Below are 144179 nucleotides of genomic sequence, written 5' to 3'. Positions count from 1 at the left end.
AGCTGTTCAGATTTGCTGCTAAGTCAGAGGCAGAGCTGTCGCTCATTATGATATTCATTAACAAAACTCAAACAGCATATATCTTACAATTAAGACACTTTGGTTTTGAAAATCTCTGTGAATAATATACGTGACAGCGGTTCTCAAAATGGGGTTCATGTTTGTTCCCACAAAATAATGGCATGCGATAACCATAGAATCATGCATAGTTAGGACAATCGAATAAATAGAGGAGAAAATGTTTCCCATGTCTTTTTGTTGTGTTTGTTAATGAATTTATGGTATGCTGGTGAAAATTCATAAGAGTGAAGACTTTATTTTGATGGTCCACCTAAGACATTCTACTAAGTAACTTTGCAACTAAGTAACAGTCAATGATGTTTAGTCATTATCCTAAACGCTTGGTGTCCCCCTATTGGCTGGTGCACCAGGGCACTGGCCCAGTCCCGTCTATAGACAATCTGGCCCTGCTTATAGTATTAATAGGCTGTCTGCTAAGACTTCATTTTGACATTCTACAGGCTATAAGTTTATTTGCAACTACAGGTATACTTATTCTACTAACTGTAACCCTTTATTCTAGTAAACCTAACCTTACAGTCTACATAATAATAATACTAAAAATATTCATAATAATAAAAAATAATGAAAGTTATTTGGCAAAGTTACTTGGTAGAATGTAGCCCAGAAATCTAGATGCACCCTAGCAGTAGCAAATCTAATTTGCTAGCAACTCTCAATACCTTCTGAGCTGTAAAATCCAAACTCTGGTCAGGCCAATCACATCGTGTATAGAGTCGGTGGGCGGGGCTTAACATGATGATGGCAGATGCTTCTAGTAAACACAGAAGCTGGCAAACGGCGGTCTTTCAAAGACTTGGAGTTAAGCTTTTCTCTGAGAAAAGAACAAAGAACGGCACTGAAGTCATTCTTAAAAAGGGAAGATGTATTCAGAGTTTTGCCGACCAGATACGGCAAACGTTTAATCTGCCAACGAGCTCTGCTTCACCGTCGTTGCTCTGGTTGGTGTAGCGCTATCCTATCGCGTGCAGAGGGAGTTTGAAAGACAGCCATTTATCCCGCCCCTCGGATTGAGCCCTGTCTATGGTGAGTTTCCAGACCAAACATCTTGATGTGGGTCTGGCTTGTCAGGCTAGGTAGAATGTCTAAATTGAACCATCAAAATAAACTGCAATCCAGTTTTGCAAGTGTCTTCCACTTCCCATGTCATTTCTGATTGGTTGATTAAAGGGTTGAAAATGATTGGTTGAAAATGTTGATCCATGATCACACAGCTGTTGATTATCCTCCATATAATACACATGCTTGAAGAACTATGGACATACACCGCTGACCAAAATTATTAGAATACCTGACAGATCATTTCATGATTGTTATGAAACATTCAGATAGTTGCTCTAGCCATTAAATATCAGATGAAGTGAGTCGTACTGTTTTTATCCACTTTTAACTTTAACATTTGGTATGTCCACCTTTTGCAGCGATTACAGCAGCAATTATCTCTGTGGCATAGTGTCAATATATTTCCTCGGAGAACTTCAACACAAATGTTATCCCATGCATTCTGCAACTGAAGCTAAAGGCTTTCCTTTGAATGTATGATAGATCTGTCCAGTTTATTTTCCAACTCGCCCCAAATGTGCTTGTAGGGTTTGGGGTTGGGGTCCAGACTTTGAGGGGGCCAGATTAGTCCATCATTTTCAATGTTCCAGCAGATTCCTTTCATCGCAGGTAGTTTTGGCAATAGTTAGAAGAATGTCTCGGACAAATGTCATTGTCATCTTATAAATAATTCCAAGCCCAATAAACGACTCCCCAGATGCCAAGTGAAACAGTGTATCTTTAAATGCAAATGAGCTGCTTCTTCCTGCCCCTTTCCAGTAGAGGGCAGAGCTTCCTTTTTCTAAAAGCAATAGAACAATAGCTTTATGGAATGGAAAAACGCCTTCTGTGCTCACTGATACAGCCAAACAACAGAACTTGATATTATTTTTATTTTACATAGCTGAGAAATTGTTGTTTCCACTAGTTGCTCTAGTGAGGAGAATAAACATGCACATGTATATCTCACTTAGGGGAGGATCTAAGCTAACATGACAGACTCTGTCAACATTCGTGGGTGTGGCCTGTTACATTGTGATGTCACAATGTATAGATTATAAAATACAAGCTACTCATTTTGAGGAAAGGTATGGGTAGGTTTAAAGGTGGATTAAGATGTAAGGGAAGGGTCAGCAGTGTAATTAAAGGTGCACTATGTAACATTTTGAAAATATCCAAAAACCAATAGGTAAGTGTTATATATTTTGTTCAGTTGAGTACTGACAATATCCCAAATGTTTCCAACTATTTGTAAATAATTTGTAAATCATTATTTGTAATCTGCGTTACCCTCAGTTTCCGGTTTTATTTGGCAGAAACGCTTTACTCTTAGCAGTGTGAACAAGTGTCATAGCAGCCATCGAGTAAAACGCACTGAGTAACGTCATAACATCATTTTCAGCACAATCAAATGTATCTAATATGATAAACAGAGCTGCGTTACCTCATACTCGGAAAAGACCGGAAAAGCTGAAATGGTGCCGTCAACTGTGGCTTAATAAAAGTCCCACTGCTTGCGTTGGGTTAATCTTATTACCAATTGCTCCAATGACCTTGATTCCACACCACTCAGTCCTGCTCTGCTTCATCCTACAGTAACGTTAATAATCGCATCCATGAACATGATTTCTGCCTGGCCAACAACCTGAGCTGTAAGAAGTCTCAGTTAATTAAGCACAGTACACAATTTTTTTTTTTTTTTTGGACAAACAAACTAAATTTAATGGATAGTTAAGTGCTATTCTTTATTGGTCAGGTGCAATTGGAAAAGATTTGTCTTAAGATGTTTCTTAAAAATGGCTACAGACTCAGCAGCACGAATTGAGATCGGCAGGTCATTCCACCAGGTGGGAACGGTCCAGGAAAATGTCTGTGAGAGCGATTTCATGCCTCTTTGGGATGGAACCACGAGGCGTCGTTCACTCGCAGACTTGAGAATTTGTTTCATATTAAAAGTAACCTGCTCTGTCCTGTCTGTCAGTGTGTTGTTAGTATCCTCTTTCCTCTGTGATGTGTTTTCATTGTGTGAGAGTGTGGCTTGTTGGACAGCAACAGTAACTAAAGGGAATGGGTCTTTGCGTACAGTCAATCACAGGTATTTATTCAAATAATTAGATAAAGTCACTTAAAGGTGCACTATGAAACTTTCCGTCCATTACAGGTCGCCTATTCAAAACAAATGTGTAGTTTGATGACACCAAGTTTGAGCGCAGTATCTTAGGACATGTGGTCTACACCCCACAGCCGGTGGAAAATAGGACTCGGGCAGAAATCACGTTCATGGAGGCGATTATTAACGTTACTCTAGTATGAATCAGAGCAGGGCAGAGTGTTGTGGAGCTGAGCACGGCTTCTGGAGTGATTGTTACACAAAAACCTGCCTTGCGAGTACCGGGACTTTTATTATGACGGGACCGGACACAGTCGCCAGGCGCCCGCACTTCCGTGTTTCCGGTTATGATTATAAGGTAAAGCAGCTCTGTTTATCATATTAGATACATTTAAGTGTGTTTAAAATGATGTTATGACCTTACTCTGTGCGTTCGCTTGGCGATGCTGTGACATGTTCACACTAAGAGAAAAGAGGGTAACGCAGATATGACGCGATTGACAGGCGACTCCCTCAAACACTATGCTGACACGTCCCGGGTCCTTGGTTAAAATAGCAATTTTCTCACAATTTACAAATAGTTGGAAACATTTGGGATATTGTAAGTAGGGATGGGTACCGAAAACCGGTATTAAACGGGCCCCGGGGGTGAATTTTGAAAGACCGTTGTATCGATAAGCTCGGACGTTATCGGTTCTTCTGTCGGTACTTTTGAAAATACACGTGTGGAGAAAGAGAGAGAGAAAGAGAGAGAGAGAAAGAGAGACCACGAGCAAAACGACAGAGGACAGAACTAAACAGTCAAACATAGCCTGGTTACACTTTAGATCTGTGATAGTCTGATTTGATTTTAGATTTTGGCTTCCAAAGATTAAAATAATATTTATGTCCAGCGCAACTTATGTAGGCTAATTCTCTTTGCAGCAGTAGCCCACGCTGTCATTTCTCCATAAAACTCAAACGCAATGACAGAATCAGCACGATCAGACATTGTTGTAAAATACAGTCTAGCTACTGTTGGTAAATTGTGGGGTGCGTTTTAATAATAAAAAGAGCGATTAAGCACAAAAATGTGCGCAAGAGGATGTTCCCAAGTCGGCGCGCGCCCTCCGAAACAGCCGCAACGAGACGAGCAAATTACACTTTCGGTTTCACACTCGCGTCTAAACGATCAAATGTACACAAACATCTATGTCAAAATCCCGGCTTGAAGAGTCTCTTAAACACAACAGTTTAACAGTTTTAGTTTGTGTCTAAAATGGACGTAGTTATTATGGATATAGTCGGGAGAAAGTGTAGTGTATCTGCCTATTATCAGTCGCCTAGAGCTGCACATCTGTCTTAAAGAGGCAGTGGTGTTAATAAACATGCTGATGAATTACTATGAATTAAACAACCAAATGCAAAGAGAAAATCACTCACAGCTCTTGAATAAATAACTTCAGCTTTATTACGCATTATTTTGGCTATTTATGATAAACTATGCAGTGTTATTTTACTAGAATTCTTCCTGAAATTAAAGCACTGTATAGGCCTATATAATGTTTATTTTTGTTAATTGTGTGTGTGTGTGTGTGTGTATATATATATATATATCTCAAAAAGTACCGATAAGAATACCGTTAAAGTACCGGACCGATAAGCAGTATCGGTAAGAGTAGTAATACCGTTAAAATCTTAACGATACCCATCCCTAATTGTAAGTACTCAACTGAACAAAATATATATCACTGGCCTAGTGGTTTTTGGATATTTTACTGCAAAAATACTACAGTGCACCTTTAATATAAAGTGGGACCATATTTAATTTTAGCTGGATTCCTAATTCTGACTGCTTGTTAAGCTGCTTGTGTTTGGTTAATGGCAAAGCAGCTCACTAGGTTTTGCTGCTGTTGCTGATCCTTTAGCAAAGGGATTTAATTATCACCCAACAATGTGGCAGTTTTGTGCAAAAACACATCATGTAGTTTATATAGGTGGTCAGGTGTTTTGAATTGATTCAGTGGTAAAACAGAATTGTAAGCTAGTTTAAGGGGTAAGAACATGCAGTGTATAATTTCTTTAGGGATTGTGCTCACTATACCATATAAGTTTGTGCTGTGTACGTGAGAAATGAGCAGAAGCGATAAGTGTTCTGGAAAAGATTGATTGTGTTTATGCTGTTCTATTTGTATCTATGGCTGCTACTGATATGTAATGAAGTGTCAGAGAGATGCCATTAGAGGGTGGGATGTGGTTTGCACGTCCTCCCCACCCTGAGGGCTGTGAAAGGGCAACATGGCCTGGCCTGAAACAAGCGTAACGCTGAGGAACACAGGAAGGAAGTGCCGAGAGCACAAATGAATGTCTGGGAATCCTCTCTGCATTCTAGCTTTGTTCATGAATCCATTTGTCATTTCATCTTTCTTTTTTTAATGTATTGTGAGAGGTTCATTGCACAGCCTGTTTCACACTGCAATCGTAAGAGGTTCCCATATTAAAGGAACACCCAAAACTGCAACCCCTCTTGGTTACACTTTGCTTTGATTGTCCACTTTAGACATTCAACTAGCTATAAGTAACTTTGCAAATATATGTTAGCTAAGGGTTAGGATTAGTAGAATAAGTTGACATATTGCAAAGTTATTTATAGTTTATAGTACACTTTCTGATGGGGAACATCAAAATAAATTGTCAGCAGATTTGAAAGGGTTAATTCACCCAAAAATGAAAATGTTGGTGATTTACTCACCCTCAAGCCATCCTAGGTGCATATGACATTCTTTTTTCAGACAAATAAATTCAGTTATATAAAAAATGCTGTTGGGTCATTTTTGAAGTCCATAAAAATGCATCTATCCATCATATAATTGCTCCACACAGCTCCGGGGATTAATACAGGCCTTCTTAAGTGATGTGACGCATTTGTGTAAGAAAAAAAATCCATATTTTAAACTTTATAGACTGAAATAATGAGCTCTTGGCGGTCCGTGGTCGGCTTACGGTGAAAGAGTAACCCCTGACGCATCGCAAGCTTTGAACTGAAGCCTCTCGCGGATAGTGCTGGGCAACAAACTGAAGCCCCGCTTCTCTTATATCGAAATCCTCCTAAATTTTGCTATAAAATTAACGTTTTAGTCTTCTAATTCATGAACGGTGTTTTGTTTTGCTCTGTCCTCTGCACTTGTGCATTCGTCAATATGCATGCATCAAGGGTTACTCTTTCACCGTAAGTCGGATTCTATTTTTAATAAAGCCTTTGCTTTGTGGTCCTTTGTTCTAAGTTGTGACACCACTCTAGTTTTTGGTATGTTTCATGAGCATTAATAAGAGAAGTATTTGTCTGATTTGTTAATGAATTGATTGGGTTCGCTAGCCTGGATGCCAGCCGAACTCAGCCCCGCTCACAACATTTGAGCTTGGGCAGTTCGTTCTAGTGCACTGATAATCAGATAGGAAAATGTTAACTGTTCAAGAAAATGACCTGACAGAAATGTCTGAACTTTTATTCACCCTGAGCCCTGCCCTTCAAGCCCCCTGGTGATATAATACAGCAGAGATGGGCAGTAGTCAGCAGTCTGCACCAGTATAGCTTCAGCCAAAGGGCACATGGACACCCTTCTAAATCATAAAATGATTGATGGGATACAAGGAATTCACAGGCTTGTGAGTGAAGCCTCAATGAATTTGACCATTTTTTTAATATTTAGGTTTGTATTTACTTTTTTAAAACTTCACAACAACAATCTTTGTAGGCTAAACTATGTATAATTTTCCATTGCGTCCAATTGGAACAAAATACACTCACCTAAAGGATTATTAGGAACACCTGTTCAATTTCTCATTAATACAATTATCTAATCAACCAATCACATGGCAGTTGCTTCAATGCATTTAGGGGTGTGGTCCTGGTCAAGACAATCTCCTGAACTCCAAACTGAATGTCAGAATGGGGAAGAAAGGTGATTTAAGCAATTTTGAGCGTGGCATGGTTGTTGTTGCCAGACGGGCCGGTCTGAGTATTTCGCAATCTGCTCAGTTACTGGGATTTTCACACACAACCATTTCTAGAGTTTATAAAGAATGGTGTGAAAAGGGAAAAAACATCCAGTATGCGGCAGTCCTGTGGGTGAAAATGCCTTGTTGATGCTAGAGGTCAGAGGACAACGAGCCGACTGATTCAAGCTGATAGAAGAGCAACTTTGACTGAAATAACCACTCATTACAGCCGAGGTATACAGCAAAGCATTTGTGAAGCCACAACACACACAACCTTAAGGCGGATCAGCTACAACAGCAGAAGACTCCACCGGGTACCACTCATCTCCACTACAAATAGGAAAAAGAGGCTACAATTTGCACAAGCTCACCAAAATTGGACAGTTGAAGACTGGAAAAATGTTGCCTGGTCTGATGAGTCTCGATGTCTGTTGAGACATTCAGATGGTAGAGTCAGAATTTGGTGTAAACAGAATGATAACATGGATCCATCATGCCTTGTTACCACTGTGCAGGCTGCTGGTGGTGGTGTAATGGTGTGGGGGATGTTTTCTTGGTACACTTTAGGCCCCATAGTGCCAATTGGGCACAGTTATATCATATTCAAATATATTCCAAATCTCCGTCCATCCGTCTGTCCATCCATCCATCCATCCATCCATCCATCCATCCATCCATCCATCCATCCATCCATCCATCCATCCATCCATCCATCTTCTTCCGGGCTGGATCGCGGGGGCAACAATCTAAGCAGAGACAGCCAGACTTCCCTCTCCCTTGAAACTTCCTCCAGCTTTTCCAGTGGAATTCCGAGGCCTTCTCAGGACAGCCGGGAGACATAATATAATCCTTCCAACTAGGTCTTCCCTGGGGTCTTCTCCTTGTGGGACGTGCCCGGAACACCTCCCTGGGAAGGCGTCCAGGAGACATCCGAAACCTCCGAAAAATCCTCAGCTGGCTCCTCTCAATGTAAAAACTTCTGCTATAGTATTTTAGATGAATTACTTGACGTATGACATGTATGACGTGTTTTTGTAGTTTTAGTTTTGTAGGATGTTTAACACAAAGACAATGTACTAAAAATGTAAATGTTTCTCCTTTGCATTTTTCAGGCACAGATGACAACATTGTCAAAACGATCCCTGTTCACACGCATCTGCAAAAATGATTAAAAACACTGAATTTTTCATGCCAGGCCAGTAGATGGCGATGTCCCTTTGTAAAGAAACACTACATGATGTCACCGTTTTTTTTTTTTTTTTGTAGTTTAAGAATATAATGGTATTATTTTCAAAAACTTTCCAAACCAGGCCCACAAAACGCACTGTGTAAATGAATGGCCAAAAAGCATAATAAAGGCTTAAATTTTGACATCTGAGGTTAACATTCATTGTCATTGTAAGGAGGAGCAAATACGACATTCTTTTATAAATAAATATTTCACAGAAGAAATTAACTCATACAGGTTTGGATAACAAGGTGAACAACCTTATACATAACATTTTGCAATATTCATTTTTGTCTGAACTATCCCTTTGTTAATGCTTGGTAGATGCAAGGCACACTTCTGTGTTGTGTTGTGTTGTGTTCTGTCGTGTCTCTGTTTGTCTGTCACGCTCTCTTTCTCCAGCTGTTGAGTAACTCTTGAGCCTCTGTTTTTCTCCCCTCAGGCTCAACTCACCCAGCTGAAGGAGCTGCGCTGTCCAGATGACAAAATGCATCACAATGAAACTATGTAGACATTTCTTCAGTGACAGATGGAACATAAAAAAAGATAATGAATTAAATTAATTCAAAAGCTGATGCGTGGTCCCTTTTGTGCTCGTTGTGTCTGTTGTGCATTTAACTTATCCTTCTTTGTAGCTATAGCTCACAGATGCTGTTTGCCAGCAGTGACCTGTGTTATATTGCAGATGTTGCTCATTGGTTGGACTTTTGTGATCTGAAATACTTCACTAATACTGTACAATTTTAGTTAACACTAAAATTACAAAAATAAATAATAATCTTGGATCATGTTTGTTCCACATTGCATTTGTACCAGGCCTTAGGAAAACATTAAGATTCATGGAGGCATGTTTTATCATTTAATAAATATTCTTTTTTTTTTTCTTACAGTTTTTTCAATGTGGGCAAAACACCCATCATTTTGAACATCAGTTGACAAATAAAATATATTGTTTAAATTGTTACTACCTTTATTTATTATTTTGGAATAAATAAAAAAAATGGGACCCATGTTATATTAGGTGGCCTTAACTACTATGTACTAACATTTTAATGAATCATTTGATACAATGCACTTTGATACATAAAAATGATATGTATAATTTTTTACATATTATATACATTTAGGTTTGTTTAATAAAAATGACCTTCTTCTTTTAAATAATAATAAAATCAATAAAAACAACATTCTTCTTCTAAATAACAAGTGTCATTAAGAATAATAATCATAATAATAATAATAAGAATCTTACAAATTGTCATGTAATTATTAATGTGAATGAATCTTACTCCACATCACATCATCATCATCACTATTGTACACCCCAATACATGTGCCGTGATACGAAATTAAATGCTATTTTTTTCAAAACGTGCCGTAAAATAATGCAGTAATGGTAATTTATCATCCAAACAGCTATTTAAACTGCTGGAGTGCGCTTCTCAACCTCCACACTATTAACAGTACTCGTTATTTGTGTCCATATTTTGTTTTTGTAGGTGCCTTTAATTCCACTCTTTAAACTCCCAAATCAAACAATTTCGGGTTTTTTTCCATTTCCCTGGTGATCTCGATGGGCTCGTCTCAATCATCTCACTAGTTCAGTAGTCAGGGCACTGATCAGGGAGTCAGCCCATTGACTTATGTCCTATTCAGTGCCCTGACTAGTGGACTAGTAAGATGATTGAGCGCGCCCGATCTCCACGTCGGAGAAGTTTCGCTTCTTTGCCGTCTTCCGTGTGTCCATGGCGTAAAATGAGGGTGCGGGGGAGGCGGAGACTTGAATATATAGGGGCGTGTTATTCTAATGACGATCGTTTTCAGCCGTGGCATTTATCAAGGGCAGGTATTGCGTACACCTGGATTGCAGAGGTACGCACAGCTTCATAAATCAGGCGGTGAGAGGAGTGTAAGCATAATCTTACGCCAACATATACGCCCGTTTCTACGCAAGATTGATAAATGAGGGCCATTGAGATTAAAACACAGTGGTGTGCCTTCTATATTGGATACGACAGGAATGGTGCAACACACTTATGTGAGTGAAACATGTTTTTTTTAATATATATATGTGATAGTATTGCATTGTTACAGATCGTTTTGATTATATGTAGTTGTGTAACTGAACATACATAAGCATGCTGTCACAGGCTGGAGAATCCCTTATTTGTGGTGTTGCTGCACTCAAAAAAATAAACTGTTGCAATAAGCAGAAGAGGCAGGATTTATCACACAAACCAATCACATCCAATCGATCTTTCTGATAGTACAATGGAGCCATTGCCTCCTCTCACGTGACTTTCCCTCATCTGTTCTCAATTACACCCCATCAAACCCACCGCACACATTAGTGGTCTGGTAAAACTCAATGGGCTGTAACTTCTCCTGTACGTGTCACTGTTGGACAGTGTCACTTTAGAAAAATAAGTGTTTTATACGCTTTTTAATGTCAATTTTTTTTAAATATTTGTGTTGATTTAGTTTTGTAATGTGGTTTATTTCCTCATCCCATTTTCTGAGGAGGCACTCTTGGTCTCCCTTGCCCCTGCTACAAACTAGAGTATTAGAAGACCGTCTGCTTAAAATCTGCTAACGATTTATTGTGATGGTGCTCCAACAGACATTTTACATTCTATTCTAACATCTAACCCCAACTCAAACTCTAACTCCAATCTAATCCTATTGAGAGTTCGTTGACATGTACAGTAGTCGCAAAGCTACTTATAGTTATAGGATGTCTAATGTGGACAATTAAAATAAAGTGTAACCCAATTTGAAATAAAATCTATTTAAGGCCTGCTTTCTGCATTCAATAATAGCACAGTGTTAAATTCAGAGCCTGATCTCACGAAAATGCGTATAGTACGAGTGTGCAATCACGCGGAATGTAGCCTATACACCAAAATGGGTTTTGGCGTGCCTATGGTACACAGTTTTCCGCGTGCATATGATATGCACTTAATGGCTTATTATACATTCAAACCACCCAACCCACCACCCCCAACCTACCCAAAAATGTGTCATATGCACGCCATAAAGTGGGTATCAATGCATGCCAAAAAATGCGTAACATGCATTCCACGAGATTGCACTCTTGTACTATTGATACGCACTACCATGCTGCACTTTATTTAGCAAAAAGCCTAATTTACATAGAAAAGAGGCATGTTTTAGCAGACAGTAATGACAATGACTTTTATAAATTCACAATGCACTGCTGTTTTGGCATATTCAGGGTTTTTTTCTCTCATGCCAACGTGGCACAGCTGTTTAGTGAGTGTGGAAAGAAACAAACATATTTATACCCATAGGAATAGCATGAGCCCATTCATTCATTTTGTTGAAGGAAACAACTTTGTCTTTGTTCTCACAGCCGGTCTGAATAATGAAATAAAATAGAATGCAAAAAGCTCACAACAAAAACTGTGCACAGTATGTTTTATAACAGATGGTATTGAATAGGAAGTTTTAATTAACATACTTTATGTGATTTGTTTAAGGCCAAACTTGTAAGCATATGGGTATTTGACCCCTATATATATATGTGTGTGTGTGTGTGTGTGTGTGTGTGTGTGTGTGTGTGTGTGTGTGTGTGTGTGTGTGTGTGTGTGTGTGTGTGTGCAGTTTACACATTGTGTTCAGGTTGGATACTGGTAACATGTTTGGTGGTTAGGTTTAAGACTGAATTTAGGAGTAGGATAAACAGTATAATTATAGATGCAATTACAGAAAATAAATACAGATGTAATGTAGTCCTTTTAACCCTTAAATGCATGACTGTTTCGCCAAACATTCTTACATATTCGGGTTGTTAGCGACCCGGATTTATATTTAACATGGATAGACCTCTACCTGTCATGATAATATATAAAACTCCTGATGTTTGAGTAACACTTACAGAAGAATAAAATAAAACCTATTTCATTACCTTTTGGAGCTTGGAAGGATTCAGTTTGATCAGATGTTTAATACCATCATCATCTGTCCTCGTCAGAGCTCGTTTACCAGTATATTCAGCCTCTGCCTCATATTCGCGATCTCCAGCATATTCTCCAAACTCATTTTCAAACGTCTTCAAAATCAATATTTTGATCACTGACAGCTTCTTGACCACATCTATCATCAAGAGACAGTGACACTAATATTTGATTGTGTTTAGTACTTGCTCTCTGCTGTAAATCACTGAGACATTTCAAGTTTTGCAGATTATAATTATTATTGTTTCGTTTTCTGTCAGAGGTAACTATGAGTGAAACGTCACTTCATCATTGCGTATCAGACATTGCCACCTTGTGGAATAAAGGTGAATTGCGCCGTATTTCGTCATTATAGTTCCCTATATCGAGGGAACTTAACACTGGGTCGTCGAGTGACGACACTAGGGGAACGCCCCCAGCGTAACGGCTCTGAAGTATGAATGAAATCAGCCACCAATCCGATTGGTGCAACGTCATGACGTAGTAGGTGACGGCGTACGCGGAAGCTATAAGAAGGCGCCGTCACATACAAGCGACAGTCTTTGCTCTTCAGCGAGGCACTCTGTGTTGATATTGTTTGTCTATTTACTGTTGTCTGTCACCAATATCACTCTAAGCATGGCAAGCGAGCAGTTTAGGCGGTGTGTGCACCCGTGCTTCATTACCACCTGTGTGTGCAGTGTCTCGGAGCGCAGCACGCTCAGGCGGCTGGCAGTTTTCACCGAAAGCGGCCAGGCTCGCGAGCCCCGTGGATCTGGTCCCGCGTCTGTTGAGGCAGCGCGGCGGCGTAGATCCTGGGGCTCACAACTGGATCTCGCGACAGGAGGCGGGCATGCTGAGGCATCTTCCCACTCCTCGTCCAAAGATTCAGATGCTCTTCCGCCTCGTGAGGAAGCCTGTGCTGCGGCTTCTTCCCTCGAGGCGGAGAACCCGATGCTCGAGCCGTCTGATTCTGAGGAATCGGACGCGCAGAGCATTGAGGCTGTTGAAGCGTTAAGCCAGGAAATACGCTACTTCATTCATAAAATAAAGGCAGCTCTCGAGGGGGTTCTATAGCTGGCCAATGTTCTCATTCCTCGTGTGGAAACCCACGCTGTGGCTCTTTTCCCCCGGGGTGGAGAATTAGATGCTTGAGCAGTCCGATTCCGAGGAATTAGACATGCTCAGTATCAAGGTAGTGAAGTAAATGAGAGCTCGCACTTCATAATGCAAGGCTTAATCGCGCGTTGCCAAGACAGCGCGTAGATTACGGTTTGTAATATTAGTGAACACACGCCATCGGTGCACATGTGATACTGTTTGGCGCGAGTGCAGTCAGCTCCTAAGGGTGCTGGCTGTGTTTGTTGAGTATCTCGCAGCATACAGCCGTGCGTTTCGAGTGTTTCAGCCTCGCGCCTGTGGTCTTTCATCTCGAGGGATGAAAGCCAAATCTGTTGTAACGAGTCGAATCTCGCGTTGCTGAGGCAGCGTTTAGATGACGATTCGTTAAATACATATTTAAACAGTATCGTCTGGAAATTAGGGCTGTATTAATTCTGAGGAATTAAAATTAAACATTATCTGACTTTGAGGAGTTGGGTATGTTTATTCAGCCTATCATTAAGACCATGTTCACTTGAGGGACGATTAGGGGCATTTAATTCTGAGGAATTAAATGGGATTTATCTAACTTTGAGGAGTTAGATTATCAGCCTATCATCCAATTGTGTTCACTGGGCTTTTTCATAGCCCCTCTCCCGGGGAGCGATCGAGGTCGCCTCCCCTGTGGAGCTTTCTGGAAGTCGATGCTGCAGTCCGCCGTCTACGACGCTCGGACCACATTGACTTCCAGCGAACGCTCCCCCGAATATATCTACTTGGGCCCTGTGTACCGTGGGCAAAGGGTACAGACTGCAGTTCAGTGTTCCAATACCGAAGTCATCAGTGTGGTCTGGACTGGGGTGTACCCAGCCCAGTGGCCTGCGGGCCAGCCCCCTTTCCCGGGGAGCGATCGAGGTCGCCTCCTCTGTGGAGTTTTCTGGAAGTCGATACTGCGATCCGCCGTCTACGACGCTCGGGCCACATTGATTTCCAGCGGACTCATGCTGCTCCAGCTGCCTCTAGAAAGACGTGCAGCGAGGCAGTGACCGCGTTCTCACACCGGAAATCCTTCCCGACTAACCTCTGCCGGGTGGCCGCTTCAGGGGGTCGGGCAGGGGGTTCGGTGGGTACCAGAGACCAACCCCGAGAGAATGGTTCCCCTAGTGGAATATCTTGGCGCATGGTTATGCCTCTCGAATATTTCTGCTGGGGCCCTGTGTACAGTTGGAAGGGGGTACAGACTGCAGTTCAGTATTCGACCACCGAATTCTACGGTGTGGTCTGAACCGTGGTTCCCCCTGCCCAGAGGCAGGTTAGGGAACATGCTTCATTGTTCCCATCAAAAGGATGGGGAGGCTGCGTCCTATAAAAGATCCGAGGTACTTGTATCGGTCTCTGAGGAGATTCAGGTTCAAGATGCTCACTACTCCATCATGAGTCAGAGCCAGTTCGAGGACTGGTTCATCATGATAGATCTAAAGGACACATATTTCCACATCCCTATCCTCCCTGCCCACAGGAAGTTCCTGAGGTTCGCTTTTGGGGGCACAGCGTGCCAGTATCGGGTTCTTCTTTTGGCAGCCGCACTGTGAAGCAGTTCCAAGGACTGCTGGGTCTCATGGCAGCAGCGTCCAACGTGTTCCGTTCGGCCTGCTATACATGAGGCCCCTCCAGTGGTGGCTGGGGACCAGGGGGTTCTCCTCGAGGGGAAAACTTTTCCATATGATCAGGTTAACGTGCAAGCCTTCGTTCCCTCGTCATATGGAAAAATCCCAGGTTCCCTCACGGGCTGGGGCGCGGTCATGGAAGGCCGGTTTCTGAGAGGTCTGTGGGGGCCCCAGCATTCCTCCTGCCACATAAATTGCTTGGAAATGTTGACGGTTTACAAAGCTCTGAGGAGCTTTCTCCCAGACCTCCACAGCCACCATGTCCTGGTACGATCCGACATGTCAGTAGTATCATATCTAAATCACCAGGGGGGGCTGAGGTCGCGCCCCAGGGGAAATTGTCGTCTCTCAGAGCGATGTACGTCCCAGGGGACCAGAACCAGAGAGCGGACGTCCTGTTGAGGCAGGGGCTGAGGCCCGAGGCCCCGCTGGGGCTGGATGCCATGACACAGACGTGGCCGAGGCGGCGTCTGTATGCATTTCCCCCGATCGTTCTGCTCCCGGGAGTTCTAGAGCGAGTCCGCCGGGAGGGCATCAGCCTCCTATTAGTAGCACCCCGGTGGCCATCCCGAGCTTGGATCTCCGACATTGTGGCACTACTAGACGGCGTCCCATGGCATGTCCCTCTGAGGAGGGATCTGCTGTCTCAAGCAGGGGGAATGATATTCCACCCCAGGCCAGAGCTGTGGGACCTCTGGGTCTGGCCCTTGAGGGGGCTCAGTACCTAGAGGATGGCCTGCCACAAGAGGTCGTAGACACCATTCTCAGCTCTAGGGCTCCCTCTACGAGGAAACTGTATAGCCTTAAGGGGTATGTCTGCACTAGCTGGTGTAGAGAACGGAGGGTGGACCCAGTTAACTCTGCAGTGGCTTCAGTGCTGGAGTTCCTCCAAGACCGTTTCTCCGCCGGTCTGACCCAATCCACTCTGAAGGTGTATGTGGCTGCCATAGGGGCTTTTCCACTCGCCTTTAGATGGGGGCCCGCTGGGTAGACACCACTTGGTAGTACGGTTCCTCCGTGGGGCTAGGAGGTTGAGGCCTGCGGCTCATCCCAGTGTCCCAGCCTGGGACCTGGCAGTGGTTCTCGAAGGGCTGGTTGATGCCCCCTTCGAACCATTGGAGTCGGCTGAGGCGAGAAATCTGACCCTCAAGGTAGCTTTTTTTCTCGCTATCACTTCTCTGAGAAGAGTGGGGGACCTCCAGGCCTTGGCGGTCACACCAACTTGCCTGGAGTTTGCCCCTGGCGGGGTGAAAGCTATCTTGCACCCCAGACCGGGCTATGTGCCCAAGGTTCCATCTACGGGGATGGGGTCAGTTTTTCTTCAGGCATTTCATCCTCCGCCTCACCCGACGGCAGAGGAAGCTAGGCTGCACCTGCTCTGCCCTGTTAGGGCATTGAGAATTTATTTGGACAGGTCAGCTCATTGGAGGAAGTCGGACCAGCTCTTGGTGTGCTTTGGCCCCCCTAAGAAAGGGTTGCCTGCGGCAAGACAGACTATTAGTAACTGGATCGTTCAGGCTATAGCCACGGCTTATCGGGTGCGCAATTTGCCTTCACCCATAGCCGTGAGGGCTCATTCTACGAGGGGTTTGGCCTCCTCGGTGGCCCCCCTTTCGGGAGCCTCACTTATTGAGATTTGTGAGGCAGCGGGCTGGGCTAATCCACACACCTTTATTAGATTTTATAAGCTGGACCTCCTGGCTAAGCCGGGTGCTAGAGTGCTCGCATCCTGAGTGTGCCTGGTATATCAGCTTCACACCAGGATGTGCATGGTTCGGTACGGCATAGTGGCTATTCGTTCCCCTAGTGTTGTCACTTGACGACGCAGTGTTAAGCTCCCTCGATATAGGGAACGTCTCGGGTTACTATTATAACCCTTGTTCCCTGAGAGGGAACGAGACACTGCGTCTCGTCGCCGCACCTCACGCAGAGTGCTCGCTTCATCGCAAAAGGCTGTCGCTTGTATGTGACGGCGCCTTCTTATAGCTTCCGCGTACGCCGTCACCTAGTACGTCATGACGTTGCACCAATCGGATTGGTGGCTGATTTCATTCATACTTCAGAGCCATTACGCTGGGGGCGTTCCCCTAGTGTCGTCACTCGACGACGCAGTGTCTCATTCCCTCTCAGGGAACAAGGGTTACAATAGTAACCCGAGACAATTCATTTATTATTGTGCAAAAAAAATATACGTACAATCCTACACACCTCGGGTTATTAGCGACCCTATACAATTTTGACAAAAACTAGTGAAAAAACAGGCATTAAATTATAATTCTATTATTTTTTTCTTGTTATATTGTTTAAAATTGATTGACTGAGGAATACTAAGAAGGTTGATGTCTAACTTTAAAAAAATAATGAGGAGCAGGGTAGTGAATGACGTCTCGGAATTAATTTAAATGTTACATTAAAACATAGTTGACACAATATAAAGTGGGTTCACAAAATTTCAGTCATGAAAAGTATTTTATGTTATATATCCTCATTAATTAAAAATATTGTTCTCTTCATCTCAGTGGCATGAGATTTTGTGACTTTGGTTACATTATCTACATAAACACTCACAGAGAAACTGGGCTTGATTCAGATGTTTTAAATGTTTGTTAAACACACACACACACACACACACACTTAAAGTCTTTGGGGATCTAAATTGAAAATGAATGGGAAAGAGTTTTTTATTTTTATTTTTTCAGTAAAATCAATAACTTGGTGCTGGAGACCAAATGCAATGTGAAATAAGCATAATCACTCACACAGACACACACAAGCGACTGTAACAGACAGCTTTTGTATTGCTACAAAAATCAGCTATAAATGTGGAACAAATGCAGATATTAAGGGGTGATATCTAACACATGCATGCATGCACACACATACACACACACACACACACACACACACACACACACACACACACACACACACACGTGTGTGTGTGTGTGTGTGTGTGTGTGTGTGTGTGGTTTATTAAAACAAATAATTTGTAAATACAATATTTTAGTGTGAGTGCAAAAACGTGCACTAACTCTAACTCTCAATCTTAAAACCTTTCTTTTCTGTCTCTTCCGTGTCTGGCTCTCCACTCATACTTACGCAATCTATGACTGTTGATTTACCGTGACAGATTTTCATGAGAAGCTTTGTCTGTGCTTCGTGTTAATGTTAAGCTGTTAGATCTTTATGCTTGTCATTCATTGAAACAAAAGGCGTTGTTGAATAATCCCCTGAAATGTTTCTGCACATGTGAGACTTCACTGAAATCAGTGAACCATTTTTACAATTCACCATCTCTTCCTGAATTTGGCCTGTCAATCAATTAAAAATAACTTATTAAATACACCTAAAAGTGATATGTGGCATTTTCATTGACTGTGTCCATCTAATGTCCTGCTAATTTAGTTTAACATGTTTATAGCTAGCTGAATAATAGCACATTTGATGTAGATATTTGACATGCACTCATTTGACCCTTTGAACTCTTTGAGTTTTTAAATATGTGCAAAGGGACCGAGCCCTTGCAATGTACTGGCCAACATATTAGCTGATGAATCTAGCCGTACTGGATAAAAATATGCACTGTATATCAGCGTGTAAAATTTAAAGTGACTGAGTTCCTTGCTTCGGGGCAATTGTGCGCTGTGGAGATCGAGCAGATGGAGAGAGTGTGAGACCGAGAGAGACAGAAAAACAGAAAGAGAGAGAACAAGAGGGTCCTGCCTTTGGGTCACACATAGGTTAACACCCTACAGCACAATTACATAACTACACATAAAATAATGCTCCCAGGTTGAGAGAACCAGGACTAATGTAAAGAAGGTCTGTGTGTGTAAAGGCAGGCCCAGAGGATTATTGATGGAAAACACTGTTAGCACTGCAGCGTGACAGTTTCTGCAGTGCAGTTGAGCAGTGAATCTTATAGTTTCATAGCATCTAGTTTGCATCCTGTTTCATGTTCTGTCACTGAAATGCACTGACTGTTCGGTGAGCCTGAAATTATATTTATAGGAATGTTGTCACCATTTGCTCATCATTTTACCACCTATATCGTTCCATGTATAATATTTGTTGAAACACAAATTGGTGGTCTTAAGCCATATTGCACAGGATTAGTATGACCTGGTGACCTCTAGTCATAATTGTAAAGGTTGTCTGTGATCTTAAACCCATGCGAATCGGACATCCCATACGAAGGGAAAATATATTTACCAATATATTACTTGAAATATATTATAATATATTGTAAATACATGGAATAATATGTTAAAGGTGCACTATGTAGTATTTTTGCAGTAAAATATCCAAAAACCACTAGGCCAGTGTTATATATTTTGTTCATTTGAGTACCTACAATATCCCAGAAGTTTCCAACTATTTGTAAATTGTGAGAAAATTGCTATTTTAACTAAGGACAGGGACGTTTCAGCATTGCATTTGAGGGAGTCGCCTGTCAATTGCGTCATATCTGCGTTACCCTTCGGTTTCGGCTTTTATTTGGCAGGAGCGCTTTATTCTTAGCAATGTGAACAACTGAACGCACGGAGTAACGTCATAACATCGTTTTGAACACACTTAAATGTATCTAATATGATAAACAGAGCTCCATTACCTCAAAATCATAACCGGAAGAGCGGATCTGTGCAGGCGCCCGGCAAATGAGTCCCGTCCCGTCATAATAAAAGTCCCAGTATTCGCAAGGCGGGTATTTGTGTAACAATCGCTCCAGCAGCTGTGCTCAGGTCCATAACACTCGGTCCTGCTCTGCTTTAGACTACAGTAACGTTAATAACCGCATGCATGAACGTGATTTCTGCCCGAGTCCTATTTTTCACCGGCTGTGATGAGAAGACCACATCTCCCAAGATGCTGCGCTCACACTTTGCGTCATCAAACTACGCATTTGTTTTGCATAGGCGCCCTCCAGTGGACAAAAGCTGCATAGTGCACCTTTATTGGTATTATACAATATATTATATATTCCTAATATATTGCAAAATATACAAATGATTGCCGCTTTCATATATTGCAATATATTGGAGAATATATAATATTAAATCCCATATATGTGAATATATTGCCTAATGTATTACATGATATTTTCCAATACACTGCTATATATTTTTGTTTCGTAAGGGATGCCTGTACTTTTAGGTAAATATTCCCCATATCATATCATATCATATCATATCATATCATATCATATCATATCATATCATATCATATCATATCATATCATATCATATCATATATATTATATATTTTTTCTCTTTCCCCTCCCTTTTCTGGTTTTTGCTACTAAAATATTTGTATTTAGGGCACTTTTTGCTTTTCTTCGCCTCTTCATGACAGATCACTTCCTGTACTCCTCAGTTGTAAGTCGCTTTGGATAAAAGCGTATAAATGCATGAATGCATGAATGTAAAATGTAAATATCATATCATCTATAGCCTATCATTTTTTAAGTTTTTTGTGTACGCCTATTTATCCATCTTTTATGAAGAATGGAGGCTGAGTTGGAGTGTTTTGATAGTATTTTGCTATATACCATACAACTACACTGTAAAAAAAAAAAGTCTGTAAAAATAGGACACAATGTACTGTATAAATATGAAGGAATTTTCCATATTGTTTTTTCAACATGTGTTTTACCTGTATTTTGAATTACACATTGCATTAGTGTGTGTTTTAAGGGTCAACGGAAATTTTCGTAAAATTACTGGATAATGTACTGGAAGAAAATTACTACTACATTTTCCGTTTTTATTGTTTACAGTGTATACAAGTTGCATGAAAAGAAAGCTGAAAACCATCAGAAGATGGAGATGGATTACATGTATGGCTACATTCGGTAAGCAACGGTAACGCACTGTGACTGACTTGTAAAAGAAAATGTAACTTTTGGTGCTAGCGGTTAATAAAAAGAACATTTTAGCCAGAGATAGTTTTCTGTGTTCATATCTATGACTAGTCACGCAGGTACTGGGCTCCTCCGCAATGGTGCCGAAGCAAACCAATTTAAAATAGTTTGAATATAAACAATTATTGCATGTGTACCATAGTGATTCAGAATAAGGACAAAAGCACGGTTTGGAAAATGGATTCATGATGTACTTGCTCAATATATATATTTTTTTTACCTTTTGAACACAAAAAGTTGTGGTCTGCCGCTTTAATTCACCAATTACCTCATGCTGGCTGGATAGCCGCGGATGTCAAGGATAGCCTTATCATCACAGATTAATACATTTGTCACAAAATAACTTCTATCACAAAACACTGATCACATTATGGACAAGATTGCTTGCTTTCGAAAGTTCACAAAACGCGTATATATATATATATATATATATATATATATATATATATATATATATATATATATATATATATATATATATATATTAATATAAACTAATATTTACAGATGTGAACTATCCTACAATGTGTGAATTAATGCTAAAACAACACGCAAATTTATGTAATTAATGCAAATTACAAGTAACTGAGCCTAACAGCTAAACCTGGAGAACATTTACATTTTTTGTGAATTGTCTAAACCAGGACATCTGGTCACTCTTGATTTGGATCACATTTAAGATTTCATTAGCTCAGGCCTATCGTATTACAATGAGAAATTTGTTAATCAGTAATTCTACAATCACTGGAGTGGTAATGAACAATAATGCAGTCAATGCATTGCTTACGGTATTACCCCACAATGACAGCAGTCACTGACATTTCTCTAGGGACCGAATATCAGGCAAATTTATAATTAATGATCAACCAACACAACACAACAGAACAAACTCAGCCCACTTACTTTATCAACATGAGTCAAATTTGGCCAGTTTAACTCAGAGAAAGATGTTTAAGAGCTTTATGTGTAAGAAGCGCCCCATAATCACATCATGAATGAGTCCATTAGGCTCTAATGGAACTGATAACAACCTGAGAGGAAGCAATGGTCCCATTATGAGCAATATTTATAGCAGATAAAATTGCCCCTCTATCATTGTCATTATGACTTATGACAATTATGTCTTTACGTCATGAGCATAAAGAAATAAAGGGACGGAAATTGCACTTCACTGCCATTTCCAATATCGTTTCATGATGGGCATGGCGGCTCATATTTATGCTATTTTTACCAGATGCTACAGATGTAAACAACAGCTCTAAGTAAGCGTTAAGAGCCTGGCTCATGAAGGCATAGATAACTGAGATTAATCAGAACAATTACTTAAGTGGGTAATGTGTGAACACCACAGTTTCAGTGGAAGTTAATTAATCCACGTTTGTTGTGTCCCTCTGGGGTAAAATCTTGTATTTATATAAGAATAGCTTATTACATTTATTTGAAGTAATGCTTCAAAGCAGGACCAAAAGTCATCTTAACTTTTTGGATACTTGCTTATATCCTTAAAGGTGCACTATGCAACTTTCGTCCACTGGAGGGTGCCTATTCTAAACGGCTCGCGAGTAGCGGGACTGTTATTATGACGGGACGGGACACAGTCGCCGGGCGCCCGCACTTCCGCTTTTTCCGATCAGGTAAAAACAGCTAATTTTATCATATCAGATACATTCAAGGGGCCAAGGGCTTGGGCCATCCGTCCACTATCTTCCCTGAACTGAAATGAAGTAGTGGGCTGTACTTTCCACACGATTGACATCAGGTTCAAGTACGCCAGGTTGGCTGGTGGTTATGTTGCCCGCATACCGCCTCCCATGGCCGAGACTGGTATTACGATACCTGTCGGGCCGGGGCTAGTAATGCTACTGCTAATTAAGGTTGATATCTCTGCAGAACTATAACTTGATATTTTTTAATGACATCATCGCCCTTATTTCTTCTCATTCTTTTGATGCGTGTAGGTCATTTTTGGGATATTTTTACCTCAATTTTTACACATGGCACCTTTAAAGTCAAAGTGAAATAAAAAATGTCGATCTTAATATTCAAGATCTTAGCATTTGCCTAAAATTGACTACACTCATTGGTATCGCCACTAAATGGCAACACTTACATTTGCGAAATTCCCGTCCAAGTATTTAACCTTCATTCTTCCCTCAGGTTTTTATTTAAAAATTGAGAGTTCATGACTGGTCCAAGACCCTAGGACTTTTGTCACACTTAAACTATGAATGCACACAAAGAAAGTGACTGGATTCGAGTACTTTTGTGGTTGAAATTTTAAAAAGTAACAAATCCTTCCTCCGCAGGTCAATTTATGATATGAATGAATGGAATACAATGAATAGTACACATTAAAAAAAAACAAAATGCTCAAAATTCAAGCTAAAAATGTTAGAACTTTTCCAAAAATAAAAATGCAGACTGAAGAGAAATGACTGTGGGACCCGGCGGAACAGCTCATTTGCTCCATATAGAGCTACAAGGCAGTTTAGTGCCAATAATCATTAAATATTATGTTATATTATGTCGGCAAAGGCACACAATGTAAAATATTTTCAGCTGAATTAAAAGGGTTATACATGCTATTTAGCTATTTAAGTTGTATGAAAGTATTGTTATGAAAGTATGTGCTTAAATTAGTATTTATGTACAAAGTACGAAGGATGGTATAAGTACGAAGAGATAATCTGCACCTGTATTCATAAATTGTGTATAAAGGAGTAAAAGTTGTTTGACATGGTTGTTTCCTGACTTTTATGGTGGTGTGATTAGACTGTTGTGTATTGACATTCAGATGTGATGACATTTGAACACATTTGTGGCGTAAGCTACCAAATCCTTCATCTAAACATATAGTTCAAGCGACCGCAATTGTGTTCTAAGTGTCATCTGCCCACAAACACTAGTAGAGCATGATGAATAGTGTGGAAATGATGTAGGGCCCATTGGACAAGAGCAGTAGATAATGGACCACCTCATTTGGATTACAGCACTCTTGAGTTGCAGCGCGGTTGCCAGGATAGAAGGAAACAAACAGCGTGGTTTTAAAGAAGAAAAAAAAAACTCTAAAAAGAGAAAAGACTAACTAGACAGTTATGAAACAAGATCTTCCCCAGCCACACCACATCAGACAACTGTGTGTTTCAAGCATTTCATTGGCCTTGTTAGGCTGTAATAGTGAATCATAAATCACGCTGTGAGGCAAACCGGTGTGGTGATATGATAAATGGTGATTCATGATAGTATTTAAAGCAGCATGTGATAACAATGCCCTTATCAGGTCATATTCCACCATTAGTCTCACATAAGCACAACAGCAGTTTTCCAGAGCATCAACACCTTGACACATCTGTTTTTCCATGATGTGCCTCTTTCCCCTGTACAACCAGTCCTTATTATAAAACCATAGAGGTGAGAAGCATATGGTGAAACGGACAGGTTGTTTTGTTAAAGGCAGACCAGAAGCTTGGCCTACGGCCTTAAAATAAGATTGAGATAAATAAATGGATTAAAACATCAAGCACTAATGTACCGAAGGGATTCATGTCCGCTCAACACTCCAAACACAGGATTTGTTTGGGCAGGTTTACAGCACTCGTTGTGCTGAGCATATTACAACCTGGTGGGCTACATTTTATAGGTGTTGATAAATATTTGACTGGGTTGTTGGGTTGGTTGTCTCACTAGTCCTAACCAAGACTCTTCCAGACCACACTACCAACATCCTAGCATCCCCTCAGCAACCACTCAGAACACCATAGTAACTGACTGGCAATTCTGTAACAAGCATCCAGGACACCCTAGCAACTGCCTTCCAACCAAACAGTACACCCTACACTTAGCAACTACCAAGATCCCCTTAACAATTGCCAAGCAGCCACTATGAAAATCAACACCCTAGCAAACTCCTTTCCAACAACTGCTTAGAACACCTTAAATCTTGTCCAGTCAACATTGGAAAAGACTATTCTTAGCAAAAAAAATTAAGCGGAGGACAAATGAACAACCAGGAAGAACAAAAAATTAACACTGTACACAACAGTTTGCAAGCAAGAGTTCATTTAAAACTGTCCTGTTTCTAGAGCTAACATTACAACAACATCGTAACTTGGTTCTGTGAAACAGCAAAACCAAAGATACAACGCAACCTCTCCATCTGATTTCAGGACTTCCTGCTTCAGTCTTTGCAGTGCTGGAAAGCTGGATCTTTTCTAATAATAATGTGGGTCCTAAAGCTCTTGGCTGATCAGAACCCTTCTATTTCCAGTGATATTCCTCTGAGCTTTTCTCTTTTGTATTGCCTCTCAGGCATCTCTCTTTCTACAGTCTTTCTTCAAATCTTCAAAGCTCACTCTCTCTCTCCTCCCCCATCATATGTGTGGACACGCCCCTTAATACTGACTGGCTCACTCTCTTCTCCCCAACCTTAAGTGGACATGCCCCCTACTGCTGATTGGCTCACTCTTTCCTCCCCCATCATGAGTGTGCACTGTTGTGAATCTGACCCTCTTCAGTTTTCTTGCCTTTTTTTTGTTGTTTCACCTTTTACTTTTTTGTACTACATCTCCCACAATTCAGAGCAAACCATGCTATAAAATCTAGTGCATTGCATTACCCATATTCCCCTGGTTAAGGTCTATAAGGTCACTTCCTTTGTTTCTTTTGCATCGGTGCATTGGTGAGTGTGACTGCTATTGGCTACAAGTGTGTTATGCTTCTCAGTCCGATCCACTTACAGCAGAGTTTCTCAGAAATCGCTTACTGCACCTTTAAAGCTACACTGTGTGATATTTTCCCCCATCTAGCAGTGAAAAGGTATATGACCATCCAGTGAATAATAGTTTCTGTTCCTCTCAAATCTTTCGTTTTAACTCCTACGATGGCCGACTTAGTCCAAGATTAACATGGCAATCCCCCTCTTCACATTCGACACGGTGCCATCGAGTGTTAAAACGCGAACAGCGAAGCTTGAATTTACGAGTATGTCCCTCTTTGGCTAATGTACTTTCAAGATGGAGGGGCAACATGGCGACCGGCATTCGAACCCCTCACCCGTATGTATTTTCAATGGCATTTTATAAACTCACGAGAATACTTTATAACTTGAAAGAAGTAAATATACATTAATGAGCACATATATTTTTGAAAGAACTTTTAGAACGTTTTTAGCTAAGAATAAACGAAAAAAGTTACACAGTGTAGCTTTAAGTAAACTTTAATCTTCGAATCTCTTTTATAATTGTACAAGTATTATAAGTACATGAAGCCAATGTAACATTTAAGCTATCCTTCAAGATATGTTATCTAGACATGGCTTTCTCAAATCAAAATACACAGTTACAGAACAACCCGATCCCATGAGAAAACAAGAGATTATTCAATTTTGTATGAATTTGTAACAATGTGATTTATGTTGAAATGTGCCTTTTTTAGAAATAAAGTAAGCATGAAGATCCACCCCCTCACCTCACCATAGCCGTCAGGTGAGAGTAAACAGATTGTACAAAAACCTGTTCATGAGATCATACACATTTATACGAATTAGCCACAAATCTGCCAAAACTTAATAGCTACAAATTGCAATGAGCGTGTGTTGGTACAAACAATCATCATCTGTAGTGCTATAGTAATAACTAATTTCTCTTTCGGTGGTGCAATGAAAGGTTGTGTATGACAGCATACCACGTAGGATTGACATTTTCTACTGGAGCTAATTGGTAACAGTAAAAAAGACAAACCACACAACTTTTTTTGTTTGTTTTTTACTTGAATTTATTTATTCACCATCTTCATATCATAATTAATAATGAAGAAAAAATATTACACAAGCACATATTTTAATCTATAGCATGGCAGGCCTTCTCTGTTACTCTTCCTGTCTGACCAGCAATACCATCATCCCACCTACATAGCAAGCTAGCTACACAACAAAAAAACAGAGCACACCCAGTTACTATGAGCAGAGCTTCCATACTGTTTGTTTGCAGTGTGAATGGTGTTTTTGATTATAATGGGAGTGCTCTAAATTTTATGTTTTGCATCTGTCATATGCAATGTAGCTGAGGTGTATTCTATGAAACACCACTGACACTGTGGAAAAAAAAAAAAAAGAACGGGAATTCACAATACATTCAACCAAAGACACTGCAGTCAGAGAAAATGAGCGTATTTCAGGGGCAAACAGGATCTCTTAATATATTTTGCAAGATAATTTTTTTTTTATATATATACTGGCATCTGTTTTTGAATTTTGGCAAAAAGCAAACATAAAAGGGAAATTTGGTAACACTTTATTTTACAGTGTCCTTGTTACACGTTACAGTTATATCAGTAAATGATGCTTAATTACATGCAAATAACTCCAAACAACCAAACCCTATAGTAATTACATGTTGTTATTAATATTACTCAACACTTAATTGTATAATTACACTGTAACATGGACACCTGAAAATAAAGTGACTGAAAATTCAGTCAGATCCTCTTATGACATTTTAACCCTGCATTTGTTTCTTCCAACACAAAGTGAAACATCATACAAAACGGCAAAGTTGCTCTTTTCCATACATGACAATTTATGCTCCAAAAAAGTAAAAAGCACCATACAAATTAGTCCATATGTTGTGTGCTCTATTCATGAGGTTTATATAAGTCATACAGAATGGCAGTTTTGTTTTAGGAACACATATTAATATCCTCTTCTACATCATTGATCATCATGTGTCATGAGACCGATTGCGACCCAAACGGTTTATACCTAAGCTGTTCAATATAGCTACTGACTTTTCAACAAATTCAAATTTTTGATGTGACTTCATTAACGTTTAGAAGCTTAATAATTGGCTCAATTGATAAAAGCTTTCCATTTCTTCTGCATCCAAAGCATGGCTCGGGTTCTCCTGGGATACTGTTGGCAAGTTCATTCCTACATATTCCAAGAGGGTCTGAAGTTTGAATGCAGATAGATGAGCATTACAGGCACTTTGCTTCTTTCACTGAAGACTTTGGCATCACTTCAGTTTGGCCTTACACTCACATGGAAATAGAAGGCAGACCCATGCATGCATGATTTATTGACTTCCGTGATTACTCTCGTGCTTGGGTAACATTAAATGATGCCAATTTTGAAAAATCTGTTTGAAATATCCAACAGGATTGTTTTGCTTTGGCAGACAACCTCTTTGATCCATTATGCGATAAAATATTCCCCTTTTTTGATAAAAGTCCAACTAAATTATGTCATGTTTAACACTATGTAAGTACTAGAGTCTTTCAACAGCAATTATTACGAATCAGCCACCTCTACCTCACCTTTAACACAGAAGGACTGATTTATCTCAGCCAGTTTCATTTAAAAGGTAAATTGGTCTTGTATTGCAAAATAATAAAAAAAAAGCCTGCAATTCCTCATCTTAGCGAAGTGAACTCTAAAACAGGACCTAAGTTTCTCTCACTCTCCACAAAGCACACACAAGAACAAAACACACACCATGTGCACAAATAGCAGACACCACAAAACAAAGTCATTACAAATCTCAACAGGCATTTACCAATATCTACAACAATTATAAATTAAAATTGTGCAAATTGCCCCACATAGTATCTGCGATAATTGTTGTCATGATCATCATGTGTTTGATGATCTAAATAAAATATAAATGTGCATCATTATGCACACAAATGCCACAATATGGGGCATCAGCTGCTCATCGTCATTAAAGGTGAAGCATGTAATTTATACGCCATTATCGGCACTAAACAGAATTGCAAAAATTACTGTTTTCGTCAAACTCTTCTCAATATCTAGGGGAAACTCGTTTATTAGCATTCTTAGTCATCTTAAATGCAGTTTGTATTATCATATAATAAAATATTTGCAATAAAAATGTATTTAGTCAGAATAAACAGCTATGTTTGAATGGCTGTCAATGAGGAAAGATGCTTTTTCCTTCATTATGACGCAGTTACAGGATCTACCAGCAGGAGCAAACTGCTGATATTATCCAGACAAAACTAATGGTTCTCAACCATAACTCAAATGGTTCAGCCAGATAGCCCCACTTCAAACTCAAGCCATTGTTTGAGTCAATATTGTTATGTCCCAGTTGGGCCACTCAAACAGAGAGTTTTGGTGGTGCTAATGTAACAGAAATTACACACTTAACACTCTGCAACCAAATTTCAGTGTCTTGCAGTTGCATATTTTTATGGCATGTCCTATCTTGATCTGAGCATTAAAACATCCTCTGAGTAAGGAATCATTTTGATCAGGTTGGAATTTGTTCTAAATTTTGTCTTTGCTTTCTGGCTCTCGTCCTCTCAGTTCCTCCTACACTTCCCGAAGCTCTATGACAGGATTTGAATGCCTATTGGGAGATGAGAAGTATGCAAGTGAAGAAGCAGTTTTCTTAACTGACTCTTGAACATATCAACATGTCTTGTGGACAGTCACCTCTTCTGACCACTGACACAAGGGAACCAGATCAGGCATACTACTCCATTAAGGCATTGACCCAGACCCTTTGAAGTCTTCTATATGGGTATACTTGAGTATACCAAGAATGTTTCTTTGAAGTGAGCACATCATTAATAGTGATCAACAGTGGCACATTCATCTAATGCGTGCTTGATGTCCTGTTCACTATACAGAATCCGTTTCAGGCAACTTTCGCCTCTTAAGATGTATGTGACAGATTTATACTTTGTGTTTGTATGGTCGATCTTTAGCCGCTTTTTCACTGTTGGGCTAAACTGTTCTCTTTACTTAACCGCTTCATTCTGTGCCGATCCGGCAAACCAAACTCAAGTGGCAATATAACTAGAACTGATCCTATCCATTCCTAAAACTGTTTGGCCCAACAGCAGCTTTAGTGTTTTTGCTTTAATATTGGGGTCTATGACCTACAGTAAAAGGCACGTGGGCAATACGGGCTTGATCAGTCTACATCTATACCTTGTCTTGGCAATTAAATTTTAACAAATTCAAAGATGGTTTTCATTAAACTAAACACAAACAGCTTTACTTGTTACATGTACTCAAAAGTACCAATTAATTCCAAAATATATGTGAACAAAAATGCTGGTGTGCTGGTTTCACCACAAGGATTTTTCACAAACTTAAGCAGCAGAATGTCCTTGACCAATCATCTTCACCCGAAAGACCAATTTTCACAGGTGGACAGCATGGATTTGCTGGTCCACCTTCACCAAATTAGCATAAATTTGCATGGAAATGTGTGTAGTCCTTCAGTTCAGTCCAATCTTGTGTGATGCATGTGTAATGCATTAACCAGTTGGCAGTTTTTGACAGGTTCAGTTAAGTGTATTTCTTAAATATATTTTCCATTCATCCGGAGAGATTGGTGTTTGCCTACACTGGTTTCTTTTGGACCCTGCTGTCCAGATGGGATTTCTCTACTAAATCATTGACATCACAGACAGCTATACTGGATAACACTAGAGGTAAGACTCTGTTCTTTATCAAAGGGTTTGTTAGCATATACATTTGTGCAAATCTTTGTTAACAAAGATGTGTCCAACTTCTGCTTGCCCATGTAATGTGTCGGACAGGTGTCCTTCATGAGTTGTCTGCTGAGCTTTGGAGAGGGCAATGCTCTCACAAGCTCACACGGGTGCCAGGGACACACACACACACAAACACACACACACAGATACACATACACACACCTCTCGCTCCATCTAGTGCTGAGGATTTAGAGCCCTCAGCCAGAGGAAGCGAGAGTAGTCAGGCTAAGGGTCTTCGTTGAGACACCCGGAGTCTCCTTAAGCTTACAGGTTTCTCTCAGCATTGCCCTGTGGAATGCTACAACACTTTCCTCTGTCCACCACCACTATGTCCTCTGTTATTGAACTGCATGTGGAGCCATCCTGTGGTGTGGAGGTGAACTGCAGGCATCCCTGGCCAGTACCCATACCATTCTGGCTGTTGGACACCAACATCTGCTTCTCTTCTGGACTGCCGAGCCGGGAGGTAGTGGTAGCAATATCAGGCAGTCGTGGGAGGTTAGATGAATGGACCAGGATGCTGCCACTCTTCATCTGAAGAGTCTGGCTATAAGTGTGGCGGTACTCCTCCTCAATGTCCCTCCCAAGCTTCCAGCGTCTCCATTTCTTCAGAATCTCAGACTGAACCTGACCAATCAAGATGATACACAGAATTGAAAGGAATCAGATTTGTGGAAACAGAACTACCTTTTTAGATTGTATACATGAAAGAAAAGAGACTGAACTCACCTCCTTGTTTACGAAGCAATACAAGATTGCTACCAGCAGCCCCTGTGAACATGTCAGAGCATGAATAAGCAAGTCATTTTAAGTCTTTTAAAGCAATTCATGTGCCATCATACTCTTTAAACAATTCAACTTCCACATCCTCTGGCAGCAACGTCTCTTCTCTGATGACGTGTTTACTGAAATGAGGGCGGGAAAACATGCCACATGAAATCACTGTGATAGCAAACCTCAACCATCCAATCAATTCCCATTTAACAAAATCATTTTTTCTTGTTTGAGAAGTGTTTCACTTCAAAAGACTGACCCAATCTGAACATTTGTTTCATGTCGACTTTAAGACACACCTAGTACAAGGTGGTACAGTATAAATGCATAACCTGCTGAAAAGACCAGGGATGCGTTTCCAGTACAATGATGTAACTTGTCGCCTAACTGCCATAGTACATAGATTCAGCATTGGAGAAATTAAGAAGCTGGTCATGATTGTTTCTTAAAAATGTTGTAACTTTTTCACAGATCAGTCTTTTGAACCATACTGGTGACATCATAGAGGTGGTAGAGGAATAACTTCTAATTAATTGATTCAAATTGTAATATCTTATTTTGTACAAAAGCATTATATATTTAAATCCATTTCATAGTAACAAGAAACTAAGCTTCAAACCACAGGCTGAGAGCTGTAGTTCCAACCTCACATCCTTGCAATGCGGTTGGCAAATGTTTGTTAGAGCTATGGTTCCCGTTCATAGGGAACTCCCGCTGCGTCACCCGGCCAGAGCAGTGACGCAGCGTCTCGTTTCCAATTCCGGGAGCTAAGGTTACAGACGTAACCGAGACGATTTGTTTTTAATTGTATTACTGTTTACTCGTTGTGGCGAGGTGAATGAGCGAGGGACATGGGAGGAGCGAGTGAGACCGGGGACGTGATTGCGAAGGAGTGTCACCTGCGAGCCACACCGGTCTCGAGTCCTCTCGTGAGGGAGCTTGGAGGCATTGAAGGACGAGCGACACCAGTCAAGGACGAGAGAGGACCAGGCCTGGACTTTACGTTGAGTCGTCTGTGAGGGGCTGCCCGCGGTTTACTGTCGTTTTGTTTATTTAATAAAAGATGTTGAATGTTCGCCGGTTCCTGCCTCCTTTCTTCCCATCTAAGAGTCGTTTATTACACTCGTCTTTTTAAATTCAATTTACCATTCAAAATCAAGCTTCCTTGTGCTGTGTGTAAGCTGTTGCAACACAATTACCCCGCTGTAAAAAAATACACTGAGTTAGCAAATATTTGTGAGAATTTTAATAGTAATTGATCAATGTTTATATATGAGAAAAAGCATAAAATCTTTATCATATAAAGTGATCTCTTCAGACGACATTTTTGATTGCCTAGACTTTCAATAGACGGGCGAAAATAGCATTGAATATCGATGTGGTGTTTTGACTCCACCCCTCAAAGAATCGGAATCGAGATTCGAAAAGAACCGAAATCGAAAGTAAGAATCGGAAACAGAATCGTTCAAATCAAAACGATACCCAACCCTAACGCAGACATGGTTAGAGAGAAACATCACCTTGCCAAAATCTCCCTGAAAGCCCCATATGCTGCAAAATTAGCAAGGCATTCAAATGTCCCTTGATTGGGCAGCAACTTTGAAAAAAATAAAGTGACATTTTGTAGCTTATTTTACAGTGTCAGGAGAAATTGCTTTCAGAGAGCATGTGCTACAAATTGGCTGACTCACCCTTTGACAAACTGATAATGACACTTAAGTGGAGCGCAGCTGCAATGTGTCGAATTTGTATCATCTGCCTGGAGGAATTGCCCTGATGAGACTTTCACATGTGTAAAGATTCAGAGAAAGAGAGAGAGGGGCCATAAAGCTTGACTGTTATTTATCCATCTGTAGACACTTCATTGGAATATCTTACTGCACTCGACTGAACTCAAAGTGTCTATCATATTGTCATGTTTAGCTCTCTCGCAAAACAGACTGATTATTATATTTATAGATTTCTGAAAGCAATTTGTTTTTATTTACAGTATGTTTAACTATGAACAACCTCAGAACAGGATGTTTAATTGGGGTTTTTGCAGTAAAAAATGCAGGACTTTTATTGTACTAATGTGTTCCCTGGGAATCAAAGCATTTAGCAGTGTGTGTTTGAATCAAACCTATAAATGTGGCATTTGTTACTGTACTAGTCAGGCGACAGAAATTGTATGGCATTCCCTGCTGAAAAGAACAGCTTCAATTGCTGATCCAGGCTGGTTTATGATGATTAGTGCTGGTTTAATTTAGGGTTAAGTGTAGGGTTTGGTGATAGTCAGGATTTGGATATTCGATAGGAATGTTGTTCCATGACCAACGAACATGTCCTACTTTAGCTGGTTGGAAAAGGTAGTCTTGTTGATAAAGACAGTTAAAGGACGTGGTTGGAACACCAACCTACTATTGGTACCAGCATTTAAAACACAACATACAACAGCAAATTTCCCAAAAGCATTGTTAGCCAACTATTATCACAAGTTCCATAATTTGCAAAACGTCTCGGTTACGTTTGTAACCTTAGTTCCCGGAATTGGGAATGAGACGCTGCGTCACCTGCCGGCCAGAGCGGTAACGCAGCGAAAGTTCCCTATGAACGGGAAAAACAGATGACAAACTATAGCACAAATAAATACAACGGAATAAAAGATACAAATGAAATAGACTTTATTTTTTCAGGTAGGTCTAACATTCAGGAAAGAAATTGAATTTGAAAAAAAAAAAAAACGCAAAGTAATTAAATTTAAAACAATCCAATTTTCTTTGTACAAAAATATAGCCTACAGATGAAGCCATTAAGGTTACACAAGTTGTTCAGTCAAGAGTGTGATCGTTTTTCTTTTTGTAGTTTGAATAACAAATAACTTCTGTCGCTTTAAGACCTAACGCACTCATGGATCCTAAACACTGTCCCTGTTACTCATTCTTCCTGAACTGTTTACAACTGTGTTTACGTTAATATTCAAGAATTATGTGCAATCCCGCGCGAAATTCAGACTGATCATACACTAACACTAACGCTCATGAGGAAAAAATCCAGCAGAATGCGCGTTCGCCACGTTCAGAGGGTTATCGGGCTGCGTGAGAATAAGTGGGTGCGTGCCAACTCGCTTTCGGTCGGAGAGGAGAGCGCAGCTGGTATCGATACTGTAGAAACTGTATCGTTTCAGATATTTCAGTATTGATATTTTTGACAACACTTGCACTGTGCTGACCTAGGCTTTTTAAAAGCAAAATAAAGCCACACTTTAGTACGCCGCTTACCGTGCTCCATGGCTGCAAGAACAAGCGGGCGCGGCAAGCACTTCCGGAAATCAGGTGGCCACTATGGAAACTAGAACTTGCGTGTTTAGAAACCGATGATCGGAATCAAACATAATTTTTTTTAATGGTTTCTGCGTGCCATATCGAAACATGGGTCCTATCATACACCCGGCGCAATGCGACGCAAGTGTTTTTTTTGCTAGTTTCAGCCCTACACAGTTCTCATTTTCACGTTCAGCACCACATTATTTAAATAGTAAATGCACTCTTGCCCATCTGTTCTCCCATGGGCAAGCTGGTCTGAAAACAAAGTGTGTTCAGGTGCATTGTTGGGGCGGTGTTATTTTGAGGAACTGAAATTGACTGCACCATTGACCAACTAAAACCTGGTCTAAAGTTTTAAATATTTCCATTTTTTTGAAATATTAAAAATAAAATGATTCCTCTCTGGGGAAGGATTCAGTCTTTCCGCTTGCAAATTCCGCCATGTAAATAGCAAATCCACTATGGTACATGCAGAACCGTTTTTAAAGGGAATGGGACACGAGACTCCAAAACACACCCATTACTCATTAAGAGGTACAACCCTTTTAGACCATGTGGCTGGCGCACCAATCATTTTTTTTCGTTGTTAAACTAGAAAAGCTGGATTTATACGCATGTACCTGCGCCTTGCGCTTTATAACATGAACTCAGATCGTTAAAATAGTGCAGATAATGTTTAATTTGTTATTATTGTGATGAGGGATTATCTTCGTACACAGCTCCACCACACCACCAATCTTGCTCTCCATGCCACCAAGCAGGCAGCTCCCTCCATCGACCACTCACATGGATGCCATGGAGAGGCATTTTTGGCTTAACCTTTCAGGGTTCAAGGAAAAAAAACAGAGCCTACTGAGAGAGGTTCAGAGGTCCAGAGGTTCAAAGAGGCAAAGTTTAATTTGGCAGCGTTTGAGCAGTATATCCCCCACAGCAGTTTAGGTCCGATATCCCTCGCTTCTGACACTGTTCCGGGCACCAGCTGGAGACAGGGTCAGAAGTTGGGGCACAACAGGATGTTTAGAGTTACTACAATGGGGTAAAGATCATCAGTTATTTTCCCAAAGGAAAGAGTGAAATAACTTCTAGGGATGATAAGCGCTCTCCCTGTAGGAGATTAATATTGGGCTTTTCATGGGGGGAACCATATTAGTTTGGCATATAAATAGAGGATCTAGAGGTAGAGATTGGGCATGACACTGCATGTTCCTCACTTTTAACTCTAGTGGACTAGGTACAGAAGTAGTTTCAGTTTCCTTCATATTTCATATGGGCAGAGTGAGGAAAAGATGGGCAATTTCACTGCTCACATCCCATGCCTCTTAAAGTCTGTTTTTCTGATTGTCGGTAGTTATGCTCCTTCTATAACAGCAAATAATACAAATAATGTAAGCTATGTGATCACATCAATAGGCTAGACAGTACAGGAAGATTGAGCAATACCGCTTTAGCATCCCACTTCCTCTACTATCACATTTGGTGGTATGGAGCTGAGAAGCATTAATTTGCTTCATGTTGAATCACATTCACATTGGAGTCACAGGCTGGCACTTCGCTTGGGGTAGGGGCAGCTATTTGAGCTAGATTTTGAGGCTGCATCTGACTGTTCCCATATATGGATGGGCATTACAGTAAGGAGAATGTTTTGCTTCTGCGTCTCACTCCTTCATTTGTTGCCCCTCCAGTCTATACCTGGAAGTGACAAGTGCAGCATGGGGCGATGTTAGCATGTTTTCCAAACGCATGTTTGCGAGGAGTATTTGGAAAGAGTATAAAAATGGACTTTGTCACAGCTAGCAGCTCTCTGTTATTTGCTGGAACTGTAGGAATGGGCAGCCATTAACCATCAAGCATTACATGGTATAGAAGGGTACAGGGTGCTATGCTGCTCTACTCTCTCAGTAGCCCCTCTGGTTCATACTGGAGGTAATAGTCAGACGATTTTACATCAACTAGCTCTGTAGGAGACCTGGTATTGTATAAAGCTCCATAGAGGTTCAGTGGTAAAGTTTTTCGGTCCTCAGAAGAGGTTGGCAGTCATGCTCCTGTGATGATCTGTGATAGAGAACAAGAGGCTGCTCTTTTGACAGATTTCATTGAAGAGCATGACTATGTTTCTTAGATAGAGCAGGCAGTTGATAGAACCTTGTTCTCTCCTGAGGCCTCTCCTTAGGATGGGACGCTTAATAACTTGCTCCCTAGGAGGATGTTGTGCCTCTGGAACTATGGCTGAGGGTCCAGGTGGCAGTCCTCTAGGCTGCACCGCTTTGTCTGCCAGATGCAGTGAGGCTGCGATCTACATAGCCCTGGGTCATTTAGATCACATAATAGAGGTGGTATTGAGCAGAGGACATTGCCATTCAAGGCACCTAGTGACCCAGAACTGACAGCCAGAGGCAATCTTTGGCTACAGCTTAGCTCAAAGATAATTTCTTAGTACAGTGATCAGGCATTTGTTTAGTATGGTGTAGTGGATGTTTTTCCATTAGTATCTACCATTACACAGTTTAGAGTCACACTTTGAAAGGGATACTCTCAGGTTACAACTAGAGATGTTCTGATACCCTTTTTCCCTTCCCGATTCTGATTCCGATACCTGGGCTAAGGATATCGGCCAATACCGAGTACTGATCCGATACCTGGGCTAAGGGTATCGTCCGATACCAAGTACTGATCTGATACCTGGGTGTGTATCTGTATATACATCTGTATATACTACTAGCCCTGTATGAATAGCTACAATTATTTTGTGGTGTTCTTCAGACTTATCCCTTAATAAAACGTTAACAAATACCGACAGTGATACTACTACTAATAAATACTACTGTATTTATTACATACTGTATTTATTATGCATTTGACAGTAATAATATTTATTTTTCTTAAGCAATAAAAAACAACAACTTCAAATGCAGCCACAAATCTAACACCGCAAACTGAAATAGGTATTTTAGTTTTACAATATTGTATAAAAAAAGTGCAACAAATAAATCTAGGAATATAAAAAAAATGATATATTATCAGAAAATAATCTCTAAACAAAACAAGTGGAAAATAAGCATCTAGGCATCATTATTTTATTAGAGACATATTATTACATAGAGATGCTAAATCTACTGTAGGCTACAACAGTAACCTATTATATTCTGTCAATTTCTTCACTTTAAATCAAACTTTTAATTTGACAGGTTGCCTGTGTTCATGATATGACAGTTTTCTCAAATGAAATGGTAAACTCTCATGAAGTGACAGATTATCCACACAGAGACGCAGGACATGCAGGAGTACTATTTAAATAGTATTTTGCAGTTTAATATTCACATACACTAGTATATATTCGGCTACAGACACAATTGCGGGTACCAAATATACATGGAGTCGGTAACTTACTATAAAAACAATTGTATCATCGCATTTTTTTAAATTTCAGTACCGAATTTCCAGTCTGAAATACTGCTAAACAGCGGATATACTGCTAATGCGTTTTCATTTCTTCTTTGCTGCTTTAACAGTGGTTACTTGTGGCAACACAGCACAACTTCCTGTGTTTACAATGCATTCTGAGCAGCGAAGAAGAACCGTGTAGTGGTTAGACAAAGCTAGCGGTTATTATAATAACTAACGTTTGGTCTTGCTTAAGAATTATGTTATCAGATCGAGTATTTTTCAAGTACTCGCCGATGCCAGAATTTGTTGTGGTATCGGTAATATTTCTGAAACTAGTATCGGAATTGAAACAACTCTAGTTACAACTGTAACCATGGTTCCCTGAAAGGGGAACACGACATTGTGTCAAGTTGCCATACTTTCAACATGCATGTACATCTTCAATCAGACAAATGAAGCTGATGATCTTCTTTCTAGGCACCCTTATAGAGTGGTGCAGGTATGACCACTTTGTAGGCCAAAGCGAGTTAATGTTTAGTAGAAGCGAGTTAACGTTTTAGCAGTTCCAGTTCCCTTGTATCAAAGTCAATGTTTTTTTTTTATGGGATTTTGTTTAAATGGCTGAAATAAAGTCTGTGGTGAACACAAACTCAAGACACTTTCACTTATGTTCTACAACATAAAATACATCAGTATTACCCCACTCGTGATTTTTTAAGCTGTTATGCATCTTGAAAAAGTGACTAAATGGGACTACAGAGGCTGTTGAGGAGATTAAACATCATCAGCCTAGGAGGAAACCCCAGTCCGCTTTTACAGCCTCATTATGCTCATAATTGTGCTCTTATAAACTAGTATAACGTTTTGAGACATAAACTGAAAGAGTTAGGAAGCTTAGTGATGGTGACATTGAAATCGAGCAACCGCAGTGTAGTCCTTTTATAGCCTACCTTAAGCCTTTTACTTTTGGTGAGTGCATTTTTGCTTTAAAATTCATAAAAGCTATCTTTGAAGATATCTTTATGGACAAAGGTTTTCTCCAAGGGAACCAGTGTGATGTTAACGGGCCAATTGGCCAGCAAAGTGATTTAATACCTGTACCACCCTATATACCCTTCCAAAGAGCCTGTGATGTCACCCAGCTGTGGTAGCCAATCAAGATTGGCATGTAACACATACATATAGAGTTCTAATTGAGTTCTAGTCAAATGTTTCAGCAGTAAAATTGAATTATTAATGATTTGTATTATATTTATATATTGGAATTGTATTATATTTAATAGATTAACAAATTGTTCCATGAAGACATAGAACGCTCTACACGGCACCCTGTAAAATTCAGGCCCCAATTGAAAATTTTCTAGTGACTGACCACATTTAAATTTTTTAGCTGGCCAAATTGAATTTCTGTGAATTAAATTGCATCAATTCACAAAAATTAAATTTGACCAACTGAAAAATTTAAATGTGGTCAGTCACTAGAACATTTTCAATTGGAGACATGATTTTGTTTTTACAGTGCATATTATATAAGCAATAGATTCAATTTAGTGTCAATATTTATTTCTATAAATTTACCTGAAAACAATATTGGTTAGGCTAATGAAATTGCCGTTGTGTGACTGTGATTTGAATTGACTCAAACTTATCATCCTGTCATTCCCCTGAAAATTCACAATTTAAAAGGAAAACAGTTCTGAAATTCAGCAATTTGCCTAACCCCTTGTGAGAGTGATGTTGTATAAGGGCTTACTGACCTGGAAGGAGTTAAAGAAGAGGTCAATGAAGAGCTTTGTGAGGCGCAGGGGTAGAGCACCATGTGAGGTAGACTCGTCAGTAACAAAGGAAAACAGGACTGAATGGATCCCCAGTAATGGAATCAGGGTGAGGGTGGACTTAGCAAGCCTGAAAATGAGAGAAAACAAATAAACATACACAGGTCACCTGGAAACAAACACACATTATTATGCAAATGCTTAATGTTCACTCAAAAATGTAATTCTGTCATTTACTCACCCTCATAATGTTCCAAACCTGCATGATTTTCTGTTGTTTTGAAGATTGTGCTCAATATTCTATACTGTTTTTTTCCCCCTATATATATATATATATATATATATATATATATATATAAATATATATATATATATATATATATATATATATATATATATATATATAGTTTTGATGTAATAATGTTTGCATGAGAAAAAGACTAAAAAGACTGAAAATCTCTCAACTATGTTGCCAGTCTCACATCTCTATTACATTTGCATGTAAATTATTAAAATATGGTGAACGTGGTGCAACACATCATAGTTGCAAATGTCACTGGTTTCAAGTCACTCATAACCATTTGTAATGCAAAATGTTTGAAGGAGATTGTAGATTTTCAGCAAATAACTATAAATTTAATTTCAACCAGTTCCTCTGAAGCAAAGGTTTGGAATACGGGTGAATAAATAATACCAGACATTCCACTTTTGGGTGAACTAACTCTTTAACTGCAGGACACCCACACCCACCGGAACTTGTAGTCAGAATATCTCATTTGGTGTGCCCTCAGTTTGGACACGAGGATCTTGATGATGTGTATGAATATGAAGAAGTTAATCTGGACAGAGAAGAAGACATCATAATGCCCTGGTTAAGACCATTATGTCATATTAGCAGGACAAAACTGACACAACAGTTCCCTCACAACACAATAGATGACTCAAGTCTAGAGATGAGGGACTGGGGCGGCAAGGAGAGTGGGGGAAGGAAGTCAGTAATTCTTGGCTTAGTCTAGGAAGAAAAGCAGTCGAACAGTCCAGCCCTCTGAGAATTTAAACATAGGAATTCCTGCCCACTACAGGAACACTTGAACAGTTATGCAGAAAGATCACTGCACATTGCTAAATGCTCATCTCTGTACTTCACAGCGAATGCGAGCATAATGGATGCCTGGCAATTTTGCACAGTATTGTGATTTTCAATGCAATCATGTGGAAATAAGACACTGGAGGAGGGGAGAGCGATTCTTTGAAATCATAGCTGTAGAGCCTAAAACATATTGTGTGTAGTCGCTTCCTGATTTACTGAGAGTCGGCGTTATATGGCACTGTGCTTCATGCATAATGGAAATGACTTTTGAATGTTGTGTTTAATGCTAAAACAAATGCAATGTAATTGGGTGTGACGGTGTGTGCACAAATGGAAACTGCAGGGCATAAAAAAAGCATAAAACATTTAACCTTCCTGTGTTCTCGGCTGGGTCACAGTAATATCATTATTAGCATTATTCTTACTACGAATATAGTATGGGTGTCGCGTTGGATAAAATTACAAATTTAAGAATTGCCCCATTTCAATTCATGGATGTGAAATTTAATTAGTATGTGGCCACAGGAATTTGAATCGGAATGCTAAACTAAATTTAATTTGTTTTTTAATTACATTGCTTTTAATAAAGTCTAATCATGCCTGTTTACGAAGACCCTGAAGGGACATGGTGGTGGAAAAAATATGGAATGAAAAAAAAAATGTTTGCGTTCCCCAAGAAACTTTCAGATCGTAAAACAAGTTTTTTGGGGGATGCAAACATTTGCCAAATAATCTTTCCTTACCGCTCATATATTTTTTCCTTCATGATGTCTCTTTAGGGGCTCCATATGTTAAACGTTCAATACGTATAATATTTAGTAACACAAACACTTTACAATAAGGTTTCATTTGTTAACATTAAGGTTTGATCTCAAGCAAGTATGGATGAACTCTATGCACGAATGTGACTAAAAACCTAAATTAAATCTGTTCTACACATGAGTGATTATGTATTTTTAGAAGACTTAAGCCACTGAATTCATATTAATTTATTTTAAGATTTAATTAATTTAATTTACCTTTTTGAACAGTTTGAAGAGTCAGAGTTTTAGGTGAACAGACTTTTAATGGAGGGATAGAAATCTCTCAGATTTCATTAAAAAATATTTTCATCTGTCTTCCAAAGTTTGGACTGACAAGGTGAATAATTGATGACAAAACATTAATTTTTAGATGAATAAACCCTTTAATTTAACTTTGCAGTGCCACAAAATGTCCACGTTCGCTCAAATAGAGGTGCAAAACATTTGGCCAGCTACAAAAAATAAAATAAATAAAAATAAAACCGACGGCTGGCCAACAAACAAGTGTAACTTCATTATAAAATGCAACAATTATATTAACAGTAATAATAACAAAATTCTTGCTGTAAGAACAGCTAATGGGGTGATGGACAGCATGCTGCATTGTATTATGACATACGAGTGACCTGAGTACCATAAAGCCCCTTTCACACTGCGATTCCGGCAAATACACGGATAATGCGACCCGGCATTTTTTCCCGGGCCGCTAGATTTGGTCCATTCACACTGCCAGCGAAATGGCATAATATGTGCGCTTTCACACACAACCCGTAACGGTCCCGGATCGAGTTGACACGTGACATCCTGATGTGACGGATAATGGCGAGCGATCTCAGCTTCAGCGCGGATAGTAAGGAGCTCCGTGGTCTCGACTTGTGTCCAGTTTGCGTGTCCACGTTTCTGCTTGTTTAATTTTAGTTTCTTTTGTGTACGAACACTCTCTGCGTTTAAAACACAGACTAGCTCTTCTGGCACTGCAGGGTTGTATTATTGAAAAAACAAGCTCTAGGAGTCACACGATAACTACGTAAACGTTGCGGCATTAGTTTCGGCTTTTGTTCACACAGCGCTCGTCCCAGGTCGAATACCGCAATGTTACTAGGTCCCCGACCCGTGTCGAATTCGGTCATCAATCCCGGGACGTGGTTGCTTTCACACAGAAGGCGACCCGGCAATGTTCCGGGAATATTGCGGGTCTGACGTGCAGTGTGAAAGGGGCTTAAGTCCCCACTCTGCCCTTCATAGTAAGTAGGGCACAGGGATGAACACGTTGGATTGGAATCCGCCCATAACCGGAACCATTCCTCACCATTCTTAGAACCATGCTACACACATTTTTTATTGCATTATTTCTGAATCCCCGATCTCTCTGCCCTTTTCTTTTTAAACACTGGGTCACTGAAACTGGAAAGACATGCATTTCTAATGAAAAATAATAATGTTAATAATAAAAATAACAGTTACATATTGATTGGTTTATTTGGATTTGTGACATCAGCAGATGTGGAGCAATTAAATGCTTAAATTATGTTAATTTTTTTATTAGACAATGAGACACTAGAACAATGTTATATTTTGTTGACTTGTGTACTTAAATTTTCCCAAGTGTTTCCAAGAATGTTTAAATCCAGAGAAATAAGCAATTTTAACCAGGACATGGACCGTTTCTGTGCGTCACGTATAAATGACATCATACCCATGTTACGCTCGATTTACGGTTTTAATTTATTTAGCAGAAACCATGGAAACAAAGACGCTTTAATATATTCTGTGTTTTATTAGACAGGTGAGCAACTGTTTGGATACATTAATCAACAGAAAACTAATTATTGTTATACAGATCAACACAGTTAGTCTTGGTTTAATCTAGTTTTATTGATATACCGCGAGTACCATGTTTTGCCATGCCTAATGTCGATCTTGCTCACTGCAGTGGGAACAAGTGTCTCATATTAGCCGCCGAGGGAACGCACTAAGTAGCATTATAACATAACTTTCAACACACTCAAATGTATTTAATATGATAAACCAGCGCTACGTTACCCTATATACGCATGAGAGAAAGAAGTGGCCGTCTGCGGCATAATAAAAGCTGCACTGCTCTCTAGCAGTGTGTCGTGCTTGTCTCTCATTAGCAATAGATCTAGTGACATTATTCCGCTCCCTCCCTGTGTCATACTACAGTAACTTTAATACATCTTTAACACATTAGCTCATCTATGTGATTTCTGCCCAAGTCCCGTTGGATTATTTTCCACTGGCTGTAGAGGTGAAGACAACAACTCCCACGATTCTGCGAAATCAAGGCGTCATCAAGCAAGCTACGCCCGTGTTTTAAATAAATGAAACTTACATGCTGTGCCTTTAAATTATAACAAAAACAGCATAAAAGAGCATGTCACGTATGGTGTGTTTGCAGGTCCTGAACCCATCCCCCCTCTTTCCTTCTACTTTCCGATCTCCAGATAATCAAGACAAAAGAAGCAATTTTGTATTCATGTTGCCTTCAAGGGTGGAGGTAAAGTGGCATTACAGGAGGTGAAGTGTTATTAACAGTGCTATGGATGTGGGAGAATCAGCCAGACAAGTACAGCTGAGAGAGGCTGATGCGGGACATGAACAAGTCTCTCACTCACCAATACGGCCAGCAGGATGGGAGAGCGAATAATCCACCAGTACTCCATGTGAACATTCTGCATCCAGCATCTGATCAACAACAAGAGATCAAATACATCACTGTAAATGAGCAAATGTGGCCTACTTGTGTTCATTAAATATACTCAACACACACAAAATAGATCACTTATCATGAACAGTTACATTTACTGAAGCAACTTAGTTTTACTTGATCATCCATACATCATTGTTTTGATCATGGTAAAATGTGTTAAATGTGATACATCAAGCTTTTGAGGAATGGTAAGCCTATTATAAGTGTTTATATTTAAGACCTAGCGGGACAGTTTTTGCAGGAAATTGCATTCACACTCCCATGCTTGTCTCATCATATCCGTAAAAAGAGAAAAGTCGCTCAATCTGCTTTGACGAGTGTATGGTGTGGGAGTGATGTCGATTAGTTGTCACGAGCGGAGTGGGAAAGTTTGAAATTGCTAAACCTCCATACTCCAGGAAATTAGCAGTAAAAAATAAAAACAGGGCAGGACCGGAGAGGAGAGTCTGCTGGCAAAAAGAGAATGTTTGAAAGCTCACAATAAAACAAGAATCAACATTGGCTTGGCTTTTCTGAGAACTGAGGGATTTTAAATGTTGTAAAAGTGACACGGTATTATACGAAGGTATTTTACTAAACATTCTGTCATTTGTAGCACTCTAAAGGCATCTTTACAGAGCCGAGTCAAGGCGGCTCTAAAGCGACTCTGTGTAAAATTCTGTGTAAAGACGCAATGCCGCATAAAAGTAGTCTTAAAATATGCCTGGTCTGACCCACCTCAGCCCATCAAAGGCTGAACGTGAAACAGTTTTGATTCAGTGTAAATTAACGCGAACTTGTGCCACCATAAACTACCTCATTGCCATGGCAACCGCCTCGCCTCAACTCAGGCGATGCGAGAATCAATAAGCGCCTGAAGCGGGAGACAAAACATATAGGAATAGCTCCATATGTTTAGGCAAAAAATGTCTATCATTAAAGTAAAAGAGTCAAGCAAACCACCAAAACAACAGAGTCATCGTGTGTAATCAATTGCGTGTAATCAATATTACGTCAGAACGCCCACTACACACCAGCTTATTGGTGGAGAGGAGACCAATGAAGCCAATCAGTATATGAGGATGAATAGGAACGGAAAGTCAAATCAAGTGCATTGCAGTGTCTTTTTTTTTTTTGACAATATAGTACTATTTAAATGCATGCAGAAAATGTGCATACTAAAAATGCAGCGTTATCTAAGTATCTGGAGGGATAGTGTGGGGGGGGGGGGGGGGAGCAGCGACGCTGTCACGTATAACATCACAGAGACATTACATGCTGTCTGATGAGAGTGGAGACGATCTGCAGCTTATCAACAGGAAGGAGAGATTCTTTTATCAGCGCAATACAGAAGGATGGACCGGGTGATGAGTGTGAGAGAGCATGAACCTTTCCTCAACCCCAGCAGAGCATGACAGGTTAAAGATATACAAGCTACATGGCTTATATCTGTCACGGTGTCTGCTGTTGAGGTATGAAATAAGTAATGGAAAGCAACCGGACACTTTCTTGTGGAAAAGTACACTTTAGCATACTTTTAAAAAGAGTACTTATAAAAATAATATACTTTAAAAGAAAGTGTGAACTGAATGCAATGGTTTGAGACACCTAACTGAATGTCAATTGCAATTAAGTGAAAACATATTTTAAATCTATAAGATGCCACTTTAAAGGGTTTTTGGACCCACTTACTCTTTATATGTGATTTCATAATTAATTCTATTGTCTTTGAAATATGGTTAAAGTGTACTGCTGAATTTACTGAAAGGTATCTTATATTGGACTTAAATATAATTTAATTCCTTTTGAAACTTCTGTCATGTATTTAAAAATATCTGTAATTACACATTTATAATGATGACGTTGCAATGTACATTTAAAATATATTGGCCTGGTTTCACAAACAGGGCTTAGATTAAACCAGTAGGCCATTTAAGTAGCTTTTATAAACGTGCCCTAGAAAAAAAAAAAAATCTTATGACAAGAAATATTTTAAGATTTGTCAGTGCAAGTTGCTTTCAGTTAAAACAGCTCAAACATGCACTTTAGTCTAAGACTAGCCTAAACCTTGTCTGTAAAACTGGGGGATTCATTTTAAATGTAAGTAAGGGATCATTCACGTCTAGCTGTGCATTAAATGATTTAAATGCATGATGTGGAGCCAAAGAATGGTGGTTGTTGCCACGAAGTGTATTAAAATCCCTAGCTGAGGATTATGCTGCTTATACCATGGTCATTTGCCAGCACTGACCACTCAAACAAAGTTTCTAACGCAGCTGCAGTGATGCAAAGACTTTATCAATTGGCGATTGGCTCTTTAATTTATAAGGCTTTCTCCCATGAATAGTGATATGAGTGCATTGCCTTTGTATTTATAAAGTCGTTGGTTCTACTTACACTACATTTGATGTATGGCAGTGAAACTTGTGGGAATTATGCAGTCAGGATTTAAAATATGGATGAAATGGATACTATGTAACACCAACAGACCCAAAGTTTCATTAATATAAATGAGACTGTACATCTTGAAAGCCCTTCCAACAATAACAGTGGCTGAATGAATGATTTACTGTAAAAGATGGCTGCTACAGGCAAATCTCAAAGGCTGGAGTGGATGTTGCAGGTACATAAAAGTGCTCAATATTCGTTTATCATACGGGAAGCTGGATATCTGCGTAGCTTCAGAGCATTTGACAGTATCGGGGCTAAAGGTAGCTTGTGTTCACAATTTATGTATTTGATTTGTTATAAAACAAACGCTACAGTGACAGAGTACTGTTGTCTGCCAACTCCCCAAATGCAAAACACACTGACTGCTTCGCGAGAGCTGGCTTCCATCAGTCTGCCTGACGCAAACACGCTCATCCCATGCGGCTCCAGAACTTACTCTTCATTCTCGTACAAGTACTTCACAATCACCCACGGCAGCACGAATATCAGAGGGGTGCCTGAGGGAGAAAGAGAGAGGGCGAGCTTGTGAGATGAGGCATAAACCATCTGCCGTGCCCTGTATGAGGAAACTCTTCAACCCTGTTAATGAGTTCACAGCGTAAAAGCTTTGAGCCACTCACCCCAGCCAATGCACAGGTAAATGCTGAAGTAATTTCTCTCTGTCAAGACTGTGACAACCAGAAGGCTGTGCAGGTAGATGCCCTCCACCAGCAGCCAGTAGCTGTTAGCTAGTATGCTGTATTGCATCATCACCACAGCAACTCTGCAGCCGACCACCGTCTGAAATGCACACGTTTAGATGTTTTTGGGTCACAGAACGCTTTAAGCTAAATTTTAACCTGCCGCCTCTATTCAGGTTAAACAGGTATTTAACCCATATCTATACAAACATGCATTTCAAAGAATATTCCTGGTCCTTCCGGCATAGAAAAATATTTTCATTGAAGAGTTTGATAGCAGGAGGTAGAAGCTTTTTATTAAAGCACTTCCATTAAATCTTCATTACATTAACTTTACAGTATACTGCATTAGTTAAAACAATATAAAAAACTTTTTCTCTCGCAATTACGAGTTTACATCTCGCAATTCTGACTGAATTGTGTAATATAAAGATGCAATTGTGAGATAAAAATTCGCAATTATCTTTTAAATAGTTTTATTTTATCAAATCCTTTAAAAGTAGAATGATGCTTTTAGTAGTTAAAAAAAAAACATCCGAAAGGAACAGAAAGGTTTTGTCCATATAGACACTAAATTGTAAATAACCTACAATAGTCCTTTTAAAATAATTAGATAGGCATAGGATTATTAAAAATAGATATACACGGCCGTTCAAAGATTTGGGTTAGTATATACTTTTATTTAACAAGGATGCATTAAATTGACATTTCCATCCTTCACAACACTGAATTAAATGATAACTTTTACATTTAGTTTAAATTTATATTAGAGGCAATTAGCTAAACTATTTATATTCTTTCTTAATTATTCTAATATTAATCTTTTTTTGAATATTAATAATAATCAGAAATGTTTCTTGATCATCAAATCACCTTGATTATTGAAGGATCATGTGACTGAAGACTGGAGTAATGATGCTGGAAAGTTTCATTTGAATTCATTTTTTTAATGAAAATGTAATTGTATTGAAATAGAAAGGGTTTATTTTAAGCATTTGTAATGCTTGGTTAGCAGATATTGTAAAATCTTAACAACCCAAAACTTTTGAACTGCAGTGTGTTATTATTATTTAATAACATATAAAGAAAGACAGCAGGTTATTGGACCTCGTTTTTAACCAGCCACTCCACCTCCAGTTCAGTGGTGATGTCCTGACCAACATGGAAGTTATCAGGCCTTTCCAACATGGCATCTTTGATGAGGATAGAAGAGGCTCGCAAGATAAAGGAGGCGAACAAGTTCATGTGGATGTTGTTTCTCATGCAGTGCAGCTTCCTGAAGGGATCAAAGAGCAATAAATAAAATGTCAGAAAGCATTACACTCTTTACACAAAGAAGCACAACTCCTTAACCATAGACACATCCAAATATCCAAAAACTGATTCAATAACACGTTTTCGATTTAAAATGTGAGCAGAAGGAATAAATTACTTGTATGTTACCTAAAGGCCACAAGGATGCCCAACGCCAGCACCAGCGCCCCGAGAGACAGAGAATATCCAACGGTGTACATGGTCTGGAACTGACTGAGGATCCGTCCGTAGTGTTGCTGCACGCAGACATACAAATACATCTGATCAGACAATGACGCACAGGTCAATGTGAAATGTAATAGAGTTGGTCCAACTCAATTTGATCAAATAAACTTGAACTTAAATTGATACATTTATAAAAAATACTTTTTTATGCTTGTCAACCTTAAATTAAAACATTTCATTGGAAAATCAATGATAAGCAGTTTCATTCATCATTATACACAATGTACACTAATCAGGCATAAAATTATGACTAATGTTGTGTTTTTCCCCCTTTGCTGACAAAACAACCCTGACCCTTCGAGGCATGGACTCCACTAGACCCCTGGAAGTGTGCTGTTGTATCTAGCACAGAAATGTTAGCAGCAGATCTTTTAAATCCTGTAAGTTGCAAGGTGAGGCCTCAATGGATCAGACATGTTTGTTCAGCACATCCCACAGATGCTCAATTAAATTGATATCTGGGGAATTTGGAGGCCAAATCAACACCTCAGACTCGTTGTTGTCCTCCTGAACCATTTTTGCTTTGTGGCAGGGCGCATTCTCCTGCTGAACATTGCCCAAAGCATCACCTTGCCTCCACCAGCTTGCCTTCTTTCCAATAGTGCATCCTGGTGCCATGTGTTCCCCAGGTAAGTGACGCACACGCACCCGGCCATCCACGTGATGTTAAAGAAAACGTGCATCCATCAGATCAGGCCACCTTCTTCCATTGCTCCGTGGTCCAGTTCTAAAGCTCACATGCCCATGGTTGGCACTTCTCAGCGGTGAACAGGGGTCAGCATGGACACCCTGACTGGTCTGCGGCTATGCAGCCCCATACGCAACAAACTGCAATGCACTGTGTATTCTGACTTTATTATTTTTTTAATCCTTTCTATCAGAACCAGCAATAACTTCTTGATCAATTTGAGCTACAGTAGCTCGTCTGTTTGATTGGCCAGCCTTTGCTCCCCACGTGCATCAGTGAGCCTTCCTTAGACTACTTTTGATAGATACAGAGCAAGAACACCCCACAAGAGATGCTCTGACTCTATAACCATCACAATTTGGCCATTGTCAAACTCTCTCAAATCCTTAAGCTTGCCCATTTTTCCTGCTTCTAACACATCAACTTTGAGGACAAAATTGTCACTTGCTGCCTAATATATTCCACCCACTAACAGGTGCCGAAGAGATAATCAGTGTTATTCACTTCACCTGTCAGTGGTCATAATGTTATGCCTGATCAGTGTATATAATTAACAAATAAGAAAAACTGGTAACTCCTGACATTAGCATAGATCACTGAGTGTCCACAGCCTAAACACAGGCGCTAATCTAAAGCAAAATGGTAAGCACAAAACTTCAAAAACACTACACAAACTCATCTAAACGCTCAACATAACTGAACATTAAACACTAACATTAACTAACAACATCAAAATCACATAAAATAACACTTTAAATCCTGAAATGTACTCTCCCAATGCAGTCGTCCCTCGCAAAGCATGCTACGAACTACAGATCCACTGCCCAGTTAGTTATGTCAACACAATTATTCACATAGTTTTAACACAAATTCCAATCCAATCCACCTTTATTTATAAAGCACCTTAAAAACAACACTGTTGACCAAAGTGCTGAACACAATTTACAAAGCATGATCAAAACATCAAATAGCAATAAAACACAATAAAGTCAACCCTCAAACTGATCCAAAAGCCAAAGAAAATAAATTAGTTTTGAGAGAGGATTTAAAAACAGGGAGAGACTCAGCCAGTCTAATTAATTAATTCAACTTCAACTAAAAAAAAATAGTTTTTCGTGTAATTAATTAAACTGAAATAATTGTTTGAAGTGTTACCACAATAAAACATTTATCAATCTTAGTTAATGTTAATTTGAACATTTACTAATTCATTATTAAAATCAGAAGTTGTTAAAGCAGCACTGGGAAACTTTTGCTCTCGGGGTCCCCCTACAGTTGGGAAAAAATAATGTCCTCTACTACTGCCGAAAGATCTGTCATCCTACAACAGGGGATGTCATCGCGCGTGCATATGTTGACATGACAACCCTGATAGCCCTGAACTAGTAATGCGCGGGTCGTCTCATAACCCGCGGACCCCGTATGTCTATTTAATGGTCGCGGGTGCGCGGCGGGTTGTAAAAATATATACAGTGGTGCGGGGCGGGCCAAATAACTTCATAAAAGCGGCCCGTGGGTCGGTGCAGCACTAACAGTTCCCCTGAACACTGCAGGAGGAGTTCAGAGATCTTCTGGCGGCGCGTGTGAAATGTCTTCATCCCAGGTACAGTCAGTGGCATATGTTTCAGCATGTCATATGAATATAATTTCATGGGTTTTATTTTTTTCAAACGCCAAATAATCACGATGCTCACGTTTACAAGCCAGCGTCATTATAGTAGTCTATTGGTTAGCGTTTTACAGAATCTATATGATACTTCAGTTCAATGTTTGAGTGGTAGGTAATCACCATAACAAGCATGACAGCATCAGTCGGGCACGCCTCCTTCAGCTCACGCCGACGAGAAAACGCTGGTCACATGTTGATCCTCGTCCTGCCTTTAATCCGATTACTGTTTCGTTTCTTCTTATTGCTTTCCTCCAACAAAACCTTTTCTTTCTTATTTGTCTGTGCTGCTTCGGACATGACTATATTATCTGACGAACAAAGTTGGGCTTGCACGTCTGAATTTAAGGAAGTGTGTGTGTTGGTGGAAGTGACGTATATGCCGTAAAGCAGTCGAATTTTGTAGTTCTTTTTGTTCTCTGGGTTACTACCCGAAACTCAAAGCTTAAAAGTACGATTAAAAACGATACAGACCCCATCAAGCTATGGCAGACGTGTCATTCAACCTATTTTAAGTCGATTTATCATCACAAGAGTCTTGAAAATATATTATGAAGGTTGAAAAGTTACATAGTGCTGCTTTAAAATCATTAAAATCATTATTAAAATTAGGACCTGAGACATGAACAATGAACAGTATTTTTAATTTATTAACATTTACAAAGATAAATAAACACTGTAACAAAGTCTTAAATGCACAGTAAATGCAACTAATTAACCTCCGCATACTCTGCATGAAATAAATTACATGACATTTTAGCTGAAACTTTTGCCCCAATTTGCATTTAGGGTGAATTGACACTAGTTAGCACAACAAGTCAGAGCCAGTCTTCAGATTTTGACAGATTTCACAGAACACATGTCTGATATTTTGAGCCATATCTCTTATAAGATTTTAAAAGTTGTTTAGTCCATTCCGACCTTTGGTGGTGCAGAACACAATTCAGCTTAAAAATGTTTGAGATGTTATATATATTTATTATAACGATCACCTATTTATCACATACCATTTGTGTGGGGTCACGTGACAGACATTCGCTGGTGTTCGTCTGCTTGCTATACTGTCCATCTGCATCACACTCCAGATACACGAGCCCATGTCGAACTGCACACAAACACATAAACAGATGGAGCGGTACATAAAGAGCATCATATGAGCACAAAAGAATAATCTATATATAGAGAAATATAATAATATGAAATTAGATCCATGTAAATTAGTGGAAGGAGATGGGAAGATGGAAATCTAAAAGAAGTACATTATTTAAACTGCAGCAACATATATTTTTTCACACTATAATTGACATGATTTTACTCGTACATAAATATTGTGAAAGTTGTCAGTACATATATTGCTAATATTTCACCCCCAAATAAATAAAACCTATAGCAAATCATTATAACCTGTGAAAATCTTAACTTTTGTCACATTAATCTGTCTAACTTTGAGCTGTATGTACAGATTATAATCCTCATCATCAAAGTGAAAATAATATGTAAAAACCTTCTGGAAGATCATTTAAAATGTTAAAAACTTAAATAGCAGGTTTGGAAAAATGATCAGTCCCCTGATTTAATTAATCTTAGAGCCACCTTTTGCTTTAATTACAGCCATTAAACTTTTTGGATGTGTCTTTAATATCTTAGCACACCTAGATTGGGGAATATTTGCCCATTCTCCCTTGCAGTCCACCCACATATTTTCTATCAGATTTAAGTAAGGGCTCTGACAAGGCCACTCAAGCATTCACCTTTCTATCCTTAAGCCATTGCATTGTTCTTTTGGTGGTATGTTTAGGATCACAGTCGTGTTGGGAGGTGAATAGCAGAAGGTACAGGTACTCGCAGTGGGATGCAGGTTTTCCTCAAGAATTTGAATGTGCTTGGCAGCATCCATTTTCCCTTAAATCCTGACCAATCGCCCAGTCCCCACTGAACAGAAACTCCCCCACAACATCCTGCTGCCACCAGCATGCTTCACAGTATGGTGTGTTTTGGGTGGTGTGCTGTGTTTGCTCTTTGCCAAAGATATACTGCTGAAAGAAAGAAGCCTTTCCTGAAAAGGTGCCACAATCTGTCTGTGCTATACAAAAGCACGCCATAGGAAGACTCTAATGCCATGTGCAATTATCTGATGATACATTTTGGGACTGGACTCCAAGCGCTATGGTCTCTTGGTCATTCGCTATCCTGGTTCCTCGGCGGGCTCTGGCTGCGCTTCAGCCCTCCATTTATTCAGATCCACTTGGTTCCTATTTCCTTCTTTGGTGTTTTTGTACACTGTGTTGTAAAGGGCAGGACATTGGTGGCAACTTTTTTGGTCTCAATCGTTGCGGCCAAGCATTTCAACTCTGAGACAGGCTTACTTTACAACCTGCAAGGATGTGTCTGAGAGAAGCAGGAGATGAACATAGAGTACATGATGAATCTTCCCCCAACCACTGCCTGAGGGTGAAGGTAGGACTTCATAGGTTGCCCTGAATAAGAAGCTGATTGTACTTGCCTCCATCCCCCATAATTCCCCCCAGCTAATCTCCCTTATGGTTTTCAGTTTGCCCACTGTCCTTGCTGGGCCTGGGTGACTGCTTTAACATTCTCCTCCTGATGCCAGACCTCCAGGACTACCAGTTTTCGTTGCTCCGAAGGTGTAGCCTTATTCCAACATGGTCTATTCTGACACAGACCGTCCCCTTTCCTTTGTGCTGCAAACAGTGAACGTGACACTTGAAATAGCAATAATCTACAACTAAATTATATTTAATTTAATTATAATTTAAACACGTCTGATTTGTCATTGCGTGCAAGAAATCAGCTGACATGTTTGTGATTGGCTACATTGCTCAACACGACAAAACACACTGCAAATAGAAATCTTTGATGCTCTCAAGAGCACAAACACCAAATCTGCTTAGTCCTGGGGTTGCATGAGTGCATGTGGCATGAACTATGTTAATTATTCACATAGTTTTAACATAAATGAATGAATTAAACTTCAGTAAAATATATTGTAACAACGCGTTAAAGCAAATTCATTTTATGGATGTGTTTTTATTGAACTAAATACATTACAATCGGCTAAAATGAATGCGCAGGTTACTGAACAAGAGTGCTCCCAAGTCCTGTTTCTCACACTGTTCTTGTGAATCTCGGCAGAGTTTCACACACACAAGATACCGGCAGTTCAATAGTGAACGTGCATCTCTTAAAGGGGCCACACTATATTCCCACTCGTGGAATATGGACCTCCTCCAGGTATGGTGTGGTTCTGGTGCGCTCTCAAGTCCGCATGACAGCTTTCACATTACCAGTTTTTCATATGAACTGTGCCTTGATTTAAACTGCCAGTATAAAAACTCCTTTTATTTAACATCTATGACCTTTGATACATGTCTATAGCCTGGATGCCAGCCGAACTTAGCCCCGCCCACACATTTTTTAGGTCAGGCATTTCGGTCAAGCCTCGCTCCATAGAGGAGTAATTATCCACGAACAGAAACTGTTCAGACCAATGAGATCATCAGGGCGGGCTTTAGACGATGACGGACAGATGATCAACAGAAACGTAATCATCACGTCATCAAAGGGGCTTGGATTATATTTGTTCGAATCCTAAACGGAGAGCTTGTTTGTATATGCATTCACCTTCACTATTTCACTCTGAAATGATGATCATGTTGGGTAAATACTCTGTGTATCAATAAATTATTTTATTTTTTTAGAACACCGGTAAAGAGTTGGGGCGGCAGTGGCTCAGTGGTTCATGTAGGTTGTCTACAAACCAGAAGGTTGGTGGTTCAATCCCCGGTTCCACCTGACCAAGTGTCGAAGTGTCCATGAGCAAGACACCTAACCCCAGCTGCTCCCAACGAGCTGGATGGCGCCTTACATGGCTGACATCGCCGTCGGTGTATGAATGGGTGAATGTGAGGCAAAAATGTAAAGCGCTTTGGATAAAAGCACTATATAAATGCAGTCCATTTACCAAGATCGTTTATTCCAGCACGTGTGCAGACAGGGTTGCCAAGTTTTTACAACAAAATCCGCCAACTACTAGCCCTAAACAATAGCTTCTCGGGGGTTCTCCGGGGGAAAAATGGTGTTTGGGGGGTACAATGTGTGTTATTTTGGCAAGGTTGGCTGCTAAAATTCGCACTCATGGGTCTATATATCACATAATAGTCGCTTCAACACGCGGACATAGAAAACAACCAGCGGAAAAAAACGCAGACTTGGCAACACAGTGCAGTTGAGCTCTGTCTGTTGACATTTGACAATGCGTCGCTTCGTTGCTGGTTTTATCCATTGTGCTGCGATTATGAGGCGTGTTTCAACCGAACCAGGAAAGACATCAATTGGATAGACCTACAAAGTATGACCACGTCAGGCTAACATGTTTAGTCTTCATGCTCTGAATATGGTTTCACTAGTAATAAACGTACATAATTTGTCCATACCCATGTTGATTAGAGTAACAAAAACCTAAAAACATATTAATTTAAAGTACATTTAGAACTGATAAAAATGTGATTTTTTTTTTAATCTAAAAACCATATGGACATCTCTTGTAGCTTCAAAGTCGTTGTTTTCTTAAGGACCCCTTTATGTTTTTGTTTTTGTTTTTAACCAAGGGAGTGACACTTCCTTGGTTAAGAATAAAGGTATGGCTTTATATTTTAAAAATACCTTACTGTTCAAAAATAAGGGTTTACACAACAACGATGTACTAAAAAAGAAATGTTTTTTTTTTTTTTTTGCATTACGCTGTAATAAAATGCTGTGTTATTCATGTCAGTTCGTAATATCAATTTGTAAAGAAACAATGCACGCCTTTAGACTGAACAGGTATATGTTAAATTATTACTTTATATGTTTCCTTTAATAAATTATAAATTAACAGATAATTTTATGGCTGGAAAGGTGTTTACAAAAGTATGTTACAGAATTTGTTAGGAAAGCCGATTTATTGGATGTTTATTTGTTAAAATTGTTGATTTAACCCCATTTTGATTATGCCGTTATACCTTTTGGTATAGTAGTTGTTTCCAGGGTATGAAAAATTAATTGCAAAAGGCTCAAAACAAATGAGTTCGAATTTTTTAAAAGTTCATCCTCGAACGCATTTGTGTAGTAAATGTTTTAAGGAGTTGGGCTTGTTGACAGTAGAAATAAAAAAGAGTGTATTTTATGGGATATAACACATAACATTGTTTCTAGCGTGGTTCCAAGCTATTTAGAAAACTACATTCATATGGTGAGACAACAGCAATCCCATGACACTACACTGTAAAAAATTATTTAGAAAAAAAGTTACCTGGTTGCCTTAAAATTTTGAGTTCATTGAAATTAAAATTTTGAGTTAATACAATGAACATTTTTTGAGATTTGACAGCCTTTATTAAAAGATTATTAAAAGACTTTGTAAGCATATTGGGTAATTATGTGTGTGTTATTTCTGATGACGCAGTGAAACATGCCAAATTGTGCTATTTTCATAATTTATCGAATGTTTTATGTGGTTCAGATACAAAAATATTTTGAGTTTCTATTTATTAAACTAATTTCCTTCATTGTATCAACTCAAATTTTTAATTTCAATAAACTCAAAATTTTAAGGCAACCAGGGCTGCATTTCCCGATAACGTTGTCTCTTAGCGCGCTACGAAGACTCTAAAGGTATAACTTAACTGAAGGTATACCATTTCTAGGTGTGTTCCCCGAACTATACCTTAGGAGGTCGCTTAAGGTAAACCCTCTTAAGTGCGACGTTAGCGGGTGCTGTTCGTGGTGGCGGTGCTGAATTGGCTTATATCGATGGCTCAATAATTGATTATTTACTCTATGCAGGGGCTGTTTCACTGCGTTATGCGAAAAAAAAATATGTTCTTTATAAAAGAAGCACTTCAGAAATAGTTGAACTTTCATTTTTCATACAAAATTGCACCTACATTTTACATAATTCCGAAATGAGTGCACGAACCAGCAATCTCATGAGCATCATGCGCCATTTAAATTATTACAATATATTTTCCACAGTGTCTTGATTTACTCCACAACCAGGGATGATTGCCCATGTAGCAGCTGCATCACATTATTGTGTTTATCAGTGGTTCTCAAGCCTGTCCTGGGGACCCCTCACCACTGCACATTTTGCATGTCTCCCTCATCAGACACCCAATTCAAATCTTAGAGTCTCTACTAATGAGCTGATGATTTGAATCAGGTGTGTTTGATGAGGGAGACATGCAAAATGTGCAGTGGTGAGGGGTCCCCAGGACAGGTTTGAGAACCACTGGTGTATATGACTAATTTATATTATTAGATGGCCTAGTCAATAAAAACGCAACACACAAAACATATAATCAGATGCTACTATATGACCGATAAAAAAGAAAGAAAGACAAGAGCCGCCAGCAGCTGATTTCAGGGCTGAGGGGGTAGCTGTGTCTCGACAAAGTTGGTCCAACAAGATCTAAAAACTGCTGAATTTGCTTTCGTGGTAGGCGAAATTTCTTTTAATAGCAGCTTCTGACATGGCCAGGGGACTAAAGTTTTCATGTATGACATAGTGCACATACACTAAATGGCTCCGCAGACGGCGCCGTCTTTGATTTAGCACAATTCTATTCGCAGCCAAAGTTTGACTAAACACTCTTCCACAATCATTCCCTTTAAATAGACTCCTAAGCCTTTCCTGTCTAATGGTTTGCCAGCTGATGTACCTTTGGATAATATCATTAAAAAGCTAACAACCATCAGGGTTTGTAATGAAATTTTTTATGACAATTTTAATCCTTGCATAAATTTTTTTAAATAAATAAAAAAACTAACAAAAAAACAAAACAAAAACAAAAGCAATTCAACTAGCCTTACTGAACACTAGGTGTATACTGCAACTTCGGAATTATATTCGTATATAGACTGACATATAAAGAAGCTTTTTACACAGTGGTGGCCACTAGTGGAATGAACTGTTAATAAGGATAAGGTATTGCTAAGAGTGGTCCAGACCAACCTTACGAAAGTATGACTTACAGAAGGTATTCTTAACTAAGTTCGTTTCGGGAAACACATATTAACGTTAAGGGATACCTTAAGGTATAACTTAAGAATGACGTAGAGTTAAGAACGTTTCGGGAAATGCAGCCCTGGTTATTTACTTTTTTAAGTTAAACCAACAAAAACCACCACAAATTTTTTACAGTGTAGGGATATGAATTTTAATATTTGTACATGCAAATTCAAGAGTTGGAGTTTGGAAAAATAAAATGTTTTTATACAAAAGTGCTATTGCATGAATAAATTACCAGTCTCAATAAGGGAGTTAAGAATTTGGGGAGTTTTAAAAGATTGGTTAAAAAATTTGGTGATGCTAGATAGGTATTGTTTAAATGTGAATTGTGTTTAAAAGTAGTATTTGGTTAGGAGATACTATTTTTTTCTGTCACTACTACTCTCATACTTTATTAACATTGAGGTATGCAATGGAAATAAGCCAGTGGCTTTGTGTTTTTATCCTTGACATTTTTTGAAGTGTATTGGATACCTGTTGTTTTGTACAGTTTTGTGAACTCATCAAATTAATTTTAATTTAATTCAATTCTTAATAGTCCCAAAATATCTTTCTTTCATTTGGTGTGAATGACATGACCTAGAATTGTTATAAATGTAAATGTTATATTTACAGTACCTTCCTTGTGCCAGGGCAGGTACCAGGGACAGGCCACACTCACTGTAGTATTGGGCAGAGCATCTGGCCAACAGGCATACTTATCAAACGTTCGGTTGCACACAATACCTGGAAAACAAACATTGACGTTAAAAACTCCTAGTCTTTGCTTGCTCTGCTGGACAGGATCTGTATGTGACATGACTCGTAATCTGAGGGCTCAGCGCTGTTTTGTAACACACATCCCTTAACAGCACTGTGCACTTTAATCATTGCTGAATTTACACACCAACTATGACTCAAGCCAAGCCTTGTGGAAGGACACGGAACAACTCACCCGTCATCGGCGGATCTCTGCTGATATTTCGAAAACATTCATCTCTGTACATCATCCATCTTGCCATCAAAGTTTTGAGGGGTACAGCAGAAGACACCTGTAAGATCCAATTAGTGAGACCGCATGGAAAGGTTAAAATGTTGTCACTATTTGTACTCACTCATGTCACTTGAAATAATATAATAATTACAATTTACTTTAGGAAACACAAAAGAAGTTAGCTAATGCCTAATCTTATCTTCAGTGAGTTGCATAATGCTCAGACTCTTAGCCAACTCGAAAAAGAGCTGGGAGGTACATGTTGCCTTTCTGTTTGTTCTCGGCTTTTTTAAATATATCTGACTAAATGTTAGCACAAATGTATTAATCAAAAAATGTAGTTGTACTGAACAGATAAAAAAGGTAGAGAGAAAAAAATCAGGACTTTTTAAAAAAGCAGGACTTTTACTTTAAAAGTATTTAAAATCTTTTTAAATCTTTTAAAATCCTTTTAAATCTTTAAAATATGTTTTAATAATAGGTTGTTCAGGGATAACATTATGACCACCTTCCTAAAATTGCGTTGACCAAAACAGCCGTGACCCGTCAGGGCATGGACTCCACTAGACCCCTGAAGGTGTGCTGTGGTATCTGGCACTAAGATGTTAGCAACAAATCATTTAAGTCCTGTAAGTTGCGAGGTGGTCTTTTTTTCAGCACATCCCACAGATGCTCGATTGGATTGAGATCTGGGGAATCTGGAGGCCAAGTCAACGCCTCAAATGCGTTGTTGTGCTCCTCAAACCATTCCTGAACAATTTTTGCTTTGTGGCAGGGCGCATTATCCTGCTGAAAGAGCCACAGCCACCAGGGAATACCGTTTCCATGAAAGGGTGAACATGGTCTGCAACAATGCTTAGGTAGGCGGTACGTGTCAAAGTAACATCCTCATGGCAGGACCCAAGGTTTCCCAGCAGAACATTGCCCAAAGCATCACACTGCCTGGTGCTTTGATCCATTCGTCTAGTCATCACAATTTGGCTCTTGTCAAACTCAAATCCATTTTTCCTGCTTCTAACACATCAACACATCCACATCTGAGGACAAAATGTTCACTTGTTGCCTAATATATCCAACCTACTAACAGGTGCAGTGATGAAGAGATATTCAGTGTTATTCACTTAATCGTCATAATGTTATGCCTGATTTGTGAATTTGTCAAGCGTTAAAAAGTACATTTTGATGTGTTGACTAACATACCAAAGCACATTTAAAGTACCTGCTTATAATTTGAACAGTACTGTGGTAATTTGTTACTTTTAAAAAGACTAAATTGTAACGTCATCATTTCAAAATACATACAAGTTTCAATAGAAATTACATTAAAGTATATTTCAGTTTACCAATAATACCATAAGTCCTACTTAAGTGTGTCAAAAAGCAGCTAATTGCATTTAATTTACGTTTAAACTATAACACTTTTTATTTAATTGCAATTACCATTCAATTAGGAGTCTGAAAGCAAAATCTTCCCTTAAAGTATATTATTTCCATATTAAGTGTTTTTTGTTGTTGTTGTTTTTAAGTATAATAAAGTATACTTCTTTTTCACAAGGACAGGGTCTAGTCAAGCCCCTGTTTGGGAGACAATTTGGTGACCAGATGTCCAGATAAAATCAGGACAGTCCTGATTATATGAGCCATGCCCCAAGTCCTGATGGAGTTACTGGACGACATTTATCCCAATAATTTCATTTTAGCCTTAGTCTGATTATATAAATAAATGCTTTAAACTGATATCGGTAACAGAAAGTATTATATAAAGAGTACAACCACTACTTCCTCTTCAGAATAACAGTAACAAACATGCAGTGAGCACGTGTGTAAATGCACAATTGGCTGAACAATTATTTCACGGTCATCTGATCATCTTAAGAGACGGTAAGAGAAAACAGAGAAAGGGGAATAATCTCTGACCTGAATGCAGGAGGAGAAAGTGAGTAGGGTCAGAAGGAGGAATACTTGTGACATCCCTTAGTCCTGCTGCTGCTGGCACTGGGAGGGGAGCCGAGGGTCCAAAGGGATATGCTCACCTCATAGGAAGGCTTCAGCTGTCACCACACAACCTAAACCACAGAGGAGACAAACAGAGAGGTCAACACGTTATCAAACAGCATTATCTGTCATATATACAATATACATGTAGTATATTCAAATTTGTGATTTTAAAAATACAAATAGTGTATACATTTACTGTTCAAAAATAAGGGTTTACACAACAACGATGTACTAAAAAAGTAAAAGGTTTTTCTTTGCATTACGCTGTAATAAAATGCTGCGTTATTTATGTCAGTTGTAATATCACATATAATATTGAAACAATACATGTCTATAGACTAAACAGGTAATACTCATGACGTCGCCATTTTCACACCATTTTTACACAGAGACAAAGAACGGACAAAATGCATTAAATATTTTCAGTTTTGTGTGAACAGCCCCTGAGGCTCTTCTGCTCACCAAGGCTCCATTTACTTGATCAACAGAAATATTGTAAAATATAATTGCAATTAAAAATTCTGTTTCTTAATATATCTGATATATATTTTTACAGGATTTTGTAATGAATTGAAGACATTAATTTTAAGTGATGAATATATGTGACCTGTGCTGGCAAATTGAGTCACAATGAGCAAATAATAAAAATAAAATAAAAACTTCTCTCTATTAAAAAACTTTGATTTGTATGATTTGTTGGAATATGACAAACAATGAAAAGAAAGAAAAATTAATGAATGAATGAATGAATGAATGAATGAAAGAATGAATGAATGAATGAGCTACATAGGTTAGAAGTTGACAGAGTCAGCTTTTCAATTGTGAGAAAACAAAGTTAAAGTTTTCTGAAGGTTCCAAAAGAAAATCACCTAGCAACCACCTTAAAGGAATTGTATGTAAGAAATCTATTTCAGCTAATCATAAAATGGCCCTAATATGTCACTAGACATTAAGAAATCATGTTAATTTCAAATACATATATCACTGACAACAGTAGTCCAGCCAGGATATTGTCATTTAAAAGTTGTTGTTGCAGCCCTCAACTGATGTTGATGTTGACATGTTGTGTTTTGGCCTGAAGCTCCGCCCTCCACCTATCGACCAATCACGAACTCAGTAGTGGTTCAAGGGTTGCCAGATCTGCTCTAGTTACCACAGCTGCAGATCTACAAACGTTCTGGCTGGATCTTGCAGTCTATTTGGCAACCTCGAGTCAGGGGGGAGGGGGAAGTGGATACACCGCTCTACAGTCATTTGAAAGTGATTGCAGTACTAGTTTTGGCCACAATCTTACAAACACTTCCCTTTAAAATCCCTGGTAATAACAGCAAATTTGGCTGTCATTTGGCACATCAAGTCAAAACCAAATAAAATATATATAAAACTTTTCTTTTTCATGATACCACAAATGTTTAATTAACATTAAAAAAAAAATGCCTACCTATATAGATCTACCCAGGGACGTGCACAGGGGGGTTGCTCAGGTTGCCCGGGCAACTGCCCATTTGCCCTTCTCGACTCACGTTGCCCTTCCGAGGTGGAAAAAAATAAAATAAAAAAATCGTACAATGGATGCAGAATTTCACGTAGGCCTAGATACAAAAAAATAAAAAATAATAAAATAAAAAAAATAAAAAAAATCGCAAAGCCTCATTCACTTCCATATTCGGGTACCCGTCTGAAAGTGAAAGTCAAGCAATTGCTTGGGGCCCCGAGCTGGCCTGGGGCCTCAAGACAACGACAGGTTAAGAATAAAATGCAACGACAAACTGCTTGAGAGCCCCTTTCATAGTCAATGCAGTAAAGTGCAATGACACTGTTATCGGAATCCCCCTCAAGGGGGCCCTCTCAGTCGTCGCTGACAGCAGCCACCCAACCACGCGATCTCTGCTGCCGGCAAATACAAAACCTCCTCATGAAGTGGAATTATGCTTTAGGAATCCAGAAAAGAAAAAAAAGAAAAAACAAGATAGTGGTAAGTGATAAATTACACTATATAAAATAACTCTATTTGTACAAAAATGGTGTAATTTTGCAGCAGGTAGGCTAGCAAAAATATGTTTATGTTAGCTTACGTTACCTGTCTGATGGCAAATGCTGCTTGTTGTAACCAACAGTAAGTGCAACTTTTTTTCCAAACGGACGGAATATGGTTACATTGTAATATGTTTTTTAACGGGATAAGGAAGACGCAGATCTGTTCCAGAATAACTGTTTATCGTTTTTAATGACATAAAATTGCTATAGCTTTGTAATAGGTTTTGATGAAAGTGGCATAGCATGCTATAGGCTACTAACTATTTTTATACTATGCATAAATAACCTGGAATAGTTAATATAGCATTAATTATTATTATAAACATTATTTAACCAGAAAGAGGCAGAGGAACATGATTTTTTTTCCATAACTTATCTTAATGTGCTAGTGTCGGGATATACTAAACAGTTTATGTAAATATGATATTATTTTTATAAGTTACCAATGGATCTTGAACAGTTACTTTATTCTGTGTGGAAATGTTTACACTGTTGCATTTTGAAGTACAGTATCAGGACAACACACATGTTTTACTGTTACTGTTTCTTAAATATTTAACAAGGTATTAGTCATCTGTTGCAACTTTATAATAGCCTAACCATCCAGATAATGTTTATAGACAGTTTGCAAACCAACTAGTAACCCTTAACAAAGTGTTAGGAATATTTGGTCTGTCTATCTATGTAATGTTTATAGATGTTTTAAAAATGGTTTCTTAAAATTTTACTTTTTTTTTTTTTAATCATTAACCGTTTATCTATAGAAGGTTAGCCATGTCCATTTTGCTTGGGGTCCCCAAAATCCTTCTAACCGCCCTGGCTGAGCCTGCATGAGCGGCACTAGAAGGAGATTGTCGCGGTTGTCGAGTGAGACTTAACGTTGTCGGAAAGGTATAACAAACGGACGATCATAAACTGTTGATGGCAGTTAAATTAATATTGTCTTTTTTTATTAGACTATTGATATTGACTGGTTTGAGTTCTTTATTGGTATAGGCAAGGGAAATGGCCTCAAACGCACCATAATGCAGGAAATCACATCTACGAAATAAAAAAAAATTCTTGGGGGAGAAACCCCCAAACCCCACTGCAAAAAATAGCCCCACCTATTATATTTTTCCTGAGCAGAACATAAATACCACTAGGGGGCATTGAAATAATAATGATAATGGCAATAACAATAATATGTAAGTGGACAGATGGTGGGGGGGGGTGCCCTTTTTTAGGTCAGAGCAACTGCCCCTCAAAAATCCTGTGCACGTCCCTGGATCTACCTGATGGTATGGATCTGATGGTACACATCAGATGTTTTTCCCCAACAGTTAACAAAACGTTCACTTAAGACATAACAGATAATGGGAACTCTCCTAGACAAATATTGAAATACTTTAATTATGTGTATATCAGATCTGTCAGTCAGCACATGTAAGATCATTTTGTTGCATTTCATTTATTCAGACTCAACGATACCACTCTTGTGCTGAGAGCATTTTTCAAGGTACGCATCTCAAAAAAACAAAAATAAAGACACTTTTAGATGTGTAATTGCTATTTGGAGCATTGGGATCTCATCTCTAGATGAGGGCTTAATGAACTTATTTTTGTGAAAACCACAAATTCAACCAAAATGTTTCACCTTTTTTTCCTGTAGCTCGTAATTAGCCCGTGCCTCATTTTGCCAGCGCGGCCCACATATACAGGTAACAAAATAAAATGATTGTAATGTGTCATAACATTTTGCTCATTTTCCCCATCCCCACTCCCAAGACAAGTCTGAGAACCAGAACTAATGTTGGCTATTTCTGCTGATTAAAGCGACAAACATTATGTTGAGTAGTAATGGGAGCAGTGTGGGCCTCATTGGCTCCCTAAACTTATTCCACTGTTTGCTAAATGTGAGCAATCAGGATAGCATACAAGAACGAAAAATGTTTGCAGTTCAATTAAGACATGGACTACTGATCTACAGTACAAAAACAACAGGCTCATTATCTCACTCCAGACAGAGTGCAGAAGCTTCTGGGCAAAGGAAGGTCACGACTGTTGACCATGTCACTGTCTTTGCTCTGAGCTCTTCCTTGCATGATGAAGCAGATAGTTGCGGACAGAATGCACTAACCCTTACACAGCATTCAGCTCAATTACTTGCGTGGGTTTAGGGAGAGGTGATGTTAGAACAGAACATGATGGTAAAAGATATGATCACAGTACAGATATAGACTCTAGTGAGCTGCTTACATGGGACACAAATTAAAGGGATAGTACACCAAACAATGTTCTGTGGAACATAAAAGAATATATTTCTAACCAAACAGTTCTGGCACCCGATCACACATACACCCCCCAATAAACGAAATCCGAACATGCTTGGGTGTGACATGAGGGTAAGTATGGTGACATCTTTTTATTTGTTTTATTTTTATCTTAATGAATCACAGGCAAGATAACTTTAGTAGGATGTAATCACAAAATGCACTGCTAATTTAATAAATAGGATAAATCTATTTATCCTATGAGCTCAATTTAATAAATAGGATCAATTCAAAATAACATGCTACTCTTTTTTGTGATATCTTTATATGACAATAGTAAGAGTCATGTGCTAGTATGCTAATACGAATACATATTGTACATACAAAAACAACACAAAAAAACGCTTTAATAAAAATGTCAATCTAATTATAATATGACAGTTTAATTGAATATTTGTGTATAATGTGTATTTTCATATTAATTAAGACAATCAGACTATTAGTTTAGCAACACGCTAAGATCCAACTACTGAAATCAGTTCCGTTTTCACAAACTACTTGTGACACAAAGTGTTGGTGCATACATGCAGGTTCTTGTTTTAAGTAGGAGGCTGCCTACTGAACAGCACAACACATTCTCACACCCAACTCGTCACATATGGACGCTTGACCAGGACCCCTTGTCGTCACTTTTCAACGAACTGGGCATACCTTTATCGTCAATTTTCGACGCGCTGGGTGCTCCATTCATTTCAATGAGAAACCTTTGGCGTCATACACAGACGCATTTAATTCTTTGCGTTTGTAAAAGCAGACATGATTTTATTAATATTTAAAGGCTACTTTTATATTTTGGAGCAACTAACCCAACTCCTACCCTAAACCTACCCACATCTTAACAATATAAAACACATACCAGGCAAATAAAGTCACATGTATCTATTGCAAAATTTGACCAAAACAGTATAAAAGTATTAGCTCATGTTGCATTCCAAGTCTTCTGAAGTCATACGATATCTTCATGTGAAGAACTGAGTTGATCTTGATGTTTTAATCGCTGAAATGATGATCCCGCTGCCCCGTGAACGAACTCATTAATATCTCATTCAAATTATTCAAAAGACTCCTGAGCATTACGTGATCGGTCACACACGAGAGCCAATGACATTTTACAATCGATGCTGACGTAATGACGCAATTGGTCACAAGACATATGAGAGCCAATGCAATTTCACTATGAAATCTGAAGTACGGGCGGCAATATTTGAAATTTGATGTGTTCGTGATCTTCGGCGTATGGAGATGCTGATCGCTTTTGGGGATTTTCTTCGTGCAAATCAATCGTTTGGCCTCGGAAAACTTGGATTATTTAACTTTTTTAACTCGTGGATGCAGTCGTATGTTATATCCTGTGTTTTATATCATGTTCAGACAAATGGGTAGGTTTAGGGATGGAGTGGGGTTGGGTTACATGTTAAAATGTGTATAAATAAAATAAATGTAAATGAAATCATATTAAAAGTGTCTAAGTTGAGTAAATAAAATAAATGTAAATTAAATTATGCTTGCTGATTTAATTGAGAAGCACTCCAACATGTCATAATGGCAAAATTATAAAACCAATAAATAATTTCAATAAATAAATCCAAAAATAAATTTAACCATGACAATAATATTCCCATTTACAGTGCGTCTGTGTATGACGCCAAAGGTTTCTCATTGAAATGAATGGAGCACCCAGCGCGTCGAAAATTGACGATAAAGGTACGCCCAGTTCGTTGAAAAATGACGACAAGGGGTCCTGGTCGAGCATCCATATGTGACGAGTTGGGTGTGAGAATGTGTTGCAACAGCAAGGTAACTCACTATGTTGGCATTGTGAAGTGTAGTAACAGTTACTCACCTGGTTATTGATCCACATCCCACCCCCACTTCAGCCGTTGTCGGAGAACAGAACGAAATCTGAAACGTTTCTGCAAAAAACACCTTTAACATGGAAACATTTTTGGCTAAAACGTTTCAAATTCCATTCTGTTCCAGTCTCTGGGCAGGTTGGGGCAGGCATGTCACTTAAATTACCTTTTGACTTTAAAATAAATTATGTTCATGGAGAAATCATTTATAATAAACGCTGCAATATTCCATAAAAATATGAATTATTAATATTGTTCATTTGACTTCATTTGCACTTGTTATTTTTAATTAAAATAACTTCTCCTCCCTCCAGCTCATCCCTTCTCTTCTCTGATGATGTGATGGTGGGAAAACCTGTCACTCACATGAGATCCACCCATTGCAGACCACAGCCATCATCCCATCCAATTAATTCCCCATGGACAAAATCAAGACCTGCCCTACATTTTTTCTTGTTTTAGATGCTGTTTCTCTTGGATATACGTCACAGCAGGGAAGCTATTCATTAGTAGAATTTTACATTGTTGACTACTATTGTGATGAGTTGTGTAATGGCGTAATGTGGGTGAGAACAGTAGACATTAAATAACACTGTGTGCATTCATGGTAATCATGCTACTACAGATTCACTATCACTGTTTAACTTCACGGTAAGAAGAAAATGTTATGGTTATTAATAACAGCACTTAAGATAGTTCATGCAGGGGTACAGAAAAATTAGAGTGACACATGCCCGAAGCATCTCACCCATGCATTCCCATGCACCACTGGACACTCAGGAAGGACGCACAATGAAACAAGCTTCCACAATATGGCACAGGGCAGAGACAATTAGAGAGGATTATGCTATTAAAGTCCTTATCTGAATCCTATGGTTTTGATGATGAGCCTAAAGAGCATTAAGAAAAAGACCGCATTAGTGTGAAATTAGATTCTGGACTTGTAGGTGAGCTGCAGTGCAAAATGAATACAATCAGTATTTTAGTTTTCCATTAAAAATATACAAACATCCTTACACCAAGCTGAATTTTCTTGAATTGTGTAAAATGTATTTTCTTTCTGAGAGTTAATACTGCGCAGACCGAGCAACGTATGATAGAAGAAAAAGAAAAAAAACACATGAGTGAATCAAAAGCATAAGGAGTCATTTGCTCTCACTGCACTCGTTGTCATATGGACAAGCCTTCCATTAACAACTACTACTATTACTTACTATTGATTCACATGGCTTTACGACATCGTAAATCATCGACATCAAAACACAGCGAATCCAGCGCATTCATGCAGTTCGCCATAAGTATAGACGTGATTACAAACGAGCAAAAATATTTAAAAAATATAATTAAAAAATAGGATCTCAAGTCTGTGTTCATCTTGCTGACCCTGCCCCCAACTGCTGACGCAAGCAGTTCTTACTTCTAGCCCAGCAACGTTTTAGTGCTACTTAAGAACCACTTTTCCGGGCTCGGAGCTGGTGCTTTGGGTGTGGAAACACAAAGAACCGATTTGAAACTAGGTTCTGGCACCGAACTAGCACCAGCACTGCCTTGGTGGAAACGGGGTAGAAGTGAACCAAGTGAAAAAGGACCCAGTTTTCTTTACGTTCATACTGTCCCTGTAACTGAAAGAGGGCTCAGATCCTTTTTGGTCCACTTTAGTAAGAATGTGGTCTCGGACCCCTTTGTGTTCAGACTGTTGCTTTCTGGATCTAGTCCAGTTCAGTATGTGATGGCTTTTACACATTTAATATGTGATACTGCATATTCTTACACTAGCTCACACATCCACTTTTGTAACTAACATTTATTTTGAATAATTTTCCTTGATTCATTCAATTTTATTGATAACATGATAATTATAACATTTTTGGTAGCATAGGCTACAAAAAATAAACAATACAATAAAATAATAAAAGAAAGATTCAAATGAAATAAACTGCTTTAAATTTTCCAGGTAAAGTATAGATATGCCTAAGCAGCATTCAAGTAAGAAAGGAGAGGAGAGACACTCGTCAATGTTTTCCAGGCACTCGTCAATGACGTGCTGGGAGACATGGTAGATCAGTTCATATAAGTTTACCTGGATGACATATTGATTTTTTCTTCGCCTCTCCAGGAACATGTCCAGCAGATGAGTGCTCCAGAGGCTGCTAGAGAATGGGCTTTTTGTCAAGGCGGAGAAATGCGCGTTTCATGCACAGTCTGTTCCGTTTCTTGGGTATATCGTCTCACCCGAAGGGAATGCGCATGGACCCCGACAAGGTTAAGGCTGTAATAGATTGGACAAGCCCAGATTCCCACAAGGCCCTGCAGAGGTTTCTGGGATTCTGCAATTTTTATTGACGATTCATTCGAAACTTCAGCCAACTAGCCGCGCCTCTGACAGCCTTGACATCCCCCGTCCACATCCAGGTGGTCTAGTGTAGCCGAAGCTGCATTTACCAAACTGAAGAGCCGTTTCGTTTCAGCTCCAATTCTCGTTGCCCCTGATCTATCACGTCAGTTCGAGGTGGAGGTCGATGCGTCAGAGGTGGGGGTAGGAGCGGTTCTGTCCCAGCGCTCTTCCTCGGATGACAAGATGCACCCGTGCGTGTTTTACTCCCATCGTTTGTCGTCAGCTGAACGTACTTACGACATTGGCAACAGAGAACTATTGGCAGTCAAACTAGCATTGGAAGAATGGCGCCATTTGTTAGAGGGAGCGGGGGTTCCTTTTCTTGTCTGGACGGATCACAATAATTTGGAGTATATCAGATCCCCTAAAAGACTTAACTCTAGGCAGGCTCGGTGGGCTCTTTTTTTCGAAATTCGAAACTCGTACTGTCCGGGTTCTAAGAACATACAAGAAAACCCGATGCTTTATCTCGTATTTTTGACCGATCCGAACGCCTGACTACTCCCGAGTGCATTTTTACGGAGAAACTCATAATCTCCACACTCACATGGGAGGTCGAATTGAAGTTCAGAACGGCCTTAGAAGGGGTAACGCCTCCGTCCGGCAGACCACCAGGTCGATTATTTGTGCCAGAGGGATTACGGTCCGACGTCATCAGATGGGGCCATTGTTCCAATGTAGCATGTCATCCAGGGGTCAGTCGAACCAATTTTATGGTCAACCAACGATAACTTGTTGAAAACATGAAATAACTTGTTGAAAACATGAAAACAATGAAAACATTTCAGAGATTCCTGGGGCATATGGCATCCTTGGAGTTATAACACTTGGGTTGATGCATATGAGACTGCTTCAGCATTGGCTTCCGACTTGAGTCCCAAAACAGGCATGATGCAGCGGCACACATGGGGTGGCCATGGTAACAATTTGGCATTGTTTATTCAAACCTTGAACAGATCTTTCATTTCTATGGATAAGTGCAACAGACACACAGCATTGGACTCCTAGACAGCACCTGGACTGCAGTACAACATCAACTGCCTCAAGCGTATATACTCAAGCGTATATACTGTAAATCACCATGGTGGTTTATGCTCACAACGCATGTCGCAACTCTTCCGTCATATCCTCTTCTGGAGTCAGGTGCAACTGGAGTCACTGCAGGCCCCTCACATCCCAGACAGACTCTATAGTGCAGCAGACAAGCTTTAACAATGAGTTACACTACCATCCTTAGTTAGTCTAGCTGATCTGGAATCCAATTCGATTAAATTCAATTAACTTTATTGTCCCTAATGGGGAAATTTGTCTTGGACTTGTGCCCCTCTCGGCACAGATGCGCTGGCACATAGCTGGCCCAGAGGTATTTGCAAGTATGGGTTTCCTCCAGTGCACCTGATTCTAAAAATATTGTGCAAAGTCAGGGAGGATAAAGATCAAGTCTTGAAGTTTGCATAATGCTGGCCCACCTGGTCATGGTAAATACCCCTGAGGAAGGACCTTTTTGCTCACGAATGGGGCTAAATCTTGCATGGAAGACTTTAGCGTGTTATCACCAGTGGTGTTATACACCATCACTCAGGCTAGAGCGCCCCCTACGAGGCAGGCCTGTGCACTGAAGTGGAGTCTGTTCGCTAACTTGTGTCTCCTCCATGGGGAAGACCCACCGAGATGCAGTCGGGTCATTGCTTTCCTTCCTGCAGGAGAAGTTGGATACATGCCTTGAGGTTTGTCCAGCATACTCTCACGTGATCCTGAGATCCTGGCCAGACTACATGCAAGATCCCACTACTTCTTTAGGGACCAAATAGTGAGCTTGCAAGTGCTGCCATGGGATGAGGCAGACCCAGCTTTGTCATTTCTGTTTCCAATGTCCAGTACCCTGCGTGTTTACTTGAACCACATGCACGGCTTCATAAGTTCTGAGCAGCACTTTATCTGTTTTTGGAGACAGCAGAAAGGGAAGGATGTCTCCAAACAGAGCACAACCCTTTGGATTGTGGATGCCATTGCCTAAGCATACCTGGCCCAATGCATACCATGCTTCTTAGGAGTGTGTTGCATTATCCTGGGTTCTAACAAATGATGCCTCTCTAACAAACATTATGGCCAATCGTGTTTTCTGGATTAAAGTAGTCATAAAATAAGAAATAAATTTTTTCTTGGATTTTCCTTTTAAGAGGTCTTTGTACTTCTACATCATTGCCTCTTTATCCCTGCCCACCGATTTGTGTATGTCATGTAGTAGTAGTAGTAGTGAGAAGCAAACACAGGATTACTCCAGCAACAAAACAAAAGAGATGCCTCTGAGGATTGCAAGATGTTTGAAGTGCTAAATTGTGGAAAAACAGTCTTTGGATTGCCTTCCTTGTGATGCTAATACTAATAAAGCTTGGATCAGTAAGACAATTCATTTGATCGCTTTGATTCATTTTTAAACAAAGCAAAATACAAATAAAAGATGATGCAGTGCTGACTATGTTGGATCTGCCAGTAATGTTGCAACATACAAGTGTGAGTAACTGTGTTTTACAATGTGTCACTATTGCTTTGTCTGTTACTGATTGTTTGATATGTACTGAGTAATTATACTTTAGCGAATAATTGTGATTTGCTAGTCCTTCCCTTGCATCGGCAGGTTTTTTTTTGTTTTTTTTTGTTATTATTTTGATCTAAACCAATACTGACTCAAAGCTTCAGTGAGCGAGATCTTCTGTTTTGTCATCAACAAACGATGTTACATTCATTTACAAGTACTTAAAATGTATTTGCCACAACCAAGACTTATAAAGCATATGTAATATGCAAAATTGTTTCACATTGTTGACAAATGTTTCAACTATGTAACAAGATGTTTTTTTTAATTAAATGTTTTCAACAATTGCACATGAGCAATGGCATACTTCCAAGTCTTTAATGTTGGTTGTTTGAAAGAAAGGGTCAACATCAAGATAGAAAATATCTTGTCTATCTTAAAGATAGAAAATAACTAAAAAGCTAAATTAGTAGCTTCTAAATTAGCATGTTTTTTTGTTTTTGTTTTAAATCTAAAAAGCTTATAAATTGACATCAGAGAACATTATAAAATGTAGACCCCTTTAAACCTGCTTTGTATAATTTGGCTGAAAAAACAGAGGGCAAAACATGTCACTCACTTGAGAACGACAAATAGTAAATCACAACCATCTTATCAATTCCCAATGACCAAAATCAAGTCCCCCTGTACATTTTGTTCTTGTTCGAGAAGTTGTTTCACTTGGAAATACGTCACAATAAGGGATAAAGAGACTTTCACGATCCATTAAGCTGACTTTAATGTTTGATCCCCAATTCTGAAGAACTACTCTCTGGCTGACCAACATGTTAAACAGCAAGCCTCCATTTTGTTACGTGCAGCTTAAGCAAATTTAAAATCAGGCAGTGGGTCAGAAAAGTCTATGTACACCAGAGGCACTTTTTAAAATTCCTTCCCCACACTGTTGCTTCAGACTGCACTAACACTGAGCGACAGTTTCAACACCTGAGACCTTGCCTCATGCACAGGCTGCAATGCTGTTAGTAGGAGTTTGCAGATGGGGAATATTGCCTAGGAATAGCATTTGAGTCCTATTAGGTTAATCTCGCTTAACAAGAAATTGACAAAGGGATTTCTCCTAGCCTACCTAAAGCTGCAACTTTAGCCAACTCTCATATCACATCTTCAAGCCAATTTCTGCCAACAATAGCTAAAAAAACAGGGGCACAGATGCATTTGTAGCTAATTAGATGAGACCATGCTTAAAATTGCTTGTGAAAATTGCAAAATAATGACTAGTGGCTCAGAGGCCGTAGGTAATGAGATACTTTATAAAGACGAAACACGTAATTAGCAGCATACTGCCTCCAGGCTTTTTTTCCACCTCAGCTACTCTTACAATCTGTCATATAAATCACATATATATGTGTGTATATATATATATGTATATACATATATATGTGTGTGTGTATATATATATATGTGTGTATATATATATATATATATATATATATATACACACACACACACACACACACACACACACACACACACAGATACACTTATACACATACACACACACACACACACACACACACACACACACACACACACACACACACACACACACACACACACACACACACACACACACACACACACACACACACACACACACACACACACACACACACACACAATCACCTAGTCATATAATTAGAATATCATCAAAAATTTGTGAAACTTGTATATTTTATTCATTCATTACACACAGACAGATATATTTAAAATGTTTATTGATTTTAAGTTTGATGATTATAACTGACATCTAAGGAAAATCCCAAATTCAGTCTCTCAGAAAATTTTAATCTTACTTAAGACCAGTACAAAGAAAGGATTTTTAGAACTCTTGTCCAACTGAAAAGTATGAACATGAAAAGTATGAACATGAAAAGTATGTGCATGTACAGCACTCAATACTTAGTTGGGGCTCCTTTTGCCTGAATTACTCCAGCAATGCGGCGTGGCATGGAGTCGATCAGTCTGTGGCACATAGCTCAGGTGTTATGAGAGCCCAGGTTGCTCTGATAGTGACCTTCAGCTCTTCTGCATTGTTGGATCTTCCTCTTCACAATATCCCATAGATTTTCTATGGGGTTAAGGTCAGACAAGTTTGCAGGCCAATTAAGAACAGGGATAAGCCAGGTACTGGTTGCTTTGGCACTGTGTGCAGGTGCCAAGTCTTGTTGGAAAATTAAATCTGCATCTCCATAAAGTTGGTTAGCAGCTTTGCCCTTGGACTAGAGACTTGCGGGGGACGGATTTTTTCTGTCAAGATTTTGTCCCGCTCCCGCAGAAATATATATTATTTTCGCCCGCTCCCACCCGCAAAAAAAAAAAATCAAGTTTCGTACCATGAATTTGAAATGTTACTTTTTATTAAATTTGAAATTTTCAATAAATATGAATACTTTTTTCTACATTAAAATTGTACTATGTCACTTTGAGAGTAATTAAATTAATAGTGTATAAATGTTGCAAGTTTAAATGTTGTTTTATGTTTATATGTTTATATGTAACTTTGATGAACTGTATATGCAAACTCAGCTGCCTATCTTCGCCAGGACACTCCTGCAAAAGAGATTTTAATCTCAGGAAGTCTTTTTCCTGGTTATATATAAATAAACACTGGTTGGTCACTGAATGACAGAATATAATTATTTTAACAGTAGTAGCTATTCAAGCAAATGTAAAACTAGTAATGAAACAATGGTAGATGCATTTGAGCAGGTTAAAATAAATAAAATGTTGGTTACATGTGTGTTATTTATAATTGCAAATACTCAGATATATTCTTATTGTATATTAATGGTACATTTACTTTTGCCAAAAATGTCTTTAGTCATCAGTGTCATTTATGTTTTTGTTGAAATCATGATGCCTATTTTTTCCAGAATTCCTTAATGAATAGAAAGTTCAAAAGAACAGCATTTATTTGAAATAGAAAAACTGTACAATATAAATGTATTTACTGTCCCTTGTATTTAATGTATCAATGATCAATGTAATGCAACCTTGCTGAATAAAATAATTTCTTAAAACAAAATAATTCTATAATACTAGTAATAGCTCCTTTTTAAGTATTACAATTATATAACAATAATTAGCTAAGTAATAATTGTCACTCTTTAAATTCACTACAGGATGTAATTATAGAGGAGACTGAACATGTCTCTTAAAAAACAAAGCAGCAACGCATTGCACATTCACTCATAATTTACAAGTGCCGCACAACAACCATTGACTATTTGTATTTAAGAGCTCACTTTAAGTCTAGCATTTTGCAAAATAGGAACATTGACTGTCATGAAAGAGAAAACAAACCTCTCTGACTAAAGTGCACAATGCAGGACTGCTCTCGTGCCCCTCTGAAGAGCGCTGTGAGAGTTTGGTACACACACGGGCAGTGTGTAATTACAGCCATGCCATTGTTGTGTGGTCTGGGCAGAGTGACCCAAACCTGAATGGATACATCAGTGACACATGTAATCTAACAGCGATGGTCTAACAGACTGAGATCTGACATATAAACATGGACAAATAAGCAATAAGCTCTAAAGCTGCACTGTTGCCAGTGAAAAGAGGCTGGTGAATCTCTCCATCTAAAGTTTCCCAGTCACTACATACTTGTTACAACAGACAGTAATCTGCCCACAAACAAAAGCAGTGTGAGTGAAAAATTCAACAAGATCAGAAATTATCTACATCATTCTATCAGGAATTAATTTGATTGTGAAAAAAAAAAGTTGTGACATCATCAAATCATATATTTTATTTTTATGTTGTTGTTGTTTTTTTTTCTTTTGACATTGTGCACAATTAGACCAGAAACATACATTAAGAATATAAGAAAGAAAATAAATACATAAATAAAAAAGATTTCTTAAGGCCAGTGATATGGCTGAAATGTTCATCTTATGTGAATTTACATCATGTTAAACATAACCATTTGTCAAAGGCACTATTCATTTTTATTTTTGGTTTAAATGAAGAACTTTTGAGAAGAAATGTATGCTCTTTGCAGATGTTCATTACTCATTTTGTTTGTTTTATATCTTTAAAAATGCATTGAAATTAGATAAAGGATTCATGTTGTAAATGTATAATTAATTAAAGTAGGGCGGATTAAATAATTAATTAAGCAATAAGGTGCAATAAGAGGATGTGCTGTACAGTGAATAAGTCACAGTCTTGAGTACCTTATTGTTTTAATAAAATGGTTACCACAAAATATAAATATTACAGCAAAAATGTATAAATATAAAATTCTAGTTCATTATGTAAAATCACTACATTTCTTCCTTCCGCTGGGAAAAAAAAAAAATTAGTTTAAAAGGTGTCATGAACAGGCTTTTTTTATACTGTTGTCTGAGGTCAACTAATGATGTTTGTTTGGTTTTTACATTCAAAAATATCATAACTAGTAAGTAATAGGCTATTTTCTACACTGGTTTTGAGGCTGTCTTCTGACGCTGGGTTTTGATGGACATGCCGCAGTGGAGACTTGGAAACGCCCACAGCTAGGATTGGAGAAGATTTGCATATTTAATGAGCTCCGGCTCCGCTGTCAATTCACATGAGGGAGGGGTTGATTAGAAAGCAGCACCGGAATGATTCTCTCGATGACAGGGCTTGTAAACGTCTTTATCAAAAAAAAAAAACACTATGGTTTATTTATCATCCACCCACGATTGATTGGAATGTTCTTTGGCCCGCCCAATTGGTGGATATAAGCTTGAACCACGTGCGGCCTAGATCAAGAAAGGATTATTATTTCACTGTTTGTGATTTACTGGCCTGATGATGGGCTTATGTTTTGGTAGCCCGTCTGGAAAACACACAGCCCCAGCCCCCAGACTACTTAAAAAAATTACATATAAAAAAGACGTTTTACCCACATAAGTGTGCTGCACCATTCCTGTCGGATCCAATATAGAAGGCACAGCATTGTGTTTTAATCTCAATACGTCTGCAAATCCCACATCGATCCGAGACTTGTTTACAAACAATTCCGCAGTGAAATGAAGCGAACACACATGTAATGTCTTCCTTAACTCTAAACTTCATTAACAATAAAGTTCAATCTCACAGTTAGGGTTGGGCATCATTTTGATTTGAACGATTCAGATTCTGATTCTTATTTTCGATTCCGGTTCTTTCCGGTTCTTTGAGGGGTGAAAACATGTCACATCAATATTCAATGCTATTTTCGATTCCACAGGGAGGAAAACGCTGCATATACTGTCAATTAGATATTTTTTTTATATAAAAAATGTTTTTGTCAGTCATCAAAAATTTCTTCTGAAGAGATCACTTTATATGATAAAGCTTACAACGGGGTAATTGTGTTGCAATAGCTTACACACAGCACAAGTAAGCTTGATTTCGAATGGTAAAAAATATGAATAAACAGTAATAAAATAAGAACAAATAAACATATTACAAACAATAGCACAAATAAATGCAATAGAATAAAAGGTATGAAATAGTCTGCTTTCATTTTTCAGGTATGTCTAACATTCAGGTAAGAAACCGAATAAAACGCAAAGTAGGCTAATTAAATTTAAAATAACATTGGATAATGTTTTTTGTAAAAAAAAAAATATATATCTTCATATGAAACCATTAAAGTTAGACAAGTTGATCAGTCAAGAGCAGTGTGATCGTTTGTCTTTTTGTAGTTTTACTTTGAATAACAAATGACTGCTGTCCCTTTAAGAACTGCCTGACTCATGGATCCTAAACACTGTTCCTGTTACTCATTCTTCATTTCTTCCTGAACTGTTTATGACTGTGTTTACATTAATACTCGTCAAGATGTGCACTGAGATTTTTTTTAGTGTATTTGACCAATAATAAGCTGGAAAAAGAAGCAAATGTTTGCACTTGTATGTCAGAGCCGGCTGTATAACGGTGTGTGTGTGTGTGTGTGTGTGTGCGTGCGTGCGTGCGTGCGTGTGTGTGTGTGTGTGTGTGTGTTAAACATGATAAGTTCTTTGTGAATATTTGGGTGCTGTGTTGTTTTAATCAGTATTTGTCATTCCAAATAAAATAATTAAATGTGTGTGTGTGTGTGTGTGTGTGTGTGCGTGCGTGCGTGCGTGCGTGCGTGCGTGCGTGCGTGCGCGTGTGTTTGCATAAGATGTGAGCGGGACATCTGCGGGGATAAGTTAACAGTAAAAAAAAATGTTCCGGTTTTTGTTGGTTTAACTTTAAAAAAGTAAGTAACCTGGTTGCCTGAAATTTTGCGTTTATTGAAATTTAAAAAATTAGTTGATACAATGAAAGAAATTTGTTTAATAAATAGAAACTCAAAATATTTTTGTATCTGAACCACATAAAAAATTTGATAAATCATGAAAATAGCACCATTTGGCATGTTTCACTGCGTCATCAGAAATAAAACACACACAATTACCCAATATGCTTACAAAATATTTTAATAATATTTTAATAAAGGTTGTCGAATCTCAAAAAATGTTCTTTGTATTAACTCAAAATTTTTTAATTTCAATGAACTCAAAATTTTAAGGCAATCAGGTAACTATTTTTAAAATAATTTTTTACAGTGTAGAATTATGTGCGATCCCGTGCGAAATTCAGACCGATCACAAACTAATACTAACACTAACACGCTGTCATGAGGAAAAGTCCAGCAGAACGCACGTTCGCCGTGTTCAGGGGGTTAACCGGGCTGAGTGAGAATATGCGGTGCGTGTCGACTCGCTGACGGTCAGAGAAGAGGACAGGAGATCACAGCTGGGATTGATACTGTAGAAACTGAGTAGGCTATCGTATCTTTTCAGATATTTCAGTATCGATATTTTTGACAACACTAGTTGCACTGAGCTGACCCAGGCTTTTTAAAAGTGAAATAAATCCACACTTAAGAGAGCCCCTTGCCCCATGGCCAAAAGAACAAGCGGGCGTGCATGCACGCACCGGAAATCAGGTGGAAACCAAAACTTGCTCGCTTGGAACCGATGATCGGAACCGAAAGTAAATTTTCTAAACGATTCCAATGGCATTATTATTTTTAAAACGGTTCCAAGTTAGAACCAGTTCTCGATGCCCAATGACTAAAAATATAGTTCTTTGACTAAAAATATCGTTTTCAGCTTTGAAACCTACCCTATATTCGAGGGCTGAAACAAACTATTTTATAATAGCATGTAGACAGTAACAGCCCACCAGACAGGGTGACCCCAAAACACTGTCCTTGTATGCCTTTTTACCCCTTTAAACTGGGGTAAGAGAACAAGTGCAGTGCCACCAGTGGAACTTGACAGTTAGGAGCCCATGACCTGAACTCACAGAGATTCCAGAAATACCAGTGTCATGAACCAACATGCTGGCGTGGTTGTATGCCAGTAAGGAACGCGGTAGGAAATGTCTGAGAGTGCCAGTGCTGCACGCCCCTGTCACATCACACCCCGAAGGCTGTCATTTCATTGAGGTTCAGATTAATGTCACTGTTTCTGTGCCTGTGTCAGCAGCAGTACTCTCTGACTACCGCCGACTCCTTCTACAACTCTACCACACAATTTCCATCAACACCATGTCTGATATGCTACAGATAAGACTCTGATTCCAAACCAACTGAGCTGACTCACTGACTACTTTCTACATAGGAAGCATCCTACATCAAATAACTTTCCGTTTTTATCGAGCATCATCTCAAGCAGTCTTAAATGAGTTAAATGAAGTCTTAAATTATTGTAAAGAGTTGTGAGAAAATGGCATGTGTATCAGTTCTTAAAGTGACAGTGGCCTAATAAACCTGCTGCTGTCTGTCATTAATGATAACCAAACAAAATAAAAAGAGAAAATCACTTCCTGCCCATGACTGAATAACTTTTGTAGCTTTAATAAGGATCGATCTATATTTAATTTATAATTCATGCAGTGAAGACTGAAGTGTTAAATAACTATTCAATTGCTGTTAGACCTGTTAGACTTACCTAAAAATCTTAAAGCACTATTTACAAGGTTACATGGGTAACCAATTTTTGGTGAATTTTGTCAAATTCAAGTAAAAATCTGAACCGTCTGACTGGGCCAATAGAAAAAAAATGAGCCCTGATATATTGAAGCACAGGTAAATGTGACATTTATTATAATGGAATTATGTGAAGATTGTTTTAGGTTCACTTAAATTAAAAGTGTGTTATATTTTTAAGGCTATTTAATGTTAAAACAGCTTTCGAACATATTGTAATTGAATTATAGTGTAATGCTGAATTTCTATTATGGCTAAAACTGAGAAAAATCTAGAGATATCAGTATTGGTATTGTGATGCTTTCTGTCATAAAATCTTATTTCATAAAATGCCATCAAATAAAGATTTATTATCTATTACATTTTTTTTTTTTTTTTTTTTTTTTTTCTGGGGTGAGATTTAAATCGAATTTATAATATATAACCTATATGTTGTTTCTACATTCATTTGGAGATTAAATGTGAAATACATTAAAAACTTAGGTGTGATTAATTAAAGAAAAATGTGTGATGCTTTTTTTTCTTATTTTTTTAATTGACAGCACTGCTAATTTTATTAGCATTATTTACCACTGACATGTTTCTCACTTACTGCAGCATACTGAAAAAATAAGATATTATGAAAAATACCTGCATAGTTCTGATTTCACTAGATCTTAATGCAGCTTTATTGTGCTGTTCTTATTGATAAACCATAGGGACATTGGTATTCATGCTGTTGCTTTAATCTCATATTTACAGGACAGAACATTCTCTGTGAGAACTGGACTTTTTAAGCCCGGGACACCCAAAGCCGGGCCGACTTTGTTTTTCATAGTGTTCCACTTAGTTTGCTCTAGTCGGACACTGTCTGGGTTTTTTGGATCAATTCAACATGTAGAATCGGCGTCTGGCTGTCGGTGGGAGAGAGAACTCTGATTCCCTTTCAGCTTAGCAAATGAGTCGGTGTACGAGAATAATAGTAAAACAGCAAGCAAATAAGTCAAATAGTTGAGATAGTTTTAATTTCATGTCATCTTACCGAGTGTTCCAGCGCAATTTTTTTTTATTATTAACATGAGCGAGTGGGATAAAAAAAAAACATGATCAGCAGGATTGATATTCAAAAAGGTAAGTGTGCGCTGATTTGTTTACTGTTTGTGTATCTGTAGCCTGGAGCGTAGGTTTCCCTTTTAAAGGATGAATGCAGAAGAATGTATCATGTGTGATCAAGTGCAGATTTTTGGCCCAGACACGGCCGAAGAGAGGCGACAACACGGTATGCATTCATCGCTGCTAGTTCTTTGATGACGGGTTGGTGTGTCTCTGCCTTTACATCATCCTCTGTACCTTTTAAGTGTGGTGTCCCACAAGGTTCTGTACTGAGGCCATATTAATTTGCTTGATTTTACGTCTTAGTTACATTTTTCAAAAACATGGCATCTTGTGTGACTACCATGCGGATTCACCTTCCTGTGAAGTCATTGATTTGATTGAAGTCTTTGAGGCCCTGTATCTCTTTGATTGTCCTGAGGATATATATATATATATATATATATATATATATATAAGCACACAAGGTTTTGTTACAGATTTTTGATTTATGATCTTCATTCATCCCCTCTCTTTCCCATATCTCATGCTGTGTTCACAGATCTGAGATTGTAGTGGACAAGCAGGCACAAGTATGATTACTTCATGCTGAAAAAACTACAGCTGGGAAAAGCAGGCTATACTCAAAGAACACACAAATAAATGTTTATATGAATCATCGCTAATGTTAGCTTGAGCATCAATTGCAAACATTTTTACAATAGAAGTCGATATTGTTATACGCCTACACAACTGCTTTAGCTTGAAAACAGCTTAGGCTAAAGCAGTTGTGTAGGTGGACTACAATGTTTGTTTCTATTGTTATAAAGGGGTTTTCAAAAACTCTAGCACTAAGTATTAAACTCATCCCGATGCAGTTTTGCTACAAATATGAATGATCATGCAGGTTGTTGATAAGAGGTGTGCTGTAACTTTACTTTTATAAATATAACTGATGATTTTCGACTTTTTTTAGCCAGTAAGCCAAAGATCAGCCTAACAACATAAAACAACCTCCACCAACACACTGTAAAAATAAATATGGAGAATGTACTGGTACTTTTCTGCCAGGGCATTGTCCAGTAATTTTACGAAAATGTCCTTCATATTTATACAGAGTCAGTGCATGAGATGTTCTATATCATGTAAAACAGGAACATGAACAGAATATTCTTTTTCAGATTAAGGTCAATAATTAGATTAGATAGAGATAGAAATAGATAGAGCTGTCCATGTAAACGTAGCCACTGTTAGAGCAAGTTGTGCACCAGCAAATGCCACTCATATTACTTTATAAAATATAAAAAAATATTGTTATTCCTGTATGATAAACATCCAAGAAACATCTCCAAAGGAAAACAATTAGTCAGCATTGATGGTAGTCACATGTGAAAAGTAAAAATAGTATACACTGTAAAAAAATATATTCAATAAGTTGTTTTTACATTGTTTTACCTCATCAAAATAAGTTAAGAAATATTAAACTTGTTTTTATTAGTTATACAAGATGTAACTCATTTTTTAAAGTCAGTTTAACATAATTTAATTTGAAATAACTTAATCATCCAAGTCGATTGGACTGCAAAAGTTCAAAATTTGCATTTTTTTAAGGTATACTTCTTTGAAAAAGAGTATACAGTATATTGCTAAAATAATAAGATTAAGACATTCTAAGAAAAGACATTTTTAAGTGTAAACTAAATGCAATGTTTTCTAGCTCTATTATAGTAGCTCTGAATGTGTTTTCAACTTTTAAAGAGGAAAAAAAAAAACAGGTGGACCAATATCCTCCTGAAATCAAACCGAATAATAAAATATCATAGTTTTATCCAACCTTAAACAGTAAAAAAAAAAAATAATAATACTACTCTATCATGCAAAATGTATTTCTTTGTGAACAAATGTTGTGAATCAGAGTGGTTATGTTCGCACATGGATTTGGAATGAGATAATGTTTTATTTTACAACACTGAACAATAACTGCATACATTTCAGTTTAGGTTCTGCTTATTCATTTCAGCAACCCTGTTGTACGTTCTCAGAAACCCCATCAGTAAATGCTTTGTTTAATAGTATGCCATAATAAATGATTATATGCTGATAAAAAGACATGCTTGTGATGGATGAACAATTGATCCATTTCCAAATAGCAAACCTACCAGTATGCCTCTGAAAACTGTAGCTTATATAACATTATTTTCCCCAAATGTCAGACTCGGGTACTTGATAAATCTGTTCACAAGGATAATGTCTTAAAAGTTCCTAGGTTTTCAATCACTGTACCTGAACAATAACCAATTTACTGGATGAGTGAACTTACATTTTTTTTTTACTTACCACCTACATTTTTTGGGGAACAGCCAGAGGTCTCCATAAACAAAACAGTTTAATTAACATATACAATAATATCTTAATGAAAAATGTAAAATGCATTAAAGCCAGCGTCAGGGTTACTTTTAGGAGTATGGGAGAAAAATATATTACTAGCTCAGTATAAAACAATTTCGAGGTCAATTTGAAGTCCTCACTTCGATAGTCAAACTAAGTGTGTGTTTGTCACGGTTAAATGACTGGATGATTAATGTGACTGGTGTGTTGCCCTTAACCTCAGAACACCTATAAGGCATCATTGTTGTATATCCTAAAATAGTAATATCAACACTTTAATCCACATCGACAGCCCTGTCAACTCACTGACAACATGCATTGTCTAAATGCCATCTGAAGGCATGGATGTGGGTTTTAAAGGGACAAGGAAACACCATTGAAAATCCCATGAAACTACTTTCCTGTGCTGACATGAGACCTCAATATTTTACACAATGTGCAAGCTAAATTAACAGTCTCTGCCACTTTGGAAGCACTTCTGTGCCACCCTTTCAGTATAAATTTGGCACTACAGCCATTAGCGTGGTTGAGCGTTGTTAGTAATTGAGAAATCTCATGACAACCCAATCTCATGAAAGCACACTAGGTGGAAGGGGTTTGCAGAACGGTCCCCTGCTGGCACCGAAGGGGGACGGGCACCGTGTAATGTGGTGAACACCGACTCACCCCGAAGAGGACTGCCATCAGAAGTCTGACCCTTCCGGGGTTTTTTTTCTTTTTCTTTTTTTCAGTCATATATCAACCAGACAAGTGAAAATGGTCTGGATGAAAGTCTTAATATAATGTACTAATACAGATAACTTCAGAACTAAATATTTATCATTTAATTCCTCAAAATGAAAATGCAGCCAAATATAAACCAGACAAGTAAAAACCGTCTGGATGAAAGACTGAATATAATGTATTAATACAGAAACTTCAGAAAAATATTCATCATTTAATTACTCAGAATTACATGCAACCAAATATCAACCAGACAAGTAAAAATGAAAGCCAACAGGAGCAGAGCAGACTCTAGTGCTTATGTTACATGTAGGGAATTATATAGGCCTATATATGAACACTGTCAGCTCCCTTGACCATACATGCGCCACTCCCAAACAATAGGCTACAAGTTTGTGGGGATATGCGTTGTAGGCTACAACACGTATCCCCACCGAATCGAATCATTGTTAAAACGAATCGTTACATCCCTAGTTTTGACTGAACCTCTTCTACTTTTGCTGCATGAGATGAGAACACATCTTTACAATTTTCTGGCTCTTAAAAGAGTCTGCGTTTGTGATGTATGTCCTTATTTCATGCAAAACGCTAGCTCGCTCTGTCTGGATGCATTAAAATCTGCTCTAAGTTTGCATTTTTGTCACTTATCACAAATGCGCACTTCAATAAGCCGACAGAAAGCAGGTTAATGCATTTACATGCATCGCGAAATCGGGTAAAAATGAAAAAAATGACCTGTCCCGACCCGTTTATTTAAGCAATTTATGACTCCGATAAAAGAAAACGAGTTACCGCGTTTACATGATCATGTTCATTGTCAGCTTATTAAGCATATATGGCTTAAGAACATGCATGTAAACGCACCCAATAATTGAACACTTCTGCATAGTGGATCCTTAAAAAGGCAGATGACTAAATGCATGAATCTAGCTTTTAGAAAACCACAACCACAGCCTACTGTTGCTATAGTTATGAATGCAACAGCCATGGGCATCTAACTGATGGTAAATCATACACTCTAAAAAATGCTGGGTTAAAAACAACCCAAGTTGGGTTGAAAATGCACCGACCCAACAATTGGGTTGTTTTAACCCAATGGTTGAGTTGTTCTTACCCAGCAATTGGGTTGTCTTAAGCAACATTTAACCCAACCACTGGGTTAAAACAACTCAACCACTGGGTTAAAACCACTCAACCATTGGGTTAAAACAACTCAATTGTTGGGTCGGTGCATTTTCAACCCAACTTGGGTTGTTTTTAACCCAGCATTTTTTAGAGTGTATGCTTATATTCATATTTTTTAGATAACATTGTATATGCTTTAATAGATAGTACATTTTAGATATTACATATTTAGTTCAAAAAGAAAAGTTTTTTAAAGACTTCGATGGTCAAAATTATATTACAACTTTTAATTTTTATATTAAACATATTGTATAAAACCATTAATGTAAAAACCAATGCAACCATTACCAGAAGCTAGTGATTATAGATTATAAAGTTTTGAATATGAATATTTTTCTTACAAAAAACCCATCGGTCCATTAAAAAAAAAAAAAAAAAAAATTCAGACCTCTCCAGTTGAACATTTTCTAGTGACTGGTGGTCACACCTAAATTTTCCAGTTGGCAAAATTGTGATTTGATACAATTTCATTCACAGAAATTCAATTTGGCCAATCAACATTTTCAATTGGAGACCTGATTTTTTTTTTTACAGTGTTTGCTTCAGATGCCACCCAGTCGAAACATTCCTTTAAAATGTATTTTGTGTTCATAACAATAACTTAAAAATGCTGCAATACAAAAGTACTGAAGTTGTCCAGAAAGTACAAAATGCTTGACATTAGACAATGTTGATGTAATATGTAATAAATGGTTTGATGTGAAGGTATGTTCTTGAGATTTGGAACGCTCTGTCATTTGTCTGCAAGAATCCATTAACAACCCATTTGCAGCGATTTTCTGGGATTTCTGTCTGCCTGCAGATGCTTCACATGGTTTTACCTTTCACCTCATCCCAAAGGCTGAACATCTGGAGTTTTAAAGTATTTTTGTGAAGATTTAAATTCAATTCATCTTGTTCATTAGACATTATTCCATGGGCATTAAGCTGAAGGGGGGGGGGGGGGGAATGTTCCTTTAATATTAATGATGAATCTATGTGAATCATTTCACAGGATACACAGACACTGTCATTGTCAAACCATCAAAGCATCTTGTTGAGAAACAGGATTTGTTCTGCCATAGTTCTGTGTGCTTGGTGATAATGTGTATTGTGCTTGATAATCCTCCGAATGAATGCTATATGATAAAAAGCACATTGATTATTTAAAATCTCTATATTTTCAACAATGTAACTGCTTTACCTAAAGGCAAAAGGCAGAGGGTTTGCTTAAGGCTCTATTTAGCCCAAGTCATCAATATTTAACGGCAGCCATTAGCCTCACAATTTAAGTCAAATATTGCATGAAATGTGCATTAAACAGTCTGTCGAAGAGCAAGGAAAACAGATAGGAAAAGAGAGAGAAAGAATGTTGTATTAATGGCAATTAATATGACAGAGGTACTTTAAAGGGTTAGTTCACCCAAAAATGAAATTGATGTCATTAATGACTCACCCTAATGTCGTTCCACACCCGTAAGACCTCCGTTCATCTTCAGAACACAGTTTAAGATATTTTAGATTTAGTCTGACAGCATATCTAAGTGTATGCACACTATACTGTCCATGTCCAGAAAGGGAATAAAAACATCATCAGAGTAGTCCATATGAGACATCAGTGGGTTAATTAGAATCTCTTGAAGCATCGAAAATACATTTTGGTCCAAAAATAACAAAAACTACGACTTTATTCAGCATTGTCTTCTCTTCATTGTTTTTTTTTTCCAATCCTCAAATAAAGATTTGAACGGTTATGAATCAGCGTATTGATTCAGGATTCGGATCGCCAGTGTCACGTGATTTCAGCAGTTTGACACGCGATCCAAATCCTGAATCAATACGCTGATTCATAACCGTTTGGAATCTTTATTTGAGGATTGGAAAAAACCCGGAAGAGAAGACAATGCTGAATAAAGTTGTAGTTTTTGTTATTTTTGGACCAAAATGTATTTTAATGTAATGCTTCAAGAGATTCTAACTAACTTACTGATGTCACATATGGACTACTCTGATAATGTTTTTATTCCCTTTTTGGACATGGACAGTACAGTGACTTGGATACGCTGTCGGACTAAATATAAAACATAAACTATGTTCCGAAGATGAACGGAGCTCTCACGGGTGTGGAACGACATTAGGGCGAGTCATTAATGACATCAATTTCATTTTTGGGTGAACTAACCCATTAATGAGGATTTGTAATGTGACAGTTAACTCAGTTCTTCAGAAGAATTTCGTGAGAATGGCTAATTGATTTTGAAGTTGTTGCTAGTTTTTAAGGGCACATCATAGGTTCTGACTGAGCGAAAGAAAGTTCTCTACAACCTCCTTTAACAATATCCTCCCAAAAAAGCACAGAGGAGCACACAGTTACACTCAACATTCAGAGCGAGCAGGGCTGGATTTACTCAAAGGTTACACGTCCCCTGTCAAATGCCAGGAAGATTTTCCAGAACCACAGAAAAGGGTATCATGCTGGGTCATCTTTACAGAGGCAGGAAGACAACAAGGCATGTCCGAACCCATTGATCTGCTGAAATACATTCAGCTGATTGTTCTTTAAAGGCGGCATAGATGTATCAAGATTTTTGTTTCAAAGATTCCAATCAACCAATTAGATTTGAGGGACAAGTTTAGAGTTTATGTCAATGTAAGGCTTACAACCATGTACCAGTGTTATTCACCCATGATTTCCTTCTGATTTTAGGAATAAGTTATGGGTAGGGTTATGTTTAGGACTAGGTGTGATTTTTTCTTACTTGACAAAATCAAGTTTCTTGTGTAATGTGAACACCACAGTGATGACCATATAGTGTAAGCTTGCCTTAAGCTTTCAGAGGCAGACAAGATTTCAACTTCACAGAGACTTGTTGGCTTTGAGCTCAGGTTGCACCATGTTCTGATTTTCCACATCCTCATATGACCTGCATTTCTTGTTTGCAGTGATGGTTCTCAAACTACTACTAAACAGTGGAAATACTTAATGACAATAATTGACCAAACTCAGACTTATATTTTTGTATTCAGAATTTATATCATTCAAAAGTTTGAGGTTCAGTAAGATTTTCTCAAGTTTTTTAAAAGTCCCTTCTGCTCACCAAGGCTGCATTTATTTGATCAAAATACAGTAAAACTGCCATGAAATAGTATTATAATTAAGAAAAAATACTTTTGTATACTCCAGTCTTCAGTGATCTGTCTACAGAATTCAAATAAGCTGTTTTGATTCTCAGTTATTATCGATGCAGCCTTGCTGAGCATAAGAAACTTTGTTCAAACCCATAAAAACATCTAAATTATTCCAAACTTTTGTCTGGTATAGTTTATAGGCAGGGTTTTAAAATCAAAAATGTCCGAAATTTGAAGTGTGAGTGTTGGGGGGCATCTTCCCCAGAAAAAATTTAGATTTTTCTGATATTGCCAAAAATATTGGGACACCCCTCCAAATCATTGAATTGAAGTGTTACAATCAGTTCCATGGCCAAGCTCAAGTACCTACACATGCAGAGGCTTCTACAAACATTTGTGAAAGAACGGGTCGCTCTCAGGAGCTCATTGAATTCAAGCGTGGTACCATGATAGGTTGCCATGATAGGTACCATGATAGGTTGCTTTTTAATCGTTTTTCTATTTAAATATGCACTAAATTATTATCTTTGACCATTGAGCCACGTCTCACAGATTTTTCAACGTGTCGTGCTAGAGACCCAGCCTTCTTTTCCATTCATCAGCATTGTAGTTTGACACTATTGCCAGAGTGTTGTGTTTTTGAGCGCGAACACATATTCTGTTTAATCATCTGTTATGCCTGTCACTCAGACATCAAAAAGATGTCAAATTGAACAGATAGTGAAACTGAAGTTATTCTTCTTACGTGGACGGATGAAGACAACGGTGCTGCTGTTGTGCGAATGGTCTCTAACCGGTTAAAAGCCAGATCGCTGTTGCTTGTGTGAACAGCATATTTGTGTATTAAATGTAGTAATTCTGGTAATTTGATGGGCAGCTAGGACAATCTTGGTACTGTGCAATATCCTTGCAGCTCTTAATTATAGATAATATTATAATAGGCAATTATTTCACAACCTTCATTATATACACCTTGGAAAAATACAGCGGCCCAGTGACCTCACAGTCAGCTAAGACCACGGTAGTGTATATGAGCTGGAAGGTAGTGTATATGAGCTGTGCCTATCTAGCTGAGAGGAAGAAGTTGCGATGTGTGTCTGTTTTTTTTTTTCCCCCTACAAAATCATTTCCCTCTGGTCTTTTTGGATTTAGTGACTTTAATTCAGTCGTGCCCAGGACAAAGTGCCAGAAAAAGCCTCCAGCAGTCGATCTTGTAATGAAAACAGGGAACAAGACCTGCAGCCCAGACGGCTCCTGTGACCTTTTGAGCTCAGCTCAGACTCCCAGGCGCTCTCGTTTCTTCACTAAACTAGAGTTGTTCTTCACCTGATACTCATCACACAACCTCAAATGACTCAAACCATGCTAATCTGAGATTGTTGAATACACAGAAGAAACACACTGATGCAGAGTGCATCTGTTTACACCAGCATCTCTGATCAGCGAGCGTTTCCGTCCAGGTCACTTTGTCATTGTGTGTATGTTGTGGCTTGTACTACACTTATATTGACAAGAAATAAGAAACTACAGGGTGTTTTATCCCGGTGATCCACCATAGAGACAAAAATAACAGATTATCAAGCACACAGCTTGACGTTTAAAGGTTTTTCTGTATCTAACAGAAATCTGCACGGCTGTAGATTAAAAGGGTGAACTCAGATGCCCTCTGGGGTAACCAACAGGGGAAGCTTCGAAAACATATTGCACAAGCTTATGGTCTTATAAGAACAGATGGGCTGCAGTGCTAAGGGTGAACAATGGGGCCAAGATAGTGTCACCATTACAAAGGATTATTTAAAATAAAAAATATATATATTATATTTTGGGATCTGAACCTGGGTCCCTGTCTTTGGCATTATCCAGAATCACAAGCTCCATCCAAAATTGCACATTTAGTTTGAAACTTCCTTTGCGACCATTAAAAAGTAATTTATTTAAAGTAAACTACAAGAGCACTATACACTATACGCCATAGTTTATTGGGTCGTTTCACTGTCATTTATAACAACTCTCCTAGTGGCCTCAAGGAATAGTAAAATATAGGTCATAGGTCATCAGGTATTTTTTTGCCTACACTGTAAAGTAACCCTATAAAGCTCTAAATACTTAAATGGTTTGATTAGAAAATCAATAAACAAATCAGTTCAGTTACATTAACTGTTACGCAAATGTAGAACTTTCTTTTTCTTTTGAGTTCACAGCACTTTACAGTTTTTGCCCGTTGCTTGAACACATTTTGCAAAACTTTGCTCGTTGTGCCAAAACGCTACACAGAAGTAAACATGACACAACACTGGGAAATATACCATTCACATCTGTGTCAAATTGAAACTCTACTATCAAAACTTAAACTCTGCTACAAAAACCTAACATTGCTTTGTCAAAATGTAACTCTGATGACACAACAGGGCTGGGCGATATGGCCCAAAAAAATTATCACGATATAATTTTCCATATCAGTCGATATATATCACAATAAATGTAACATTTGTATTTCTTTAAAATTGAAAGGCATATTTTTGCTCCTAAGTGAAAGATGTAGAAAAAAGACAGTTAACTGTGGTTCCCTTTCGAGAGAGGTTCCTCGTATTACGTATGGGAAAAACTCCTTTTCTCGAGAATGTGAAGCAAAACTTTTAATAAAGGTATCTATGTAAAGCGCAGTGAGCTGCACGGCCATAGCCCAGCGCAAGGAGCGCTCTGATTGGCCGGGCTGCGGCAACTGCAGGAACCTATGGTGAGGCGGCTGAGAGGAACGAACCAATGGGGGGCGTTCCAGAAGCCCGCCGAAAAAGGTGCTTATATTTGCCATAGACAGTAAAAGAAATGGACGGAGCGTTCCCATTGACGTCTACGGCGAAAGAATGAAGTCAACCTAGGGGCACTCACTTCCTGATGGCTGAGCGAACTGCGCAGGCTCAGACTGAGCTTGACGACGTAGATGTGACGTGAGCCTCCTGTCTGACAGCTGTGAGTCTTCTAGTAGATGTGGAAAGCGTAAGCTGAATCACGTTGTTTAAATATTTTCTCCCGTTGCTTTTGGCTCACTATGGGCTTCTCCCCATTCTTCCCCCTTGACTTTATCAGACTAGTCTCCAGGACATGTCTCCACGTCCCCCTGATTGTCTCATAGACAGTAAAAGATTGCCTGCGAGCGTCTCCTCAGATCTATACGGTAATTTCTCAACTGTGCGACAGGGTCGCGTTGGTTATGACGCAATCGTTAGCCTATTTTTACAAAAACAGCTGCTGCGGGGCGATAGTGTAAGATACAAGGTAATGGAGCCTTTTATACATTGTCATGTTTCTTTAGAAATAAACAATGGACAAATGGAGTCTTTAAACGTCTCAGATGTAAAGTTATTCACTGTCAAAGTGACTCAAAAATGAATGGGAGTCAATGGGATGCTAACAGCAGGTGATGGCTTGGTTAGCAATGGCCGCCCCTAGGGGTGGAGCGCTTTCCGAGCGCTAGATTTACCCCTTGATATTTGCATACAGGAGGCTATATAAGACCCTAATTCGCCATAGGTGTCAGATTTTATCTCCTTCAGCGATACCTTCGCTGGTCTCCGGAAGAAGCACCGCCGTTGAAAAGGCACCAGCGGAACCTGCAGCTGAGGACGACGGACTCCCTCTCCGCCTTCTCTGCCGTTCCAGCTACGCTATCCGGCGTTATATATCCTTTAAACTGTGTCTATGTTGAGTGTTATATGTGTTTGTGTGTGTGTTGCCGCTGCAACGCCACTTCTAGAGCTTACAGGCTTGTTCTACTCGAGGACTCTCTCGTTCCGCCGCGTCGTTAAGCGCCGCGGAAAGACGGAGCTCTTCTCACTCTCCCTCTGCTCTCGTCCCGTCGCGCTGAATAGCGCCGCGGAAAGAGAGAATGTTAGAGGACATGAGCACACTCAAGCCGAAGCTCTCTTCACTCTGCCGCCGCCGCGGCTCTTCTTCCGCCGCTGCCACAGAGTTGTTCCCACTCTTCTCTCATTCCGTCGCGCTACAGCCGCGGACAGAGAATACTAGAGTGAATAGGCGAACTCGAGCCGAAGCTCTCGTCACTATACCGTCGCGCTGAGGAGGCGCCGCGGACAGACGGAGTTTTTCCTCAGTCTTCCTCTTCTCTAGTTCAGTCGCGATATCGCCGCGGACAGAGAATACTAGAGTGAATAAACAAACTCGAGCCGAAGCTCTCGCCGTGCTAGAAGCGCCGCGGACAGAGTTTTACCTCACGCTTCCAATTCTCTCGTCCTGTCGCTCTATCGCCGCGGACAGAGAATACTAGAGTGAATAAACAAACTCGAGCCGAAGCTCTCGCCATGCTAGAAGCGCCGCGGACAGAGTTTTACCTCACGCTTCCAATTCTCTCGTCCTGTCGCTCTATCGCCGCGGACAGAGAATACTAGAGTGAATAAACAAACTCGAGCCGAAGCTCTCGCCGTGCTAGAAGCGCAGCGGACAGAGTTTTACCTCACGCTTCCAATTCTCTCGTCCTGTCGCTCTATCGCCGCGGACAGAGAATACTAGAGTGAATAAACAAACTCGAGCCGAAGCTCTCGCCGTGCTAGAAGCGCCGCGGACAGAGTTTTACCTCACGCTTCCAATTCTCTCGTCCTGTCGCTCTATCGCCGCGGACAGAGAATACTAGAGTGAATAAACAAACTCGAGCCGAAGCTCTCGCCGTGCTAGAAGCGCCGCGGACAGAGTTTTACCTCACGCTTCCAATTCTCTCGTCCTGTCGCTCTATCGCCGCGGACAGAGAATACTAGAGTGAATAAACAAACTCGAGCCGAAGCTCTCGCCGTGCTAGAAGCGCCGCGGACAGAGTTTTACCTCACGCTTCCAATTCTCTCGTCCTGTCGCTCTATCGCCGCGGACAGAGAATACTAGAGTGAATAAACAAACTCGAGCCGAAGCTCTCGCCGTGCTAGAAGCGCCGCGGACAGAGTTTTACCTCACGCTTCCAATTCTCTCGTCCTGTCGCTCTATCGCCGCGGACAGAGAATACTAGAGTGAATAAACAAACTCGAGCCGAAGCTCTCGCCGTGCTAGAAGCGCCGCGGACAGAGTTTTACCCCACGCTTCCAATTCTCTCGTCCTGTCGCTCTATCGCCGCGGACAGAGAATACTAGAGTGAATTAACTAACTCGAGCCGAAGCTCTCGCCGTGCTAGAAGCGCCGCGGACAGAGTTTTTTCCTCACGCTTCCAATTCTCGTTCTGTCGCGATATCGCCGCGGACAGAGAATACTAGAGTGAATAAACAAACTCGAGCCGAAGCTCTCGCCGTGCTAGAAGCGCCGCGGACAGAGTTTTACCTCACGCTTCCAATTCTCTCGTCCTGTCGCTCTATCGCCGCGGAGAGAGAATACTAGAGTGAATAAACAAACTCGAGCCGAAGCTCTCGCCGTGCTCATTCTACCGCCGCCGTGCTGAAGCGCTGCGGACAGAGAATACTAGAGTAAGTTAGACGAGCGAGCTCGGGCTGTTGGGTATGTCAAGAACAATGTCGCTGCAGCGCGCGCTTACTGCCAAGGAAGTTGTAATGGCTGCCTTGTCATGATAGCGCGCGTTGCTGACTAGAGCGCGGCTTACGTCATAGCACGCGCTCACTGTCAGAGCATAAGGGCGTCGGAAAATGGCTGCCAAGCTAAGCCCTTTTTTCACTCTATCACTTCCAGTCCCCTTTATTCAGGCGGCTGGAAAGGTTTTTACACTGTAGACAAAGTGTCCACTACACAGTGTGCACCCCTACATAAGCACTGTTAATTCAGCCTCACAAAATCACAAATAAATCCAGCCGCGGCCGGATTACACCATATAAAGTCAACTAGCCTTATTGCAGTCAACTAGCCTGTGGTCAAACACGCTTGTCTGCATGCGCGTTTTCAGTCTAGACTAGAGCATAACGGCATTGTGGAATGGCTCACATACCACCCGCACTTCCTTACATTCTCCCAGTTCCCTTAAGTTAAGTGACTGGAGATGAAATATTGCAGTCAACTAGCCTGTGTTAAACACGCTCGTCTGCACACTAATGCTGTGTGCGTTTACCCCTGTGGATTTGCTCACTGGTTTGCACCGTGGGTATTCTACGTAGGTTGTGCGCCACTGCACATTGTTTACACTACACACAAAAGAGCTTTCTATGTAGGAAATGTGCCCACTTTACAGTCTGCACTCCTGCACCCAAGCACTTTTCACAAAGTTCACTCTCGCACACACAATATAAATGTGAGGCGTGCGCCCACTGCAAAGCCTGCACCGCCAAAACTAACACTATCCCCACAGTGTTACAAGCAGTGTTACAGCACAAGCAACCCGGCTAACAGGCCCCTATTACTAAGCGGCCAGCCCCCGAATCTAATTCAACCCCTGGCTTTACGAGCCCAGGCCTGGCAGGCCATTCCTGGTATATAATATTGGGTGTTGAACATATAAAACGAGGTTCTCGCTACAGTTTTGCTCGCAGACCCCGCGATTCAAGCCGTGGTCGAGCCCTCTGTAAGAAGCAGTGTCAGTCACGTGCTTCTCGCTGAGGCATTGAGACTGTTAAAGGAGAGAGCGGCGAAAACAGTACACCCGACGCTAGCGAGTCAGGTTTTTACTGTCGCTAATTCCTCATGCCGAAAATGGGTGGCGGTCTCAGGCCCATTTTCCAGGCATCTGAACAAAGCACTTATGACACGCTCGTTTCAAGGTGCTGACGGTGAAACAAATCCTCGCGCACATTCGCCCCGGGGATTGGGTTTTCTCAATAGATCTGAAAAACGCATACTTCACGTTACGATAACCCCCCACCCCCACTACAGGCCATTCTTGAGATTCGCCTTCGAGGGGCAGGCTTATCAGTACAGTCATTGTCATAGACTCAAGACTTACGGCATAAGAACCACCACGTCTTGATAATGTACATAAAATCGCTAGGGCAGCCGAGATCAGACTCTGTTCACTGCATGGCTAAGCATCTCCTTTTATGGGCAGAGCACAATCTGAGCTCCCTAAGGGCGGCTTACGTGCCAGGTATTCTGAATCAGGGTCCGGACATGTTATCCAGAGGACCCATGTCCCCAGGGGGATGGTCCCTTTACCCGCAAACAATTCAGCTCGCACAGCACACGCTGCCCAATATTTTTTCTGCAAACGCAGGGATGCCCTGGCCCATGTTGGCCCAGACTCCCTCTATATGTTCCCTCCGATCGCGATCCAGCTGCAGCCTGTGCTTTTTAATAGCCCCACTTGGAAGAACCGCACATGGTTCTCCATACTGTTTCAGCTGTCAGACACAGCCCCATGCCTATTCTGCCAATGAAAGGGAAGGTCTGGCATCCCAATCCCGAGCTGTGGGCCCTCCACGTATGGCCCATCAACGGTATCCGGGAACCTCTCTGACAAGTTATGAACACTATTTCGGAAGCTAGAGCCCCTGCTATCTGGCAGCTCTGCTTTGAAGTGGTCAGTGGTTTTCTAACCAATGTGCTACGCGAAACATCGACGCACACTCATGCGAACTGGCGGAACCGCTCGCTTTCTCCAAGAGCTAATGGATGCGGGTCGTCCCCCCTCCATACTCGGGGTGTGTGTCTCCGCCATAGCAGCTAGCCACGCTCCGATCGCGGCACATTCACTAGGGAAAAGTGATCTTATTGTGTGTTTTCTTAAAGGGGCCAGGAGATTCAGCCCGCCTTGCCCCTACCTCGGTCCCTATTTGGGACCTCGCCATGGTTTTGGAGGCCGTGAAGGGTTCCCCCTCCTAACCACTTCAGAACACGAGCTTGAAGCACATATCACTCAAAACCGTTTTTCTGCTGGCTGTGGCCTCGGTTAACCGAGTGGGTGGCTTACCTGCACTCTCCGTGAGCCCTTCCTGTCTTGAGTTTGGGTCCAGCAACTTCAAGGTTGTGCTCAAACCGAGGCATGGTTTTATGCTGAAAGTGCTATCAACCCCTTCAGTATGAAGGTCTTTGCACTGCTTAACCCGCGTCTCAGAGAGAATAAGACGCAAACCTATTCTGCCCAGTCAGAGCATTGAGATTGTATCTAGAGCGCTCCGCCCCCTTCAGGCAGTCGGATCAGCTCTTCATTGCTTCGGTGGCCGCACTAAAGTTTGTGCTGTCATGAAACAGTCTCTCACACTGGATAGTGGATGCAGTCCCACTAGCATATAGGTCCAGGACCTAACCTGTCCTACAGGCATTTAAGCCCACTCCTCTAGAGGCATGGCCTCATCTTGGGCTTGGTCGTGTGACATTTCTTTGGAAGATATCTGTGCGGCGGCAGGCTGGGCCTCTCCGTCCACTTTTATCAGATTCTACAAGTTGGAGGTTCCAGCTCTACAAGCAGGGCTTCTCTCCATCTAGGCTCTATCTTGACCCTGGCAAACAGATTGCCTTACATTTTGGCCTGTACACATTAGTCCTTAAGCACTATTCATTCATCAAAAGATCCGACTATGTCCGATCAGCTGTTCAAACGAACCAACTCTTCCGGTTCTTCATTCCCCTTATAAGCCGCCTCTGTCGGTGTCTCGGGGGTTTATAACATGTGCTTTGGGTATACTGGGTCAGTCAGCACACACGGCGCTTTACATTGTGTTCCCATACGTAATACGAGGAACCTCTCTCGAAAGGGAACGTACTCGGTTACTTTCGTAACCTCGGTTCCCTGAGAGAGAGGAACGAGTATTACGTTCCGTGCCGTGTTTATGCTTCTCAGGTATCGCTTCAGTCGATCTTAAAACCTGACACCTATGGCGAATTAGGGTCTTATATAGCCTCCTGTATGCAAATATAAGCACCTTTTTCGGCGGGCTTCTGGAACGCCCCCCATTGGTTCGTTCCTCTCAGCCGCCTCACCATAGGTTCCTGCAGTTGCCGCAGCCCGGCCAATCAGAGCGCTCCTCGCGCTGGGCTATGGCCGTGCAGCTCACTGCGCTTTACATAGATACCTTTATTAAAAGTTTTGCTTCACATTCTCGAGAAAAGGAGTTTTTCCCATACGTAATACTCGTTCCTCTCTCTCAGGGAACCGAGGTTACGAAAGTAACCGAGTACGTTTTAAACTATCCTTTATTGTCAAAACATGACAAACACTTCCCAACAGGTGAACAATGTATTAAAACTGAGGTAGATTTATTTATTAAAATATTAATTGTGGTAAGCATTTTTTTTTACTCTACGCTGTATCTCAATAATATCATCACTTAATTGTGTAAGTAGTACAACATTAAAAATGCAAACAGGCAAAAAAGAAAAGAAATGCGTTTTAAGTTAAGAAACATTTTGAGTTGCATCACAGTGGATTGGTCCACGGTGCATCGCTCTCTCTCTCACTCACTCACACACACACACACACACACACACACACACGACCATCTCACCGACACACACACACCTCACCGATAGTGGGCCGGTCGGGAGATGAGGGAGAGAGAGCAAAGTTCAGTATTTGCAGATCTCTGTCTAGTCTATTTTATTCATTTTAAACATCAGATGAAATTATTTCTCTTTTGATACAGGCGATGCTGAGTCATTACAGTTTTTTTCAGTCGCTAACAAGCGCTTACCCATACTTCAGATAATTTTTCTAAACTCTTAACACAGACTCACACCTACAAAACACAGTTGGCCAAATGGATAATTTTCCTCTCAAACGAACATTTTGTTAAATATACACTAACTCTTCATTTCAAAACAAAACACATCGTTCTCTGCACACAGTAATTTTACCAAAACACTGGAAATCTGACTCAAAATGAAATTATTCTGTCAAAGAATAACACTTCTTTTCACTTCACAAGGTACATGCAGTCAATTAAAGTATACCAGGTTTCAAAATACTGGCTATTGTTAACATTACAAAAATTGCATAGACTTTTATGTTTCAGTTTTACAGGTATTTGCATGAAAAACACGCAGTCCACCATTTTTACACTACATTTCTTAATTGGGAACTATTTGTCCACATGTACAGTAATGTTCAAATTCAAAAACATTACAGTAAAAACCATATGTTTTTCCCCCTTTACTATTTACTACAGGAGGTAAAGTAGAAACACGCTATGATAGAACAGAAAAAGTTTGACAGAAATTTACTGAATCCAATCTCTGTGATCTTCAGGGTTAGGCCACATGTTTTCATCAACATCGCATCTGATTTTATCCAAGGGTTTTGTGCACCTGCGATAAAACTGCTTGGTATGTCCACCCTTGGATCCTGCACCTCTCACTGCATCTCTCACTGGCCTGCTCTTCTCCTCGGCCCTTTGCTCTTACTCTTCCTTGTCCAGACATTACAGTGTTTGTCTTTTTCTGTTTCTGTTTCCAAAAACATTACTTCTAAAAGTCCTCCTGTTACTGTATAAGTGTCAATGTAATATAAAAAAAAACCTGTCACTGAGTCTAAGCCAGACTGGAATCAGCTGTGTTTTTAATTATTCAATTGTTTGTTTATTATCAGCTGATATAATGCTACAAAAATAATCCATAATTTTGTTGGGAGATATAGCTTGTCTGTTAAGAAAATGTAAGAATTGTGGAAATGTGTTCACTGACTGCATATTGTGTGAAAACGACATGAAATGTGTGAAAGGTATGGCCACAAAAAACTGATGCTGTGCTAATTGTGTTTAGAGTTTTGAAAATGTGACAACTGATTGGACAAACGCTTGTTAGCGACTGAAAAAAACTGTAATACATCACCGAAGACAAACAATTATGATAGCGATGTACAAGTCCGATGTTTTAGCGATTATAGTTTGGTAGCGTTAGCTTGTAAGTCACCCACTACAACTAACAAGGTGATAAGCCTGCTGTGCGTGAATGTAGTTTATAGATTTACCGCTGTGTTGGGCTTAATGTTATATGGAAAAACTTCGAAGAAGCACGATAATAAATTCCGCGTGGTGAACCTAATGATAAGCAGCCCACGCACGTCGCTCTGTTTTATGTCGGATGGGATCGTTGAGCGAACTAACTTGTCAACGATATCTGTGTCCTCCGAGCTGGTCGTGAGTTTTCTTCACTATCGCTCATTTTTATCGCTCCACTTGACTCCGATCCTCCAAGCCTGTCAGCCACTGTGACTGTAAACAACAGCGCGTGCCGCACCCAGAAGCCCGGTCTTCAATACGCATGCGCAGCATTACGCATAGCGCGTAAGCATTATATCGAGAATTTATTGAACTGTTCTTATCGTTTTATTGAGGAAAACTATATTGTGATAATTATCGTTATCGTGTTATCACGCAGCCCTATGAAAAAATGATACACACTTACATCATATAAATACACATTCAGATCAGGGGGAATACACTAGTCTACTTTATTAAACACTGTAGTCTTTAATTTTCACTGTTTTTATTCAGTTCATTCTGTGAAGCAATGCAACACTTATAGTTTATTTTTTTCCAACAAAGGTTTTCACAACAACCAAAAATGTAAGTACTGAAATGTAACAAATGACATAATACTGTACATCACAGTACTATACTTCACACTACAGTACAATCTCAATGGTACAGTGCTATGTACTGTACTGTATGTTACACAAAACTAAAAAATGTTTGTTACTAAAGGAGCACTAGCCAACTTGCAATACAGTAGTGTGACGGTACAGTATGTACATAGATACAGTCTGGAATGGAGAGTTGCTGTTTTCCAATATGAATGTCCTTATGATGGATGAACTGTGAACCGGCTTAGATGTGGGTGGACTCTCTGCCTGGCTGTGTATAGCTCTTTGACCATCTCTCTCTCTCTCTCTCTCTCTCTCTCTCTCTCTCTCTCTCTCTCTCTCTCTCTCTCTCTCTCTCTCTCTCTCTCTCTCTCTCTCTCTCTCTCTCTCTCTCTCTCTCTCTCTCTCTCTCTCTCTCTCTCTCTCTCTCTCTCCCCCTGTCTCAATGCTTGCAAAGTTCTCAAAATGGCTTAACTGAGGCCTATTTGTGGTTAGCTGATTGGTGTTCAGTTTTTCAAGTAAGTGCGTTCAGGTATGTATTTAAGTGATTGCAATTGCACAATGTGTTTTGTATTTTGAATACATGTGCTTTCCAAATGGCACCCTGAGATTTCATTTTTGAACGAAGTGTCTTATGTATGAAATAGAGTGTAGTATGCAGGATCAAGTGTGTTGCATAAATGCGTAAGTGTGTTGCAGAATTGCAACCAGAGTGCAAAGCAGCGCTTTTGTTTAAAGAATGGGTACATGTGTTTGAGGTATGGTAACAAAAGCTTCATTTTGTGTTATTTTAGTTTAAGCATGGGTAATAGTGTTCAAGCAACAGGCAAAAACTGTAGGTAAACTAAACTGTTAAATTGTTTTTGTTTAGTTTTTTCCTAGCATGCTTTGCCCATAGCACTCAAAATGGATAGTAAATGCTAAAATGAAGTGTTTAAGTGTGTGTGTGTGTGTGTGTGTGTGTGTGTGTGTGTGTGTGTGTGTGTGTGTGTGTGTGTGTGTGTGTGTGTGTGTGTGTGTGTGTGTGTGTGTGTGTGTGTGTGTGTGTGTGTGTGTGTGATAAGGGAGATTTAGCAGTGATTGATGTTTTGTTATGCTAATTTAAGAGGTTCTGTTAAAGGTTTTTGGAGTTATCATGATGGTGACAAGTGGCACATGCTGCTTGGTTTGGAAGCAGCTAAGTTACATGTTTGTTGCTGTACTCATTCAGTATGCTATTGTTAACATGTTAGCAATGAATTTGTTATAGCTAGCAAAATATTTATGTTGAGATAACCTGATCATTTTAAGTTAAATGTATAAATTAGTGTACTCAATTTATTCACAATTAAAATGTATGAGTACAAAATAAAAATACTAAAACAGTTACTTAATTAAACATACTTAAACTGAGCTTCTTAACTTAAAAAAAAAAATCTTATTAAACTTTTTTGAGTTCTGACAACTTGTGAAGTAAATAACTCATTTGATTGGCAAGAACTCAAAATAAAAAGTTAATGAATTAAATCTTTTGTTAATTGCTATTAAAATCTATGTTAGCTAACTCAATACTACACGTTAGGAGCAATTACCATGCATGAGTACTACAAACTCTAAACTTTACAGTTCTGCTTGCTTAAAATAGGAACATCATGACTTCAAACATTTTTTAAACTAATTTAAAGGTAAGCATATTGAGACGCAGCATTAATGTACACATTTAGCCATTATGTGCATTCCCTTGGAGAGAAAAGAAAACTGTTACCAATAGCGCATTGCTCTTCCTTATTTCCTCATAAACATCACTAAGCTCACTTTAGTGAACAGCAAAGCTCCAGAGCTGTCAGCAGCCTGTGTTTGTGTCAGATGGCACGTCATTTTTTAAAACAGTGCTTGTATTAAACAAAATACCATAGTAATCCCATGTTCCAGTGTCTGATGATACTGGTCTTCATCAAACAGAGAGTCACTTGCCCAGACTGTGACTGTGTTGAGTATGAACATCTGGTCCCTGTGCAACAATTTTCTATCTATGCAATAGACAGATACATGTGGAAGCCTGTTTCTACCACTAAATATACAAATAAAAAGAGTAATAGTGACTTTTTGTCTCACAATTCAGACTTTTTTCTCACAATTACAAGTTATAAAGTCAGAATTCTGAGATATAAACTCGCAATTCCTTGATATAAAGTCACAATTCTGACTATTTTTATCAGTCAGAATTGTGACTATCATGCAATTGCAAAATTTTCGCTATCTCAGAATTCTGACTTTATATCTCGCAATTGCAAGTTTATATCTTTATTTCACAGAATTGTGGCTTTATATCACAGAATTGTGACTTTATATCACGCAATTGTGAGTTTATATCACGCAATTGTGAGTTTATATCTCAGAATTGTGACTTTATAACTCCCAATTGTAAGAAAAAAGTCAGAATTCTTTGAAAAAATATATAAGATAAAATTAATTATTTTATTTAGAGCCAGAAACAGGCTTTCATCGAGTAATTCCATAGGTACTGCTCTTGATGAACAAAACAAATGAATGTTTGAAATAAATTCTATAAACAATATGATAGCAAAAGTAAAATAAAATTAGGACTTTTATTATGCAAAGTACATTAAATGATACCTAGGCACTTTTCAGTGAGATTCATATACATCAATAATCAATAACAAGAAATGTTTATCAAAAGAAATGGTCAGGTAATAAAACTTATTATTTTATATTTGCACAATGCTATACTGTATGGCATACACAAGAAATAGCTTTTCACTATATACTGTTGCTTTTACACTCCATATATTATTCATGGAACAATGTCAGACCAAGATCAAGAGTTAAATAAATCAAGCTGAGAGCAGGTATAAGGATCTGCAGGGATTACTTTGAGCCAAAGAAATGACCCTGACTGACCATCAGTGGAACAAGAAATAGAAAAAATAAGGGATGTTGTGGACTCGCATTTGCATTCTGCAGCTTGAGAAACCACAGTGTACAGGTATAGAGAGAGAGAGAGAGAGAGAGAGAGAGAGAGAGAGAGAGAGAGAGAGAGAGAGAGAGAGAGAGAGAGAGAGAGAGAGAGAGAGAGAGTGTGTGTTATTACTATTACTATTATTTATTACAACTTATTACTATTATTATTATTTATTTTATTTTATATAATTCTTTATTTTATGTATGTATGTATATGTACATGTATGTTAATGCTTTGGCAATACATTGAAACAATTGTCATGCCAATAAAGCACATTTGAATTGAAATTGAGAGTGTGTGTGTTTGTCAACACTTGCTGTGGGTGTTAGGTGAAACACATCTTATTTTCCAGTTAGCCAGGATCAAAACAACCTCAAGTCTCTATGCTATTCTGTCTCTCTGCTTTGTAAAAAAGAAGTGTGCCTAATTTTACTGCAATTGTACTTTAAATATGTTATTTTAAAAAACTGTACTTGCAGATTATATAATTATACAAAGCTATTATACAATGATGGAGAGACTCAAGAAGTGACAACATGTATAATGCAACAGGACATTTCCGATATGGCTAGGAACTATACTCTCATTCCTGTGTAATAATCTAGCAACTTTGCTGCCGTACCAAGGGTGCAGTGGCACAATGATATCATGCAGCATCTGGAAATAGTTCCCAGCATGCTCCCCATGCAAGCAGGTTATCATGTTGATTATGCTGATGGAAGTTAGCCTATTTTCAGGCGCTGCATAATATCATGGTACGGCAGCTAAGTTCCTTGAATATTATACAAGAAAGACAGTATAGTTCCTAACCATATCTGCCTAGAACATTGCAACTTTTCTTTTTATGTCGGTCTTAGAACACAATGCAACTATACACATCACAACATGTAAATAGGAAAATGTTGGCATTATTTTGTCACTTATTGAGCAGTAGGCTAGATGAAGCCGTTTACCTTCAGTCTTTGTGATAGTCTTTAGATAGTCTTTGTGACGCTTTGGGAGCGTCAGACAGCGTTATTGCACGCAGGGAGATAAGAATGGTATGTAGTTTGTTACATTTATATAGCGCTTTTCTAGGCACTCATAGTACTTTACATATAGAAGAGGGGAACTCCTCAACCACCACCAATGCGCAGCATCCACCTGGATGATGCGACGGTAGCCATATTTCCCCAGAATGCTCAACACACACCAGCTAATTGGTGGAGAGGAGACAGTGATGAAGCCAGGACTTTGTATGGATTTATCTAACTTATCTAACTCCCAAAAAGTCGGCGTGCTCCTTTAAAAGAAAATATTTTCATTGAACTTTGAGCATCTTAACTTTGCAGATGTTGTTTAGGTTTAAACAGGAACATTAGACACCAACTGAAGTTAAAAAAGGGAAATCATAATCAACCATCCCTTTAACCCTTAAATGCATACCTCGGGTCGTTAGCGTTAGACATCAACCTTCTTAAACCACAGTGTACAGGTATAAGGAGAGAGAGAGAGAGAGAGAGAGAGAGAGAGAGAGAGAGAGAGAGAGAGAGAGAGAGAGAGAGAGAGAGAGAGAGAGAGAGTGTGTTATTACTATTACTATTATTTATTACAACTTATTACTATTATTATTATTTATTTTATTTTATATAATTCTTTATTTTATGTATGTATGTATATGTACATGTATGTTAATGCTTTGGCAATACATTGAAACAATTGTCATGCCAATAAAGCACATTTGAATTGAAATTGAGAGTGTGTGTGTTTGTCAACACTTGCTGTGGGTGTTAGGTGAAACACATCTTATTTTCCAGTTAGCCAGGATCAAAACAACCTCAAGTCTCTATGCTATTCTGTCTCTCTGCTTTGTAAAAAAGAAGTGTGCCTAATTTTACTGCAATTGTACTTTAAATATGTTATTTTAAAAAACTGTACTTGCAGATTATATAATTATACAAAGCTATTATATAATAATGAATCATAAGTGTTTTTAAAAAGAGTACAGATTCATGACTGTTTCTTAGTATTTTAAATATTTAAATAGTGCACTTGTCAAATTAAATGTTTTTCTAGCACATTTTAAATCATTATGTTTTAAAGGGGTCCTTTTTTCATGCGTTTTTATATAAAATGTTGTCAACTTATGACGTCTGTGTGGTTTTTACATTCAACATCATAATGAATAATGTGAATAAGTAATAGGCTATTTTCTACACTGGTTTTGAGGCTGTGTCCTAAACGCTGGGTTATGATGGGCGTGACCCACTGGAGACTTGGAAGTAAACGCCCATGGCTAGGATTGGATAAGATTTGCATATTTAATGAGCTCCAGCTCCCCTGTCAGTTCACATGAGGGAGAGGTTGATTTGAAAGCAGCACCGGAATGATTCTCTCGATGACAGGGCTCGTAAACGTCTTTATCAAACAAACACAATGATTTATTTTTCATCCACCCGCAATTGATTGGAATATTATTTTTGTATTACGTGGCCTGTCCGATCAGTGGATATAAGACTCCACTGACAAACACTCACACGTGTGTGCGCCCTTCAAATATCACGTCAAGAGAGTGAACAGCGCAGATCAAGAAAGGAATGTTATTTCACTATTTGAGATTCACCGGTCTGCCGACAGGCTTCCATTTTGGGAGACCCTGAATCGCAATGATCCAACAAATAACCAACAATGAACCAACAAATAAGGGATTCTCCGGCCTGTGACAGCATGCTAAGGTATGTTCAGGTACAACACATACACATAATCAATACAATCTGTAACAATGCAATACATATAAAAAACACTTTTTACTCACATAAGTGTGTTGCACCATTACAGTCGTATCGACGATATAAGGCACAGCATTGTGTTTTAATTTCAATATGTCTGCAAATCTAGATCGACCTGAGACTTGTTTACAAACGATTCTGCAGTGAAATGAAGCGAACACAGGTACAATTTCTTCCCCTAGGTGAACTAGATCTTCATTAAAAATAATGTTTATTGCTGATGGCTAGTGCAATTCGAATAGCTCCACCGACAGAGTCGGTGGGCGGGGCTACTGAATTAGATGTGCTTATTATTCTGTAGAGGCGGTGTTTCACCACACAATGAGGTCAGGATGAGGCACATTGATGAAAAAGATCGTTTTCTGGGCCTTTATTTAACTAACAAGGAAGTTTTTAGCTCTGAAACTTAAAGGATATTCTTATATTACCGTAACAATTTATATGTCAAAGGGAAAGTTGATTTCTTAATTCATCACCCATTTAACAGCCCTTTTTACAAGATGTAAAATAAGTCTCTGGTGTCCCCAGAGTGTGTATGTGAAGATTTAGCTCAAAATATACCGCAGATATTTTTTTTATAGCATATTAAATGTCACTTTTACGCACTGTTTTTGTGTGCGTCCCTTTACATGCAAATGAGCTGCTGCTCCCGGCCCCCATTCAGGAATAGGGCAGGGCTTCAAGAGCTTGTGTTAGCAGGTCCAATTACCTCCTGTAGACATGCAATGAAAATGTCTCAAACTGTTCAGCCTTTTATGTTCAAACCGGAGTCGGACAATGATGGAGAGACTCAAGAAGTGACAACATGTATAATGCAACAGGACATTTCCGATATGGCTAGGAACTATACTCTCATTCCTGTGTAATAATCTAGCAACTTTGCTGCCGTACCAAGGGTGCAGTGGCACAATGATATCATGCAGCATCTGGAAATAGTTCCCAGCATGCTCCCCATGCAAGCAGGTTATCATGTTGATTATGCTGATGGAAGTTAGCCTATTTTCAGGCGCTGCATAATATCATGGTACGGCAGCTAAGTTCCTTGAATATTATACAAGAAAGACAGTATAGTTCCTAACCATATCTGCCTAGAACATTGCAACTTTTCTTTTTATGTCGGTCTTAGAACACAATGCAACTATACACATCACAACATGTAAATAGGAAAATGTTGGCATTATTTAGTCACTTATTGAGCAGTAGGCTAGATGAAGCCGTTTACCTTCAGTCTTTGTGATAGTCTTTAGATAGTCTTTGTGACGCTTTGGGAGTGTCAGACAGCGTTATTGCACGCAGGGAGATAAGAATGGTATGTAGTTTGTTACATTTATATAGCGCTTTTCTAGGCACTCATAGTGCTTTAAATATAGAAGAGGGGAACTCCTCAACCACCACCAATGTGCAGCATCCACCTGGATGATGCGACGGTAGCCATATTTCCCCAGAATGCTCACCACACACCAGCTAATTGGTGGAGAGGAGACAGTGATGAAGCCAGGACTTTGTATGGATTTATCTAACTTATCTAACTCTGGGGGATCCGGTGAATCAGCTAAAGTCCCAAAAAGTCGGCGTGCTCCTTTAAAAGAAAATATTTTCTTTGAACTTTGAGCATCTTAACTTTGCAGATGTTGTTTAGGTTTAAACAGGAACATTAGACACCAACTGAAGTTAAAAAAGGGAAATCATAATCAACCATCCCTTTAACCCTTAAATGCATACCTCGGGTCGTTAGCGTTAGACATCAACCTTCTTAGTATTCCTCAATCAATCCATTTTAAACAATATAACAAGAAAAAAAAATAGAATTATAATTGAATGCCTGTTTTTTCACTAGTTTTTTGTCAAAATTGTATAGGGTCGCTAACGACCCGAGGTGTGTAGGATTGTACGTATATTTTTTTTGCACAATGATAAATTTATCTATAATGACGAAATAGGCCGCTTTATTCCACAAGGTGGCAATGTCATATACTCAATGATGAAGTGACGTTTCACTTATAGTTACCTCTGACAGAAAATGAAACAATAATAATTATAATCTGCAAAACTTAATATCTCAGTGATTTACAGCAGGACGCAAGTACTAAACACAATCAAATATTAGTGTCACTGTCTCTGGCTGATGGATGTGGTCAAGAAGCTGTCAGTGATCAAAATATTGATTTTAAAGACGTTTGAAAAAGAGTTTGGAGAATATGCTCGAGATCACGAAAATGGTAAACAAGCTCTGACAAGGACAGATGATGATGGTATTAAACATCTGCTCAAACTGAATCCTTCCAAGCTCCAAAAGGTAATGAAATAGGTTTTATTTTATTCTTTACTCTAACATCAGGAGTTTTATATATTATCAAGACAGGTAGAGGTCTATCCATGTTAAATATAGATCCGGGTCGCTAACGACCCGAATATGTAAGAATGTTTGCCGAAACAGTCATGCATTTAAGGGTTAATAATATGTTTTTGTTGAAGTACACGCATTGTGATGTGTTGACTAACATAGTAAATCATGTAAATTACTACAGTTAATAATTTAACTGGAGGCAGGAAGGCATCAAGCCGCATCCAAATCTAATGTTTGCTTCATTTCCTGTCTCCAGAGAGACCTTCATCTGATTGATTTTTGAAGGCAGCATACATGTATCCTTCACTGCCTTTGATATCCCACAATCCTGTGCTTTCCATTCAGTGACAATTGAGCTGGGGGAAAAAGATGGCGTTTGCTGGTCAGTTTGTGTGTAAATATATGTTTTTACCAATATTTTTCACTTCTGATGTCATTTCTAACGAGAAATTGCTAATGTATTAATTAAACATTTGCTTATTTCTCACCAAAGCTCTCATTATTTTGCTGTAGCTCATTAAACTGCCTTAAAAGTCTGTCCGAAATCAGTTTTGTGAGGTGCCTTCGTGCACAAATGCTGCCTTACAAGCCATTTCTGCTGCCTATGTTTTCAGATGCAGCCTAAATTTACTAAATTGTAACTTCATCATTATAAATGCCTAAATAGAAATTTCTTGTATTTAAATGTGACACAATTTTCACACAAAAAATAACATTAAAATATTTAGTTTGCCATAAATGATTGTAAGTAGTTTTTATTTATTTATTTATTTTTACCACATGCAATAGTAAATATTGTAAATATGAAATGACATCTAAATGGCTCATGTCTCTCCTCCAATGCAAGTCTATGTTTTCTCCAGATCTTAACTGGTCCTTTTTAAGGAAGGATGGGCTAAAGGTTCTGCACTCCTTGCGCTCCTGATATGTAAATCCCCCTGCAATGACATTTAAAGGAGTTTTGAGGGTCTTGAGCTCTCTGACATGCCCATCGGCTGGAATATCTCCCATTTGGATCTCTCACTTCCACTTCTGCGGAACAATAATATTGCCTTCTCTGCTTTTTGTTTAAGTTCGTCTTTCTTTTGTAATTGGTTTCTCCTCTCCCATCTTTCTCATTTTGTGTTTCCCTGAATCACACTTCCACTTTTTTTAGAGACATGTTCCCATATACCCTTCCAGATGCTCTCACACACTTATGTAAACCACATCAAATTGCCTGAGGGCTCTTAAACATCTTATTTTGGGCAGTGAGGAAGGTCTCGTTTGTTCCCAAATGTTTTGGAGAGAAGCATAGTTTAGGGTGACACTGTGTCGTGTCTCTTCAGTGAAGTTTTTAGAAGCTGGCATACAAACGCCTCAGAACATAAATAATGGATTTATCAAGTTAAGCATCCAGCCATGCAGCTGTACATACCAAGCAACGTTATCTTCCCAGCTACCGTATAATTTATCCCCCCTCAGCACAAACTAGTGCTAAAAGCAATTCAGAATGGAATTTTCCTTTAATAAAGGTAGAGGACTGTGGCAGAGAAATTATATCCTCCTTTAAAACCTAATGGTTCTTCAGGGGTTGTGACCAAAAATTGAGGTATTTTCTAACAGGGTCATGCAAAGCATGGAAAAACAATGCTAAATTTAAATAACAAGAGGTATCTAAGGATATAATCACACATTATGTGTGGGCTACGCTATCTGCTGTTCTTTAATGTGACTGTACAACACGATCTCCTGGTAATACGTATCAATAGTACGAGTGTGAAATCTTGTGGAATGGATATGCCAAAATGAGTTTTGCCATGCAAATACTACTCAGTTTTCCACGTGCATATGATACGCACTTTATGGCATGCATATGACACGCTCTTGGGTACACTGTAAAAAATATTGTTGGTTTAACTTAAAAAAAGTAAGTAACCTGGTTACCTTCAAATTTTGAGTTCATTGAAATAAAAATTTGAGCTAATACAATGAAGGAAATTGGTTTAATAAATAGAAACTCAAAATATTATTGTATCTGAACAACATAAAAAAAATTATAAATCATGAAAATAGCACTATTTGGCATGTTTCACTGCATCAACACAAATAAAACACACAATTACCCAACATGGTAACAAAATCTTTTAATAATATTTGAATAAATGTTGTCGATTCTCAAAAAGTGTCATTGTATTAACTCAAATTTTTTATTTCAATGAACTCAAAATTTTAAGGCAACCAGGTAACTTATTTTTTATATATTTTTTAACAGTGTAGTATTAGGGAGGTGGGGTGGGGTAGCCTGACATGGTCATACTCAATTCTAGTCAGAATATGAGTCTGAAACTGCTCCACTGGTCTGTGATTATGGGGCGTGTTTCAACCGAACCAGGAAAGACCTCAGTTGGATAGACCTACAACCAATCAAAGCAACGAAGCGACACATTGTCAAATGTTAACAGAGCTCAACTGCACTGTGTTGCCAAGTCCGCGTTTTTTTTCTTCTGCAGGTTGTTTTCCATGTCCGTGGGTTGAAGCGACTATTATGTGATATATATGTCACGGCGTGAAGAGAGGGCACAAACGCAGAAGATGCGTATAACAGTTTATTAGAGAAAGAACAGAAAGTCAACTACACATCCGACGTGTGTCTGGCTTCATACGTAACACAAAGAAACAGTAGAGCAATCTCCAGAGCCGTCCGTACAGCGAACTGCGGACACAGGCTGCGGGAAACACCCCCCCGGTGCCAGCCCGAACGAGACACGGAAAGAGACACAAAACCTCCTCGTCTAGGCGTCCTGAGCACAGCAGCAGGAAAACAGGTAAGACACGAAACACAGATACCACCGTACAGGACAACAATACAAATCTACTGACAACCAGGGGAACGACACAGCTTATATTCCCTAAGGGAGGAAGGAAATAAGCGACAGGTGAGGGAATTCAGCTCGTGATGAGAACGCACCTGCGCTGAATCTCAGTGTTGATTGCCCTGGCCACGAGCTGCTGAAAATGACAGGACAAAACACAGACAACAGGAGGGCCGATGACACACCCTGAACCCGTGACAATATGGACCCATGAGTGTGAATTTTAGCAGCCAACCTTGCCAAAAGAACAGACATTTTACCCCCCAAATGCCTTTTTTTTTTGGAGAACCCCCCCGAGAAGCTGTTGTTTAGGGCTAGTAGTTGGTGGGTTTTGTTGTAAAAACTTGGCAACCCTGTCTGCACGCGCGCTGGAATAAACGATCTTTGCTGGTGTTGTAAAAAAATAAAATAATTTAATGATACACAGAGTACTTACCCAACATGATCATCATTTCTGAAAGAAATTGTGAACGTGAATGCATATACAAACAAGCTCTCCGTTTAGGATTCGAACAAATATAATCCAAGCCCCTTTGATGACGTGCATGATTACGTTACTGTTGATCATCTGTCCGCCATCGTCTAAAGCCCGCCCTGATGATTTCGTTGGTCCAAACAGTTTCTGTTTTACTTCTCTATGGAGCGAGGCCAGACCGAACCGCCTGACCTAAAAATGTTGTGGGCGGGGCTAAGTTCGAATGGCATCCAGGCTATGGGTTGGGGGGTTAGTATGTATAATACGTCATTAAGTGCGTATCATATGCATGCAAAAAACCTGTACCATATGCACAGCAAAACTCATTTTGGCGTATACATTCCACGAGATTGCACACTCGTACTATTTATACGCATTTTCGTGAGATCGGGCTTCACTGTACAGCATCACTCCACCGCTGAAGTCAACCAGTATTTCTTATTCATTGAACTTAAATCTGAGTGAACCTTGAAAGATCCACTGAGCTTGAAGGACATTATGGAATTTAAGAAAACAATGATGATTAGAATTAGAAAAAGAAGCAGACAAAAAGTGACAGGTCAGATCAGGCGAGCTTCTTACCCGCATAGCTTCCAATGATTGTTTATTTACAGTAAATGTCCCAAAGTATGATGATAGCAACACAAATGTCTTAAGTTCAACTTCATGGGAACACAATGCCGTTAAAAGGTTTGGGGGTCTCATACGCATACAAAGGCAGTAAAACAGTAATACTGTGAAATATTATTACCATTTAAAATTTGTGATATATCTTAAAATATAATTTATTCCATTAGTGATGTCAACGCTAAATTTTCAGCATCATACAGTCTTCATCTATTTTTTATATATATATATATTTTTTAAATGTTTAATTCCTTTCATCCTCTTGGCATGGCAAGTGATAGCTTCAGTTTCTCAATACAACTGTGGTTACATTTCACTGCAACAAGAAAGATTGCTGATGGCAAAACTCATGGCAAGGTGAGCCGACCATCCTTCACACGGATGGATGAGCACGCTTCCGCTAGGGGCGACAGTCCAAAGATGGCCAGCCTGACATTAAACGTGAAGAGTGTAAGCTTAGTGTGAGCGACAGTGAAAGGTGTTTGCATTCATTCATGCTAATAAGCTGGGATGTATTCCAGAGCAAGCCTGGAAAAATATAACAGAGTGAGACACACAGCGTAAGAATTAGAGATGGCAATCAACCATAACAAAGTTCTTCACTAATTTACGCAGGAATCTAAGAAATGTGTGGTAAACATAAACCAGGTGTTGGAAATGCTGCCCTAGTTTTCAAGCAAACAAGGCTGTTTGAAACAGTAGTTATAGGCTCATTGGAAAATTGCAAAACTCCAAAAACATACACAGGCAATAAAAAGTATGTGAACCCCTTGCAGAATCAGTTAAAATGTGAATAATTTTAACAAAATAATAGAGCTCCAGAAGGTAACACATTCCAATAAAGGGATAGTGCACCCAAAAATTAAAATTCTGGCATTAGTTACTCACCCTCATGTCATTCCCGTAAGACCTTAGTTCATTTCATTGTAAATACAGTGCATCTCCTGCATCATAATCACACCCATGAGTCATGGTGCTCATGTGAACAGCATCGGCTGCTGTAGAACTAAAAAATGCTGCACTGTTTACAATGTAAACTGAGTAGGAGAATGACACAGACTACAACAAAATCATTGAAGAAAGGTTTTTTTTTTTTTTTTTTTTTTTTTTTTGCACACCAAACTTATTCTCATCGTTTCATAATATGAAGGTTAAACCACTGGAGTCACATGTACTGTTTTAACAATGTCTTTATTACCTTTCTGGTCCTTGAAGGTGTTAATTAAATAGCTGTCTATGAAGGGGTCAGAGAGCTCTCAAAATTCATCAAAAATATCTTCATTTGTGTTCTGAAGATGAACGAAGGTCTTACAGGTTTGGAACGACATGAGAACGACATTTCATTTTTGTGCTAACATATATATGAACTATCGGGGGGTTTTCCCAAAATGCTTTTCCAATCTTCTATTGTCCAATTTTGGTGAGCCCGAGCAAATTGTAGCCTCAGTTTCCTGTTCTTAGCTGACCGGTGTGGTCTTTAGCTGCTGTAGTACATTCACTTTAAGGTTTGTTGTGTGTTCAGAGATTCTCTTCTGTACCTTGGTTGTAAAAAGTGGTTATCTGAGTTACTGTTGTATTTCTATCAGGTTGAACCAGTCTAGCCATCTCCTCTCATCTCTGGCATCAACAATTAATTTTTGCCCACAGAACTTCCGCTCACAGGATATTTTCTCTTTTGTACAGTAAACCTTAGAGATGGTTGTGCATGAAAATAACCGTGGCACCAATAACAATTCCACATTTAAGTCACTTAAAGCACATCTAAATGATCAATTAAATGATTGTTAGGCTGCATTAAGTATGTCAGCCAGAACTGGGAACACTTCCCATAACACCTGTACTTGTTACATCATAAAAATAGTGACATCTACGCTAATCTTAATCTCTCTGTTTATCCCGGCATTTACTTCAGTCAGCCGGATCTGAGCCGTATCCAGATCGTATCCAGATCAGATGCCGCACCTGCGCCCAGACATGACCAACACATCCACGATGACCAACGCAACGGAATTGCCTCATCAACATGGCATCCTCAATAAACCTGTCACCCGGTGTGATGACATCAATCTTTTAGAATATTAATTTTAATCTTTGTTTAATTAACATGTCACCCTCAATAAACCCATCTCCAGCATGATGCCTCTGATCTTTCAAATATTCAGATCTAATATGATTTCTGACCTGTAAGGTTGCCAGAATAATAATAATACACGGTGTGTTAATAGTCCAGAGGAGAACTGGCACCCCGACTGAGACTGGTTTCTCCCAAAGTTTATTTTTCTCCATCATGCCCTGATTTTTTTGGTTCCTTGCCACTGTCGCCTTTGGCTTGCCCCGTTGGAGACACTACATTTTCAATTAAATATCCAAATAAATTTAATTACTAAACCAAATTAACTACATCAACTAAATTACTGATCTGCCTAAATTGTCATGGTATGATAATCGATATTAGCTGGATAACATCACTGTTTTCTCCAGAGAGGCTGTACAGCCGAATCAAATTATGTTGCATTATTTTCCAGTTTAACACTGTGAAGCTGCTTTGAAACAATCTGCATTGTAAAAAGCACTATATTAATAAAGTTGACTTGACTTGACATCTCTTCCCCAGTCTGATGCTTAATTTGAACTTCAGCAAATCATGTTGATCAGGGGTGCCCTGATACCGGTCCTGTTCTTGGATATTCACCTACCTGCAGAGTTCAGATCCAACACACCTCTCTGCCAAAATTTGCAGAAAGGTAGATCTCTTTAGACGAGTACTAAGAACTTAAGAACCCCAAGAAGGTGACCCAGGGATTGTGGGGGCTGCTCTTTCTCTCCTCATTCCCTGGGTCCCACAGTCTGCAGCTCGGACATGCTTGACGGGAGTTTGCCACCTTCTCATGTCTGTGACTCAGACAAAGCCTCACACAGGTTACTGTGATGCAATCACAGGGTGGTTCCAGTTGGGGTTTAGGGAGCAAGAAATGTATTCCAGTACACAGCCACAGGATCAGGATGGAAAACTTCCCAACATGGCGGCAAAGGCTTTATGCGTTTTGGGGGACAGCAGAAGAGGAAGGCTGTTTCCAAACAGAGGTTAGCCAACCTGACTGGTATGACAGATACAAATAATGGTACAGTATTTGGTGTATTTGTTTTCTGCAGGGTTTTAGCAAAAGTTTCAATCTGTTTTGCTGTTTACTGAATGTTGGCTACAGTTGTTAAAATAGCATCTTATTAAAGTTTAGATACATATTGCACACATAAAAAAAAGAAAGAAAGAAATCAACCTTTCCTCTCATTTACTTATCCGCTAAGCCACCACACAAGCATTCAGATTTCAGATCCAGGTCACGGCTGAACACTTTCATCATGGTGAAAGAACAGGGTTCTGCTCTAGAGTGTGCACTGAGCAAATCTGTGCCCCTTTCATGTGTGATATTTATTCATTTTAGTGCACAAACCTGCATCTCATGCAATAAACTAACATTTTGTTTGGCATCTTATAGTTGATTTTTAATATTTAACCTATTTGAGTGCATTCAATAGAGAGGCTGGACAACATAAAGTGTGTGTATAAGGAACACTCTTTATTAAACTCTGTCCTGAATAAAAGCTTAAATCTTTTTTATAGGATTGTGAATTCAATAAATTTGCACCTAGTTGGATTATCTTAATGTTTATCAGATAACCACTAGATATCTTAATGTAACTCAGATAACCACTTTTTACATTTTCAACATCATCAATATTTTGGTCACTGACAGCTCTTTCTCCAGATCCACCATCAAGTGACAGTGACACTAATATTTGATTGCGTTCAGTAAATCGCTGAGCCATTTCAAGTTTTGCTGATGTTTCTTCCTATTCTTTTGTTTTCTACCTGCGGCAACTTTGAGTGAAACAACATCATCATTGTGCATTTGCAAAGATATTTCCACCTTGTGGAATAAATGTGAATTTCTCTTATTCAGTAATTAAAGATTCAATTATTATTTGTTTTTAAAAAACATTTATGTAACCCCTCCTGTTCGAACCGCCCGCTCCGGGTCTGCTCGAACCGGGTCTGCCAGCATGAGAGTTGGACACCCTAACAAGGAGGCTAAAGGCTGCAAAATCTAGCGTCAGTCGCTAGAGCATCTCTTGAGAACAGAGAAGTGAGGTTTACTTGCACAGTGACTACCATTACACTCACCCCCTTAAACCTCACTCTCATATGGGTCACGGCACCAATGTAACCCCTCCTGTTCGAACCGCCCGCTCCAAACAGGATTTGCCCGGGTCCGCCGGCATGAGAGTCGGACACGCTAACAAGGAGGCTAAAGGCTGAAACCTGTGAGGTTTACTTGCACAGTGACTACCGTTGCATATAAATACACTCTTACACACCTCGGGTCGTTAGTGACCAATACAATTTTTTACAAAAAATGCATGGAAGTAGATTATTGTTACTGTGTGATTATATTAACATAATAAACAAACATCTTAATTCTCAGTATGAGGCGTAAATATGTTTGTTAAAACACACTTGAGCTTATATAGAAAACTGATGTGCTAATGTAATCACCAAATTATGGTGGAGGTTGAAAATAGAAAGGGGGGGGGCAAAATGCTAATCACATGCAAAACATTATGTATATCTCCATACGAAAACTTACAGCACTTGATTTGACTGTGCGAATGAATGCAGGGTCTTGGGCTTCATGTTTGGTGTCAGTGTGCAATGTGAACCTCTGCCCTCTGCTATACTGGAAGAGTGTGTTTGAGTCCAGTAGATCAGGGTTCAGCCGTCAGAACGTAGGGCATAGATCAAGGTCAGCTATTTTGTTTGTTTACACAATAACACAGAACACGCTAAACACACAGACATCAGGAGCCCACTCCGATGACGCAAGTCACCATGATGTTTTTCAGGCTCTTGCTGAGTGCCACTCATGGAAGTCCAATTTACCTGAATAAATGCCATGCACGCTGACAGAAACACTTCAGTCTGTGCAAGAGCTCCAGTGCATTGACCGGTTCTCACAAAATTAAATGCACAGGTAATTAATTTAAGCCAAAGATAGAATGACCATTATTCATCAAGCTGTTCGTAAAAAATGGGTTCAATTATTCAAAAAAAAAAAAAAAAAAAATACAATGGCATACAATTTATCAAGTATTTTGGCATTTCAGAAAAGTGCCATAGTGCAGAGTACATGCACTTACTAAACCACGGCTTCAACATGTTCAATGTTTAAAGCATTTTCAATTTGAAAGAGAAATGAGATGGCAGGATGAAGTCATGCTTAAAGTAATAGTTTACCCAAAATTAAATAATTACTTAAATCATCATACTTTCATGGTACTTTAATGGAGGTTTTTGTCCTTATTGGAGATTGACAGCCTTTGGTTACTATGAACTGTTGTTGTATAGAAAGAGCTGCTTGAGGTTTCATCAAAACACCTTGTGTTCCACCGAAAGAACGGTCACAGTCTCGTCTATTATGTACTAACTTTAAATTAATCATATGATACGATGCACTTATTGTGTACACTCTTCCCTTCCCCATCAACCATGCTTAAACCAACACATACAATAAACCTGTCCCTAACCTTACCCATATCCCATCTCAATAACAACAGCACAAGTGTTTAGAAATATGAAATGAACACAATAAGCAGACCGGTAACACATTTACAGTGTCATTGTTACATGCAGTTACTATATTATTCAACTAACCCTAAACCAACCTAACCTTAACTCAATTTCTTCATCACTGACTGCGCCAGGGCCTTTTTTGGGTGATGTATGCCCAGGGCCGTGCACAGACATTTTGAGTGGCAGTGGCCCAAACCAAAAAAGGGGCACTATAAGGGGATTGAGTATCATCTTAATATAGAGAATGAATAATAAACCTTTTACAATCATACTGTAAATACATTTGTTAGGCGCTAGTGCTAATTAAATTTATGTTCTTCTAATTATTCTTACAAAAAGTTGATTCTGGGCTATTTTGATCACTTTTCTATTTAATTTCTTTATTGGAGATTTAAGTAGCAAATGAGAATCACAAAAATTATTGAATATATTTTGAGACAAAGGTCTTGTTTATGATTTATGTAAATCATACGCAACATTTTTTTAATAACAGAATATGTAAACTATGGTATTTGGGGTAAAAGGCATATTTAACATGATAATAAACAGCTGATTCCATTTGTTGACATGACATGGGTAAGATTCAGCTGGTAAATTTCTTAAGTTGAGTGTCCAATCTTAGAGGTAACATCATATTTATAATAAATATATGATAATAATCATATAAAACAAATATATTTGGTTTGTTACAACGATAAAACTGTATTAAATTACAATGGGATTTCATTCATTCAGTGTTTTCAGATTATAATTACTTATGTAAGCCTATATTTGTCATTCTGAGTATATACATATGATATGACAAACATGGACATGTAGTATACTTCCTTTTATATTAATTTAGAAAAGATAGGAAATGTATGGTTGTTTGTCAAATGGTAGACATTTGAACTTGGAAATAAATGTAAAAGACTTTACAACAGTGTCAAATTAGATTTTCCGTGTATATTTCCACCATGTATATTTCCTTGTCCGCTGTAGAGTAATGCAGGGAGTCTTGTGAGAGGTTGTTAAGCCAGCCTATCAGAATTTAGCAGTCTCATCCCTGATTTGGCTGGAAATGAATTATGTCATATTATAACGTTGAGTTGTGTTGCTAAGTGAGCCGTGGAGCAGTCAGTGCGGGTATCCGAGCGCAAGCAAACTAGACGTTGCACATGTGAAATATAACGTCGGCGCACATCCAAATAAGCTTATTTTAAATGCAAAATTGATTTTCGTTAACTCAAAATACTCTCATTTGCGAGACGAACATTTCTCCACAAAACTCAGTTCACGCGCGCGCGAAATGACCTTTTGCGCGCTCAAAATATGATCTTGCGCACGCAGAATTGTGTCAGAATAGTAACCCCATACAAGAGGGGCACTTTAGCCGAAGAGGGCAAAGGGGCAGTGGCTCTAGCCACCGGGCCACCCCCCTGTGCACGGCCCTGTGTATGCCTTCAGATTTTCACCTATTATCAAAACTCATTTTACTCTGTATAAAACTATTTTTAGGACTACTTTGGTACTGCTTTTTCTGATTTAAATTCAATTACACGTGCCTGTCGAAGTTTTTCTTTATACTGTCTGGTTATGTATGGTTACTGTGCAGTTAGGTTTAGAAGCGGGAGTACGATTAGTGGCTGCAAAATAACTATATAATCATGAATTGTAACTGAAATTATTGTCATTTTACATTTGTTTGGCTGTTAGGTTTTTGTTGTTTACGTTAAAAAATACTGTAAACATATTTTTGATATAAAGGAGTAGTAAATATTGAATATTTCTAAATAAAAGAAAATATGCAATAATGTTGTTAATGTTTTAGAGTTTGTCAATACATTTCAGAATCTAGGCAAATGTACGCTGCTTGTTCCTGTAAATGTTAATATGAGACCAGGCATGTTTTTTTTTTTTGTTGTGAAAGTTTAAAAAAATTCCTTTAAAACTGTTGCAACAACTATGAAAATATAAAACAAATCTATATTTTTTTTATAAATATGCCTTCAGTACTAAGGATATTTACAGTCTGTCAGCCCCAGCAAAGACTATATAAGACTGCACTCATATGACTATGAATGGACAATTGGTAAAGTAATTGAGTTACTGCAGTGGCTGTTAGAAAAATGCAATTGCGATAGGCAAATGACACGAAGTGGATGGCGCGTTTGCCACAAACAAGTGATATTTACCTCAATCGTGCAAGAGTAAAATTTGCACAACGCGTTGTCATGCAAGCCAATCAGTGAAAGGCTTATTGACACGTCTGGTTTGACAGGTTATCAAATTAGGCACCCGTCATCCTCAAGTAGAGCAGGAAGCGGCTGGCATCCAGGTGCACTTTATGGAGTAGACTGTGAAATCTACTTGCACAAATAATACATTTTTGTTTGGTGTGCACACACCATAAGGCCTAAGTGTCAAAAGAGTTCTGAGACATGCAGTCACGTCATTCACTCCTTGTGAGATTGGCTTTTGAAACAGCCTAATTTCTCAGTCATAAGTTGATAATCAAGTTGATTTATTTCACTAATTCCAATAAAACTTGAAACTTGTATATTGTATTCATTCATTTCACACAGTGACTGATATATTTCAAATGTTTATTTCTTTGATGATTATAACTGACACCTAAGGAAAATCCCAAATTCAGTTTCTCAGAAAATTTTAATCTTACTTAAGACCAGTACAAAGAAAGGATTTTTAGAAATCTTGTCCAACTGAAAAGTATGAACGTGAAAAGTATGAACGTGAAAAGTATGAACATGAAAAGTATGAATATGTACAGCACTCAATACTTAGTTGGGGCTCCTTTTGCCTGAATTACTGCACCAATGCGGCGTGGCATGGAGTCGATCAGTCTGTGGCACATAACTCAGGTGTTATGAGAGCCCAGGTTGCTCTGATAGTGACCTTCAGCTCTTCTGCATTGTTGGGTCTGGCATATCACATCTTCCTTTTCACAATATCCCATAGATTTCCTATGTGGTTAAGGTCAGGAGGGTTTGCTGGCCAATTAAGAACAGCATTCATGTCTAGGTGCCAAGCCCTGTTGGAAAATTAAATCTACATCTCTATAAAGTGCTCTAAAACTTCCTGGTATACGGCTGCATTGACCTTGGACCTCAGAAAACACAGGGGACCAACACCAGCAGATGTAATTGCACCCCAAACCATCACTGACTGTGGAAACTTTACACTGGACCTCAAGCAACGTGGCTTGTGTGCCTCTCCTCTCTTCCTCCAGACTCTGGAACCCTGATTTCCAAAGGAAATGCAACATTTTCTTTCTTCAGAGAACATAACTTTGGACCACTCAGCAGCAGTCCAGTCCTTTTGTCTTTAGCCGAGGCGAGACGCTGTATGTTGTTCAAGAGTGGCTTGACGTAAGGAATACAACAGCTGAAACCCACGTCTTGCATACATTTGTGCGTAGTGGTTCTTTAAGCACTGACTCCAGCTGCAGTCCACTCTTTGTGAATCTCCCCTACATTTTTGAAAGGGTTTTGTTTCACAATCCTCTCCAGGGTGTAGTTATCCCTATTGCTTGCACACTTTTTTCTACCACATCTTTTCCTTCCATTAACCTCCCCATTAATGTGCTTGGACACAAAAAAGCTCTGTGAACAGCCAGCCTCTTTTGCAATGACCTTTTGTGTCTTTCCCTCCTTGTGCAAGGTGTCAATGGTCGTGTTTTGGAAAACTGTCAAATCAGCAGTCTTCTCCATGATTGTGTAGCCTACAGAACTAGACTGAAAGACCATTTAAAGGCCTTTGCAGGTGTGAGTTTTTAGGCTGATTAGAGTCTGGCACCAGGTGTCTTCAATATTGAACCTTTTCACAATATTCAAATTTTCTGAGATACTGAATTTGGGATTGTTCTTAGTTGTCAGTAATTATCATCAAAATTAAAAGAAATAAACATTTGAAATATATCAGTATGTGTCTAATGAACGAATATAATATACAAGTTTCACTTTTTGAATGGAATTAGTGAAATAAATTGATGTTTTGATGATATTCTAATTATATGACCAGCACCTGTATATTAATTAGGTTATGTGATGTTAATTAGATTATGCACTAATTTGCTGAACAGAACATGTAGGTATGTGATAAAACGTCTCTATAAGAGTAATATCACACTTGCAACAGTGATGAAGTTGTGGATATCATAATGGTTGTGATTAACCGAATCACTGCATATTATGACTGCAAATTTGATATTGCTCGCAAAACTGATACATTGTCAAGGTTTGATTTGTAATAATGACAGGAAAGTTTCACTCGTTTATGGTTACATCAGAAGCTCCCCTAGGTTGTAACATGAAGCATGTGTTTACTGATGCAACAAAAGTCTCTTTACAAATGAAATGTGTTAGAAAAAGTAAGCAGCAATCATGACAGATGTCATGTGTCCTAAGGACAGATGAGAGAGTAACTGCTGTCAGTGTACTCCTGTAGAGTCTACAATATGTGATGCTGTGGGACTGTGACGTTTTCTCTGAGCTTCCTGTAAATTGAGGATTTGTCCCATCATGCCCATTTGTGGGGCTGCTTAAACTTAGATTCATAATAAAAACCATTAAGTTACTCTCTGTGAGAAATTCTATGGTAATATCGTATTTTTAATGTTTTTAATTGATGACTTTAGAGTACAACATTAATTCAATTTTGAGTAACAAGTTCAAGTCCACCATCATATATCTTTCATTTTAACATGTCAAAATTTCAGCAGTATCTCAGTGGATCAAGAGCGAGGAATACATTTATTTAATTTCACTGAAATGTATAGTGGCCCGCAGCTGTCGCTTCTAGCCACTGATAACATGTATTTCAGGAGCGGAGGATTACAATGACATGGTTAACTTACCTTATGGACACAATTAAAACACAATCAGTTTTCAGGGAGGCTGCAGCATGCATGAGAGCAGAATTAGCTATGGAAATGTATGCAAATGATGGTGATATTTGAGCATATACTGTCATAATCAGCTACTTATAAACACATACATAGTGTTGTTAGCTGGCTCTATACTTTTTTTATTCTTGGGGATATTTGACTTTATTCATAGGAATTTAGAGCGAGAAATCAGGATGTGACCCAGGTTGATTAGATGACTCAGTTTGTTGTGATTGGTCTACTCTGACTGGTTAGATAACCCAGACTAGGCTTGTTTGAGATGCGCCTTGCCTCGCCTTAAACAAAGGCGAGACTAGGCGGCTGCAGTGAGGGGAGGAGTGAAAAAAGAGCAGGCAAGCCGGACAGTTCTCTCTTCTCGTAGTGGATCAGACACCTGCGAGATGAGTTGCGGATATCGTGGGATTCACACTTGTGCGCTCTGTTGCTGATAAACTGGATGTCATTTAAGTTCTGTTGCTTTTATATGAAAATAAATATTATGAACAAGACACCCAAAGTTTTTGTTATTTATTTCCATTCGAAATACCTGTTTATCAAGCATTTTTATTTTAATTACATTAGATCGCACTCTCTGAGAGTTTGGGAAGATTTACACATAATTCATTCACATAAAAACATGATATCAGTTTTAAAATCAAATATTTAAAAAAAGAACCTTACATCATGTTTGTTTAAACCAATGAACATTTAGCTGTGTCGTCAGCAAGTCGTTTCCCATCATGCTTTTGGTCAGCGCAGTCTGTGGAGAGCAACTGCGCTCGACTGCAGAATCCGACACATCCGCCTCGCCATCGCGAGAGATTTTTGACATACGTCAGCATGACATCAGAGCAAGGCGGAACGCCCTCGGACACATTTTTAACCGACATGCATCTCGCACTGATCACCTAAGAACGGTTCTGCGCAGATTTTGCTCATCTCAAACAAGCCTATCGTTGTGATTGGTCTACTCTGCTCTGATTGGTCAGATGACCCAGTGATTGGTCTACTCTGCTCTGATTGGTCAGATGGTCCAGTCTGTTGTTATAGTTCTACTCTGCTCTGATTGGTCAGATGACTCAGTCTGTTGTTATTTGTCTACTCTTATCTGATATCTCATATCTGAATTTCAACTCCAGATCTTCCTCAGCACATGATACAAAGTGATACCAATAGTAACTATGGCATTGCTTTTACTGTATCCATTCAAGCCTGTGAGTGAATTTGCTTTCTAGGCATGTCAACAAAAACCAAAATCTTCCAGGCGTCAGCTACAGTGTTTAAGAGTCAAAATAGGCATTGTTAGCAGGCAGCAAATGAAGACCACAGACTGGCATTATGCAAATGCATAACAAACCTACATAGATTTAAGCATAAAGTAAACCTGGAATTACAGATGACTCATTTCAGGCAGTTGAGAATCTGTTATTTTTGGTGGGGGAGACAATAACTCCATTTCCCTGCACTTTGATCTTTGAAACTTGGCAGACATTTTGTATTCCCATACAGCTATTTTCCACACTACGTAAAAGGTAATGTACAAAAAAGCATAATAGTGGCACTTCAAACTCGCTCCATTACATACATAATGAGCCTCCATCTCTATGTGAAACTGACACAAAGACAGCGATTTTCATACATTTTTCACATGGAGTTCTGGAAAAATTCACTAAGTCAATGGAGGCGGAATATAAAACAAAATACAAATGCATATATCATTATTATGATTATTATTAGATCTAAAATACAACTCCACATTACTGTACATTAAACATCAAACAAGTTCTATTAAGCTGTGATAGTGTCATCATCACTGCATACTCGCTCTCTGTTTGGATTGATGAAATCACTTGTTGTTGGACACTTGTCGCGTCACACATGGTTAAGACTGATTAAGCTACAGATGACAGAGGCAGATTGTGTTAACGTCATGACTGTCTGTCCCTCCACAGTACAAATGACAGCAGTAATGTGATTTCACAGGGAGATAAAGAGCATGTGTGTTTGAGAACGTTTTATTAAATGAGCCCTGACCAGCATCCAGCTTCATGTGCAGTGTTTCATGTACTTGGACAGATTTAATAAACTCAGAGCTGATCCGTTTAACACACCACAAGAAGGAAAGCACGAATGATCGGCAATAAAATTTGAGCTGGTTAAAAACAGAGAAGTCAATGCTAATTCAGTAAGTGAAGGGTTATTGTTTCCTACAGCTCTCAGGTACTGTTTGTACTTGTTGAACACCTGTAAGCGCACATATACCACGCATGAACACTGGGATACACAAGGCTTTAATTATCTCAGGGTGTGTGTGCTGCAGCACGTGTCGTCACTGAACTTGTAATGAAACTCTAGGTGAACTTGTGGACCCCTGTGTAACCCCTACACTGTAGCCCCAATATAGGACAGCTGGTGCTAACAACCTCTCACAACACCATGTTACACCCAATCCAATTGGGTGATTAAACTGTTTTAAAATCAGTGGGGTCCACCCAAGGTCCTCCTTGCCTCAAACTGGCAAGGTGGAATCTGATTGGTTTTCCAATGAGCATGAGTTAAATCAGCACTAGGTAACTTTTCAACCTTCATAATATATTTTCAAGACTCTTGTGATGATACATCGACTTACAATAGGTTGAATGACACGTTTGCCATAGCTTGATGGGGTCTTAAACTTCGAGTATCGGCTAGTAACCCGAGAACAAAAAGAACTACAAAATTCGACTGCTTTACGGCATATACGTCACTTCCACCAACACCCACACTTCCTTAAAAACCTTTGTTCGTCGGATAATATAGTCATGTCCGAAGCAGCACAGACAAATAAGAAAGAAAAGGTTTTGTTGGAGGAAAGCAATGAGAGGAAACGAAAAAGTGAGGGGATTAAAGGCAAGACGAGGTTTAACATTGGAGCAGCGTTTGCTCGTCGGCGTGAGCTGAAGGAGGCGTGCCCGACCGATGCTGTCCTGCTTGTTACGGTGAGCTACCACTCAAACATTGAACTGAAGTATCATATAGATTCTGTAAAACGCTAACCAATAGACTACTATAATGACGCTGGCTTGTAAACATGAGCATCGCGATTATTTGGCGTTTGAAAAAAATAAAACCCATGAAATTATATTCATATGACATGCTGAAACATATGCCACTGACTGTACCTGGGATGAAGACATTTCACACACGCCGCCAGAAGAACACCTGCATGTGAACTCCTCCTGCAGTGTTCAGGGGAAATGTTAATGCTGCACCAACCCGCGGGGCCGCTTTTATGAAGTTATTTGTACCGCCCCGCACTGCTGTATTATTATTTTTTCCCAACTGTAGGGGGACCCCGAGAGCAAAAGTTACCAAGTGCTGCTTTAAAAAATCTGAGACTAAATAAAGAGTCATGTCTAAATTTGGTGCAGTCTCTTCTGTTTTTAGGCTTTGTTCAGGCAAACAGAAATTATTTATATGAATTATTATCATTTTTATCTTTTGCATATTACTTATACTTTCCATTTAGTTTACACAAAAAAGCGAACCAAGCCACATCAGTAAAGAAGAAACTGATTTCAGACACTACAAGCTGATGATAGACTCATGATGATGTTCAGTACTACACTCCAGAGTCCTGCATGGGTCCGATTTTGTAAATCCGCACCGCCCATACCCGCGGTGCGTTGAACCGCATCCGACCAATTTTCCGACCCGGAGCACTAATTAAAATCTGCACCCGACCCGTTTAAAATAGAACCGAGATCCAACCCGACCCGCACCCGAAATAAAATCAGTTTAGCATAACATTATGTAGGCCTACACATTTATTGCCAGGTCATACAAAAGTAAATACAGCACCACGCCACGTCTTTAAAATTCATTATTTTCAATGAGTGTACGAACACCGGCGGCAGGATTCGGAGCCTGTCCGCGGCGACTCAGGAAGTTGTTCAAAATTCTGCTGCGCCACAGAGCGCCAATGTACTGACTTTAGCCTGTGCTACAAGATTCACACATCGTGCAGCTCTTCTGTCAGAAGTAGATTCAAAACTGAGCTTGCGCGTATAGGCATATATAATGTGCACGTCCGGCGCTGAGCTTCCCCTCCGCTGTGCGACGCCCTTGAAGCCTTGTGTGATTTTTTTTTGAAAGTCAGAGAATCCTGGGAGGGAGCGCGGCGGCGCGAGCACAAATAACCTGATGTTATTTTTAAATTATTTGATTAACTTGAAATACAGGCAAGACATATTTTTGTAGATGTGTTCCTAAAAATATGCATACATTTCAAACTGTAAATTGTATGAAGATAAATTAGATACTGATTAAACTATTGTGTACAGTTATTTCAAATCGGAATCGGGTGCAATCTGTAGTGAACGGCGTTATGCATTTTTTCGGTAACACTTTAGAATAATGGTTCGTCATTAGTAGTCAACTATGCCGGAAGTAATGCAGTACTACATTAACACTTCAGCCACTACTATTAACTAATACAGAAACAAGCTGAACTAATCAGTAAGTAATAACAAATTATAAGCATTCAACACGTACACAGTCTCGAACTTCCGCTAAAATGGATCACAGATTTTTATGACATCACCGTGGACTTCAGCTTCTCATCACATCTTCTGTCCTATCAAATGCTTTCTAGAATCTGAAGCATCCCGTCCCCTCGTCTCAGCCTCAGACGTCATGCCCACAGACATAACCCTTCTGCCATCAGTATGAAAGTCTAGTTACGCGAGACTATCCGTCAGCTAAATAGACACTGAAGCTGTGGCTGAAATCAGTCACTTGTTCACACATTTACCATTTTCACATGGAATGGCACATAAGGGATGGGGAACAAATCAGTGTAAATACGCTTTCCGTTAAGGCAAATGAAGTCAAGTTTCACGTTACTGTCATGTACACCGCTGCAGCGCACACACACAGTCTACTCCGGTCCAGAGACACAAGAGGACATAGCGGATCACATGCACAAGTCAATGCAGACCACAAAACATATCAGACCCATTTTGAATTTTGCACAGAATGCTGCAGCCATATTTCAAAGCCATGATGGAGATGATGATGAGAAAGGGTTAGAGATTAGGAGGAGATAGTGGCTTTACCGAGCTGAAAGGCTCTAGTCAAACTGTGATATAAATAAGGCTGGGCGATAAACCGTTAACGATAATTATTGCGAAATAATTTTCCTCGATAAAACAATTACACCAGTTTAATAAATTCTCGATATAATGCGTATGCGTCATGCGTAATGCTGCGCATGCGTTTGGCCAACCGGGCTTATTCTGTGTACCGCACGCGGTGTTGTTTACAGTCACAGGCTTGGAGACATTGCCATGAATGACATAAGCTTTTTTTTGTTGCTATGCCAACACGTTCAGCCTCGTTGCGCTCTCACACCAGTTATATGAATAAAACATTCATAACTTGAAAATGGCTATGAAATGTCTCTTGTCTTGACAGCAATGTACTGTTCTAAACGTTAAAACTAAAAAGCACTAACTCCTGTTTACCACAACTATCTGTTTCAGGTAGCGTAATAAAGCTTAAAAAAACAAGCTTAAAACTAATTACATTTAGACACAACATCAACACTTGCATTTATATCTGGCAGTGCTGCAATTTTTTCATATAATATTAAAAAAATATGACTGTTGTTAACGGCGACGCAAAGAATTGTGGGTTATCTGCAGCAGCAAAGGCTAAACCTCACACGCAAACCAAATTCATGTGAAAGAAGGGTGCATTCGAAGGTCGCATTTGGAGTGTCCTACTCACTTTTTTGAAATGAGACAGCCTTATGACTCATGCAGCATTTGAACGCGACCTCCGGAGGACGCAGCCTTCCAAAATGAAACACAGCTATAGAGTGAACAAAGTATATAGCCAGAGGTGATGAGATACAGGTGTAAACCATAGACCGTAAAAAAATATGGACGACTCGACATCATCCGTTTCCGCTTGCTATATTTGAAGCTTTCAGGCGGCCTTGCACGGCGCGGACATCTTGGGACCGAGTCTGCACAGTAGCGATTTCGGGACCGGAGTTGCGCAGTAGAGCGCAGGAAGTAGAGCAGGAGGTACAGCAGCGATATCAAAAGCCCGCCCACACTCTCGCAGATGCAGAACAAATAATTATGTTGGTGTGAAATAAACAGTTATGGAAATGTATAAATTAAAGCTAAAGCTCCAATCTGCTCCCAAATATTTCGAAAAAAGTCCGTTAGTGCCTCAGTGACAACTTCACTCAGAGAAGCCGTCAGTCTCAGCTGTCAATCATGACATCACACCCCCCGTTTTTATAGCATCAAATAACTAACTCAAACTAAACTTATTTTTAAAACGAACACCTGAAATGAAATCATCGTTATGATAACTGCCTTCAGTGACATAAATTAACTTTGGGGGAAAATTTTTGAAGTGTAATTTTATTATTTAGTTTGCCTCGCGTCCATTAGAAATCACAGAGGGGCGGCTATACTGGGACTGGTCACCGGGGGGCGATTGAGGCGCGAAAGCTTCAGTAAATGAGAGGGAGACTGCAGGCTTGGTGTAAACAGTGAGTGCTAATGAGTCCAGGCAAAGGATTATGGGTAATGTAGTATATGATAGAATGACAGTCCGTGTTGGAGTGCCCTCTGTTGGTGATCACAGCACTCACACTGTTGAATTGTGACAAGTAGTTCCTGCAGAGAGACTGAGGAATTAGTGATGCATTCTATGACCACTTTGAGAAAGATGACCGATTATGTCTCAGACAAATAAATGTTGTGATTAATAATTAATTAGATTGGTAATTATGTACAAATTGTCAGTTAGTTAATAGTCATTAATTCATTATTGGTTACCTAATAAGGAAATATCGCAGTAGTCCTACATTTGATATTACTCAATGATTAGATAAGCTTTTTTTCCACATTAGTTACTAGTAGTATCTGAAGTGTTAATGTAGTACTGCTGATTAGTCATGCATTGTTACCTATTAATGCAAACCATTATTCTAAAGTGTTTCTCATTTTTCTTTTCCTCGAATACTCTCCTCTGTCTGTTTGACATTCTGTTATAGGAAAATGATCAGTGTCTGGACAAAATGCATGGCACAGAGGATAAAATCTTCCCTTCTATCTTCCCCTTTGCTGTGTTGCCTGATTTGGTCCTATGATTCAGACAGGGAAATATCATTTTAAAATATCCTCTTTGCTCCCTTAAATGGGAGAACTAAAAATATCCTAGATATTAGGCATAGTAGACTGGTAGCAATGGGAAAACTGCCTTCAGAAAGGTGAAAAACAACAATAATCAGACTTAATGTGATGCTTCCCACCTCACTGAGTGATGTATCAGCCTAAGGCATCTCTACTTCAGGAATAGAGGCACAGATATTTGATTAAAACATTAACTATTCAAGTTCCCACAAGCAGTGTGGTGCCTTCCAAACTGGCTGTGAACAAATAAATTAATATATAATAAATTAATAGGCTACCGTAAATTAATTATTCTCTCAGATCCATGCACTAACTCTAAAGTCCATACTTAAGTTTACACTTAACAGCTTACACTTTCTACATTGCTGAAATTCATAATTTATTTATTTTGGTCAGTGGCATTGCTAGACATGAATGACTTCTGGGGCTTAGTACATTAGTGCCACAACATGATGCAACGCTACCTACAAGCATGAATAATTCAATTGTACGGCATCCTAGGGAAACACCAAACGCTGAGCATTCCCAAGTAGGACGAAAATTGCAACCAAAATGAACAGTGCAGCACCAACCAATTATGTGCACAACGGGTTTATTTAATTGTGTTTTCTCTCCTGCTTCTGTCTGTAAGAATTGGTTGAACTGAGGGCATCGCTATCATGTGTTAGTCTGAAGCCCTGGGCTTACGTTTGGCTTTTGGAACTTTTTTGGACATCATTAGATAAAAATCATTTGTTCACTAAATTAGGCAAAGCCAAGAAATTAAAAAATGACTCCTACGCCAATGAAAAACGATGGCGCCATCAGGGCAAGTGAAGAAATTTATGGCTGTTGTCTCTTGTGGTTTTTATATTAAGAACAAATCGAAAGGTCCCCAGTTACACACGTCGTCATCACCAGACCACATAGGAGATGCAGCCTTCATGTTCAGCAACAGCAAGTGATGCATATGCAAGATATAGCTTGTCCTGGGGGTCTATATAATAAGCAAAATTCATGAGAGATGAGGTCTGGTTTTCAATGAGAAAAGGAAATGAGAGTGAAAGAACACAAAATCGTTGTCACAACCTGTCACAATCCCAGCATGTGAATTTAAAAACGGTAAAATGTAAATTGCTGAAAATCATTCAAGTCATGCCTTGAGGTTTATGCCCTATGAACCGAAAGACTTTTTCTCTAGTATTTAATTGCTTGTTGTGAAATGCTATCTTGCCTCGTAACAGCATCTGTGTAATGCTGTAGCCGATAGAAAAACCTGTAAATGTCTAAGTGCATCAAATGTTTCACAGCCACTTCAGGTCCCCTCAAGCATTAAAACAGTCTGGATGGCTTTATGTTTGCATTGCAAACATAGTAAACATGTGTACACTCCTCACAGATATATATATATATATATATATATATATATATATATATATATATATATATTTTTTTTTTAGGTACCAGGACAAAGCAGATGTTGAGTCCAGATACACATCTATGACGTAGAAGCAACCATGACTGGTTATCCACTCAATTAGGCTGGTTTTGAACAAGGAAGTATATGATACCTGAAGAAAGCTATCCATTAGCATTCCCATTAATCTCAATGGCAGTTGCTTGGCTGGCGTATGTAGTCCATTGAGAACTCGAACCTGTAAGCTACTATCTTGATGGGGTTTTTTTTTGGTTCATATAGTACAATTAAAGGGATAGTTCACCCTGTTTATCTGCTTACCCCCAGTGCAGGTCTAGGTCTAGATCTAGGTGTGTTTGTTTCTTCAGTAGAACAGTAGACCGTGTCAATTGGTGTCTCCTCTGAATTTGCCTCACTGGCACGTCATGCTCAAAACCCGTCTCCGGCGCAATAACTCCGATCTTTTATGTATTCATACTCTTGTGTAATCGACGCACCATCCTAAATAAACCCGTCTCTTGCGTGATACCCTGAAATTTTGAATATTCCGATCTAATATGATTTCTGATCTGTAAGGTTGCCAGAATAATAATCAGACACGGTGTGTTAATAGGCCAGAGGAGAACTGGCACCCCGACTGAGTCTGGTTTCTCCCAAGGTTTATTTTTCTCCATCATGCCCTGATGGAGTTTTGGTTCCTTGCCACTGTCGCCTTTGGCTTGGCTTGCTCAGTTGAGGACACTAAAAATATGTTATTCAACTAATTATACAAATAAAATTTATGAATTAGGTTTTAATTAATTCTATAAACTATAATACTGATCTGCCAACATTGTCGTTATATGATAAATTAAATTAAGCTGATAACATCACTGTTTTCTCCAGAACGACTGTACAGCCAAATCTAATTTTGTTGCAATACTGTCCTGTTTGACACTGTGAAGCTGCTTTGACACAATCGTGATTGCAAAAGCGCTATATAAATAAAGTTGATTGATTGAACACAAATTAAGATTTTTAACTCCAGCCGTTGCTCGCATAATGCATGTCAATGGGGTCTAATTAGAATTAACTCAATAAAGTTAAGACAGCATTTCCCTGTTTTATGTTCAATAAACCTGATTGAATTAGGTTACAATAACACAGTTAGAATATAAAGATAGACTCAGGTAGAAATAATTAATTAAAGCAACAACTTCACTTTCTACAGTGTGATACAGCAGGAACCAATCAACTGGTCAGTTAAGGATCAATTAAGGACTTATCAGCCTACGCCATCTAGAGTTTCATGTCATACAACCCAATCTCACAGCAATTTGTACTTATATTACAAGATGGCAAATTCATACGAATTTGTATGAATTTTCAAAAAGTGTCATCAGAAAAAAATACCCCTAACCTCGGCCATAAACCTACCCGTCACTGGGATCTAGACAAATAGAAATTTGTATGAATTAGGCAACTCGTAAAATACATCCGAATTGCTGTGAGATTACATCTGTTTAGCTGAGCTCAAGTTAAAAATTAAATCTATTCACTTTACAGAAAAAAAGTTAGTTGTCTGTTGACGTTGTAGCTGGGCAACAGTAACAGACACTGAGCAACAGTGGCCGATTGGTTAAACAGAAAACAATGGGGGGGGGGGGGGGAGATGCACGCTTGTGGAATGTGTCCATTGATTGATGACATGCAAGGTTGATGCTTTAACTTTGACTTTTGAATTCTTGTGGAACTATTTTGGTTGACCAATAAATTGCCAAAAATGTCTGAAATGTAAATTACACAATGTCTTGTCAATGGAACTGTGGTATAAAACAGTTGTGGAACCAAGAAGCTGCTCAGATGTGATTACCTGCAGGTGAATCATATATATTTTTGGCCAAATAGTGGCCCAGCAAGCAAAAATCATTTCACCGTCTCTGGTAATCCTGGCTGATATAGTCCGGCTATAGCCAAAATAACACTGAATTTGGTGTTTTACATGAATTATTGAAATACAAAGTCAGCATGCAAAGTTCTGTCAAGTTGTTTGGTTAATTTTTTTTTTTTACATGCTCATGTTTTAGATGAATATGTCTATTCTTGGGCTATTTACCGACAGCCCAAATTTTGCCTTGTTAGACGACAGGTTGTGTTTGGACGGCTATTGAGGGTCTTTTAAATGCAAAATAGCTTGCCGGGGTGCTTTAATATGCTTTTTTTAATCGTTTCAATCAAAGACATATGAGAGAAAAACTATTTTAGATAGTGTGCGTTTAACTGCAGGTGTGTAAAGACTGCTTAACCAACTGACAGAACATGAACCATGTTCACTTCTGTAGACAGCCTACCGCTTTACAATGAGCAAAACGTGTTATTAATAGAGGCTATACGACTAAATAGCTAGCTAACTCAATTTTAGATACATCAACTGGCTTAGAGTCAAGTCAATTCTCTCGCGCTGTTAATTGAATTTAATTAAAACTGTGGAAGATATATTGTTTAATCTAAAATATGGTAGGCTGCATGTCTTCTTATGAAAAACTTTAAATTAAATTATGAATTTAATTGGTGTATACATGCAAAATCGATGTGTGAAAGTTACTCTTCATGTTCGATGCGACGCACAAACTGAAGAAGAAAAAAAAAATCATAATTCAGGAAATATTGTATCGTTTTCATTGGGTATGTTTAGGCTAACGTCTGTTTTTTTCCTATCACATTCTCCTGCATTGATAAGAATAAGTTAAGCAATCAGACAACTTGTTTTTTTAACAGTTGTCTTTCGCAAGAGTAACCTAAACTAATGATTTTACTTTAAGTGTTACTTATTTAACAGCATAAAACGTTAACAGTTGTAGCCTATTGTTTAGGCTAATATTCACATATTGACTATAACAAGAATCCTCAGAATCAAAGTTGCTTTTAACTGAACTTCCCTTTTTCTCTTAAACACAAAGCAAAAGATGCAACTTTGTGTAGTCACTATACCAGGGTAAAACTTAAACTACTCGCAAAGATCCCAGTTGAGGAGTAAATTAAAAGTGTTTACCTTTGGCTCGTTTAATTCCGCGAAAGTCCCCAATCTGCAAGCCACAAGCGGGCATCTTCAGAGGAACAAAACTGAATCCCAGAGCAGGATTAAACACGTAATCCAATCCTGGATGGACTGATGCAAAATGAATCCTTCGGAGAATATCAATCTGTTCTTCAGGTTTGGTGTGACTGGTCTGTGGTGACACACACACACACACACACACACCCGCGCGCACGGACACACACGAGTTCCAGCGCACGAACAGAAGTGAAGCGTGTGTGTCTGCATCATCAGCCTGACGTCAACACTCAGCCCAGCGACCACTGCTTACTGAATTATACAATTAACTAAATGACAGCATGAATTACAGTCAATACAAATGAGACTAATGTAAGACAATTTATTCTAAAAAGAAATAACGTCAAACTTCTGCAAATATGATAGGCTATGAATTTGACTTATAGGCTATCTTGTATTATGCACTTGAAGGCTATATTTTTTTCTGCCAAGTAGGCAACTAATAACAGATTTACTATACACTAAAAATGGTTTAGAACCAATCTCACTTAACTGAGAAATTGCTAGTAATTTTCCGATAAACAAACGTTTAAAACGTGACATTCTGAAGTAGAAAAACTGTAATTTTTTAGACAATTTACTTAAATCTTGTTTATTTACAATTTTGAAAAATAATTTGACAGTGTACAGATTTAACTGTTTTGTGTGTGTGTGTGTGTGTGTGTGTGTGTGTGTGTGTGTGTGTGTGTGTGTGTGTGTGTGTGTGTGTGTGTGTGTGTGTGTGTGTGTTTTCTTCCAAATTTTAACAGCATGAATGTTAAAAGTAACACATATCCAACCATTGTTTTGACAAAAAATTAAGCGTAAATACAACATTTTATAAAATGAAAACATTTATGAAAAATACCGTTGTCCTGAGAACTCTTTATTTATATCTGATATAATTGACTATTATCTGAATGCCAGTGTGAGTTATATCAAAGACTAAACTGATCAGGCATAACACTATGACAGGTGAGGTGAATAACTGATTATCTCATCAAGGTACCTGTTAGTGTGTGGGATATATTAGCAAGTAAACATTTTGTCCTCAGAGTTGATGTGTTAGAAGCAGGAAAAAATGTGCAAGCATTAGAATTTGAGCGAGTTTGACAAGGGCCAAATTGTGATGGCTAGACGAGTGGGTCAGAGCATCTCCTAAACTGCAGCTCTTGTGGGGTGTTCCCGGTCTGCAGTTTCTATCAAAAGTGGTCCAAGAAAGGAACAGAGGTGAACCGGCGACAGGGTCATGGGCTCATTGATGCACGTGGGGAATGAAGGCTGGCCCGTGTGGTCGATCAAACAGACAAGCTACTGTAGCTCAGATTGCTCATGAAGTTAATGCTGGTTCTGATAGAAAGGTGTCAGAATACACAGTGCATCTCAGTTTGTTGTGAATTTGGGCTGCATAGCCACAGACCAGTTAGGTCATACCTGACCACAATATGGTCATAATGTTATGCCTGATCAGTGTATAACACACTTCTTAGACATCTAAAGCCTTGCAGAAAGTGTATGACTGAATACACAAAAAGAAACTTTCTCTTTAGGGTCTTGAAGAAAATGCATGTAGTTATGCAACTCACTTATCATATGTGTCACGTCATGCATAATTTAATAATGTCCTCTGCATGTAATATTCGCCAACCTAGGCTAGGGTATGGAAACATGCACCATCACAAAGTCATCAAACAACAAACTCGCTGTAAATGAGATCCATGCTGTGTTTCAATCTGTGGAAATCTGCTCCCTCTGCTGTGTCATTTATTTGTGTGTGAGAAGAATTTCTGGGAGGTCCATCATTACATTGAAAGCCTCACACAGAACAATTGCAATGTTTGTTTAGTCACACAATTAAATTTTAAAACACCAACATTGTTGCTTTTTGTCATCCTTATGTCATTCAACCCCATTACAGGTTATGTATATGCAACAACTATGTTCAGTTTCCCCTGTGTTCTGTTTAATCTTTAAACAAAGTTTGGTTAAAAAAGAAAAAGAAATTCTGAAACCTAAAAATTGATGGATGAAAAAAGAAAAAAAAAGAAAAAAAATTCCATTGTTTTTTTTTTTTTTTGCCTTGACATGTAATTCTATTATTTAAATAACCGAGTCCTGCAGTACATCACAGAGAACATAGCAGAACATATTATATATATATATATATATATATATATATAGTGGCAGGGTGAAGGATCACGCAACAATGGAATTGGTGCAAAGCCCCCAGAGGGTGGATTTATTTGTATGAATTTTGACAAACGTGATGTGTTTAGGTGCAGGTGCGCTGTGAATGTCCCTCTTCCGGGTGCCCTGGTGCTAGCGGTGACGTGGGTGCGGCGAGGTGGCCGGAGCGTCACAGGCTGCAGTCTGGAAGAGAGAGAGAGAGAGAGAGAGAGAGAGAGAGAGAGAGAGAGAGAGAGAGAGAGAGAGAGAGAGAGAGAGAGAGAGAGAGAGAGAGAGAGAGAGAGAGAGAGAGAGAGAGAGAGAGAGAGAGAGAGAGAGAAACTCAAAATTAGAGAACAACATAAAATGTCCTAAATTTCAAGGTCACTGCTTAGTCCTTGTCTTCTTAAATATAGTTAAATATATTCTGAAGTACAGTATATACAACTTAAATGGTCAAAATTAGAGAACACTTTCAGATACCTTCAAGCTTTGGGTGTTAATCTGGCACTTGGTTCTAATTTCCGTAATAATCTAGCAAACCCTATTTAACTTGAAGCAAGTTTTCAATCAAGTTTTTAATCCAGTTTTCACTGACTGCAAGATGGCAAGCCACTCTAAGGTTTCTGAAACCCTACGACACCAGGTTGTCCAGATGAAGGCCAAAGGGATGACCCTTCAGCTATTGCAAAAGAAGTTGGTCATTCAAAATCTGTCATTTCTAGACTATTGAGGCTTTACAAAGACACTAATTCATTCAAGTACCCAAAAAGGTATGCAAGACCAATGCATGAGAGGACAGGACAATGTGGAGACTTTCAGTGTGGAATCGGTTTAACACTGCAGCTGGGTTTTGGGGATGTTTCTGCAGCAGGAGTTGGGCCGATTATACAGCTACATGGCAGAATCTCTGAAGCTGTTTCTCAGAACCTCCTTTCAGCAACATGTGGTTCCTTCACTGCGAGCATCTCCCAATCAACCCGCAATTTTTATGCAAGTCAATGCCCCTATCCCACAGCAAAACAGGTAAAGCAGTTCCGTGACCGTGAGAACATTGAAATAATGAAATGTCCAGCCCAGAGTCTGATCTAAACCGCATTGAAAATCTATGTCAAATCATTGACGACAAAGTTATGGCTAAGAAACCCACTACAGTTACCGAAGTGTGGAAGAGACTGGAAGAAGAGTGGACTAAGATCACACGGAGCAGTGTGAGTATGTCCTGTGTTCCTACTAATTTTTGACTGCTGTAAGCATCACATTTTAGTTGTAATGTATTTTTTTGTGCTGCATTGGTTATTGTTCTCTAATTTTGACCACAGCGGTTTTGACAAAATAAAGGTTTTTGTTGAAGTACCTTAGTATTTTGTCAAACATGCTAGCAGAACAATGGTATACCCACAGCTAATCTTCCTTTAAACTTCAAGCAATGAATATATTATAACAATATTTCTGAGAAAAATGTAATGTTTCTAAATTGTTATAATATATATATAGTATATATATACTCTGTGATGTACTGTGATGTATGCAGGACTGATGTACTGTACCTCTGTGATGAATATATATATATATATATATATATATATATATATATATATATATATATATATATATATATATATATATATATATATATATATATATATATATATATATATATATATACTCTAAACAATCTAAGCTCTTAAGAATCTAATGACATGAAAAAAATACTAAATTCAAAAAGTGTGTTTTCTCTGGATCCCAGGAGTAGTACTATGAGTAGTATGCAGTTCCAAATTTAGAAATACCCAGCAAGCAATTTTGCGTTTAAAAGATGTCTAATGGCCATTAAAACACAGCCCTGACGTCTAGGACCACCCAAATTTAGGCGGTCAGTGAAAATTTAATAGATGTCTAAACATAGCCCAAGACTGTAGAAAAATCCCTGTAAAATCGATGGTAAAAAAAGTGCAGCTGTGGTTGCCAGAACTTTAGCGTAAAAAAAATATGATAGCAACAATTTAGGTTTTTACATAATTAAAATTTACAGTAAATAACCATATTTTCAACTGAAATTATTTTAAATTACCAACCTATTGAAATATTAATATCTGATAAATATTAATATCTGAAATATATATATATTTCACAGTGTCATACTAAACACCATCATAGTAACACACATGAAAAAAAATACAATAAAACATTTTTACAACAATTTTCAATTTAACAACATTACATGTGACATAAAACCCTGATGTACCTAACTGATCAGAAATAACTAAACTTTCATTGTAAATACATCTAATGTGAAGTGTCACACAGGGAATTCTGGGAATGTCAATTTACGGTTTTTCACTGTAAATTACACAATGACTTGTTTGTTTTTTACTTCCAAAATCTGTAAAATGTAATGGTATTTTATTGAAAAATTACTCTATTACAGTTATTCACCGTATATAGTTCTATCTGTTAACTAATTAAGTGTTTTTAACCGTAGCGATTTTACAGTATTTAACCGTAAAAATTAGGATAATTTTTTACATTGTAATCATTAAAAAAATGTACAGTGTAGTCATCTAAATTTTTGAAATAGTACGGAAACTTTCTGTTAACCAATTAACTGTTTTTAACCGTAGCATTTTTACAGTATTTAACCATTAAAATTATGATAATTTTTACAGTGTTTTTTAAAAAAAATGAACCATATTTTTAACCATATCATTTTTTTACAGTGTAGTCATCTAAAACATGAACATGTCAAAGAAATAAAACCAGTCACCTTGTTATCAATGTTGACTTTGTTTTCATGATGGAATATCATACATCTTGAAAGTTAGGCCTATTTTGGTAGAAACAACATGTAACCAAACTCAAGGTTATTTTGGCTAGAAGCAGGTTACTCAGAGCCAGACTATATCGGGTCTATAGTTAAACGAGTTGGTGAAATGACAATTATTTGCAATGTAGGCCTTTAGGGAAAAGAGCTTTGTGAAGATTCTTCAACAATTCTCCATATGGAAAAATAACAATGTACAGGTTTGGAATGGCCGGTGGGTGAATATATAATAACAGTTTTTGTTTCTCATTCTATCTCTTTAGAGTATGACTGAAGAACATTCGCCCGGACACTTCCCTCCTTTAACCCCCTTTAGCCACTTCCCTCCTTTATCTCCCCTGAACACCGTCCTTCAGCTTCAATCCATTCACGTGTAGAATTGTGATCCCGTGCTTACAGTGACACAGCAGGAATTGTCGCTGTGTGGGAGTCATCATGCCCACGAATGCATCTGTTAGTGAGTACCACTGAAATGCCAAGCATAAATAAATACCGGTCACGGGTTATTGACCCCATGATGAGTGACTAGCCTACTAGGGAAGTATTAATAATTACCAGGCAAGCATGTTAATTTGAGAGGAGAGGCTGTGTCTCAGTTCAAGTGATTAGATTTAAACAATGAATTTTCACTATGATCCAAGGGTCAGGGTTCTGGGGTAGACTGCCGGTTTCAGTTTTGAAGTTCTCAGTAATTATTTTTTATATGGCAAGAGATGACGCTGAAAAATTGCAGTATATAATTCAGTCTTCTTCTTTTATTTATTGTGTATTATTATGGGCAATCTACTGGAATCTTTCATTGTATTTCTGAGTGCTCGCTGCAGTTGTCATAAGCGGCGGATTTTATAAAGCAGCAATGTTCTCTCCCCTGAGACACGCACATCCATTTATCTATTGCTCATCTTATTCAAGCATTTATCCACTGACCCAAAAAAAATACTGAGACAGATGTAAGTATGATGCTATCAAATAAAACATCATCATCTTGAATTGATGATCAAAAATAATGCTGTAATCCAAAACTCAATGTTAAAACGCAAAATATTCATACTCAATGTCATTGAAATTATTGTTATTTGTTTGTTTGCTAACATCAGGTTTGATTTAAAAATGAACAAATTGTTTACTAGGCTAAAGCCTGACCTTCAGACCAATAACAAAAACAATAGCATCACATGACAATTTATCAAAACGTGTTACATCATGTCATATCTGAGGAGCAAAAAGTTGGCCTGTCATATTTTCCGTCACACTGGAAAGTTATCAGGATGGTACACAAAATAAACTAATTCATATTCATGAGCTAAGCTTTTGATTTGCTGTGAGATTGCTTGGCATGTCCCGGCCGCTTCTTAAAACAAAGTGACACCCATGCACTGAAGGATAAAAAACAACATCGCAAAACTTCAAAAGGCATATTTTTCCTCCCCAGGTCCTACATGCCCCTGTTTACTGTGAACTCTGTCCCAATGCAAAGTTCATTGCCCAACTTTGAAGATAAGCTTTGGTGAGTCAAACCTCTCTGGGTGAACAACACAGGCCACTGTGTACTCTTTCAGCGATTCACCCTATAAGAAGAAAGCTGTTTTGATCAAACTTTATAAAGCAGGGATTATTTTTACAGTCAAGCCCACCCAAAAATGCAAATTGTCAAAATACATTTATTTTCCTAAAAATATCTATATATTGATGTGGAGCTCAATGCTGCTATACATTGAGAAGCTGTCAACATTTCAGCTACTACAAAGTTCTTGATCAAAAGTCCAATAACTCAAATGTTTGTTTTTCTCTAGCAGTGGATTTGTTTTCATACCCAGCATTGAGGCATATTGCCACAAAAGTTAAGAGTGTGTTTAATGAGATGTTCAGTAGTTATATACATGTATATTCTAATATAATATAGTCAATTATAACCAAGCAAAATTATAGCTACCTAACAGCATGAGAGCTAGCCCCAATATGCCCTGCCCTGCGTATAATATAATTTAGAGTAATTAAGTAAGTCTATAAATTGCTTTTGAATTTAATCAAAAACGTAACTTAAAAAAAAAAAAAAAAAAAAAAAAACTTTAAAACCCGTTTATTGGCTAACTGGACAGGACCTGATTTGACCAAATGCAATGTTCCTGGATCCACATTTTTGATCTAAGTTGGCTTTAAAAAAAAATGTGTATTTCATTTTTTTTTTAATCACAAAAATCTAACCTTTCATTAAAGTGAAACAATTAAAAAGTGGGGGTTTCTACACTGTAAAAAAAAAAAAAATCAGGTCTCCAATTGGAAGTTGTCTGGTGACTGATCACATCTAAAAAAAAAATTGTTGGCCAAATTGAATATCTGTGAATTAAATTGAATAAATGCACATAAATTCAATTTGGCCAACTGAAAATGTTCAATTGGAGACCTGTGTTGTTGTTGTTTTTTGTTTGTTTTTGTTTTTACAGTGTAGCCTCTGCTAGAAATCATATAATGGGCCATCCTTGGATCTTCCATCAGGGCAATGATCCAAAACAAAAGCAACACAAATTTCACTGAGCACAAAAATGAAGCTTCTGCCATGGTCATCCTAGCCCTCTGACCTAAACCAGCATGGATCTGTGAATCTGAAGGATCTGGAGAGATTCAGTATGAAGGAATGATCTCCGAACTCTTGTCAGGTGTTCTCCAAACTCATCAGGCATTATAGAAGACGACTCAGAGCTGTTATCTTGGCAAAAGGAAGTTGTGAAAAGTACTTCATAAAAGGGTGCTAATAATTATGGCCAATGTGTTTTGTGTTGCAGTTTCTGTTGTTTAGTGATCTTGTATTGCATTGTTTTGTTATGTTATGTTATGTGCATTGTATAATGTGATACCATGATGTTTTGTCTTTGTGTGTATGACCCTGTGCACTATCTAAAGTACTCACCAGATAAGCCATGAACTCATTCATCATGTGGTTTTCTATTGTGCCACCTGTATTGTTAATTTGGCTATAAGTAGATTTAAGGTAGATTTGTAACATGGCACTTCTGCTAATCGGCCAAGCAGGAATCTCATCCCCCTGGCACTAATACAAGAGAATTATTATATTACTATAAACTCACTAAAGAAAGCAGATTCTTTTTGTCTCTCGTCCAGTATTTTGACTAAACATTGACCTTTAGCCAGCGTGAACAGTAGTCGAATGGGAATCGACTATTCCCTGAGGTGTATTTTCTGGCAGGTCCAGCTGTCCAGACTCCCATGCACCTCAAAGCCAGCAGTGAACTGTGAAAAAATGTGACTTCTCTCAGGCCTGATAAAAAGCTACTGGAGCCATAAACCCGAACGTGACATTGACCGACTACAACTGGCAAGCCACTTTCAGATCAAGGCGACAGTAAATGAATGTCTTCTGTTTTTTAAAGGATTACAGTGTCCTTCGAACTGACAGTGGGTGTTAAAGTACACGATTCCTTATAAATGGTGCTGAGTAGTTCCAGATTCTGAGCATAAGGTCCAGAAGTGTGCCAGTTTTCTGTGAAAATCCATCAGGCCTGAGCCATTAAAGGATATTATGCTCAGTTCTGAAAGAAGAGCATTTTGAATTGGATAAATGCTCCTTACAAAGTCTTCCAAAGATCAGTGTATTAAATTGCTTTGGGCTTTTGAGTCATTCGCCGGAATAGACTGATGGATCTACAATGTCCTTTGAAAAAAGCTCTCTCATTCCTATGAAAAGCGTGTTGCAATAGCATCCAGGTAAATTATACAAATGTAATTTTCAAAGGCATTGTTATTGAAGACATTAACATTGCCCTTGTGTCCTTTGTTGGACACATTACAAATTGCAGTACAAACGCCACCTGATAAATAAAGCTGGGGTTTGCAATGCAAGTAAACCTTTCTGTTTTGCTTTCATATACCAGAATGTTTGCATGTCAACAACCAAGTGTTATCCTACCAACTGCATAAATAGTGTCTGGATTTTAAAATGCATTAGAGTATATACCGAGGTGTGTAAGATAAGCTCATTTGAATCTGTTTAGAGGCGGTTTCAATCAAACCAGCAACAAGTAATTTGTCATACATAAATTTACTCATTGAATCCTGCCATTTGCAGCGTTGCAGGCTAAATGTATTTTCTAAACTCCACTGAACATTGTCCTCATATGGCTCCTCAGCAAAGAAATCAAAGACAACCTGTGACCGTTAAGCACATCCCATAATTCCATGAGCCTTTGTGTCATGCGGAGTTCATTGGAAACCTCAAATCAGAATCTCAATCTCAAAAGATGGTATGGAAATTGCAATTGGAAAGGCAGAATGGCAGCAAATATCTTTTTCGTATTGGCACTGTAAGGAAAGTGTAAGCGGCTCAGATTGTCCAAACAGATGGTAAAAT

General features: G+C 38.9%; 1 protein-coding gene across 1 annotated transcript; it reads right to left on the bottom strand.

Moving 5' to 3' along the window:
* Positions 1-26828: 26828 nt before the first annotated feature.
* On the bottom strand, positions 26829-135033 carry gcgra (glucagon receptor a). Its single transcript, XM_067423025.1, has 14 exons — positions 134782-135033; positions 61432-61580; positions 59476-59572; positions 59160-59267; positions 52480-52577; positions 49023-49129; positions 48687-48855; positions 47520-47679; positions 47336-47396; positions 44375-44444; positions 40596-40684; positions 39828-39975; positions 31337-31378; positions 26829-31234 (listed from the first exon to the last, which is right to left on the bottom strand). The coding sequence occupies exons 2-14, from the start codon at positions 61483-61485 to the stop codon at positions 30872-30874; spliced, it is 1566 nt and encodes a 521-aa protein (XP_067279126.1). The 5' UTR covers positions 61486-61580; positions 134782-135033; the 3' UTR covers positions 26829-30871.
* Between the last annotated feature and the right edge of the window lie 9146 nt (positions 135034-144179).

Source organism: Pseudorasbora parva, chromosome 2 (assembly GCF_024679245.1).
Source record: "Pseudorasbora parva isolate DD20220531a chromosome 2, ASM2467924v1, whole genome shotgun sequence".
Classification (NCBI taxonomy): Eukaryota; Metazoa; Chordata; class Actinopteri; order Cypriniformes; family Gobionidae; genus Pseudorasbora; species Pseudorasbora parva.
This window is presented reverse-complemented; position numbering and strand designations above follow the sequence as displayed.

Coding starts and splice junctions, on each gene's coding strand:
- gcgra (XM_067423025.1), bottom strand. CDS start 61,485: ATGTCACAAGTATTCCTCCTTCTGACCCTACTCACTTTCTCCTCCTGC. Junction 59,268..59,475: donor CAGAGATCCGCCGATGACGG/GTGAGTTGTTCC, acceptor TTTGTTTTCCAG/GTATTGTGTGCAACCGAACG. Junction 47,397..47,519: donor TTACCTGTGCATTGGCTGGG/GTGAGTGGCTCA, acceptor TTTCTCCCTCAG/GCACCCCTCTGATATTCGTG.